This window comes from Embiotoca jacksoni, unplaced genomic scaffold (genome assembly GCF_022577435.1).
Source record: "Embiotoca jacksoni isolate LCO1_2020_lvr unplaced genomic scaffold, fEmbJac1.0.p SCAF_14, whole genome shotgun sequence".
NCBI classification, from domain to species: Eukaryota; Metazoa; Chordata; class Actinopteri; family Embiotocidae; genus Embiotoca; species Embiotoca jacksoni.
This window is the reverse complement of record NW_027185274.1, coordinates 264,426-372,483: the sequence shown is the minus strand read 5'-3', so window position 1 is coordinate 372,483 and position 108,058 is coordinate 264,426. Positions and strand designations below refer to the sequence as shown.

Sequence of the window (108,058 nt, the reverse complement as noted above, 5' to 3'; positions counted from 1 at the left end):
TATTTAATCATTGTTTTAAGTGCTGTCGTTCACATGTTGAATTCATTGATTATTACTAGCTAATTAGGATTCTTCAAGCAACAACACATTGCCAACTGTATAACGTCCCACTACGGAGACAAAACAAATGAAAATGGAACTCTATTTTCAAAGCTACCGACCACTTAATACTTTCATGAGGCGCTCTAAAAGGTAGAATTTTATTCGCTGTGTATCAAGATGTATTTCCTGATTGCTCATTAAAAATGTCTTTGTTAACAGGGCTAACACACAATGGTTACAATGGACAACGGAGGTGTCTTCAAATTACTTCATATAACCTGGGTGGATTAAATCCATTGGATTATATACAAATGAGGATTAGAACTACACTGTGAGTAAAGTGGGTATCAGATGAAGCTGCTAAAGTGTGGGATTAACTGCAGATCAATGCTGCTGCCCTCTGGCAGAGTGTTCAATAAAACCATAAAGCAGCAACACAGACAGTGTATACAGAAAGTATATTTAACTGCTGTACAGGCCAGGTTTTGGTAGCCATGCACCAGAGGCAACTCTTGGTCTTTCCTTCCTGTGCAGTCCTCATAAGAGTCAGTTGCATATATAAGCATTTTACATTTTTTTGTGACTGCGCCTGAAGAAACAATGTTCTTGAAATTTTCTGGACTGACCGACCTTCTTGTCTTAAAGTTCTCATATTTGACACTTTTTTGGGGGGGAATTTTGTTTGCAGCCTTCCAAAGGAAGATATTTATAGTGATTCCAAGTACCGAAAACTGGCTCATGGTGTGGCATCTCATCTCTTAAGTTTATCTACCTGTATCTTTACGGTGCATTGATACCAATGACCCTCCCTTCTGACTGGCCGACTTATTTCTGAGTGATGCTCACCCAGGCCAACTACACGTTTTCTTCAGTCTTATATAGCTTGTTAGCTCTGCAACATCATTACCTCTGTGTTTTTTTTTCCAACATAAAAAGGTTCAACAGTGGGCTGTGCTGAGGAAGGACATGTGGTGTAAGTGTGAATTTGTGACATTACAAACTTACCGAAGTCCCAACTGCATATTTGCTGAATACAGGCTGTGTGCTTCTCCCTGTGGACTGAGCATTTTTGATGATTTCACAGTATTTATGTAACATCCTGGTTCCTGGAATTTATACAATATGGGACCTTTAGTAATGAAGTAGCCTGCTGTCATTTCTCCTTACTTTCTTGCAAATCTTAAAATATATAGATATATATTTATATCACAGTATACACCTGAACACTGCTATTTGGCCTATACTAACACTACGCAGACCCAACAGAACTAATCATCACAATCGCAATTATCTCAATAAGAAAACAAGAAATTCTGCCAGTTATCCATCCATTATCTATACCCGCTTTATCCTGAACAGGGTCATGGGGGGCTGGAGCCTATCCCAGCTCACTTTGGGCGAAGGCAGGTTACACCCTGGACAGGCCGCCAGTCCATCACAGGGCCAACACATAGAAACAGATGGAAACAAAGACCATTCACGCTCTCATTCACACCTAAGGGCAATTTACAGAACCACCAATTAACTTGAGATGCATGTTTTTGGAAGGTGGGAGGAAGCCGGAGTACCCAGAGAGAACCCACGCAGGCACAAGGAGAACATGCAAACTCCACACAGAAATGCTCAGGCCCGGATTCAAACTGAATCTGACTACTATCTTGGACAACTCTGTGTTATCCCCGACCCTGACTGCTAGGAACCTCGGCGTGACACTCGACAGTCAACTCTCTCTTACTGCCAACATCACTGCAACAACACATTCCTGTAGATACATGCTGCACAGCATCAAGAGAATACGTCCTCTTCTCACTCAGAAGGCGGCGCAGGTTCTGGTCTAGGTTCTGGTCCAGGTTCTGGTCCAGGTTCTGGTCCAGGCTCTGGTCCAGGCTCTGGTTATCTCACGTCTGGACTACTGTAACTCCCTCCTGGCAGGTCTACCTGTTAGTGCCATCCGACCTCTGCAGCTCATCCAGAATGCCGCAGCTCGACTGGTCTTTAACCTCCCGAAATACACTCACACTACTCCGCTCTTCCTCCTCTTCCTCCTGCTCCTCCTCCGCTCCCTTCACTGGTTACCAGTAGCTGCCTGCATCCGTTTCAAAACATTGGTACTTGCGTACCGTGCTGCGAACAGATCTGTACATCTTCCGCTGCAAACTAAAAACACACCTCTTCCGACTTTACCTTGAACAGTAGAACTTTAGTAGCACTTACTGATAGCACTTTGTAGTTTGGCTTTCTTGAAGAAATTGTATTTTCTTGATTCCTGTTGTTCTGGGTTTTGTACCCTCATGGTTGAAATGCACTTATTGTAAGTCGCTTTGGATAAAAGCGTCAACTAAATGTAATGTAATGTAATGTAAAAAACCCAGAACCTTTTCACTTTGAGGCGAAAATGCTAACCACTGCACCACTGTGCCGCCAGCTCATCTGTTAACTGAAAACCATTCCAGTTGTCAACCTCATAAAAACGGCTAACGTTGTCACAGTGTGCAAAAACTGCAATCAAGGCAAACAGGCTGCTTTAAAAAAAAAACAAATCTAAAATATGAAACCTGTTTTGCTTTGTTTACACTTTTAAGTCTCACTATTTTGTAGATTTGAGGTTTGTTCTGCCCTGTACAAAATAGTGAAGGTGTATTTTAACTGGTATTGTACAAATTTCCAAATTATGTTATACAGTAAAAACCCTCACGGACAAACTTGTGAATCTTGGGTCTTACAAATCTATTTGAGTTGGCTTTTGTGTGATAGTAAACTTGCTTCAGTGGTCTATTTGTTCAGGAAGGGAACATTTATCAAGAAAGCCTGTTAATTTAAGGCCTGTTGTCAAATGATTATTCTGTGAACTTGGTTTATAGTTTCCTGCATATAGATTAGGTGACAATTGGTAGAGCAGTTGAGTGATAAAACATTTACAAGGGGTTTAAATTGTTTTTACAGTGGGAATACAGTAAGGTCTGTTACTGGGATAACATTAGCAGACAGTTCAGTGGCTTGTGTTTCCAGCTGTTAAATACCACACTGGTTAGTAGGAACTAGTAAAAAGCAGACCACCTGCTCTCATCAGCAGCTGTGAACTATTAACACTCACTCATAGGCCTGCAGTTCAGTAACAAAGGCAGAGGACATCAAGAGAATGTTTGACTTGGTCTTAATCAAACAGCGAAATTAATTTGTAAATCAAAATATAAGCAGTAATGTAATGGAAGCAGATACTGACTTGGTTCATATTTTGTCATTGGTTGTAGTATTTGTGCATTATAGTGGGGCTGCAGCTAAGTATAAGTAACACAGGTAAAATCACCTTTAAAAAAAGGTTATTTTAAAACAAATTATTTGAAAATCTTCCTGGAAAAGTAGTTCCACAAGGTATAATTTGTAATATGTGCTACATTTCTCAGTATGTGAACATTTAAACTGAGTGTGCATTAACAACCTGTCAGAGGAAAGCTGCAGAATCTGGCTGCATGTTGATAAAAGACAGACAATATTTTGACCTGTCACACAGGAAAAGCACAGAGAAGGTTAATTTTGTTAACCATTGCTCAGTTCCATCAAGAGTCCCAGCAATCTCCTAAATGAAATGGACCATAAACTGTGTTAAATATTTACACCTGTGCTTTACCTGCTGCGAAAGAGGTCTGAACTAAGGACCTGAAAATTGGATAAATCCCCTGTCTTCAATAAGTATTGTCTTTTAAAAAAATGATGGGCCTGTTAATTGCTAATCAAAAGGAATTAACGTTGGGTTATGTAAACCCTTAGTTTTCATATGTTGCTGAAACTTGTAGCTGTTTTATTCTAGCCTGTGAATGTGATCTGATGAGAACATTTTTGATTTATGCAAGACAGTTTTCTATTTGGTTGACGGTGAAAACCAGAAACTGCCAAATAAATGCAACCTTGCTTACTTTAATAAACCACAGCAGCTAGTTTCAAATCGTTAACATAAAAGGGACCCAAAGGTCTGTGACCACATTGAAAATATATTTTCTTGTGAATCTGAAAATAATCAGAAAATTTGACCATTTAGAAACATTTAATTCAGTTGAATTCAGTTTTATTCATTTGTGCCCGGAGATGACTTATGTATATGAATAAAATAAATCTCAAATGAATTAAATGTTTCTAAATCTTAAAAAAACCTTAAAAGTAAAGAACACAGAAAGTTCTAACAGCAAAATTAGGAAGAAATATTTTAGATTCTGTACTTTTTCTAGGTCATCAGTCAAGCTGGAGCAGATCAAAAATGCTGACCTTGCAAACTATTTTGTTCCAAAGATTTCTGATTTCTTTGAGTTGTATCCTTCCATTGAAGCAGTGTTCAGATGACACTCAGCTAGATTTGATTAACTCATTGGCGGCATGTTCAAGTAAACCAACCTGCAGCCATTGTTCACCAGGCTGTTTTAGCGGAACATCAATGACAAAGGAGAATTGTGACAGTTGGAAACATGGCATCATGGTTTAATGACACAGTCAATCTGGCTCTGTGCTGCAATGGATAAATTAACTGTGCTCTGTGGGCCTTATGTGTATTCGAAATTTTGGAGACTGTAATTTGTAGTGCTGTTGAACAGTACTGGGTTATTCTGAGAGGTGTTCCTAATATTTTGTCAAACCCATTCATTTAAATGTGAGGGACAACATATTAGGAACACCTCCTCAACACAAATTACAGCCTCTAAAATGACCATTGAAATAAATCAACACCTCTCTCAATCAGATTGAACACTGAACATTGTAATCCTCACCTGTCAGTGGTTTTAATGTTATGACTGATCAGTGTAGACTGGATTCATTAAAAACAGCCTAATCGGTAATTCATAATTAACACATCAAAGCTCTAAGAACAGCATAGTTAAGAAGAAAACCAAATTCAGGAGTAAGGCTTTCACAAATGTCATTTTCAAACCATAATGGAATGCATCTCTGAGGCTCACATTCTGCCTGTGGTGTTGGTGTAACACAGATCCGCTTTGTTTTCCTGTGGAAGTGGGAGCCCAATCAATATCCAACTAATTCAAAGATTTTGCAGGAACAAATTAAAGTCTTGGAGGATGTTTATGAAAGTAATCCCCGAAGCAAACAATCAATGAAAATAGAGTAGACTGAATCCATCTCTGACATTTCTCAATGTGGAGCAATGTGTCTGTGTGATGATGTTGCAGAGCTACACTTATTATTAAAAGAGTTTAGCTGTAGCCTATGCAAAACATATGAATAATGATTAAGAGCAAAAAAAAAGCACTTTGTTACATTCAGGATTCACAGATTGAGAGCTTGTTACAGATCACTGGACTGGGAACAGGCTACACTGCATTGCTCTATTGTGAGTTAATAGTGCACTTTCAAATCAAATTGTCCACTATAGTCCAGCATGTATGAACAGGACGAGATAGTTTGACTTCAGTTTTAAAGATATGGACTCATGATATGAGCCATATTAAAAACAGACTAAATGCAGAACCTCTAAAGCTCATTTAATAACACATTGTGTTTTGTTTCTTTATTGTGCCTGAAAACGAAGTTGTGGTTATATGGGAGGTCATATCCTGGACTCTTTCTTGGCTAGGAGGTATTTTGGGTGCTTTTTTTTGTGTGGATGATATGATAAAAAGTCCCTGGACTCAAACTAGAGTCTGCGTCTTCACCCTTGAGCCACCGGGGTGTCTTTAGCTTCATATGTAATGGACAAATAGTGAGAGTATTGAATTTTTTTTTTTTTTTTTATCCAACTCAAAGCAATACCAGGAATGAACATATTTTGTAAAATGCAAAAAAATCTTGACACTTTCAGGTAAAGCAGGTCTCACATAGCGACCAATCTAAAAGCATTTATCACCTGGGTATATATGTTGAAATTGCTTGGTGTCAGCCGTGCCACAGACACTCGGTTGAAATATAATGACCTTTGAATTTCAATGGTCAGCAACAAGACCTGAAAGACTTGCACACATCCTTACTGCTGTGAAACCATGACAATTTATAGGGTTAGGTGTAATATAATAACATATACTGACAATAATTAATCAGCCGTAAGTAGACTTTTGGAAATAAATAATATTTAGGTAGCTGTAACATCTGTCAAAGATGTCACTTGCCTTCCAGAGAGTGCCTAAACTGAAAATGAGACACAGTGGTGCCTGTGCCCAGATTACATTATATTTTAGCAGAATAAACTTAGCAGGCTGAATTTTAGACTTTTTGAGTGGAAAACAAGCCTTTTAGATCCTTTTGCAGCATCCACAGTCTCACTTTAAGGCTGTGTCTTCTCAGCATTGTTATAGATTTTAGATATGAACATGAATGCACAAGCAAACATAATGACAGACATTGAATTTAAAGTTTGCAGATGATACAGTGATCGTGACTCTTTTGGAAAATAATACAAATGTGTGTGTTGATGCTTATTTGCAGCTAAAGCAAATGTATCTAAAACAAAAAGACATGAGTGATGATTATGGAACTGCAGCTCAGACGCTTCAGCTCACATATATGAAGGACAAGAAGGTGGAGTGTGTGAATAGCTACAAATACTGGGGCATAACTATTGAGAAAAAAAATTACACTTTGATATAAGCACTGCTGTCAAAAAGAGAGCGGTGCCTATCTGAGAAAATTAAGATTATGTAATGTGGATAGTTATCTGACTCATTGTTGTTCTTTTCCATAACCTGCTGTAAATTATTTTTCACCATCTCTCTAAACAAGGGTTTGAATGTATTTACTGTGATGTAAATGTATTTATTGTAATTATTTAGGCTATTCTTCTCTATTAAAAAATTGGATTGTGTAGTTATGTGTTGTTGTCACTGGTTCTTGAATGTCTATTTGTCCACAAAGTACCTAGTAATAATAATATAATATAATATAATATAATATAATATAATATAATATAATAATATAATATAATAACAATAATAATAATAATACACATATTTTTCCACGTATTTACTAATTATTCTAAAATTAATTCTAGTAAAAAAAAATGTTTTTCTTTATTTTTTTAACGTTTTGTATATTTTTTATAATTTATTATTTATATTGTTAGGCCTGGTGATACAGGCCTATATCGATATTTGCTGATATGTGGCTTTGATATTGTGTTTATGTGATGTTTGCTGTTGCTGTATATTTTTCCCAATTTTTTTCTTCGATGTTTGAGCTTGTGTTTATCCTCTTCTGTTTCTTAATTAAAAAAAAAATCAGACATGGCGTGGAGCCTGCAGTGTTTGCTAACACCCTTTGTGTGTGTGATCTTAAACCAGCGGAATCATAATTTTGAACTGAGAAGTCTGGTGATTCCCGACATTCCCATGGCGCGTGAACGCAGCATCGGGGGGGGCATCACTGCCAGTCGAAGGAGCTCTTCGGTTTTACCTAATCCAGAAGCCCAAACATACACAAACATGGCGATATCACGGGCAGGCAGGATGCTGTCCTCTCTTCGGTGTACGTTGTATTTATTAGTCCTCGGGGTCGCAGGAGTAAACCCGTCGACCCTTCGTCTCCACCCGGAGCAACGCTACATGCTGCCGCAGAACAGAGGCTTTTTCACAATAGAAGCGAGTGAGGATTTAGCGGGCGGAGATGGAGGAGGCGCCGCGGCTCCAGCGCTGCCTCTGGCCGCTCGTAGCGCAGCTGAAGGCGGGTCGGACTCCGGCGCCTATCCGCAGCATCGAAGCCGCCGGAGCACTGGTGAATCCATGCCGAAGGTGTACGGCCAGGTAAATGTAGTGCATCTCGGCGAACATTGTTCACTTGAATGTGAACGTTGTGCATCACCTCAGACTGACCTTAGCTGGCAAGGGTGCCTTGAAGAAATTACGCAAGCAACGCTGCTGCTGTTTTTTTTTTAATTAAAAAAAAAATATATATTTTTTTTAATCACATCATTTCTTGCACCTTATGCTGAAAGTAGACCTGACTGTGCTTCACTGCTGTTATGGGGGAGAAAAAGAGATCTGTTTAACCTCAAAGCAAATATACCCAGTGAAACCGAGTAAGAAAGAGAGTGAGTCACTCGGTTCACCTGGATCTGCTCGATGTAACGCAACAATGTAACGTTACAGTTCACTTATCATGTATTCAAATGAATGTCAACTCATAAAACTGTTTTCCCCTGCAGTCGGATAATGACAGCCTGTCTAGCAGCTCCTCAAATCCTCTACGTACAGATATTACACTAAAAGTAAGAATTAATTTACGAGGCTACTATGTAGATTAAATCTATGCTGAAGTTTACCTTAAGATTTTGCTTCGTTTCTGTGCTCCTCGCTGTTCCACGTAAGTAGGTGGAATGAAGTTCCATATTACATTTAATATAGAAGATTGATATGATCATGTTTTTGTTTTTAATTGAAGAGGACACTGTAGATTGAAGGGTAATATTAGGTAAGAAACATGGTTTGAGCTGTTTTAATTTAACCTGCCCTCTCAAGAATTATGGTATTATGGAAATTAAATCAAGAAAAAACATATTTCCTCAGACTAGGAGTCCCACAGAAGCATAGAAAGCAAACTTCATTCTACAAATGACAATAAGAGACTATGCTTGTCGATAAATACCGCACACACCTGAGAAAACGACCAATGATAATTCAGTATACAGTAGTGCCTCAAACAGAAAGTGTATTTCAATAGTGTGACAGTGTAAACACATTTTAGTTTAGTAAAGTCAATGAAAGTACAATTTTGCGAGAAGCATAGCATTGTTTTTTGGAAAAATATAGCCTATGTTTTGTGTCAGAAGGTTTTACAAAATAGCAACATTTTAAAATGGGATTTGGTGTGGAGGATTTTCCACACATGACAGAACCCACAGCCTATTGGTGCTCACTCCAGCTCGGCTAACCTCGTTCTAGCCGAATGTGAAAGCAAATGTTTCTGTCATGGTTTGTAGCTTTTGCACTAGACCAGCTGCTGCTGCATTTGTTTATCCAAACCTGACGCTAAAAAGCCTTTATTTGAACATATTGAATTGCAGCAAGAATTGCCTCCTTTTTTTTTGGAGAAATCCAAGGATGGTGTCATTCTTATCCACTCTTTTGTCCTCGTTCTGTGTTGATGCAGGACTCTTTTGCTGAGGAGCGGTGGGAGTCCAGTGCTGGTTTACAACGCTAGTGTATAATGAATGGTTGTGGCGCAGTCCTTTTAGTGCTGTTATGGCGTTGTCATTCATTACAAAGACGTTTCATCCAGTAGTCTTGACATATTGCACCGGGCTGTTGCACTTCTCCTTGCCTCCCAGCATTACACAGCTTGTGAGTGCAGCTAGACAACAGCATGGTGGAAGAAGTGCAATGAAGCATCTCAGAATGAAGTGCAACAGTCTCAATGAAACACGATTGCGTGGGAAAACATTTCACCACCAAAGGGAAAAAAGCAGTTTGATTTATGGCAGTGCCACTGATGAAGTTTCAGATGACGGAACTGGGTTGGAAATCTGTTAGTTTGGTTGCAACGCAAACACAAACAATATGGGATTGTAAAGTTGAAGTGGATCTTTGCCTCAAAGGTTTGCTGTGGATAGAGGTAGGGCTGAAACAGTTGATTGGCAGGCAACATTTTGCTTCAACTCTTTAACTAATTTTTCAAACAGCTACTCAGAAATGAGAATCTGTTGGCTGTATTAGTATATTATGATAAAAACGTATCAGTTCTGGACTGCAGGTTGGGCAAAAACAAGCTATTTGTTCATGGAATCCTGAGCTCTTGAAAATTTATGTTGCGCTTTTTTTGAAGCATTTTATGGTATTTAGAATAGCAAAGAAATTTGACTGGCCTTGGGGCCACCCAAGGACCCAGTGAGAAACAAAATCAAAAGATTTGGAGCACAGAGAATGACCCTTCATCCATCATTTAAAGCGGGTGCAAAACTTCACAATGACAATTTAGTAGAAGTGGTTTAAAGCAGGTTTCACGTTGGTTGCCATGGGAAAAGCAGCAACAAAAAGTGGTTGTCAGCGAACAAAATGAGCCCTGTGCAGAAAGACGTGAGAAAAAAAATTGTAGAACACTGGTCAGACAATATATACAGAAAAACTTAAAACACTGTGGTTGTGTGTTAAAAAAGCAGAACGTAGAGGGGAAGTAAGCTGAGGGAAGTGTGCCTAATCATCATCCGTCATCTGCTTGCTGTCTCACTGACCGACGCTTCCTTGTCTGGTGACACCTGCAGTCTAAACACAGCAGAAAAAGAACAAATAGCCTCCAGAGAGTCAGATCAGTATCAGGTTTCGTCACTTGTGAAAGATAGGACCGGAGGACCTTGCTATTAAATGCTCTGCTTGTGGTGGCCTGTTTTCCCGGTTGGCTTGTAGTGGTATGACTGGACTTGTTAAGAAGCTTGAGCGGGCGTTGTAATTACAGTTAATGGCTCGGTCAGAGTGGGGTGCAGTTTGCATGCTTAATCATGAATTCATTAACCTAATCTGACTTAATTGTGGTTCTTAAAAGATTGTGATATCAGAGACTTTGATGAATTAGATATTTTAAAGGACAGGGTAGAGCCTTAGAAAATGGCTTTTTTTGTTGTACCAAAGTCTGTGCCAGGTAATTTCACTGACAAGTATCTTCTCTATGGTTGAATGTGTGCAAAGTTCAAGTGTCACTTCAAGTCATATTTATGGCTTTGAAGCACATTTACACATGAGGGGGTATAAATGAACTCACACAGGAGCCTCACACTGCACACTATATAAGCCCATCACCAAGGCAACTGGGAGATGTCTTGATTGGCCTGCTCTTGTTATCAGTATCTAGTCTTAGCCAGTGTTGCCTCATATTTGGTGACTTTTAAGATTATGAAAATTTTCCTACCTCTGAGGCAACCCCAGTCACCAAACTCTGTAGAAACTTCACTGAATTATCTCAAAACTGACGCGTAACAAAGCTTTAACAACCGGCTGCTCTTCCGCTTTCATACAATACTTTAAATTTTTGATGGCCGGTGATGAAGTTCCTCAAAACAAAATGACCAAAGGTAAATGATAAATTATCCTTAAACTGATCATCTTTGGGAACATTATGTTACTTTTTTTTGGGCTGCAAATCGGCTCAAATTTATTTTGATTAATCTGAGGATTATTTTTGGATCATCAAATGTTTTGTCTACGTTAGAATGCCAGAAAAATGTGAAAATAAATGCCTGTCACAGTCTCCCAGTATCCAATCTTTAAAATTGGGCTTATTTTTTTGACCGACAGACAAAGAACCAACTTGATCCAAAAAACTTTTACTTGAGGAATTACTAAATGGGAACTGGAGCAACTTAGAATTGATCTTTTGACAAAGTAAAAACGTTTGTCAAAAATGAATATCTCATTTACAAAAGTCTTCACACCCTTAATTCAGCACTTAAGGGCTCCACAAGTCTTTATAGGCTTTGGACACCTGGGTTTGGGCAGTTTATCCCATTCTTCCTGTCTGCAACCCTCATCATCAGGTCTTTCCACAGATGGCCTGTGGGGTTTAAGTGTGGACTTCGGCAGGGTCATTCAAAGACATTCAGGGATGTGTCCTTAAGCCAGACCAGCATTGTCTCGACTGTATGTTTTGGGTCTTCGGTTACTTCACTGTGCAGCAGGTTTTCTTCAAGGACCTCTCTGTGTTTCATCCTGACCTCTGTTCTGACCAGAACTGCTTAGAACTACCCCCCATAGCATGATGCTACCACTACCATGCTTTACCACATCGATGGTATTAGTTATTTTCAAAGAGTTCCCCTGTGGAGCTGACCAGGGAATATTTTTCTTCCTGCTGTCAGAGTCCTGTAAATGCTGTTTGGCAAACTCTTAAGTGAGGCGTCATGCCAATGTGGCCTCCGTCTCGCTACTCTACCATTGAGGCTGAACTGATGGAGTGCTGCTTAAGTTAGGGCTTGGTATTGTTCAACATTTTTTCAATGCATGTACTAATACCTTGACTTTGATATCGGTTCTTGAAAGGTACTTTTTTTCTGAAATCCTTTTTCTGAAACCCATTTAACAAAAACAAAATGCAGAGAAATTATAGTGCAAATCTTTAGTTTCCATGCAGTTTAGAGAAGGAGAGCGTAACCCAGAACACAGACGTCCCCTAAACGCCTCACATTATATCTGAAGATGCCAGCTGGTCGACTGCGCACAGGGAACCTGACAGTCACTGCAGTGTGCACAACTCAGAAAGTTATGTGGCTAATAATGAGTTTGAAAATTGAACAAGGTGTTTCAATGTAGTAGAGCTTTTTTGGTGAAATGCTGTATTGGCTCACTGACACTAATGAGATTTATTCCTGCATAAGGTAGCAAAAGTTATGTTTTTTAAAATGATTTTTTTTTTAGTAGCAATATGCTTAAATTCAGCTGATCCAAGGTCACAAACCAAGAAAGTTTTGGAATAATTGAAAAAATTAAACTCAATTCATCATCATGAAATGTTTTTAAGACACTCTGATATTGATAATCAAAGACTTTTATAATATTTCATTTTTAGTATATAACAGAAGTTGTTGTTGATTGAGCTAACAGGCATTAACTGACTAAGTTTTTACATTACATTACATTTCATTTAGCTGACGCTTTTATCCAAAGCGACTTACAATAAGTGCATTTCAACCATAAACAACAGGAAACAAGAAAATACAATTTCTTCAAGAAAGCCAAACTACAAAGTTTAATAAGTTAAGTATTAGTTTTTGAGCTTGTTGGCTAGGCTCTGATTGGCTGGAAGGTGAGAGGGCGGTGACGAGATCACTGTCATGGTGAATTTAATAAATACAATTTGTGATTTTAAAAAGTGACAAACTGTTCCCAAATTTTTATTCTGTTCATCAGTTCCACAGAATTTTTTTCATGTGATTTGTTTATGTCAATATCTTTTTAAAATATATTTACTTTTAAATTATTGGGGATTACACACACAACAAAGTGTACAGTTGGATCAACACCTTCTCTGACACACTCGGATGGAAAAGCTTTGTTCTTCTCTAAATGGACAGCCTAAGATGTAACGCTTGTTTGTGTTGAATTATCATTTCACTTCGTCAGCTATATTTTTGCTGCTTAGAAATAAACAATAAGACTGGTTTGGGGGTACAGAAGAGCAGCATCCTGATGACAAGTCCCACAGCTCTAAACTCTCATTATCTGCTGTTCTTCCACCAGCTGTTGTTGTTGTTATTCTGAGACAGTGTCAGGGCTATTTCTGCTCTCCTGATGTTACAATTACCCCTTTTTATCGTCATGTGTTTGCGCTGGTGTGGGCTGTAAACAAACAGTGAAAAGCCCCACATTGAATGTGCACAAGCTTGGATTGTATGTTGCAGTATGTTATGAAGCATTGTTTTTTTTACTACCATCTCGAAGAACATCTCCTTTCATAAACACAGTTTGACTTGTGATCTCAGAATCCTTTGATCAGATGTCGCATAGAGTGATTCAACCTGTGGCCTCGTCATTCAAGCATCTACATGCAGTTTCAAATACTGCTTTGTGCTTGAGAAAGACATTTACTAAGGAATCCTGTTCATCGTAGACTTCAGCGCAGTTTTTGTGTAATGCCCACGTTGAGTGCTCGTGATGGAAGGGAGCGTGGTGTTAAAGTAGGGTGAAGAAAGGGTCCAGGTGATGTGTGTAGTTCTATTTATATTAATTCCTACTGTAACAGTGAAGAAACTCCAATTCTGGCATGTTGTCAGTAAGAAAGGACTCTTAGTGGAGAGTTGCTTTCAGTTGGAATTCCAGCCGCTCAAAGTCACACTGCCCTTCATCTTGTCCACACTGAGGACACATCCATATTGTTTGACTAAACCATATTTGAATTGTCAGTGGACAAACAGATCAGTGGCTGGGTGTTAATGTTTAGTGGGAAGTTCAGACGGTGACGGCTCGGTTGACCGGTACACTGTGAACAGAGAAGTAATATTCTAGCTGCGGGAATTGCCATTTAACTCGTGGTTTTCCCAGGGCATGAGTTACGGGTCTGTGTTTAGTTTTGGGAGCGTTTTGTCAGAAGTGAAACATTTTGTCTGCCTGATTATATAGACTTCCATATCTGTCCTTGATTATTGTGAACCTAACGTGGGAAAGTAGGTCGCGTTGTAAAAACGGTTTCTTTCTTGTCAGTTTTGTGCTTATTGTTGTCATTTCCTCGGTGGAGTATGGCCCCTGAAGTTATTACAGCTTAATGGGTTTTAGTTGTTGTACCAGTCAGTGATGATGCAACTTGATGGCGATTTCAAAGTGTCAAAAATGTAAATTCACTTCACACTAAAGAGAAGATTACCTTCTGTGTTTTATATAGAGAGCTGGAATGACTTCGGACGAAGCCTTGATCTGTGCGTTCAGGAGATTTGTAAAGCTGTGCAGTGAGTTTGGTATTTTGCTAACATTAGGGTAACACAGTATTATGTGTCTATTAATTCAGAATCCTAAAAGAATAAAAATTGATTTCCCGACCTCCCTTGCAAATTCAGGAAGGAGGATAAATAATTCAAAAACGTTAGCAGCGACGTCAATATTGAACACAATTTTGGGCTAGGCGACATTGTCCCTACATTACTGTTCTGTTTGCTGAGCAGGCTCTTAGCGTGAGAAGTGACAGCCAGCATAGCTGAACAAATTTTGCACAGAGAGGTCCAAACAAATATCACATTAGCAGACAGACAACTGTAAAGGAGGATTAGTTTCCAACTTCAACATGTACGTCGGCATGGAAGAGTGACGTGCCCGCTGCGTTCCAGCCGGCGTACGGTGCAGCTGAATGACAACGCATCACCTGGAGTCCACAGCAGTGCTTTTTCAAAGCAGCGTCGATTTCTCACCAGCCGAATCCTCGAACCGACGCACTCTTTCTGACACACGCCACCCATCTATACGCTTGTGTGCTTATTCATACTCTCAAAGCCTCCCTAAAACTCATCAGACTCTTAACTCCCTGAGCGTGAGCTGGAGGCAGAGCAGCTGACTTCGTGTGTGCGTGCGAGTGATCGTGCGTGCTGTAACACGGCACTTAGCTCCAGTATAAAAACATCTTCATTAGCTTTTGTCTGGTTCAGTTTGTGCAGCTGCTGTCAAGACGTTTCAAGCAGAGCTTCCTTGTGTGGAACGGCTTCATCCCACTTCTTGTTCAGCCTTAATAACATTTATCATTTTCTACTGAGTGCCTTCATTACACACAATAACGAGCTTAAGATTTGGGCCTTGCAGCCATTCAGTTTACTGAACATGCACTGGACAATTTTGCCTGCATTTTTTTTTATCTTATCTTTATTGTTTGGTTGTACTACCTTCTGAATCACTTTGCTTTACTGAGAGGAACCAAAACATGGAGCTCTGCTATCACATTGTTGAGGGGGAACAGTGACTTCATTATGCTGTCCTCCTGTAGCCATAAATACGCTGGTCGCTAACAGCTCCCTGCAAACTGGAGAAGGTGCGGTGTCTGGTGAGAGTGCAACGAGCCTTCATCGCCTGCCAGTCCTGCAGAGATGATGTCATTGTTTGAGACCTGCTCTGCCGACGATGCTCTCCTGGCCACGGTGCCCCCCATCCCACCTCGCTTTTACACACACACACACACACACACACACACACACACACACACACACACACACACACACACACACACACACACTCCCTTTGCAGCTGAATAATGGAGAGCTTCGAACGGAGGATGGAAAGGGGAGTCCAGGCCAAATGCTGCGTTTCGCTCCTTGGTAGTACCAGACACTGAGCCCAACTCCTCCACACTACCAAAAGCATATCCAAGCACCAGTAAGGGTGGGAAGGAAGGAGACAAATGCTACGGATAGCAATAAATAAGGCAATAAAGTGGTTTGTGGATGTGCTTTAATTCTTAAGCGGCAAAAATAATTCTCTCAAGTCAAATGAAGTGACATTTTCTTCAGAAATCTGCTGCGTTTTAAGAGGCATTTTTAACAGGGATTGAGAACAGGAGGAGTTGTCCAGTGAGACGATAGGAAACAGCACAGACAGTACATGTGCCTGCTAGGGAAGCAATTTCTGCCGTTACTGTAATAGACCGGGTTAAAAGCATTGTCTGCATTTGTTTCACTGCATTCATGTTTCAGTTCTACTAATGCTCTGCTGATATGTGTCTGGCCTGTACTTGTCTGCTCTGGATGGCTAATACATGAGCCTGGTTTACTGTATTACATGTAGTCTTGTATTATCCTTTTTTGTCATCACTTTCCCGCTTTATGAGAACTGAACACTGCCAAAAAAATGTTTATCCCACTCGATGATCAGTATACGCTGATGAAGCTTGTATAAATGGTAAAGATGCTTAAGAACTGATGCCAGGCAGCCAGTGGAAGCCCCTGCAGCTACATGAGACTCGAGGCGTTTATTTGGCCACAAGCACAAATAAGGAATGCCGCCTTTGTCTCAGTTGCATGTAATGACTTGTTAGTGAAAAGGAAAAGTGTCACTTGCTTGCTCAAGTTGTGACAGATAAGCAAGAATGGCTTTTGAATTGACTGAAAAGAGTAAAGTGAAAGGTGACATTAGATAAAGAGCACAAAGGGACTGGTCATTTCTCTGGTTGAGTGATGTTTTTTGGCTGTATATAAAAGTGGATGTAGATTCCGGGTCTGAAAAGTGAAGCCAATATGGAAGTGCCTTAAAGTTCAATACCACAGAGGGCTAAGGGGTTGGCTATGAAACTCCCGTTCAACTTTTCTGATGAAATACAAAGTTATGGTGGTCAAAAACCAGTGGTTGACTTCACGGTTGGTTGTTGCTTGGAGTTGGTCCGTGTTTTCTGACGGTTCAGGAAGTTAGGAGTTGGGCTTGCAGGGCTGAACTTTGCCAATTGGTCAAGTACGCTTACATTTTCCCCCTGCGGCAACTTCCGGGGTTGAGAAATGAAGGCAACGCGGTCATGCCAAAAACTGCGGTTCCGCTAATGACGACTTGAGGCTGGCTCTATAAGCGACTCAATCCCCATACACGCCCACGTTAACATGTCCAGCTGTACAGTAGAAATAAACATGTTTACACCCTGGTACGAAAAACAGTTTTGGTCCCTACAGCTAATTTCTGTGTTCATGACAACTGTTTGGAAAATGAATTTGAATACAACCCTATTTTGAAAAAAGTTGGGACGCTGTGTAAATTGTAATTAAAAACAGAATGCAATGATTTGCAAATCATGTAAACCCATATTTAATTGAAAATAGACCAAAGACAACATTCCCGTTCCTGGACATTTACAGAGTGTTGTAAAAAGAACAAGTGCCGCAAAACAAACTTTTTTGAGATGTGTTGCTGCTGTCAAATTTTAAAAAAGCACATATTTTTCATAAAACAATAACATTTCTCAGTTTCAACATTTTACGTCTATTTTCAAAGAAATATGGGTTTGCATGATATGCCAATTATTGCAATTTGTTTTATTTACATTTTACACAGCTTCCCAACTTTTTGGGAAACGGGGTTGTATTTGCTTCCTTATTTTACTTGGGTCCACCCGGTGTGTGTGTTCAGAGTTAGCTGTAGAGACAGATCTTAGATTTTCTTTAGCTCACCTGATCCACAAAGAGCCATTTAAGACTGGTGTACAAACCCATTACAGTGAAAAGCAGCCATTAGCAGATACAGGAGCTCATCAGGCTGTCCTTTTAACGAGCCCCTTGTTAAAACTGCACCTGCTTTCCAGTGATACCATCATTTATTGATGGATGGAAAGTCCAACTTCATTACATCTTTTTGACCAAAGTTCTGCTTTTTTAATGAAATGGCTTGAGACTTCATTTATTTAAACAAGAACTGTCTGGGAGAAATTTAGTTCGAGCATTCTGCCTGCATATATAGTGCTTAGCATATCATTACAAGTCCATACACAGACTTGGAGAACTTACTTGCATACAGCAAGCAAAAGACCTAGTTAACTCATCATTTAATATTCCAGAAATGGCACACAAAAAATAAAAATATATTATATATATTTCTACATGCACACATGATAATACTGTAAGATAATGATAAGGAGTTTGATTTAGCTTTAAAACACATTCAATATTTGTGTGCTGTTGTTGTTTTTTGTATTATGTGAAGTATTTGAGCAGAATGTTCCACTGCAGATATTAATCTGGCTGCTAGAGCTGTTACGATGGTGATAAACTCCCGGTCCCAGTCAGTCAGCTCTCAAGGTCTTGCCTGAGGAGCAGCGATCCGTCATGAAGAGAGAGAAATCCTTCCCCCTTTTTGCACTTTGTGTCTTTATGGTTTGCCGGTTTCCCTGAATCCTGTCTGCGCTGTCAGGTGTAAAGGTTTTGCACAAGATAGCATTCGGTGAGACGGAATGCATTATGGGTGCGAGATGGAGAGACTCAGACAGGGACCGTGGGCAGTACTGAAGTCTTGTTGGCTTTCTGCGACGCCCTCCAACCCTCCTCCAACCCTCTTCCAAGCCCTCTCACTCCCCAAGACGCCACAAAGCTGTCACAGAGAGTGATGGACGGGAGCAGATAAGGAACACCTCTCTGCCACTTATAGAGCCACCTCTGGACCCTCCACTATGTTGCAATGCAGCGTGTGAGGCGGAAAAAACAGGACAGACAGTGAATAGGGAATTCTTATCGACCTGAAGGTGCGCTTAGCTTTTCCGATGACCTCAGACCTGTGAAGAATGACTTCATCAGTGTGCTGAAATAATATGCATTGATGAGATGAGTCTCTTTTTGGCTTTGATGAGGCTGCAGCTTCTCCTGCTTGTCAGCAAATTAAAGCAATGCTGACAAATGTTGACAACGGTTGTTTTTGATACTTCTATGTGGAGAATTTATTGCAAACTGAAACAGGCCATAAAACTTACTAGTGTTTCCAATCTAAATCCCATTAAAGATATCAAACTGGTTACTGGTGGAACAGCTAGTGCAGTTCAATACTGCGGCAAACACTGCAGGAGCAGCTACATCTATTTCATTCTGAATCCAGCGTGAGAAATAAGTAATAAGAAAAGCTAGAGATGGAGGTATAATGTTAACAAATTAAGTACATTTGATAGTTACCTCATTGTATAGTTGTTGCGATAATGTGTATACATGTATGTGTGTATATATATATATATATATAAGGAGAGAGCTTCAGAAAATGGTTTATATTCCAGGACAGACAGAAAATGCAATAAGTAACATTGTTAACACTGTGCTGCATTATAAAGACCGTAATATTGAGCTTATAAAATATAATAACCACACTTACAAACTGAACTGTCTGTTGATGACAATGCTATTAAAAGATTGACAGTCAAAGCCTCCGAGGACCTGCGCCCTCCAGTGTGTGTGTGTGTGTGTGTGTGTGTGTGTGTGTGTGTGTGTGTGTGTGTGTTTGTGGTAACTAGTCTTTTACTGTGGACCAACTGCAGTTGTGAGCAGCAGCCAGACAATGTCGCAACATTGCATGAGTAGGGCCCTTTTTTCCTTTTCTGGAGCAGCAAATACAGTGCACTAGATGTGGATAACTGTTAGACTGAAACTTGGGCCGATGTGGACACTTCATGGCTGATTACAGAGCCTTAATCACCGCTGTCGGCATGCACTTCACAGTGGCTGTGGCTACGTGCTGCTAACGTCTCTTCACACACTTGAGTCATCCACTCGACATAAGTCTCCCCGAGGTTAACCACAAGGCCTCTTTCCTAAAAGGGAAGACTTGGCCGGTAACAAATGCTCTGAAAGTTATTTATAAGGTCTCTAACCCGAAATCTGACAAAGGTGCAGTTTGAAATGTTTTTGTTTTTTTTCCCCACCTGTCACTAAACAACTAATGAAAACTTAATAAATTCAGACTTTTCTCGTCGACGAATGCTTAGTCACCCTGTTTACCTGTAGGCGTTTCAGAATTGTTTTTGCTAATGTAAAACATTTCCATTGCGTCTGCTTCAAATTCATGAAACAGAGGGGATTTTATTCGGTAGCAGCCTTGGTCAAAAGAATGGTCAAATTAGTAACTTTATCATTGAAATATCATGATAAGCTGGGGATATAACTTTTAATGGCAAGTTCACTGCAGGCTGCCAGCTGCCACAATGGTACATTCGTGTGCAGTCAAATACTCCAGGAAAAATGGCTTCCTTAATTAGGAGTCAGCAGGCGGATTCAGAACAGCTTTGCAGCCTGGTTTAAAGTGTTGCACCGCAGATACATTCTAAACAGTGTAGCTGTAAATGTGGGGAGTATCAGTAACACTGGACTTGCACAGCGCATCGTGTGGTTCGGTTTCAAACTGACCTAAAAAAAAAAGTGGAGGTTTGGCCCGAAATCTGAGGACATGTGCTGCTGTTGGTTTCTAATGTGTGGCTATCTGGGCTCCCACGCTGAAAATGCTTGTAAAGCCCCGATCTATCCTACAGTGATTTAAAGCTTTTGTGAGGAAGGTCAGGTAAAGGTCGGTTAAGCTCGAAGGAGAGCGTGAGCCAAACCACGAAGCCAGTTCTCTGCAGGCACAGACCAGCAGTTTACAGAGCTTCTAACAAAGATGCTCTGTTGAATAAGAAGATAACTCTACATATAAATGCTTCTCATTATGATGCATTACTTTTAGTTGTGCTGGCTCCATTTTGTTTCTCTCCACCAACAGAGCAGTGATCACCTATGGCTGGACCCTCGCAGCGTTTAACTCTCGTGGAACAATTTGCCGCGACCCGGGCAAATGGTTTTCATCTTCGCAGTCATCATCACTCTCTGGATTCAGCTGTGTCAGTCTGTGGAGCTGTTGGCACCCCTTCTGCCTGCTTGCACTGCGGCCAATGAGGCCTAAAATGCAGGGATTTACTGCTGCAACACCTCGGCCTGAGAGACAGCCCTGCTTTTTACTGAGGCGGCCCTGAGGGAGGCAGACTGAGGAAGATGGAGAGGAGGAGGAGGAGGAGGAGGCTGATGACTAAAGCAAGAGATGGAAAAGTGAGTTGTGTATCAGCGAAGCTGTCTTCATTACAGCGGCTCATAGTCGTTCCTTTGTTGGAAGTCACACGCGGAAAAGGTTAAATTTGCATCTCACTGGCGAAATAGTCTAGTTCTGCAGGATGTTGGCTTTCTGTTTGCTGGCTGTGACTACAACAATATGCTGATGGACAAATTCCCCCTTATATTTCATTAATATTTCATATTTTATGCTTTTTTTGTATGTGTTAATGTTTCTTTTTCTCTGTAGAGAGTTCCTACATTTCCCAGAATCACCTGCCCTCTTAACCAGAACACGATATGTGTTGTTGCTGCATTGGTTTATAGATTTTGTGGTCAGTGTGTGTGTGTGTGTGTGTGTGTGCGCGGGGGGAGAGGGGGGGCGGAGGGAGATGACCGCCATGCCTTTTATTTGATGTATTTCTCTTTTTAAGATCACTGTCAGAAAGTTGGGGCAGACTGGTGACTCTAAACCGTGATGCGCACAACATAACAGGCCCAACACCGCCAGCAGGTGCTTTGTGACTGCAGAGATGTTTAAGGCTGAATATTTTATTAAACTCCCGTTCCTTATGCTATCAAAATACCATCACTTTGGCACCGTCATCCATTGCGAGTGTTTGTGTAGTAGAAGTTACAAAGCAGAACCTGGGTGGAGGGTTGTGTCTGATCACAGCTGACGGGAGAGGCAAAGATATTTGTTGTTTGCTCCACAGTGGGTGACACGAGGAAAGTGCAGAAAAAAATGCCTTTGAAGCAAAAAAAAAGGAGCCCTTTCAGAGGCCTGCCCCCTCACAGAGTCATCAATAAAAGATAAGGGAAAGAAAGCAGTGCGGAGATGAGATGGCGAGGCAGTGACAATGAAAAAGATGAGATACCCTATTTCTTTTCATTGATCTATTTGCCCAATGGGAAGTGCACTGAAGGGGAATTAGTATGTGTTACTGCAAGTCATTGCGTTATCCACCCTATACACGGAGACACACTGTTAGATCAGTAGGTGTTTATATGGCTTCATGGGTGTGGCATCTGGTCAAAAACTAAACAATGCTTAATATCCATCACTATCCACGATCTACATCATTTTTTCACAATTTTTAAATGCACTGTAGACTATTAGTCTGGTGTTCCAGACCTAAATTCACTGTGTGAGTTTATGGGTCTGGTCATTCTTCATTGAGGATTTCAGTTTCCAGTATTTGCATCCTAATGGACGTAGACCTCGGGTTCATTTTTAAAGTATTGGAGCAGGCTTTAATAAATCGGCACTAAACACCATAAACTGCATGTTGTCTCCCGAAACATTTACCTTTGCCACCATTGTTGGAATTCATTCAACGTTGTAACGGAGGACTGAGGGTCTTCTTGACAGATTCCAAAAGGTTCCATGTTGGCACAAGCTGTCTTTCTTCTCTCCCTGCCTCATCACCCATTGAATAATCCTAGCAGAGCACTTCGCTCTCAGTACGCTGGTCTACTTGTGGTTCCCAGAGTTTCCAGAAGTAGAATGGGAGGCAGAGCCTTCAGTTTTCAGGCTCCTCCCCTGTGGAACCAGCTCCCAGTTTGTGTTCGAGGGGCAGAAACCTTCTCTAGCTTTAAGATTAGACTCAAAACGTTCCTTTTTGATAAAGCCTGTAGTTAGGGCTGGCTCGGGTAGACCTGAACCAACCCTTAGTTATGCTGTTATAGGCCGACGCTGCTGGGGGACCTCGTTACACGCTGAGCTTCTTTTCTTTCCTCCTACTCTTTAACTGACTCATACCTCACCATCTTTTTCTCTCCCATAGTTTCTTCTTATTGTCTGTTGCCTCTCCATACAGTTCCCTCGCTCGCGTAGTTTCTCTTCTTTCTTTTGCAGATGTCCCGTCATGGAGCTGCATGTCTCTGCCCTGCGCTTGTCATCTCCACCAACAGTTCTTCTCTTCTATCTCTATGCTGTCCTTTTCTCTCTCTGCTCTCCTCTCACCCCAACCGGTCGAGGCAGATGACCGCCCACCTCTGAGCCTGGTTCTGTCGGAGGTTTCTTCCTGTTAAGAGGGAGTTTTTTTCTTCCCTCTGTTGGAGGTTTTTCTCCCTTAAAGAGGAGTTTTTCCCTCCTAGCTTATGTGGGAATTGTTGAATTGTCGGGTTTCTCTGTATAATATTGTAACGTCTTGCTGTAAGGACGTTAATGTGTTAAGTGCCATGAAATAACCTATGTTGTGATTTGGCGCTATATAAATAAAGTTGAATTGAATTGAATTGCATTGAATTGAATGGCTGTTTCCAGTTCCAGGATCCTTTGAGTTGTCTTCAGTTTGGAACACAATTATGTTGGACTTGCTGTGGTCCACTTTCTGGTGCGTACCCGACTCCATTTTACTGCGTGAATATGGCTGTGGCCACGCTCCATAGAGGATCGTTTACCAGACGTTCCATCCTACTGGACGTAGACCTCGCGTTAATTTTAGCCAATCAGCTTGGCCGAAACTGGCTGACAGTCTGCCACTGCTGCAATACCTACCGTGTCCACCAAAGCGTCTTTTTTTCAGTGGACGGCATATTTTTCGAATTGCTTTTAATGAATGCCAGCAGTGTGACGAGGTGCTGAGCATTTATTCTGCGCTGAATGTTCAGCATTTCTTTCCAGTCAGCGAGAGTTCACCGAGAGTTGCGCTCGTCACTGTCACCAGATGTCCAATCACATGAAGGAGGGGTGGGACAGACGCGGTTTACCACTGATGCTGGTCGCTGATTGGTCCGCCGTTCAGAGTAGATGTGAAAACGCGAATACGAGCCGAGTTCCCAGACTGTATTCAAGAAAACTGAAGGTGTGAGTCACAGTCGGTGCAGCAAGGCTAACTACAAAGGGTGAACATCAAGTAAAAAAACAGAAATTTATCATTTGCATATGTGAAACGTAAACAAAAAAACAAACAGCAGTAATCACTCTTCGAAGACATGCACAATTCAGCTTCCAGTCGTCAGTAACACGGATGGTGAGACACAAGTATGGGCTCGGCTCTACAACTGGAACACAAGTCACTTGCTGTTGTAAAAAAAAAACCGTGCGTGCTAAATTTGAGCAGCAATCCTCTGTTGGCAACCGGCTTACAAATACAGGATCTAAAGTTTTCATCAGTGTTTTAAATCCCTCATGTTGACAGCTCTGAATGGCAACGTATCCTTTGTCATTAGTACGTGAGTGCCTCAGATACCTCTTTCATTGCTTGTGTTTTCTTGATTTCTTGATACTTTCATGATGCCTTTTTAAAGATTTGCATTGTTTTTAGGGATCTTTTTTTTTTTTTCAAGAAGTAAAATCCCCAAATTTCTAAAAGTGGCTTTGATGTAACTCTACACCTTTGCCAGATGTTAAATACAACTGAGGGTAATGTTGATAGTTTTGTATTTGTTACTCCAAGCAACATCTTCCACATTACACATAATTATGTGTCCAATTATAAATAATTAAAATATTGACATACGTCACTCTAACATTGTTACTCAATGATCCATTCCAAATGTTATACACAGTTTTGGTTGATTTGGTTATTAAATGCAATTTTTTTTTTCCCTATTTGTTTTTAAGCACTTTGACAGACACAAGCTCAACAGCCTGAGGTTACCTCAGGTCACAAGCTTGTGTTTTTGCGTACCTCGACTACTTGTCATGGACCCTGGAAGGCTGGTTCAGATCTTTAAGCTCTGTCGATCTTTATCTTTCTACATTGTCTTAATTAGACAATCTGGCGACTGAAGAATGAAAGTTGGTCTAAAGTTGAGAAAGAAAGAAGGATCTTAAATGGGTATAAATCATTACAGACACAAGTCACTGCTGTAGGCTGTAGCCTCAACCAGTATGTCGGGCTGATTAGATGTTTACAACCATGCTTGTGACTGTCACCATATCAGGCTGATTTGTTAAATTCATCCTTTTTTTTTTTTGAAAGGTGTGAGACATATCCACATTGATATTATAAATGGATAACAATGTACTGCACATGTAATTATTAACATGTAAACATTTCTTAATTTAAGCTTCCTGAATCAACAAGTGATGCACAGCATGGACTACCAATGTCTAGAAGTTTTGACAAAAGTAATTTCTGTTTCTTTCAGTTTCTTTTGCAGTCAAACTAAAAGTTGAGTTCTCCACATTTTTTTGGTGTGAGGAAATACAGCTTTATGAACTTTCCAGATCCCACCTTCCCCTATCAGGATTGGTTAAATATGCTGAGTCATTTAAGACATCCGTCTCTTTACAACAGAAAATATCTGAGGACACGTGTTGTATTATGTAATCTATGTATTTCACATTTTGCAAATATTTATCACTTATTCCCACCAGAGTGATGTTGCTGCTAGCTAACATCAGCACTCTGGACAGTGTGACTTGACACATGGCATAGCCTAACCAATTTATTGGCATTTATTGTTGTACAAACATTAAACTTTAGCAAAATACTATATGTGAGCGTCTGGTTAGTGTAACCTACAAGCACAGTAGAACTGTGGGTGTTGAGAAGAATCACTCTTGATTATATGAAAGCCTTCTATAAGCCCTCAGGTCTTGTTAATGTAGCAATATTTTCCACATATTACCACCAGCTCCCCTATTAGAGGGCCTAAATTTGGTGATCTATACTATAATGGCTTTCTGGACTTTCTATGTCTGAAGTAAAGTTGACGCTTTTTGATTGGAAGTCAGATGAAGCCAGGCTTTTTTTTTTTTTTTTGAGTCAGCCTCTATTGGCCATCTGTGGTATTGTACGCTATAGTAATTCTGCAGTGGACTCAACCCCAAACAGCGGTAGTTGTTGCTTGGTTGGAACTAAAGCAATATTGTGAACTATATTCATTGTCCACCTACACAGATAATGGACTAATCAAATAACAGAACCAATATTGTTGGGCAGAAACACATTCCTGTGGAGAGCACTAATGGAGGAGTGCTACTGTAACAGAGAAAGATAAATACAACTTAAATAGCTGTTTTTGGTATTTATTTTCAAAAATATATTTTTGACTCCGTGACTTAAAGTGATATTGCAATGATCCGTTGATCCTCCCATTTGCTGCACTTGTATTTAGTTTATTCTATTGCTAGCATTTGTGTAGTGTTACATAGATCGTTTATCTTTGCCCTCCATGATTTCTCTGTCTTTTCTTCTCTATGTTTCTGTCCTGCAGGCCAACCTCAACGACTCTCACAACCAGATGGTGGTCCACTGGGCCGGAGAGAAGAGCAATGTCATCGTAGCCTTGGCCCGAGACAGTGCAGGAGCCACTGGACCCAAAACCAGCTCTGTACGTACAACTGCACACATCCATGCAGAGAAGAGTTGAATTGGTAGTCATTAGATTGTCTCAGTAAATCAGCAGTGCGGCAGAAGTTGTGTGGTCACACTTGTTTAACATGTTTCTCGTGATGTTATGATTATTGAGCTACACATCAATTAATCCCTCTATCTGCTACCTTTACACACACACACACACACACACACACACACACACACACACACACACACTTAATCAAGCTGAAACACTCAAACAGTTGTTGAACATGGCAGCCCTGTTCCTCCTCGTCTGTTTCCACTTCTCCACCAGAGCTGCTCTACAAAATACCAGCTCTCAGAGCTTGCTTGAAATTTAGGAACATAAGTGAGATTGACTCACATTGCTTTTTTTGTTGACCTCTTCATGCTAAAAAGCTCCAAAGCCATCGAGGTGGACAACACAGTGAACAATATCTGATTTTCAACTTTGGGTCAGGAGCTGCCACATACAGTGGGTACGGAAAGTATTCAGACCCCTTTAAATTTTTCACTCTTTGTTTCATTGCAGCCATTTGCTAAAATCAAAAAAGTTCATTTTATTTCTCATTAATGTACACTCAGCACCCCATCTTGACAGAAAAAAACAGAAATGTAGAAATTTGTGCAAATTTATTAAAAAAGAAAAACTGAAATATCACATGGTCATAAGTATTCAGACCCTTTGCTGTGACACTCATATTTAACTCACATGCTGTCCATTTCTTCTGATCCTCCTTGAGATGGTTCTACTCCTTCATTGGAGTCCAGCTGTGTTTAATTAAACTGATTGGACTTGATTAGGAAAGGCACACACCTGAGACCTTGCAGCTCACAGTGCATGTCAGAGCAAATGACAATCATGAGGTCGAAGGAACTGTCCAAGGAGCTCAGAGACAGAATTGTGGCAAGGCACAGATCTGGCCAAGGTTACAAAATAATTTCTGCAGCACTCAAGGTTCCTAAGAGCACAGTGGCCTCCATAATCCTTAAATGGAAGAAGTTTGGGACGACCAGAACTCTTCCTAGACCTGGCCGTCCAGCCAAACTGAGCAATCGTGGGAGAAGAGCCTTGGTGAGAGAGGTAAAGAAGAACCCAAAGATCACTGTGGCTGAGCTCCAGAGATGCAGTAGGGAGATGGGAGAAAGTTCCACAAAGTCAACTATCACTGCAGCCCTCCACCAGTCGGGGCTTTATGGCAGAGTGGCCCGACGGAAGCCTCTCCTCAGTGCAAGACATATGAAAGCCCGCATAGATTTTGCCAAAAAACACATGAAGGACTCCCAGACTATGAGAAATAAGATTCTCTGGTCTGATGAGACCAAGATTGAACTTGTTGGCGTTAATTGTAAGCGGTATGTGTGGAGAAAACCAGGCACTGCTCATCACCTGCCCAATACAATCCCAACAGTGAAACATGGTGGCGGCAGCATCATGCTATGGGGGTGTTTTTCAGCTGCAGGGACAGGACGACTGGTTGCAATTGAAGGAAAGATGAATGCGGCCAAGTACAGAGATATCCTGGAAGAAAACCTCTTCCAGAGTGCTCTGGACCTCAGACTGGGCCGAAGGTTCACCTTCCAACAAGACAATGACCCTAAGCACACAGCTAAAATAACAAAGGAGTGGCTTCGGAACAACTCTGTGACCATTCTTGACTGGCCCAGCCAGAGCCCTGACCTAAACCCAATTGAGCATCTCTGGAGAGACCTGAAAATGGCTGTCCACCAACGTTCACCATCCAACCTGACGGAAGTGGAGAGGATCTGCAAGGAAGAATGGCAGAGGATCCCCAAATCCAGGTGTGAAAAGCTTGTTGCATCATTCCCAAGAAGACTCATGGCTGTACTAGCTCAAAAGGGTGCTTCTACTCAATACTGAGCAAAGGGTCTGAATACTTATGACCATGTGATATTTCAGTTTTTCTTTTTTAATAAATTTGCACAAATTTCTACATTTCTGTTTTTTTCTGTCAAGATGGGGTGCTGAGTGTACATTAATGAGAAATAAAATGAACTTTTTTGATTTTAGCAAATGGCTGCAATGAAACAAAGAGTGAAAAATGTAAAGGGGTCTGAATACTTTCCGTACCCACTGTATATATATGTCAACCCGTGGAATGATTAATTTGTGACACTTCTCAACTCCAGACCTCACAGAGTTCTAATTAGGCCACAAAGCCTTAAAAGAAAATTGATACTTTCTAATTATCCCTTATCTCACACACACACATACATCTGTAGAGCCAAATGTTTTGAAAGGGTAGACGGTTTTAAATGCGTAATTGTCCCCTGAGGGATGTGATCAAGGGGATACTTAAGCCTTTTTTTTTTTAATTACAGATTATGGGAGTGATTTCATTTTGGCATACAGTAGTGGTGTCTCAGATCTTAATGTAGTTGGTTGTCCAGACAAGATAATGGAATAAAATCTACATTAGAGCTCAAACAATTTAAAAAAAAAATGTTCTGACCAGCATCGTCACATTTAAAATATTGTTAATAGGTAACAGTAACAATAATTATAATACATATTTCTTTTATTAATCAAATGTGGTCATGTTAAACCAAACTGATGATCCTGAGGGCTGCTGTAGACTGACAGGATGTTTAAAGCGCTTTGAGGTGATAAAAGTGCTTTGAGGTGATAAAGCGTGATACAGGTGGAGACCATTTACCATTTAAACATTCAGTGGAAATGAACTGAACTGTGGCATGATGGCACTTGAGTTTTCCAACTCACAGCGGATGCTGATTTTGATCAAGCGACAAAATGTGTAACAATTACTCATTAGGGTTATAACTTCCTCCGGCTCCGCTCACATCCAGGAGCTGCATATCATTTCGCCCGCAACAGGAGCAGTCTCTGAATTTAATGATCCACTCTTGTAATGTCCTACTTCAAACGGACTGCTGCGTATACAGACTGTAAATTTTGAATTCGAACGGCTCATTACAGTTCGAATGTTATTACGTTTGATATTTTGAATAAAAAGTGACAGCCCTTGTTGACACATGGCAATCACACCAATTGTTAATGTATGTCGTCAGAGCCCTGAGGAGACACTGTGCGTCCAAATTTAATTTAGGCCCCTTCTCAGTTTAATTATTCAGGAAAACTTGATCACAGCAAGGTGGAGCCTGTATCAAATGAAACGGCATGACTTGGCGATGTGATGATGTTGGCGAGAAAAATCGTTTTGAAATTACATTGAATTTAATCATAGTTCAAATCTGCATACAGCTTTGCGTTCATCTCCATACCCACTACTCTTGCTTGATTTACTCACGAATTCATCATTGCATCGACATGGAGCACGTATCACAATATAGAGCAAAACCAGAGCTTTATAATGATGATACTCACATATTGAAGATTGCTTTGAGGAACATTATTCTCGCTGCCTCTCTTTTTATACCCAATCATGTTACTAACCTGTTAACTGTTACCTGTACTACAAATCAACCTAATTAGTGCGAGGTGTCCCACCAGATCTTTTTTTAAAAATCCTACACTACTTTTCCAGTCTTTTGTCGCCCCTGTCCCAACTTTTTAGAAATGTGTTGCTGGCATTAAATTCAAAATGAGCATATATTTTCCCGAGAGCAAAAAAAAATGCCATAGTTTCAGCATTTGATAGTGTTACCTCTACCATTGTAGGCTGCCTCGCCAACGGGACCTTGCGCCCTCCCCGCCCCCTGAAAAAACTAAACAAAAACGAATGTACTCGTAGAACTGAAGTTTTATCCAGTAACTACTATTTCATTACTTATTTCCTGTGCAGCTGTTTCATTTCAGCAAAGTATGAGTTTTTTTGAATTTTATTGAACAAGAAGTAAATTTACAAGCATTGTAGACAAGTACTCATTATTTCATACAAAGGGTAACAATGTGGAAATAATAGGACAGTAGAATAACAAATAACAACAGTGTAAGATAAGTACATAAATAAAATAAAAATAAATAAACATAGATGATTTAGAAATATAAATTCTGTTGATGCAAAAATATCAGGAAAAAAGATATACATACCTGAAAATAGCATGTTATTCCTCCTCAAGAATTTCTTCACACAGTTCGACAGTTTTGTTAGCTCAGTATGAGAGTTGCGCATAAATGATTTTTGTCACTGAAAGTCGTGCTAACACAGACACGCAGCGCAGCAGTGCAGAAGGTGGATGCAGGTGAACGTTGCTTGAGTTGATGAGCTGCAGTCGTTACGTTATCTAAAGTTAAGCTGTCAATGGAAAAATCTCAACCTCAAGCTGCTGAAAACCAAAATGACCAGAATTTATAAAACGCACCCTACGTGTATCAAGGGAAAGTAGTCACCATGTGACACAGTGTGTAGCGTAGCAATTCCCGGGGTATTTGTCCAATGTTAATCTACGTGCAGCAATCCAGAGCTGAAGTTTTATCAAGGACTACAAGGTATTGATTACTTCCTCCTCCCCTCTTTTGTCTTCAGGTCTACGTGTCCTATGACTACGGAACCGCTTTCACGCTCGTATCGGACAAGTTCCAGCTTTCGGGGGCCAAAGTGAAGGAGGGCGGCAAGCAGGTCATCTCCCAGTTCTACCACAGCCCTGCAGACAACAGGAGGGTAAGTCACAGTCAGTGCTGAGCTGCACAGCAAATTAACTGTTCATAGGCTAGGACACCACTGAAGGTGAAGTTCTGAACATGGAATCTTGGAATCATGGAAAAATGAAATGCGTCCTGAGTTCTCTCTGGGCTCTTGGGAACGTCCCCTTCAAAGACAATTTTGTGCTTGTTTACGGAGTCAGACAGTTCAAATCTGCTTCGGAGATTTATCAAACTGAAAGGTCTGTTGAATTTCTTTGACTTCATGGTTTTGGACTGTAAACCTTAACTCCCCACCCTTTTCTCAAACAATGAGCTGAAGTAAACCATTTTTTTCTTGACTGAGTAAAGACCAAAAAAAAATAAAGATAATAAAACTTAAAGACTATGATATGGTATTTTATTGCAGGGCTGTAGTTTATTCTTCAGACATACACTCTTAACTTCAGGTCCCCCACCTCTTTAATACTAACAAATGAAGTTGAGATTGAGGAAATCTGAATTTGAACTGACATTGTACAGAGTGGTGAAAACCAGTTTTTACAACATCATCGTGATCAGGAGGGCCATTAGGGTGTGGAAAAGGGGGTTTCGGATGCTGTTGGACAATCTGACTACCACTTTAAAGAATACCGATGCCTGAAATAAGACTTCAAGATGGGAGATAAACTTGAGGATGCCATTTATACAGAAATTGCCAGACAATGTAGTCACCTGTTGTGTCCTTGATAGTCATAAAAAGACAAAGGGAAACGATAGATAAAGGCCAACTTTATCCATTGGAAATGGATTAGTGCCTTTCCTCAACTTGGGGTTCAGTGTCTTACCCAAGGGACACATTGACAAGTGGATTGAACCACCAATTCCTGTGATTGGTGGACTGCCTGCTCCACTCCCTGAGCCACAGTGTGCTTCATAAGCAATTAATACGACGTGTTTCATTACAGTGCTGTATCATCAGTACATGCAGGACTTTATAGTTTACCCACCTAGAACAGCAGGAATGGAGCAGTAAGCATAAAAGCTCATTTCCTGTCCATGGAGAAAGCTTCATCGGGCTGTCTGACTGTTGGGGGTCATTTGTCTGGCTCAGAGCTGGTGGAGTGGACGAGGGGAGGTACACAAAGATAAAGCATTAGGACTGGAGAGAGACAGGTTTGGCAAAACAAAGAGCAGGGTTTCAGGATATTAGGGTCGCATTATCAAGTGAGGAAAAGCTTCACTTTGTTTGCAGAAAAAAAGCAGGACTAACTTAATGTAAGTAAACAATCTGACGTTACTCCAATTTTGTAATCCAAAAGTGTATTGTCTTTCAGTCACTTTAAAGTCAAACTTACATTTATTAAAAGTATATTTCTTCCCCCAATTTCAATATTATTCTACTTCTTATGTCAAACCTTTTAAAAATGTTTTCCTCTGAATGTGTTTCCAAGCTTTGAGTGTTTTTGAAGCTCCAGTATATTTACACTGATACCTGGGATTGTTTTGATGCCAGCACATTTTTAACCCACTTTTTTATTGGTAAAATGATTCGCAGCCAAGAGATCTATTAATATTTTCCTTTGCAACATATTGAAGCCGGAATCTTTTTGAATGGAGTTTGGATGTTTGGTTTGGCTCTGGTGATGAAGAACGCGTTCACATTATGTTACTGGGGAAAATATGGGTATTTTCTAATGTCTTGTGCTCTCTTATTGTAACATGTTCCTTAATTTTAACATAGAATATTTCTGCATCTGTAATAGGGCCGGCTACCGATCTTTGATTGTATGGCACGACCCAATTGATTCGGTAGTATCGAGGTTTGAAAAATGCCTTTTCATTTGGTGCCAAATTTTGATACTTACACAACATCCACACTTGCCAGAGCATAAAAGCCTCTTGTTGGCCAACCAACTTGCGGAGATAAAATAAGCCCTCTATATATCCTACATTTGAATCAGAATTTCACCCTTCACCTAATCTTTGGCCAGATACCTGTGATATGTCTGATATACTTGCTCTGCACGAACATTGTTCTGTGTGCAACTGGCCAGCTAGTGTCTACCGATACCATGTGAGGAATTTAGGGGACATCTGTTAATTGCAGCTACAGGAAACAACCTAGGTTACGCTCCTCTCTAAACTGAATGGAAATGAAGGATTTATACCGTAATGTGTCATGTAGCTTTCTTTTTCTTTTTTTAAATGGATTTTTTAAAATTGGTTTAAAAATAAATAATGTTCAGAAATGATGCCCAGCCCTTAAAAATGTAAGTCCAAACTGTGTTCACTTTCAATCCGTATAATAATATAACAACTTTGAAATACGAATTTCTGATTATTTTAAAGTTTTAAATGAAAAGGCCTTCACCATAAAGATTGGCAGCAGGGGGAAACTGCAAGCCTGGCTCTCAAGAAAAGCCGCACTACATCACTATTACACAGGCTATGGAAAAATCCTTATCAATAGTTGTCAGTGCAAGTAGGATTATTAGACTGGGTGCAGTTAGTTTTTAATGCATACATTTTTGAGTGGTATTGATCTTTTCATCTCACCCTCAGAATAATACAAAAATAAATAACTTATTTCATTAAAATGGCTTCAAGGACTGGAGTGATGATGATAAGAGTCCAGATCAATTTCAAGACATCATTTAGTAAGTAAAGTTTGAGGTCCAAAGTTGGTCGATATCATGCCAAAATAATTGGTAAACTAGAGATTTAAAATAATGACTGTAATTTTTAAATTAAAGAAATGCTCAGTCACTTTTTGTGTTACAAAAATGAACAAATCCTCAATATTACCTTATATTACGACATTACTGTAAACAAATTACACACATGAATTCATGTTAAATCAGCATCAAGCACAGAGTTTAACAAAGTGCTCATATAAAGATAGGTCATCTTAATTTTCCCCTACTGCTCCAGGTTTAATTTGCTTCTTGGCACACAGTTATTATTCAGACGGTAAACTCGTCTGAGCGCTTGAACAGACTCTGCCCCCAGTGGGACGGAATTAAGCGAAGCTCCACCATACATTAGTGATCTGGCAACTCGACTTCCCACTGCAACACTGCACTCAGACATCACTGAAGCACCTAAGAAACACTTCAGCTTCAGGGATTGTTTTTTTTCTCTCTCTTATACAACACCCACATAGTGTCTTAAAGGAACCGGTACTGGAACTTCAAGAGCACTTTTTTTTACTTGTGTTTCTCCAGATTCCTCTTTTAGAATAGCTTTGTGTATTTATTCTAAGCTGTATAGTGCTACTCAGCCTGTGAAAATGGTTGTAATATATAAACTCCCCCCCCCCCTAACTCCAGAGAGGAAATAACCCTGATCATGTCATTGTCATGCCATCGGGGGCTCAGAGGCTGCAAAGTTACAACAAACATCCTGAGTTACAAACTGTCAGCGTAGAGTTTGAAAGATGGGAGTTATCTGCTTGTCAGGGAGTGTCAAAGTGTAAAACAAAATGCAGTACGATGCATTATGGGAAATGTAGTAGCATTCAGGCAACCCTCAGTTTAAAATTCTTCTTGTGGACTAGTAGTGGCTCTTCCAAGCTATTAACCAACTGGTCATCACATGTTTATGTTAATTTAAAATTGGAATAAATACTGTATTTTTGGGGACATCAGAAAATGGTTCAAGTTACAGTGCTGAGTGAGAATGTTACAATAAATATTGTTAACACTCTGCTTACATTAAAGAGAAGTACAGAACTGTAATAATGAGCCATTCAAATGTACATTTTATAAGCGCATTCATGAAGTGAGCTAATAAGGCTATCTAGAGTAGCCATGCTAACTTTAGGCTAATCATATGTTTCAAATCGTAGGTCATGTTTGATGTTGCCAAATGATGAGTGAATTTTACATTTAGAGTTTGTGTGTCACCTCCATCGCTCGAGACGATCCCCCACTTTGAATGACTTCCTACCTGACGTCGTCTAATAACTGCGATGAGGTGGTGTCAGAACATCACATAATCAAATTAAAGGAGCTGCCGAGTACCCGTGTCAACAGAGCACAAGAACTTTTGTATTTTTTTTTTATTTGTCAAATATTATTCTGGATTCCATCATGTATTTGTTTTAAAAAACTTTTTTTTGGAAAAGCATCAAGAGGTCGTCATAAGTCCCGTTTTTTTTCTCTTCTTTTTTCTGTTCTTCTTCCTCAGTACTTGTTCGTAGACTCCACCAACAACTACCTGTGGAACACCTTTGACTTCTGTAAGAGCATCCAGGGCTTTTCCCTCCCCTTCAAACCGACCGACCTGCTGCTCCACTCCAGACGATCCAACCTGGTGCTCGGCTACGACAGCTCTCACCCGAATAAACAGGTGAAGGCCTGCCCCGCCTCCAACTTCCATCTTCATGGGGTGTAGTTGTCTAATGGTGTTTCTTGTGATTAAATCTTGTGTGAAACAAAAAGAATGACGCAGGCATGCTCAGTATGAAACACAATTGGAATCTGTGTATTTGACAGCGTAAAGGCTTCTGCCATTTATCTGCTTTTTAGTCAATTCTTGGAGATATAGAGAAGCACTTGTCACATCATCAGCCTTTCCTGTTACAGGCACAACTTTAGGTGAGAAGTGAGCTACATTTGTACATACAAATACTTCAGTTACAACAATAAACTCACCAAAAAGAAAGGTGGAATACCTTCATTCCTGCTCGTATTAGAAGTTTGCATTGACCTAATTTCTTTGACTTCTTTTACCTATTAAGTATTCATGACTCGTCTGATTCAGTACTCCACGTGTGGTGCATTTTAACCAAGACCAAGAGGCTCCTGATCGCTTAGGTTTCAGGCATGGAAGCTTTTTTTACTCTTTGTCTTAAGTTTAAGCACAATAGCGTCAAAGTGTCTCCAGTGTTCTTCCTTGTCACATATGTAAGAGCCAAAATGCAGGAATGAGCTTGACCTACATTTTTACATTGTACCATCCCCCTCTTCTTCTTCTTCTCCTCTCCCCTTCCTCCTCCTCCCCCTCCTCCTTGTCCTTGCACCCTCTCATCCCTCCTGCTTCTATAGCTGTGGAAATCAGACGACTTTGGGGAGACGTGGGTGTTGATCCAAGAGCACGTGAAGACCTACTTTTGGTAAGACAATGGCTGTCTCAGCTCACGACAAGTACACCGCACACTAAAAGGTACATATTTTTACATGTGAGAGATATCCAGAGCGCTGTGCAGCAGTCACTAGTGCAGAACATGAATGAAAGAGTAAAAACAACATTCCTGAAAATTCCAGTTAGGTCGTTATCTCCTCATCTTTCAGGCACTAATTACTATCAAATATTGATTGATATGACTACTGTAATGCTTGATTGAATTATAGCAGCATTGTCACTACCAGATGGATCAGAAATGACAATGAACTAGTTGCTTAATAATTCAAGGAGGGATGTCAATTTTCAATAATTTAATTAATTGACAGTCGGCCATGTTAAAAATGAATAAAATAGAGTGGATGTTTTTAACCACTGAAATTTATGTTTGCAGCGAAACATAAATGTCTGTTGGCTACGGTAATAATTTCAAGAAGAGAGAAAGTAAACTGCAAGTCGCTTTTTGTAAAACTATAAATCAAATAACACAAAAGTAATGACCTTATTAAAAACTGCCAGGCTCCCATCTGTTGCTATTCAACCATTAGCTCGACCAAACCCAAGATAATAAATACAAACAGCTGCACAACTGCCACACTGCATTGGGCATGAATCACATACATCTAACAATTAAAACAGTCCCACCTACTTTTAATTTATTTTTTATCTATTTATGACTGCAGTCTTCAACAGTAAATAACCTTTATTACTCTCACCTTCTCGCAGATCTCAGTGTTTATGGTGGCGTCTTATTTAGTAAAAGTTTATATGCAGGGCAAGTCGATTGGATGTCAGTGGCCAATCGGTCAGCATTGTTTTAGATTATGTCATTCTTTTTTTAAGATACAGATGAAACGCATCGTAATTTGCTTACATACACGTGGAGGAGGTGGAATGTATTATGGGATGCACTCTTAGCTGACACTCCTGGGTGGAAAACTAGCGACTGCGGAATGTTTCGTACAGTTTGCTGGTGATTTACCTGCAAGGATGGGCTTCAGTGCCTTGAAACACCTGAAGATGGACTGAAGGAGCAACCTCAGTGAGTCCACACCAACAGGACTGCTCTTCATCTGCCTGGAGGTGCTCAGACATGAAGCAGTTTTACCAGGACGTCTGTTGTGAACAGGTGACTCAGGAAGCAGACAGGGAAGGAGCTCGAGGAGACCACGTGCACGCAAACAGATGCCATGATGGCACTTTCTCTCACTATTCCGTGTTAACAAGGACAAGAAAGATGGAAATGAAGCACCTTGTGTCACTCTTTTCAAAGAAACTCATTTTTGGCCACACACTTGTTTTGAGTTGCACACACTGCTGAAACGGAGCGGGGACTAGAGTATGACGTGTGCAGTCGACTCGGTAGTATCCGCTGATAACCTGCATGTGAGGTGTTGAGGAGACATCTGCAGACCCCCAAGCACGAGGAAAAAACACATCTCCCAGCGTTGTCTCAGTTCTGGGCACAATAGTTTATTATCAAGGGCATCCATACTGAATTGTTATTATCCAAAGTTCTGTTCTTATGTTGTAAACAACCCAAATCTAGAGGGAACTTCAGTGTTGCATGTATTTTGTTTTAATAAATCACCACAATTATGGAAAAAGAGTCCCTTTTGTTTAGAGGCTGCAGGGTCAGCGAAAATATTGCATAGGTCCAGTAAAACTCTGACCTGCTGGGTGAAAAAACTGTCATGTTTTAACTCTAATATAAAACGTTACTCATCCCTTATCTGCTGGGAGTGACTTGTTGACTCAACGTTCGTCCAGCTGCTGTAAACAGCTGCTCAGCTTGAACAAATGTCCTTTAATACTTTTGTGCCAACAAGTCTTGGAACTCTTTCACTTTTTACTGCCACCACTAAAATGTATTTAGTTTAGTTTTTTATTTATTTTTTTAAAAACATTTTTGTGAGAAGCTGTGTAATTAGTCTTGCTGGTCTGAAATGTTAGCAGCTTCTACTGTTGAACTTTCTAGTTTAGTATTAGCATGAGCCTCAGACAGCCAGCTCATAACCAAGACAGCTGCCAGACAACAACTCTGAGGAATTTTCTCACATTAATGCTGCAGTGTTTAAGTCAAAGGCTACAGTTACACGTGACCCTGCCCTGGAAATTTTTTTTAACAGTTTGTGTAGCAAACACAGATTTAACTTTGATGTCATTATACAATAAGAGGCTTTACAAAGTGGTGTGACTACAGTTAATCTATAATACATTTTACATTTGACAGTTTCATGTAAGAATCACTTGTCTTTTGCGGTTAATGCAGTTTTAATCAAGTATTATCGTCAATAATGAAGCATATGGAGATTCACCTTTCTGAATACTTAACAGGGCAATAAGGCATCAGTTGAGTAATTCCATGTCCTAAAAGTCTACACACTTCAGCACATAATGTTAGCTTAATTTTTCAGTTCAGTCAATGAAGAAAAATGAAAAGAACTAAAGGATCCACTTTTTTTCCCCTTTTACCTCAGTTATTCAGATGTGTTTTTCCTTTTCATGTAAAGGCCATCGCAGCTCGACTGTGTTTACACTGGTGACACACACTAACCGAACAGGACTATACCTTAAGTCATGTTTACTTTCACTTTGTCAGTGTCTTCCATTTCGTGTAAATATGTGTGAACTAGTTACCAGTAGCCCTGCTGCTTCAACTTCATTCACTTTGCATTGCAATAGAATTAGTGGACTAACAAAACAGGTGTGTGTCGCAGTCTGCAGATTCAAACCTACGGCTCATTTTTAACATGAGAGTTTATTCTGTGATCTGCAGTTGGCAGTTGGCAGTGGTTATGATTGTGTAAAGCTATTTACATATTTACTGAAGGTTTGGCTGTCAATCATTAGACCAAACACACACGAGCTTGTCGACACAAGTTAAGTTTAAAGAGAGGGGGACATCCTGGAAGTTGGATGTATCATATTAATTCATGTTTTCTTTAAGACTGGGATGTCCACCAGTGTAAAACAGATTTGAACACCCATTGCTGTAACACATGGCTCAGATTTTGCAGCAATGCAGGCGTCAACAAGTGTAAAGAAAGACATCACATTGACCTGGATAAAAAAAAAAAAAAAGAAACTGTATTTTATCCGACTCCTGATTGATTTCTTGTATTCCACGAGCAGTAGCACAGAAGTTCTGCAGGAGCAGACGATGCAAGCCAGCAAAAATCAAGTTTGTTTTATAATTTCTTACACAGTTTAACCAAATAAGATATACTTTGGCTGACAAAATACCGATGACCTCACGATACAAAGCAAGGCAGAAGAAAGGTTTACGGTGGCTGTTAAAAGTTTTCTTTCGAGCACTTTGCTGAACCTGTGACCAGATGGATCCACAGTGTAATGAAATAGGAGACGGCTCTCCTCTGTTGTCTTTGTGGTGTCTTTAGGTTGATCTTTTTTACAGAAGAGTTGGCAATAGGCAAAACATCAGTCAGCCTTTGTCTGTGTTAGTTCTTTGAAGACTGTTTGGTGTGTCAGGACCCCTCTAGGTGTTAAACTGTTATTGGCCAGTGTTGTGTGCTGGTGGGTTGATGCTAAATCTTGTTACCCAAGCAGAAAGCCCACTGACAGGCACAGAATGAACACTTTGATTTTACTTTAAAATGTTGCTTTTATTGTTTTATTTTCATTATTGATGTCTGTATTCCATTAGTTCAGGACAGAGGAAATGCCACTTCTGGAAACATAACAAATGCATTTTAAGACTTCTACATTGTTTGATAACGTGAAAAGTATTGATGTGTGAATACATAACTGGTTTTGATCACACTGATCGATGGAATTATGAATTGCATTTTAATTGTTTCCCTTTTACAAAACACAACATGACTCATTGCAGTCAAACCTAAGTTGTCAATATAATTGATTTATAGTGTGCTTTAACTACTTTAATACTTGTTTGATAAAGGCTAAATAATAGCTTCAGTGTAGAAGTAGCCTTTCCTTTGCTGCACTTTTACACTGCCGCCAAAAGACAGACAATGCAATTAGTGATCATATATCCCATGTCTATGCCAAACACTTCAAGCAGTCTGAGTTGGTTACTTCACATTTACAGTGGGTACGGAAAGTATTCAGACCCCTTTACATTTTTCACTCTTTGTTTCATTGCAGCCATTTGCTAAAATCAAAAAAGTTCATTTTATTTCTCATTAATGTACACTCAGCACCCCATGTTGACAGAAAAAAACAGAAATGTAGACATTTGTGCAAATTTATTAAAAAAGAAAAATTGAAATATCACATGGTCATAAGTATTCAGACCCTTTGCTGTGACACTCATATTTAATTCACATGCTGTCCATTTCTTCTGATCCTCCTTGAGATGGTTCTACTCCTTCATTGGAGTCCAGCTGTGTTTAATTAAACTGATTGGACTTGATTAGGAAAGGCACACACCTGTCTATATGAGACCTTACAGCGCACAGTGCATGTCAGAGCAAATGAGAATCATGAGGTCGAAGGAACTGTCCAAGGAGCTCAGAGACAGAATTGTGGCAAGGCACAGATCTGGCCAAGGTTACAAAATAATTTCTGCAGCACTCAAGGTTCCTAAGAGCACAGTGGCCTCCATAATCCTTAAATGGAAGAAGTTTGGGACGACCAGAACTCTTCCTAGACCTGGCCGTCCAGCCAAACTGAGCAATCGTGGGAGAAGAGCCTTGGTGAGAGAGGTAAAGAAGAACCCAAAGATCACTGTGGCTGAGCTCCAGAGATGCAGTAGGGAGATGGGAGAAAGTTCCACAAAGTGAACTATCACTGCAGCCCTCCACCAGTCGGGGCTTTATGGCAGAGTGGCCCGACGGAAGCCTCTCCTCAGTGCAAGACATATGAAAGCCCGCATAGATTTTGCCAAAAAACACATGAAGGACTCCCAGACTATGAGAAATAAGATTCTCTGGTCTGATGAGACCAAGATTGAACTTTTTGGCGTTAATTCTAAGCGGTATGTGTGGAGAAAACCAGGCACTGCTCATCACCTGCTCAATACAATCCCAACAGTGAAACATGGTGGTGGCAGCATCATGCTATGGGGGTGTTTTTCAGCTGCAGGGACAGGACGACTGGTTGCAATTGAAGGAAAGATGAATGCGGCCAAGTACAGAGATATCCTGGAAGAAAACCTCTTCCAGAGTGCTCTGGACCTCAGACTGGGCCGAAGGTTCACCTTCCAACAAGACAATGACCCTAAGCACACAGCTAAAATAACAAAGGAGTGGCTTCGGAACAACTCTGTGACCATTGTTGACTGGCCCAGCCAGAGCCCTGACCTAAACCCAATTGAGCATCTCTGGAGAGACCTGAAAATGGCTGTCCACCAACGTTCACCATCCAACCTGACGGAAGTGGAGAGGATCTGCAAGGAAGAATGGCAGAGGATCCCCAAATCCAGGTGTGAAAAGCTTGTTGCATCATTCCCAAGAAGACTCATGGCTGTACTAGCTCAAAAGGGTGCTTCTACTCAATACTGAGCAAAGGGTCTGAATACTTATGACCATGTGATATTTCAGTTTTTCTTTTTTAATAAATTTGCACAAATTTCTACATTTCTGTTTTTTTCTGTCAAGATGGGGTGCTGAGTGTACATTAATGAGAAATAACATGAACTTTTTTGATTTTAGCAAATGGCTGCAATGAAACAAAGAGTGAAAAATTTAAAGGGGTCTGAATACTTTCCGTACCCACTGTAAATCAGAAGCAGTCGGGGGGGACTTCAGGGTCAAGAAAACAAGGGCTAAGGATAAATAAGGCCGCAGTCAGACCACTCTGATGGCTGCTGGCTGATAATTGAATATTCAGATGAATAAATGTCTTCTGCCTCCTGAATGGATGCTCGATGGAAGCTCCTTCAGACAGATCACATGAAGGCCTCACTGCTGCTTCTGTAGGAAGCTAAATTACTTTTACGCACCGCAAACGACCTTCTGTCACTCATAACACGGTAACACGCTCCGTGTACATGCACACGCCTCACCTAAATTATGTAGAAGTAAAGGGCACCTGATTGGAATACTGATATGGTGAAACCCAACTACGGGAATCAGTAGTATAATGTGGATGTGAGTTTCCTGGTCATGACGATTATCCTGGTATGGTCATGTTTGACATATCTTTACATGAAACTCAGACAAATCTAGTTATGCATTTCGCATATATGATAAATATTAATATCCTGTTTACTTATTATTTTTAACAATTGTTGTCAAAATGTTCATATCCTGAACTGTTTACTGCCGCTACTACACACACCAGGTCCACAAAGGCTAATGTTATATTGTTTAGGCTAATGTAGCAATCGCTCGTAATGTGAACTGATGTTGACATTTAATTGATTCATATATTTTTTTCATATCGAATTGGGTATGGTGAAACATGGGGTTATCAATGTTATTGATACGGACTATCAAAGATCAGGAATGATGACATTGTTCTACTTATAAATTAATTATTTAACAATTACCAACTTGTATATTTAGCTCTTTTATTTCTGAGAGAAAATTCGGGTTCTTAATCGCTCCAGAAGTTCAGCTCCCAGTTTTCTGTTTCTGTGATGTCACCTCGCTGATGCGGTACCTATTCGATTTAGATTTAGATTTTTGACCTTGTTGATCCCACAGTGGGGAAATTCGGTTGTCACAGCAACATAGAAAGAACAAAAATGTGCACACAATATGAAAAAGAGCAATGAATAAATACCCACACACAGACTATAAAGACACACACACAAAAAAAATAATATATATATATCAATAAATAAATACATTTTGGACAGTTTATGCAGGCAGTTGTCAGCCTTCAGTGATAAGAGGTCCAGCTCGCATATTCCGATTTCTCAAAATCATTGTAGAGCAGTATTTTCGTTGATTTTGCAGCATTTTGATGAGGAAGTCAGGGATCAATTACGAGTTAAATAAATTTAAAAGCAGAACTGGAGCATGAGGATAATGAATCCAGCTCAGACACTATGAGTTCTGAAGGGGACCCCCATCAAAATGCATCCAATCAGTGGTCCCAAAAGAAGTTAGGACTCTCAAAGAGGAAATCTCTCACAAGCCCCTTTTTCCACTGCCGGGACGGAATCGACTCTACTCGTGTTTTCTGGTTTTCCATTGCTTAAAAGTTGAAGATAGTAGCTGCTACGTTTTGTGATATCACCTTCATCGATGAGGTTTCAAGCAAGCTGAGCTGATACTAAAAGGTGATGTTATAACACTGCAGGTTACTGATTCACAGACAATTACTGCATCACTGCGTGCGTCAAGTTACAGTACATGAGACATCCTACAAAAACTTGCCATTCTTAACTTGTCAAGCTACTATAATGATTTAGGATAGTAGTTTTAAATGAACTGGACCGCTCGATTCATTGCAACAGTGATCAATTAAAGGATAGATAAAGATACTTTAAAGGTGGCCCAGCTAAATTCTACATTATTAACTTCTAACTGATCATGGTTGAAGAAAAGGAAAGATTGGCCTTGACTTCCAAAAGCATATGGATACACTTCAAGTGTTTAGTTTGTCCACAAACAGAATGGCTTTACTCTCTTTTCTGGCAGTTTAGCAAAAAAAACTTTGCTAATTGTGTTCAATTGTTGTTATTCATCTATCGGACAATAAATTCCGACATTTCTAGAGTTTTTTTTTTTTTTTTTTAACCTTTAATGGTATTTACCAGTCAGCCAGTTAGACCTGATAAAGCCTGTTAAAGCTACACCTCTACTGTGGTAAACCAGCCAAGAGAAAAACAAAATTAAATGATTTTAGGACAAGGGTAGCACAAATAATCTTAACCCCCACCAAGGCTCATCCAATTTGGCTGTAATCCTGTTTGTTCTGGCTTTAGCAGGTGCTGATGCTGACGCGCTGCACATCGCTCGTAAAGCGCTGAAAGCAAGAGAAACTCGAGCCTGACTGTCAGCCTACTGCAGGATATGTTCAAAACCAGCCCGATGGGTAGCCCCCACCCACCCGCCTCCTAATCCTATGTTCTCGCTGCTAGGAGACAGACTGAGAGACAAAATCCTCTGTGTATACAATGAGAAGTACAATCTGCTCTTCCATATGGATTACAGAAAATGATACAAATCCTGCCTAAAAAAGTGATGTTAAGTGCATTCAGATAAACAAAGGGAACAGTTAGAGATGGTGGTTAACCAAATAACATGACCGAGGGAAATAGAAAAAGCGCAAATATACTTTTTGTCTCCAAGTTTTTGTTTCACAGACTAATTTAGTTGTTCAATTATTAAGGTTTTTGCTATGGTAAAAAAAAAAAAAAAAAAAAGACATTTTTCTATCTGCATTTTTCTATCTGCAAGAATCAAATTATTTTAGTTAGCTCATTATTTTAGGTAACCAAACCATATGTGAACTAATATGTGAAAACATGTTGGATTTAAGATGATTTTAGATGAACAAATCTTAAATACAAGTTTGGTATATGCTGACTTTGTAAATTGCCTTACTTGGTACCTTGTGGCTTTTTTTTTTTGTGAGTTTAGCATGTCATGTTAATTTGTCTCGGATAGTTAGATTGTGTTTAAATGAAATAAAATGTTTGACTTAATTATATTTTTAGAAACGGTGACAGCCCTATTGACTGCAGGTTTATTCATTGCTAGATATCGATATTGACTGACAAATCATATGTTTTTGTTTTATTGTAAAATCTTGGTTGTTGGCAGTCCAATCTAAAAAAGTTGATATTTTCCTTCAAAACATTTCTCGAAGCTCAAATTAAATGACAAACAGAACTGGCAGAAAATGAGAGAATTGCAAAAATTGGGGAGGAAGGGTGTTCAGAAAGTGTTAAAAAGGGGCAGAGATTTATTCAAAGTAAGGAACAGAGACAGACTACGAATAGCTCTCCATGCACTCTCAGCCCAGACAGCATCAATCAGTCGAACAGGGACCTTTGAAAGAATGCCACAGAGGCAGAGCTGAGCTGAGACACTGCTCTCTCTGTTCGGCTCTCGAGACTCTGGTGGAAAACACACTGATTTGGAAGGCAGACGATAAGATGCAGTCAACCTCCCTTCATTCATTCCGGCTGACTCTCCGTGCCACGCTTTCTGAGCAGCTCTCGCTGTACACTCGGGGCCACAAATAGCTTGACCATGCTGTTTTCCAAGGTTGACACATAGAGAGATATTTTTGGTTTGAACACGCTGATAGTCTGTATTTTGTACTGACATTTATTATCTTGAAAATTTGAATTTTTTTATATGAAAAAATGACAAGGATTCTTTGTACGTGAAAAAAAGCCTCTGAAACAGCTCAGTGAAAGCCAGAATAATTCAGTTATTTCAAGTGGTGTTTGCTGCCTTATAGGGCCGAATTCAGCACGTTTTTTTCAGATTAACACCCTCTGAAGAATAAAGTTCCCTGGAAGAGAGCCTAGAGGAAACCCACAGGAGGGACATGCAAACTCTCCACTAAAGGAACAGGGGCGTAATTCAAACTCTGAACCTTCTCACTGTGAGGTGATGCTGCTAACCACTTAGCCACATTGTAGCCCTTGGGAAACATCACTAACCATGAATTGCCCTTTAACTGTCAGGCCTGCTACCTGGAGTGCAGAGCTCCAAGGACACCAGAGTCAATCAAGTTGTCATTCTGTAGTGCTGGTAAGCAGAACACTCTTTGAGAACCTAAAGTGTGACTTTTTGACCCCTAGCACGCTGTTCAGATTGAAAATGAAAATACAGTGTAAATAACTGCTGCATAAATTGAATCACTTTTAACATCTTGGACAGGAGACTCTGCAACATCCTCAGAGTTGATAGATAGATAGATAGATAGATAGATAGATAGATAGATAGATAGATAGATAGATAGATAGATAGATAGATAGATAGATAGATAGATAGATAGATAGATAGACAGACAGACAGACAGACAGACAGACAGACAGCAGCATGGAAGATACGACAAAAGCAATACAATTTACAGAATAAAAATAGAGGTCGTAAAGGTATAAATAAAAAAAACTTAAAAATGCACATTATATACAAAATAATAGATAGAATAAGATAAAAAAATTTAATTAAATTAAAAACAGTGCAACGGTGTTAATGATGATGTAGGATGGATTTGGCCAGAGGTGAGTTATTGTACAGTCTTTGCAGTGGGCAGGCATGATCTCCTGTATCAGGACTTATCTCATGTATCTGTCCTTGTGACAGCAGAACTGAATGAGTCTGTTGGAGAAAGTGCTCTGCTGTCCCTGCAGTAGATGGTGGAGAGGATGGTCTGGATTATCCAATATGGATAACAGTTTGTTCAGTCTCCTCCTCTCCAGCACCTTTTCCAGACTGTCCAGTCTGCAGCTAATCATGGAGCTGGCCTTCTTAAACAGTTTGTTAAGTCTGTTGGTGTCACCGGCTCCAATGCTGCTCCCCCAGAAATGACCAATAGGTAGGTGGACTTACCTGTAAATGGAGAGCTTGTATATAACATGCAGTTTTGGAATGTCATACACCCGAACTGCTGCCAATTCTCCCAGCCTAATGAAATGAAAGGCCCTCTTGCGTTTCATATACGATCCAGTCATAAACGTGGTTTTGAGTCCTGTTTTGCTACGACCAACTGCACTGGTCCCCGCGCTGTGCTACCACATCATTATCAATATTGTACATTTGTGCACTTTGATGCATGCCTGCAGTTAGTCTTTGGATTGCTAACGAATGGTTCGCTTTCAAATCGATGAAGAGGCTGTGTTCATTTCATGTCGTGCTAATGCTTATCTGAACAACAGCTTTGACCTGCTGTTGCACCAGCATTTCAATCTGCCAAAGTTTGCTGTGAGACTGATTAGTTTAAATGTAGTTGGCTCACTCAGTGGATTTGGTCGAGTTCAACTTCGGTGAACTTTCCAAATGGAGGAAGCTGTTGTAGCATATTAGCTCTGTTGTTATTTAGTTTTCTCTGTTGTAGCATAAACTGCCCGATATAACTTTTTTTTCAATAGATTTATGATTTCAAAAAGCTTACAAGAAATAAATAGTGAAATATTCAGTCTTTTTAGTGTGATAATTCACCGCTTATCTTTATCGTGTATCCTCATAAAGAAAGTTCTGGGTTGTTTAGGTTGTTGGTTGAGCAGCAAATTATTTCAAATTGTCATCTTCAGCTTTGTGAAGTTGTTTTATGACAGTTTCGAGACATTTCATTGACTAAATGATTAAACAGTTCATCACAAAAACAATCTTTTAAAAAAAATCTTTTTAACACCTTGTGAACTCCATTTCCCAATTAGCAACTGAGCTTAGTCAGAGGTTCACACAGCTATTGTTAACAAAGCATGTTCACCCACCGCCTATTTTGTGATGTCAAGGGATTTTGTAGTGCCGCTTTCTGGTGTTAACAGACCAGAGTCTCAGGCAGGTTTAATATATATTTAATATCTAGATTCATATACAGTATATCCAGTATATTACAATGAAGCAAATGCGTGCCAAATTACAAACTATAAACTAATAAATCAACTCTTTTAATTACAATTTTCTCAGAATCAGTTTTTAATAAAATTAAGAAAAATAAAATTAAGAAAATGACTAATGTTTATCATGAACTGAGATAGCACAGCTACAGAGGAACATTATGGTGAAGTCGAAGTAGGACAGAATCCTTAACTTTGATGTGGAAAAGTATGTATATTGGATGTGTGAAGGAGAGAGTGTTGAATTTTTTATGTCAGCCTACTGGTATACCTACTGGTATAGTTATATTTAGCTCTGCATAAAAAAAACTGTATTACTTCAAAAAAAGAACAGATTAAATGGCTCTCATGCTCTCCCATCTTTATTCTTTCTCCCTGACCTGCTCTTTGCTTTCTCAACCTCTAATCCACCCCCTGTCACACTGGTCCCAATCCTCCAACTCTTTTCTCTCTCATCTCAGGGGTGTGGAACCCTACGACCCCCCCACCACCGTGCTGGTCCAGAGACACGAGCCCCAGGGTGTCTCCACTATACTCAGCAGCACGGACTTCTTTCAGAGCGAACAGAACCGCAGGGTGATCCTGGAGCAGGTGGACAGCTTCCAGCTCCGAGACAAGTACATGTTCGCCACGACGACACGGGTAAGAGAGAGGAAAGGAACAGCTGCTATATGCCACTTTAATCAGGCGTATGTTAAAGTTTTGTCTGTCACGATGACGGCCTTTATTACAGGTTGATCTTGCTGACATGATCAATTGATTAATGGTTAGTCAGAGGACAGAAAAGCGGTGGCAGTTTTTGATACTTTGTAAAGTACTAGCGACCCGGTTTCCAAAAAAAAAGTTGGGATTCTGGGTAAAATGTAAATAAAACAGAATGTGATGATTTGCAAATCATGTATCCCATATTGAATTGAAAATGGAACAAAGATCAAATGCTGAAACTGAAAAATGATATGCTATGAAAAATATATGCTCATTTTGAATTTGATGCCAGCAAGACGTTTTAAAATAATAATAATAAAATGCTGCCTCCTTCTCTGGGACTGAGCTCATTTAAGATGGACTGAGCTTAAGGGGAAACTGCATTGTTAAACGATCGAGCTTGAAAGTAATGGTTGTAAGATTTGGAGGAAATTAAAGAGCCAGTTTGTCTGCTGTGTTTTTCATTACCTTTGTGTCAGTCAGTGAACCCTCAGTAATGTTGTAGTGTCCTCTCTAGTTTCCCCACTGTTGTATCATGTGATAAGTAGAAGGCTTTATTCTAACTGCACTAGGCTGACATGTGATGGAGCAACAGAAGGTAGCTTCTGTGTTTCCTGTTGTTCCTGCTGTGCACAAGCATACATTTGTTACAGTATAGATGAAACAATGTTTCAGCCAGTTTCCCACCTCAGCACAATGAGCTGAGCACAACAGACGCTAGATCGATATTTGGCTGGTGGTGCACGTGAAGCGCAGTGTGTTTGTCATCGTTAGTCTTCAGTGTTTGTGTAGTGGTAGTCTCAGTTCGGCAGCAGACAAACAGACAGCGGAGCAGATGGCTGAAAATGACTTGGATCTCATCTCCTCCGTTGTTTCGCAGGGCTGCCTCGGACAGATTTACTTTGCTCCGCGTGGCACGTCGGCTGCGGCGTGGGCTGACGAGCAGCCTGTAGCTGCAGGGCTTTACAAAAACAGTTGACTGTCAAGAGAGGTCGGCTGTGAAGGATTTTCGTCTGATCTGATAATTGAAATCAGATGGTTCATCGTGCTAAGTTAAATGCGACTTGCTGTACTTGAAATCAGCGAGGAAAGTGAAGAGTTACATGAAAGCACACTGCATTGATTGACTATTTGCTTACATGCTTTCAATGCAGGAATTTTACCTCTCTACAATATAATTTTCAGTGATGATGTGAATGTTTCAATCTATGTGTTAATGCAGGTGCATAATGCATATTGGTGCAGATTACAGCTGGTCGAGTCACAACAGTGTATAGTGAGTGGCTTTATTATGTCCAAGTGGTTAATGTGGTCAAAACACTTATTCCCAACTACTTACATGGTTCAATGAGGGACAGAGGTTAACCTCAAATGTCATTTATATGATGGTTTGTTTACTGTTTGAACGTGAAACAAAGACTTTGAAAAAGGCGCATGTGTATGTTTGAGACATCAGCCTCCTTATATTGTATCAATTATAAAATGCAACAGCGTTTACTTTGAGAGTGTATCAAACTACAGAAGGCTACACAACAGTAACTCGTGGCTGTCGCCTGGCGTTTTGATATTTCCATGTTATTGCTATTTTGATCATGTTAATCAGGATTTCCTGAGCTTTCACTTCTGAGCAGTGACTTCTTCCATCCATGTGTGAAACGATAACATTTTTAAAACATTTGCTTAGCAAACTGAAAGGAAAACTGAAAGATTCGCGAGACTGAAAGAACTCATTGATATATGACATCTTTGATTGTCACTTGTGACTTACCAGTAACGACTGTTTATAGCAACCACCAGTGAATATGCTCGGATAGATGCAGGTTTATAAAGTCAAGATGTGGGAACCCACAGAAAAAAGAGGAATTGAATTATCTCTAGTGGGTTTCAGCTTATGCAACAATGATTTAACAACAAGATACTGTTACACAGTAAACAAACATTTTAGTCATGGTTTGGAAGCTAGTTTAAACTGATATGAACAGCTGTAGCTTGTGGTTTTATAAAAAGCTGCAGTTAAGAGTTTGAAGTGATACGAACATCTTAAAAGTTGTACTCACGGTGTGAACCAGCAGATCATCGTTTGGCGTATGATTCTTACTCGGTCCACATACCAGTTTCAGCTTTCAGCCATATCTCTTAGTTTTCATGAGCAGATGGAGATAGTCCAGTTGTCATGTGCAGTTGAATTCCCCACAACACCGTCAGTACTGAGTTCATTAACAATTGAAGGTTAGGCATCAAATTCACAGGGTGAAACATCTTTTGCACGAAAGCCACAGGTTGTAACTAACACATCAAAAAATGGGAAACCGACCTGAAAACATTTCAAAAACCTTGAGACAATCCCAATGAAAGACGCAAAAAGTATAGTAAAAGTCATATTATTTAGTTGTCAATGAACTTTTTCCACTCAAGATAGAGTATAGTATGCACTCATTCCAACAATGTCTCTCCCACAGACAAAGCAGATCAGATCAAATCCAAAAATGTATCTAGATTTGAGAACAAAACCTTCTCAAATTAGTCTGTGACCTAATACTGATCCATTTGGGGCTTGCTGACATGGAAAAAGACAGAGAGACTATGAGGACAAGAGGGTGAAATTAATGTTAGCAGCACATGGCATGTAAAGTTTGGGTTTTCTGTCTGTAGTTTGATGCTCACTTCTAGAAACAGTTCACCAGTGCTGCATGCCGCGAAGGAGGTCGGGGGGTGGCAACTTAAACATCTTTAATGTTAATCATGTTGTCCAAAGAGATTGAGTCAGAAGCATAAAGCCCCCCCGCCCCCCAGTAACGACCTAGTCCGTTTTTAGAGATCGTTTCTCAAATTGAATAAATACAGAATATGGAAACACTAAATTGCCCAGCTAACTCAATATTGTTGGAAGTAAGATATCTGATAAAAAAAAAATATCAATGGACTCATGTATTTTTAAGATTTTAGCACCATGTCATCTGTTAAAACCAAACTGGTCAAGCTAGCTGCCGCTTGGATTTTGAGTATGCGACTCTCCATGGTGTTACGGTACCAAAATAGACCCGATTTCACCCAATGGGTCACATTTATTAGGCCTATAACAAGTAAAAACAACTTTATATTGCATATTATATGAAATTCAATTCCAATTATATATTTGCCATTGAGAAGGCGGAGTGATATTTCCAGTGATGAGCAGGGTGTGCTATTATGCTGATCTGAGCACGTTCCAAATGTACAGTTGACCAATCAGATCGCTGGTTCGGAACTACTTGTTGTATAATAAGGAAAATACATTGCCTGACTCATTCTTTAAAACAATCACACACACACACACACACACACACACACACACACACACACACACCACTTCTCAGCATTAAACTACAGGGTGTGCTCCATGTTGTGGTGACCCGTCCATGACCTCCCTCCTCTGAGCTCCACAGCTGATGAGACCAGTCAGTCAGATCAGTACAGCCGCTGGCCCCGGGGCTGAAATGGAGATGACGATGACACAGATACGGACCGACCTGCCACAAAGCATCAGCTCAATTAGCCACAAACTGCAAGCGCACCTATCTTTCTTCTGTAACGTGTTCATCAACTGTAAAAAGCATGATTCTTCTAGTCTCGGTTACTTCCTCTCTTCTTCTGTCGTTGGCTTGCTCAAATAGGATTAGAATAATGGAATATCACAAGTGCTTTTGGCAGTACCAAGCTGCTTAAGCTAATTAAAGAGCCAGGAATGGAGATTTTTATCGAACAATAGGGATCCGAAGGAATAGAGTGCTAATCAGATCTTAAAGACATCAGCCTTTGGTCCCATCAAGGAGACCCATGGAAAATAAGTGGCTTAGCAGATGTAATGGGGATGTCGATAAGGCCCGCAGTTATCCGGTCTCCATAGTCCTTCTCATTTAGATCACAGATTTCTCTGCAAAGACAGTCTTGGACAGACAGAGAGAAATACAGGAAGTGGAGAGTGGAGGAGGAATGATTCCTCCCGTCAAAAAACAGCATGTTTTTTAACGTGGCTTCTGCAGCTTTTGCTTACTTACTTGTTACTGCTTACTTACTGCTTCTACCTCTTGTTAGGGTCTCCTCCAACCCCGGAGGAAAAGTTTCAGGCTTATTAGCTACCTAATGCTCCTTATGTTCATCAGCTAGTCGCTACCTGTGTATTGTTCTATTTGGGGCTGAGTGGGTAATGTAAAGTGGATTTTCAGGAGATGCAGTTTTATGTGATAATTCATCACTACTACCAAACCCCTTCACAGTGTTATTTGATACATAGCTATTATGATCATAATAAAAAATAATGCAGTCTGTAAAAAGTTATTGTCACAAATGTATTAGCAGACCGTTTTCTTTTACAGATCACTGAGCAATACTGACTCAGTGACACTGAGCAATTAGCATTAACATTCATTTGGAGCCTATATAGGTCCAGTATTATTTTTTTCTTGGAGCTCTGTTTTGCTCTCCACCACCTCCAGAAAAACAACATTACAGTCTTTACCTTCCAGATATACCACAGCGTTCACCAGCTCGTCACTACCTTTGTCTGCCTGCAGCTGGTGAGACCAAACCGGAACACTTAAGTTGTGGATCGTAAAATCTAAACAATGAGCTGAAAGCTCTGGTAGAGGTGAGGGGAACCGAAGAGTTGGGTGCTTGTTTCCTTTGGGCTTGTCACTTCAAGTGACCGCTTTCACATCATACATAGTCATTACCTCCGCTATTAATTTTAAAAGAATCAGGTACAGCTCTAAGTATCAGGTCTCTACCTGTGAAAGTGCATGTGTTTTAAGTAGGGCAAGTAGTGCAAGTAGTAACGTTATTATCGTAAAAGCTCGTTAATTTGTTTTGTTATTTGCTACCTTGACATAATATGTGCTTAAATGCAGGGAACGGGATTCACATAGATTTGTCTTTAATGTTTATTTGGTTGAGAAGCACTGACTTTTTGTGCCCCCCACCCCCCTCTTATTTCACCCAACCGTTGCACCTATGGTTGAATAGAAATCAGAGTGCAGAGATGAAGTGTGCTGCTTCCACATTTCTAGTTTCTCAAGCATTAGGTGATATCGGAATGACTTCACTTTGATGTGTTACTTTGAAACTGTGGCAGACTTTCTAAAACTCATCAGCCTGTCTAGAATCTAAATGTAGTTTTATGGACAGAAATTGAGAGTTTGGGCTCAAACGTGAAATGCAGGCTGAAAGCAGAGACACTTATACACAGTGGTAGTCAGACAGAATAAAGGAGAAAAAAACTGCTGTGGAAAAAAAAAGCACAACCATTCTTTCTTGAATTTATAACCATTCACTTAGACTTCAGGAGGGACAAAACACCAACACAACTCCTGCTCACAGCAGACTGGTCTGCTTTTTTGATGCAATGCACGCAGGGGACCATTTCCATGCATTTGCACAAAAAGGACAGAAACACAAATGTAAAACCAGCGACTTAAGCACCTAAGATTCATTTGAAATAAAAAGATGTTGCAGAAATAAAAGAAAAGACATGTTGGCTTGCAGTTGTACTACGAACCCATCTGAATAACAGCAGTTACTAAGGTGCACTGGGCCAGTGGATCATGAATATGTAACAGATGATCCCTGAGATACAGGCTGGAAAAGAGCAGAAAGACAACATCAAGACCAAAAGTGTGAAGCGCATAAAGGTCTGATATGGATTCAACTGAACAGCAGCTGGGTGAAACAAGCAGAAGGCACTTTGCCTCTGAGGCTTGGCTTGTAACATTTTCAGCTTGTTTCCGTGTCAGTGCAGGTACTTTTCATTATAATAAAATGTCAGCCTAAAACAGAAGAGGCAAAAGTGAGCATGTGCTGTTCCCTCTGAGCCAGTCATTAACAGATGTCACCTTGTGGCTGTCTGCTGTGTAGGAGTAGAGCGCTCACGAAGGAAATGCAAGAGAAATTAAACATGCACTTGAGTGTTAGTGTAGAGAGGTACAAAAAGATCCTGAAAAAAGGTGTATGATTCAGGATCAAATGCCAAATACTGCAGCATGGATGAGAAATTGGCCTTATGTTTGTGTAACTGGCACCTTAACAATGTTTGTACCAGTGTAGGCTTTACAATGGATAGTCTCTTGAGAAATGTTACGACATGCGAGGTCACATGATGGATGGAGAGAGCCGAAGGTGACACTAGACCACTTTGCGGTAACTTTGTCAACTTGTTTACTTGTAACAAGGTTATCTGTGCAGAAGCATGCAACAGACACTGTCTTTGAAAGATGAGTGCCATATTACATTTATTCATTATTTAACCCCTGTTTACATTTGACAAGGCACTGCCTAATCACCTTGAAATTCAGCAATTACACAATATTGATATTTATGATAATGATCATAAAGACAAAGAAACAAAAAATAATTGTGCCCTTCAAAATGTAACATTCTACCCCTCATGAATATTCATGCAAACATGACCTCTAGTTAATTCATTTTTTTAGGATTCCTGACAGTCTAGCTTGCATTTCAGTTCTGGATGCAGTTCAATAATGTGTCCATTGTAAAGTTTTTTTTAAATTTAATTTTTTTTTTTTTAATATATAAATATTTAAAAAAATCTGAAGCCACTGTGGGTTGTAAAATAATACTGCAGTCATTTTTTATCAGCCAGTGGTGGTTAGTCACAGTTGGTTATACACATGAAAAGTCAGGGAAGTAGAATTAAAAAGGAGTTTCTAGAATTACAAAAGTGCTGAGTGCTTTAGAATTAACTTTCAATGCTAGTTACTTTCTTACCTCTGCACACTTTGCCCGCATTGCTGCATAGAGGAGCTGTAATTGAGGGGTTCTTGGTTTCTTTTGGTTACAAAAATTGTTGGATGCTGCTCCCTCTATTCCAATATAGGAAATAGGTTTAAGACACTTTTTGATGACAGGTCGAACACTTCATAGCTGGATGAAGAATGACTGCATACCATTGGTCGAAAGACAAAACCAAGCTTCTTTGTGTTTTGTGGAGGAAGTGGAAAGGACCCAGACCTGTTCCCTGTAGAACTGCTGTAACCACACTGAGTGCAGCAAAAAACATCTTCACACATGTGGCATAAAGATTCGATGCCTTTAATTTAATCAATTTACAACATTTCCTGTGTGGATGAGCTCTTACTGTGAAAAAATAGGTATATAAGAAAAAAACCTTTACAGGAAACTTACATGTCATACATAGATCTTTGAAATATTCACTTGCAACTCCGCTTTTGAGAGTTTGTGGGTGGTGGGTGTTATAAAGTGGAAAAGTTCTCTGTGGTAACAGTGCTCAGTGGAACTGAAGCACTTTGTTTAATTCATAGAAGATGCAACTTTGTAACAGACGCATGAAGGTGTTAAATCAGTTACACACATTGTATGTAGACTTCTGTATTCGATTCCAAACTACTTACATTGTTTCTGTTTGCCACCCGGACTGAGTTGATCTCAAAGCCCAAGAAGCGCTTCTCATTTCAGGGATTTGAGAGTTTAGAGGGGATCAGTTTGAGGGAACATGAGCACAGTGTGGAATGTGGAGATGACTTACAGTTGCCACTGGAGTGTAATCAGTGGTTTGGGTGGAAAAATATATCATCGCTTTGCCACTTACATGTGAAATACATAGTAGACATTCTCCTGTCCAATTTTCCTTCTTTAACTCACAAAGTAAACTGACCTGAAAACCTTGATTAAAGTACAGAGGGTGAAGGAGAACTAAACTCTGTTCCAAACCCACAATTGAAACAAAAAAATGTGAGTTGTATGCATTGGAATATTTTTGTATGATTCACCACTGGGGTAGTTGGGCGCAGATTGAAAAATGACTTTTTCTTCATCTCAAATAAAAAGAGATACACACAGAATCTCCTCATATTTCAGTTTATTGTTTTCCATATGGATCCTCGTAGTCAGTCTTCCTGGCCTTTTATCATTCTTTGTGTTTTCTGTGTCTGCTTTACCTCCATTTGTCTCAGCGTTTTGTCACTGTTTTGCTTTCACATAACACCACAGTCTATGTGGATAGCAGGTCAGATTAATCGATAGATTGAATAGAAAAGGCCGACATGCTCTGCTGGAGACGACGCACATTCACACACAAATCTGAAAATTACTGAAAAAGTATCAACAGCTCGACCACACAAGTGTCCACCATTAGAATACACTTTGATGCTGAAAGTCTTCCACAGTGAAAAAGTATCTGAGATATAGGAGAGTCTCTCAGTTAATCTGACTCAAGTATCATATCAATCCGCCTGTTTGATTAGCTCAGCACAAAGACTTGGAGGCAGAGTCAACAGCTAGCTTGGCCTCTAAAGCTGGCTAATAAATAAAGTGTGTGATGGTGTCCTTTGTTTTACCTTTAAACAGAGACAGGGTAATAGTTTTCCCCTGCTGCCAGGTTTTATGCTCAGCTAAGCTAACCATTTCCTGGTTCCAGCTCAGTGTTCAACTGACAGATAATATGATATTAACCCTTTTGTCTAACTGTAACCCAAAATCGATGATTTAAGATTTAAACAGGATGTTAAGTTGTAGTTATTTATTATTTTGGTGACTTGGTGAAATGTAAAAAACAAAACCTGATTAGATCCAATAAAGTATTTAAAATGATTTGGATTCATGGATAGATTCAGTGCTGGTTTGATGAAATTGTATCAAACCCCCAGGAGCCACTGAACTGACACTGAATGGCTAATATAGGATTATTAATAGATGTCTAGTTTTGGCCCATTACATCCCTCTAACCAGTATATTAAGATAATTCCGACAGCCTAGACCAAAAGATTATTAGATCTGCAGCTCTACTCTCTAAATTCCAGTTCCACTCAGTTTATTGCTTTCTAAAGTCGGCCTCCAGTTCGCTCCTCTATCCCCATCTTTCTCTGTTCCAACTCCCTGATGGCCTTTCCCCTCCTCTCTTTTTTGCTCTTCCTCTCTCTTCCTTATTTTTCCTGTCTTTAAAAAAAAAAAAAAAAAAAAAAATCTCTCTCTCTCTAGAGGGTGTTGCTGTCAAAGCCTCATACAGGGTGGTCCAAACTCACCAAAAGTAAAATAACAAAGCTGCTCGGCTCTCCGCACGCTTGAACTGAGCCCAATCACCAAATACATTTACAGCCGGTAGAGCAGGGGGGTGAGAGGGAAATGGAAAGGGGAGAGAGTACGTAAACTGTGAAGACAATATAATTAGGAGTGCAGAGTGGGGCCTTTAATAAGCACAGAGGGCTGTTTATTTGCAGACAGGAAGGCAATTTGCTGTGATCATAGATTAGAAGAAGAAGTGGAGATAAAATAGCATTTAGTAGGGAAGAGAAACAAACAGGGTCTTTCATCATCTGGGATAAAAAGGTCCAGGCAAGTGGATTTTTACAGCTAGACATATAGAAATAAGAAGGTTCAGAGCAGCACATTCAGCTTTGAATTGGAAGTGGGCCAAAAAGAAAAATCACTGAAGGCTCGTGGGCCACAAACAATACTTTTTCAATTAATGGCTACAAATACAGTAACTGTTGTAATGTTAATAGACCGCAATCCATTTATTTCATAATGCACACTGTGGTTTATTAGTTGTTTGCGGCTTGAAAAATACAATATAAATGAATACCTGTGAGTCAATTTCTTTCTGGAAATTCACAATAAACTTTAAGTGTTCTTAGTTTTGAGAGACATTTTAAAGCTGTTTTTTTTTTTTTTTTTTTTTTAGCTTAGCTAATGTGAGCTCTGTGTAGCTCTGAGTGCAACATAAGTCTTGACTGAGTCGATCAGTTTTAATCCTATTGCAGTCAGTCACAGCACATGCTGTCGCTAACATGGGGCTCCCCGATCATCCCCATCCCTTAGCTATCCTACTGCCAAGGTTACTGGAAGCCATTTTATTGAGTTCATGTCTGGGTAACACAACTCGGCCTCCGTATTATTATATTACTATCCTCATCAGTATAAGCTCAGCTCTGAGTTATATACCTGAGTTTTTATATCATATCACACATGCCAGGCTAATTTGCGGGCACCCTCTTACAAAATTCAAAAGTGCCTTAGCTGGCCCGTGGGCCACTGGTTGAATTGGCCTGGTTTAGGGGGTAAAATTCCACTTTGGCAAATACTCAGAAATAACAAAAAGAATTTCAAAAAATGTGAGTCTTCATTATACAGAAATCATCATCTGTTATGTCAGTGAACCGTACTTAACTTCATTTGTTCATTTAGTGAGTCAAATTAAATCATTAATTGTGCTCTTTTTATCAGTTTGTAGTGTGTCTTGACTCATATTCCTCTGTTCATATTGAATATGATCGATGTCTAGTGGTTTTTGAGATCCTACATAGTATGTAAGTAAAATTGGTTTAAATTGTAGCTGGAATCAAATAGGTTTTTATTTCAGATTTTAATTTACAAGGCATTACACTGCCAAAAACTGTTTCTCAGAATAAATTAGCGTATCATTTTAATAATTTATTAATAATACATAAATAATGCAAACATATTGCACGTGAAAAACTACAGATTGCTAATTTAGTCAATGAACTGTTTATTCATTGGCTGATTCACTTATTTTCTCCCTCCAGAAGCTGAGCTGTGGATGATGAGGATTATTGTCATTATATGTGTATACACGTTTTGGGTTTTTTGCATCTTTTAAAGTCAAAATTTTTTCTTCATTGTTTGTCCTTCACAAACAGCAGAATCAATAACAAAGTAGTAATTAAAAAAAATAATCTGGGCAACGTCATATTTATCCTGTGTATGTGTGTGCCTGCGTGCGTGTGTGCGCACTATATGCATCATGTTGTCACTTCTGCCCATTTGTGGAGTATATCCTCAGGACTCCGTTCACAGGATGTCTCTGTTCTCCTGCACTCCCTCTCTGTCTGTCTCACACACACACACACACACACACACACACACACACACACACACACACACACACACACACACACACACACACACACACACACACACACACACACACAGAAATGAGATATGCTCAAGTTCTCCAGTCTGTCTGGTCTGAATGCTTGTAATTCATAAAAGATTAGATCTGTGCTACGTCTAGCAGCCAGCCTGCTAATGTATTTGTAATGACAATGAAGACGTGCCCTTGGAGTTCCTCCCTCTGTCTCTCCCTCACACACACACACACACACACACACACACACACACACACACACACAGACACAGACAGATTTTTGTCCCCCACTGAGATCTTTTTAAATCTGGTCGCTTCATTTTTTTCTGACTCAGCTGTCGAGCTCGGTACCGCTGAGATAATAAGACAGAAAACCATCATGAGGACAGTCCAGATAAGCAAAGTCTTCCCTGCTTATCCTCAACCTCACTGCTCGTGTCCGGCCCAGCGTCCAGCTGGACTTCACATCTAAGAGCTCTGCCCTGTGTTAAAAAAAAACAAAAACAAAAACAACGACAACCCAGGACTTCTACGGAGTTGTGAGAAAACATCCCAAAAAAAGACATCAGAACTTTGTACATTTGTTCGTCAAGATCTGTGCTAACTTCTTCGGTGTCACATGAAGCCTGGAAGGCGCTTCCAAGCTGGGGTCTACTGAGAAACAAAATCCAAACTGTATGTCTCTGAATGAAGAGCCGTTGAATGAGCTGTGCTGACTCTGTGTCATCTGTGTCTCCAGAAACAGTTTGGCAGCCATGAACCTTCCTCTGTTCAGCTCTGGGTCTCCTACAACCGCCAGCCAATGAAAGCAGCCCAGTTTATGACCCGACATCCAATCACAGTGAGTGTTTTTCACATATGCTGCAGTTATGCATTCCATAAATTGATGAACTGATAAGTATAAATTGGCGTCAAATGTTTCTTCAGAGTCCTAATCTTCATAACAATATGTACCCAGTTCAGACTGTTTTATTTCAACAAGCTGCTGTGTTAAATAACTTTTAACCTTCCTGAACTTTTTTTCAGCAATTGATAAAATTGTTGAAGCAATTTGTTACATACATACAAAGAATTTCCACATAGTTAGGAATCTCCAGGTTGTAAAAACAGTTTAGTTCCCTCAAAAAAGTCAAAGTAGAAGGTATTAAAAGTTATATATTTCTTTTACGAAGGTCTTAAATCTGTTGCCACAGGCAGTAATGGTAGCTGTAAGGTGTTTTCAAGTGGGATTACAGGTTGTTGAACGATTTTATCTGTAAACTGAAAATGGGATTATTGTAGGCAGCAGCAAACACTGTCACTACTGCTGGCTACAGTTGGAAGGAAACTCAACTCATAATGAGCAATTTTAGCACAAACTGAATTAAAATCATTGTTTTTTAAATTCTAACCTTTTTTTAGCTGTTGTTTTTTTTTTATCACAAGACTTCTTATGGATGGACGGACGGACTGTCTGTCAGTCAGTCTGTCATGGATGGATGGATGGATGGATGGATGGATATATCTTTATCTATAGATCGACAGACAGACAGACAGACCGACCGACCGAGCCGACCGACTGACCGACCAACCGACCGACCGACAGACAGATAGATAGATAGATAGACAGACAGACAGACAGACAGACAGACAGACCTGAGAGAGAGAGAGAGAGAGAGAGAGAGATACTGATTTACTGACTTACTCACTTACTTAGAAACATCAGGTATCCAGTAGCTCTCATATAAATCTAGGTTTAAAAGATGGTAATGTTGAATAAGGCATTACTGTTATATCAGTCATTCTTTGACCTGAGAAGGTATGAAATTGCATTCTCTGTGGTATTACATTTTTTATTAGTCTTCCATTTTATGTGTCAGACACTGCAGACACCATGCACCTGCTGTCAGCAGAACAGCGGTCTCAGATCTGTCCGTATCTACACATGCATTCAGGCACAGAATTGAGTGTAGTTCACCACTGTTTCAGACAGCGCTCAGAGCCCAACACACAAACGCTGCTGTTAAATTCATAAAGCAGAATAAAATAGATTTGAAGAGTCTGATTACAGAGTCTGATTACACCTGGAGTTGCAGAGAAATGTGGAAAGCCTTTACAAATAGTGACAGTGATTCAAAATGAAGCACATGTGATCCATCAGATATCCATATGAGGCACGACTAAAACACCTCAGGCTGTGTGCGCAAAGCATCATAAAGGTTTTGAAAGCAACCGTCCTGGGATTGGAAAAAAATCCTCAAAATAAAGGGCACCTAAAGAGTGAAACCAATTCCTGAGTTGTGCTTTGACCTACTCTCCATCTGTTACAGCTGCAGGTACAATAGAAACAATAAATAAACCTTGAAACCTTCAGAAGAACTGAGATTTGAACATAATCAAGGATCTTCTCTGAGCGTACACCATGACCCTCCTCTGTTAGTGGATCTAGTCCGGGTGTCATCGCGTTCCATTCACTCACAAAGGCCATGAGGTTTGGTCAAAAGGAGCAGAATAAGCTGGTTAACAAGCCTTAAGATCAGAACATTGGACCACAAATAGGTTGCCTTCATTCTTTGCTGAAATTTCAATTTTTTTTTTAATGTTATTATTTTGGCATATACCCGTCACCCTTAGAATGTCTTCGAGTTTATGATTTGATTATGGTCTCCACATTTTCATCAGGTTTATGACCCTGTAAAGATGTCGCGACGGCACTCACTCAAGTTGAGTCACAGTCGTGTCATCGCATCCCCAGCCCCGCTTCTCTCCTCTGAGCTCCTGTCCTCTGGATTAGTCCAAAAAAATCAAGTTGTTGTTTTCATGTGAACATTTGTAGATGCCATTTCTAAAAATTTATGACACCACAGACATCTTTATTTCAGTGGAAGAACCGCCTACACTACCCTACACGGTGTACTAGTGCTAGTTTGCTCTGTGGTAATCAGTCCGTTCACAGTGTGTCCATTCGTATATCACATCTGATCAGAAGTGAGCTGCAGATGACTTCCTGTCTCACCTCCTTCTTCCCCCAACAGGAGTACTACATAGCAGATGCATCTGAGGACCAAGTGTTTGTCTGTGTGAACCACCTGAACAACGTCACACATCTCTACATCTCAGACACACAGGGCCTCTCCTTCTCCCTGTCGCTGGAGAATGTGCTATATTACAGTCCTGAGGGCTCTGGCAGCAACACACTCATCAGGTACCACACACACACACACACACACACACACACACACACACACACACACACATTAGTGTGTGTGTGTTACATTTACTGTATCCAAACCTGTCGGGCTGGTTGCAGACAAAAGCTTTGTGAGAACTTCTCGTGAGTAAAGTGCCAATATCACAAAAACACATAACCTACTTTGGATACAAAATATTTGCTGGGACATGAAATCAGGAAGTATTCAGATCCCTTCACTTCTTGCACACTTTGTGTTGTATTTCTCATTTTAATGGATGGAATCCAAAGTAAAAACTTGCCTTTAGAAGTGTTTGCAATTTTATCAAAAAACTAAAACAGTCCACTTGGGGAAAATTTCATAGACTGCACATAGTTTAGAAAAACACACACCTGTGGATGTAAGGTCCAATGTTTCACACTGCTTGTCAGAACAGAAACAACGCATGAAGTCAAAGGAATTCTCTCAAGACCTACATTTTAAGGGGATGCAAACATTTCTAAAGCTTTGATTGTTCCCAGGAGCAGCTGCAATATTTATAAGGTGGGAGGTTTGGAAGCACCAGTGCTCTTCCAAGAAAAAAGAGCTTTGGTTGAGGAGAAGACAAGGAGTCAAACGGCATCTAAAGGACTGCAAGCTGGTATGACAAGACAAACAACTGAAATCTGAGCACTGTATCTGTTGACCTCCAGGCAGTGCTCATCATCTGCCAAAACCATCCCTACAGTGAAGCATGGTGGTAGTAGCATCATACTATGGGGCAGTTCTCTGTAGGATGGTACAGGAAGAGTTTTCAGAACTGAGGGATTGATGAAAACAGCCAAATACAAAACATTCTGACAGCTTGAGAGGATTTTTCAGGAGGAGTAAAGGATAAACTGCCCACATCCAGGTGTGCAGAGCCTGAAGACTGGAAGCTGTAACTGCTGCAAAATGGGTCTCCACAAAGCAGAAGCAGCCACAGTGTTGGCTCAGGTGTGATCATGCCGATGATGTTTTTCTATGTTTATCGCACACGTTTTGTTAATGAAAGTCGCCGCAGATCTCGGTGCTTTCTGTTTAGTGGTTCTCGTGCAGCTTTTTGTAAACATTGTGTGTTGATTACATACAGTGGTGTGAAAAAGTGTTTGCCCCCTTCCTGATTTCTTATTTTTTTGCATGTTTGTCACACTTAAATGTTTCAGATCATCAAACTAATTTAAATATTAGTCAAAGATAACACAAGTAAACACAAAATGCAGTTTTTAAATGAAGGTTTTTATTATTAAGGGAGAAAAAAAAATCCAAACCCACATGGCCCTGTGTGAAAAGGTGTTCCTCCTAAACCTAATAACTGGTTGGGCCACCTTTAGCAGCAACAACTGCAATCAAGCGTTTGTAATAACTTGCAAGGAGTCTTTTACAGCGCTGTGGAGGAATTTTGGCCCACTCATCTTTGCAGAGTTGTTGTAATTCAGCCACATTGGAGGGTTTTTGAGCACGAACCGCCTTTTTAAGATCATGCCACAGCATCTCAATAGGATTCAGGTCAGGACTTTAACTAGGCCACTCCAAAGTCTTCATTTTGTTTCTCTTCAGCCATTCAGAGGTGGACTTGCTGGTGTGTTTTGGATCATTGTCCTGCTGCAGAACCCAAGTTGGCTTCAGTTTGAGGTCACGAACAGATGGCCAGACATTCTCCTTCAGGATTTTTTGGTAAACAGTAGAATTCATGGTTCCATTTATCACAGCAAGTCTTCCAGGTCCTGAAGCAGCAAAACAGCCCCAGACCATCACACTACCACCACCATATTTTGCTGTTGGTATGATGTTCTTTTTCTGAAATGCGGTGTTACTTTTACACCAGATGTAATGGGACACACACCTTCCAAAAAGTTCAACTTTTGTCTCGTCAGTCCACAGAGTATTTTCCCAAAAGTCTTGGGGATCATCAAGATGTTTTCTGGCAAAAATGAGACGAGCCTTAATGTCCTTTTTGCTCAGCAGTGGTTTTGGTCTTGGAACTCTGCCATGCAGGCCATTTTTGCCCGGTCTCTTTCTTCTGGTGGAGTCATGAACACTGACCTTAACTGAGGCAAGTGAGGCCTGCAGTTCTTTGGATGTTGTTGTGGGGTCTTTTGTGACCTCTCGGATGAGTCGTCGCTGCGCTCTTGGGGTAATTTTGGTCGGTTGGCCACTCCTGGGAAGGTTCACCACTGTTCCATGTTTTCTCCATTTGTGGATAATGGCTCTCACTGTAGTTCGCTGGAGTCCCAAAGCTTTAGAAATGGCTTTAGAACCTTTTCCAGACTGATAGATCTCAATTACTTTCTTTCTCATTTGTTCCTGAATTTGTTTGGATCTCGGCATGATGTCTATCTTTTGAGGATCTTTTGGTCTACTTCACTTTGTCAGGCAGGTCCTATTTAAGTGATTTCTTGATTGAGAACAGGTGTGGCAGTAATCAGGCCTGGGTGTGGCTAGAGAAATTGAACTCAGGTGTGATAAACCAGTTCAGTTATGTTTTAACAGGAGGGGGCAAATACTTTTTCACACAGGGCCATGTGGGTTTGGATTTTTTTTCTCCCTTAATAATAAAAACCTTCATTTAAAAACTGCATTTTGTGTTTACCTGTGTTATCTCTGACTAACATTTAAATTTGTTTGATGATCTGAAACATTTAAGTGTGACAGACATGCAAAAAAATTGGAAATCAGGAAGGGGGCAAACACCTTTTCACACCACTGTACATGCAGTTTGCTTGCTTCACCTCATTTCTGGGTAACGGAGTTCAAGTTTCCTGTTTATTTCTCTGGTGTTTGTAAAGTTGCTTCACGCAGCTGTACATTTTATGCTGATGCATTTAGTTTTTTGTTTCTGTGTTTTTGAGTCAAGTGAACTTCAACATGTGCAAAAAAATTACAGCGATTTCGATCAGGGCTGGAATGCTCAGAGGAGATTGCTCCTGGATTCGTACACAGACAGAAACAATGTTGAAGTGTGTTCCCCCCTCTGTGTTTCAGGTACTTTGCCAATGAGCCGTTTGCAGACCTGCACCGTGTGGAGGGGCTGCGAGGCATCTTCATCGCCACGCTTATCAACGGCTCGGTCAGCGAGGACAACATGCGATCCGTCATCACTTTTGACAAGGGCGGGACGTGGGAGCTGCTTCAGCCACCTGCTGCTGACAGCCTGGGAGGAACCGTGGAGTGCCAGGTACACCTAGTGGCCCGTGACTTCTAAGCCTGATTTATTGTTGCCAGCCTTTTGTTTCCTGCTGATCAAGTTTGTTTTCGGATCAGCATGTGAGGTTATTGTCTGCACAGTATGCTGCATGTTTCCACCCAATGAGAACATGAACTCCGCTTCAAAGCAGTGTGGATTTGTGGTCAAGAAGAATGTGGGTGGGTTTTGCAGGTGACTGTGGTTGGATGAGATCTCTGTTTTCATCATTAGTCTTTAAACCAACTAGTAGGTTGACAGAAAATCCAGCTGCAATCATGTTGGTAATAAATTAATCATAAATCATTTCCATTTATTACCTAATTTATGTTGTAAGAATGGCAAACAATTTGTGGTCCAGGCTGCTTAAATATTCACATATTTCACATACTGACTCAATTTCAAGTTGGTCCGACAAAATCTCTAGGAGGAGTTCGACAAAGTACAACGTGTGCGAATCGCCAAAAATGGCGACTAAATTCAAAATAGCAGACTTCCTGTTGAATTGAGGTAATGGTGTAATGTAACTTTTTTGTACATCTAGGCGTCATACACATGTCCACCGAATTTCATGCATGTAGGTAAATGTAGCCTCTCTTTAGGGGGCGCTAGCGAGCCATTTGGCCACACCCACTCGCGACTCCACTAAAATAAGAAATATGTGTTCCAACTTTGATGAGTTTTTTAATATGATAAATCCTCCAAAAAGGCAATTCATTTGTAAGAACAACGACCGAAAATACAAAATAATTCCTTAGATAACGATAGGGATTTCGCACCATCGGTGCTCGGGCCCTAAATATGAATAAAACCTCAACGTACTACACCATACTAGAGGGGGATGACCCAGGCTGCCTAAAATCTTCATACATTTCTAATGTTTCCCAAACATATTGGCAAATCATGATTTCAAACTTTTCTCTCTAGTTGTAGTCCTTACTCTACCTGTGTACTAATTGATGTAAAGTACATATGTGCAAGAGGTATATGACGGTTGGTCAAACATTTTCCAAGTCTGTTCCTGTTGCACATGGAGAAGGAGGAAGCAACAATGTTAGTTAGTGTGAGTAAATGTTCCAAGTATGTCTCTTGATCAACATCAGTACTTGTGTTTTATGCTTTTTGTGACCACCGGAACGTACACTCTTGCAATATCACAATGGGCACAAAAGTAAGAGAGCACACAACATATTTTTTGTCAAATTTTTGGGTGGTGGGGGGGGGGGCAACGATTGTGTTGTTGTGGGCAGGAAATTCACACTGTCATGTTGTAGAAGCAAAGTGACATCACACGCTGTTATCTCAGATGCTTTAGAACGTCACAGTAGAACTCGGTGTTGACTGTCTGACCCTGGGGGATGAATTAACGGTGCACCTCGCAAATATCATATTAAACCCACTTGGTTGTATTCCTGACCTGATGCACCTTCTTTAGTCTTGGATAGTGACATTCTGCCCCTCCTGAAATGTATATCCCACTGTAAACACCTCGCTTGTTTCATTGCTTCATTGCCGTAGACTTTCTGAAGCATTTCAAGAGTCTCTGTTGCAGATTTCTCTAGTTTGACACAAAATTGGATGTGTGCTCTCTGCTCATCGTCCATGGTTGAAATCACAAATGCACATGTACTCGTGCTTACAAAAACGTGTGTAACTCAGGTGCTGATGTTGATTAAGTGTTGTAACTTGGAATACTTACTCACGAAAGCTATAAGTTCACCCCCGCTCCGTGCAGATCACTGTCCTGCACAACAGAAACAGTCTCTGATGGGAGGTAAAGTAGTTCGACGTGTCATGAAATCAACATGCAAACATTATGTGACTCTCCTCTTCCTCTTCTTCCTCTCTCCTTCAGCTCAGTAAAGGTTGCTCTCTTCACCTGGCCCAACGCTGGAGCCAGCTGTTCAACATCCAGCTGAGGAGGATGCCCATTTTATCCAAGGACTCTGCACCCGGACTCATCATGGCCACAGGTGAGACGACGAGAAGCAGCAACACATATTCAGAAAGTTTTTCAAGGATCTAAATATTCAGAAAAATCCAGCTAACAGTGATGTGCTGGAGCCAAGGATCGATGTGTAGAGACAGCAAATGTTTACCTCATTAAAACTTCCAGCTCAGGGGATATGTGCAGATTTTAAAGGCTCAATCGGGAGTTTTTGAACCTCATAAATTGCTTGAGATATAGACGGATAAAGAGACCTTGGGTGCCATCTGTCGGTGGGTGCCTTGTCTTATTTTTCAGCAGCTTCTTCTCATTCTGATACCACAGATGGATTTGTTTTTTAATACAGGAAACAAGCAGTGTAAACCTACAAGTATCCCTCTGTGGTGTTTGAGCTGCCTTCCTGTTTCTCTTGCTAACATTGCACTTCCTGTAATGCTCCAAACACTAAACATATGGTGCCCCCTGTCGAAAGAAACTTCCTTAGTGTGGCAGTGTTCAGAGGTTTGTTGTGCTTCTCGGAAACCACAACTGAAAGTCAAAATATGTTGCTGTCAGATGAATTCATGTCTATCCTCATGAACTGGAAATCAAGGAACCCCATACACATTACACACTGGAAAAACCTTCTAGTAGATTACTTCTCTATGGAAAATTTACCATCCTCCATAAAAAATTGTGTTTCTTTGTGTTACTCCCTTAGTGGATTGTCTTTTTAAAAAAAAAAAAAAAAAAGATGAATTCATGAGAAGGAAATGTAGTGAGTTTCCCTGCTCTACTGCTGAAGCAGACTTTCTGCCTGCTGTTGGAATCCTCTTTGCCTCGTCACAGCTGGGAGATAGCATCGATTTGTTGATGCTCGACAGTGTTTGAGAGTCTTCTTCCCTTCCACCCAGCCAGTCTCTCCAATTCAATTCTTATTAGATAACGGGCATGGAAAGAGAGCAAAAAAGAGAGAGAGGAGGAAGGAGGGTGAGGAGGGCGGATTGGCAAACGCCGCCGCCGTTTGCTTCGTTATCGCACTCAAACAGATGGGCTAATTACTGCTGCAGCACCCAGTGGGGAACTCGACGGGTCAAACACACTCGTGAATACAGGCATGCATGAATGCCATGCACACACTGCATAGATACTGTATGTTTGCATTCACAACGACCCTGATAATACATTCCTCTACAAATTTCATTAGCTTATTATGAAAGAGTTGTTAACAATTATAGTATCCGTATATATTAGATGCTTATGATATTACAATGTATCCTGCAGTTCATAGGTTTTGTTAGTCCCTCCGGGAAATGTTGGTATTACAATAAATAATGCAAATTCAACCTCCTTCCGCAATGTTTTCAGGAATTTTGCAAAATTCTCGTGATTCCTCCACAATGAAGGTCCTCAACAGAAGCTCTGCTGAAGGCATTATAGTGTAAATTCAGCCTTTCTAAACATAACAACTTCTCATTTATTAGTCAGCAATGCTCTTCAACCTCTTTTCTCATCATCAAAACAAACCACATGCCGGCTGACTGAAAAAACAGCAGAACAGAAAATGACAGGGTTTCAGGGATATGTGGTTGTCATGAGAATACGGCTAAATCAAAAAAAGATAAGAAGTGATATATTTCCTGAATTATCTGTGATGTGCAGTATGTTTATTATCATAGGAAGTGATTACATATGACTTTTTTTTTTATTACGTTGTGGTTACAATAATATCAGTTCTTCCTCAACTTGCAATATTTGCCAATTCCATCAATTTTAACCGTGTCAGCAATTTCTTTTTGCACTCAAAAACTTGTGTATCTCAGGTCAAACGATGAAACTTGGAATACTCATTCACAAAGGTTATAGATTCCCTGTGATCCATGCACGCCACGGTGCTGCTTATTGTTCATGTGCAACAGGAGCAGTCTTTGAACAATTTGATTGACCTTGTATAAAAATAGACAAAATATCAGACAAAACAGAAGAAGACAAATACAGCAAAAGCATTATCGCAGTGATTTCTCCAACATTGATTCTAATTAGATACTTCTGCATACTGTAGGTGTCCAAGAATATGACAAAGTGATTTATTTCTCCTTCTTTTGTCATTACAATACCACCATGGTCTTCTAATTTTCAAAGATAATGCTCCTCCGTTTATCCAGAACAAAAATCCTGGACTCTTCCACAAATTTAAAGATATTGAATTTTGACAGAACATAGAGCTATCAGCAGTTGCAGTCCAAAAATGTCAGATCTTTAAATAGTGATTCCAATGGAACTCTATGAAACACACACTCACAGTGATGGCATGCTTGTGCTTGCCAGTTTCATATCTGCACAATGGCGGGCTTTATTTTTATTGTCTCAGATCTCTGGCTTCTTGTGTGAAGATATTTAATGAGAGTCATTAGCCCATTTTACACAGAGATGGAGCGTAATTCATTTTCGAGGCATTGTTACGGCCATCAACAGAGACACAATAACCATGTTACCTTCATTTTAATCTTCCCTGCTTCAAGTCCTTCACCCTGAAATGATATTTGATAAACAGGTTGATGTCCGTAGATGTTAGCAGGTGACGATGCTGCTATTAATCACTCAGTTCACAGATTCCATTCAGTTCTTGATGAATGGATGGAAGGATACATAAAGGGATGTGTGTGGGAGGTGATGGAGCAGAGGGATAAAATATTGTTCTCCAGTAGATACAGCCTTACCTGTTGTGCAACTGTACGAGCACCGTTCCCTGAAAGTTGCATGACAAGCACCTTCAGCCTTTAATCTTAGTCTTCACAGCCAAATTTGCAGCTCTCCAAGGGTATGTTGACCTCATGATAGGGTTAGACAGTAAGTCAGGTGATCCTTAAAATTATTACAATTCATCTTCTTGGGACCATGAATATCTGTAATTAATTTCATAGATATCGATCCAGTTATTACCATTATTACCGTCTCAACCTGGAACATAAATGTCCTGTGACACTGGATTAAAACTCTGGAGATCATTGAAGTCATTAGGACTCATCATCTAGGAACCATGACTGTATGTGCAAAGTTTTATTTCAATCCTGTGACTAGAGGTGAGGATATTTCTCTGGATGTTTGGTAGCAGTGGAGGTTCGATGATCACCAAAGCGATGAGGAATTTTCCTTCACAGTGAAGTTCACTAATTCAGTGCACTGACATCAGCATGGGCAGTAAACAGTATAATTTCCTGCCTCTATCACACATCTTTGTCAAAAGTGTGAGAAGTGTTTGATAAGCACATTTCAGGGAATTGCGTTGATACATACAGATATAATGGATATCAGCCAATATATCAATAACAAAATAAATGTACTCCCTAAAATCGGGATCAGCCTCAAAAACCCAGTATCCATTACACAGTGTAATCCTGTAATGCTCTACACAGTACATCCTGTGTATACTGGTATAATGCTAGAAGTTGGTGGTCGTTAAGATTTCCTCTTTCTAAAAGAAGGTCACACTTGTTTCTTAGCCAGTGAAATATTTCATCCTCCTCTGGGTGGATTTGTTTGCAACAGGCCTTTATGATCCTTGATGAGTTTATGAGTTATAATCCTGATAACTAGGGGAGATTTTATATAATTGCCAATCTCAATGTTACAGTTGCTTCAGCAATTGATCTTTTTCCAGCCTCACACACAAAAAGTAAAAATGATGTAATACACCAAGAACACATCTCGTAGCCCCTTTCATGCTTTTAGCACTCCCCTCTTGCAAAGAATAACAACTTGTTTTTACTGTAAGACATCCCTCTGACTTTTACATTTACTTCAGCATGTCTGCTAACAACTTAAAATACTTTACACTTTATAGACAATGAACATTCGATCCTTGGATCTAAGTTTACATTCCCTTTCTGTATAATTTTTTTCATTGTGTTTTTGTGCGTCGCCTGAGCAGATCCTTCCTGTTGATCTGCCTTATTAAATAACAACATACTGTCAGAGGAAAGTATTTGTCAGCACATACAAAGGCCACATGCATTAAGAGATACAGAATTCTCTGGCTTGAGTTCTTGGGTTGCAGATTTTCCATATATGAAAGCAAAAACAGTGGTCACATGAAATCTGTAATATTCAGGGGGAAAACCCCTGGTGTGTGTGTGTGTGTGTGTGTGTGTGTGTGTGTGTGTGTGTGTGTGTGTGTGGGTGTAAAATGCCTTTTTGTCTTCTGATTGCAGGATCTGTAGGCAGGAACTTGGCCAACAAACCCAATGTGTATGTCTCCAGCAGCGCTGGAGCCCGGTGGAAAGAGGTCAGTACAAAATCCAACACAGATGATGAAAAGAACAAAACCACAGGCAGCTCATCTATCATGAAAAATAATTACATATTGTAATGGAGTCAGGTGCCGTGCCTGTAAATGTATTCAAGCTTTATAGACCTTATCAGTAGATAGAAAAAAAAAAAAAAAAACACTGCAATATTAATTTAATTCATCTAGTTAGAAATATAGACTACGTTTACTTCATATAAAGGAAAAACTGCCTCTAAGATAATAAGTTATGACTGATCACCTTGATGTTTCAGCCAATGATGCTTTTAGTTTAGTTTTTTTAAGCTGCAGTCATAGTTTGTTTTTGACCACATAGTAGAACAAGCTGAAAGCACAATTTTGGAATACTTTTAGTACCTTTAGTTTTTATGACAAATGTGTTCGCAAACAGTTGCGTCTTTACACATACAGCAGACACAGAGCAACAACAGCATTCATTTGGAGTGGAATGTTTGCTATTAACTCCTGAGACAAATATGTGTTGCTTAGCAGCTACATGCTCCAGTATGGTCATGACAGCTATTCGCAAACTTAGTGTGTCTACTGTATGGTGCTCGGCAGGTCATGTACCAACCTGCAACCAGCGGTGATGTCATCCATTATTTTGTGACCATATTTGGACAAGCTGGGGGGAGAGGGGGGCAGCTGTAACTTGATTGCACCAGCCTGTCAATCAAACAGACGCCCCCCCCCCCCCCCCCCCCCCCAAAACATTACTTTTTAGAGCTTATTTTATAATAAATGACGGGATTATTTTCAGATGGACAGCCTGAAAGCTATAATAAGGAGCGACTTTAGAAAAATGTAGTTAACTCGTGGAAATATTTATTGGCTTGATTCCACTGGTGCCAGCTACATTGCGTTTGGTTTCCGACAGGGCCACCAGTGCTAATGGCAGCCATTTTAGACAATACATGTGATTCTGCCAGATGCACGGGAGTACATTTATGTAGTGTTCAAGAAGCGTCTCTTTGCTCCACCTAACTTAAAATATGCATCAAGTCTATTTTATGTCAAGCTGCACAGAGCAGTTCAGACGGGCAGGAAGTCGGACACAGGAACAAAATAGAGCATCCGGTCAACTTTTGCAATAAAACACCTTGTGCAGACTCGTGGCAGTATATCACATCCCTACATCAACCTCTGCCCCCTTGTCGTTCAAGCAGGAGTAGAAATGCTTTCTCCTCCTCTAAACAGGCACTCAATGTAAAGTATAGATACAAAATAAATGTGAACATGAATGGATTTGTAGCAATTACTGTCATTAGTCATCCTCTTTAGCTTCAGTGATGTGTGGATGGAGTTTAGTTATGAGTGGAATTTAAATCAAACTATTTAGATGTGATTGGATTGCTCAGAAGGGGGCGTGGCTTAGTAAATACTACTACCTGCAAAGCTCGCTCGAGAGTTGGGTCCCAAGACATGCGATACGTCACTTCTTTTACTATTTTCCTTTAGCTGTCTTTGTTTTGAAAACGGTCATGTTTCTCTGCTCGAGACTTAAAGGTAGTTAAATGTTTTTATTCATGTAAACAAAATAGCTAAATATTGTTTGTTGTGTTCTGTGTAAGGGAAAAAAATATGAACTTATCTAAAAAGTACAACCTGGTACTATGCAAGCTCAATTCAGAAAGTATTTAAATAATATAAGTTTTATTTTTTATTATTATTTTCTCTTACAAATTTGCAAAATAAATTCTAAAAGCATGTTTACTCTTTATTATTATAGATTGTTGATTGTAAAAAAAAAATAAGAAAAAAATATATTTTATCCATTTAAACTGTTTACAACAATTGTACAATGCAACAAAATATTCAAACATCAAAGGCGGATCAGATTGTTTAGCTGACTCATGTTTCATGTAAGTTGGATCCTACCGAGTTGTTTCCACACCTTGCTATGTCAAAGTGTTCAGATGCTAAAGGTAGCTAAAAACATCATAAATGAGCGAAGATGAAGTTTTATCTGCCCAGTAATACTTGAACATTTCACTCTTTGTGTGCCGTCCTTCGATTTTTATTTCAATCAGTGCACTTTTTCAATAGAGGATACACAGATTCAACGTTCCTCTGAGCAAGACAGAGTTAAAATCCCCAAGAGAATACCAGCTATTTGACTTGCCATTAGCTCCCCACCAGGTCACGGTCAAAGCTGAATTTACTCTAGGGGAATTTTACTGGTCAAATTAACAACATCAAATCTCCTTTGACTGGCTGTAACTGCCCCCAAGTGCATGATGGCTATTTAAAGATATTTTGTTTTTTTACAGGAAAAGGAAAAAGAGACATTTTACACATACAACATAAAAATACTATGAAAAAAAACTACTTTTCCTTTCATTATGATATTCAGTGTTAAGGGTGAATCATCACATGAGTTGGATCCCATTAAGGAAATAAAAATGCCATTTTATCAGGTCATTAACATCTATAGATTTGCTGTTCCAAATGTTTAATGCTTCTTACGTACACTGTGCTCTGTTAACTCACTGACTCTGTCACCCAGGCACTGGCAGGCCCTCATTTCTACACATGGGGTGACCATGGTGGAATCCTGATGGCAATTGCACAAGGAGGCGCCACCAAACAGCTCAAGTAAGTCCAAATGGCCTGTATAAACACTTTGATTTGAGTTAGAAGTATCAAACCCAGAGAATCTCACATGGCTGAAAGGTTTCTATCTAAAAATCCCCTCACAAATATATGAAATCTGGGGAGTGAAGCACATAAACGGCACCCACCCTATGCATGCGCTCATTAGTCAGTGGGAGCAAATTGTGCAAATGTGGAGCAGCTTGTTGGAGTCAAGCAGCAAATTCCCTTTTCTTTACTGAACAGAGACGTAATAGATCATATGTGCCAATAGCAACATTGCAGGCAGCTCTTGTGTATGTGATACTTTTTATTACTGTGAAAACAGCTGATCTAGTTTACATGCAGGGATGATTCACTTCCCTTACTCTGGTTACTCAGTAACCTGGATTTGCCTTCACATATATTTAAATGTCATTATAACTGGGTTAAGCCACCCAATTAAAATACCTGCAATACTCCTATTTTACCCCCACATTCAGTTGGTGTTTTGTTCAGACGATATCTTCCCTTTCTTGCTGTTGCTCTGTCAGAAAATGAGTGGATCGGCGCTAGGCTGCAGATGAAAGAACAAAAGAACACATGTTCAATGCGGGATGCCTACAATACATTTGAAAGAGCAACACAAAAAAAATCCTTGTCACATCCAAAATAATAGATTGAATATCGGCCATGTCCCTGTCAGGTTCAGCACCAACGAGGGTGAGACGTGGACCGACTTTAAGTTCTCGGACAAGGAGGTGTACATTTACCAGCTGCTGACTGAGCCCGGGGAGAAGAGCACCATCTTCACCATCTTTGGCTCCTACGCTGAGCAGAGGCACAGCTGGCTCATCCTCCAGGTCAACACCTCCGACGTTCTGGGTAGGTTGGTCAGTGAGAGGTACGAGTGGAAGGCGTTGATGTTAGAACTCTTAAATTCTCACCAGCAACAGCTCCCAACAGGCATTCAGCTGTAGTTATCAACAGAAGCTTTAATTTCACTGCTACATTCTTGTTAGTCCCGCCAGGACAGTTTTTTGTGATTGTTGCGACTTTTCCAAAAAGTTGCAAGGAAATTTACAGCGTTTTGTGAAATTTGTTGAAATTAATTTGATTTTTTTGTTTGATTTTTGCTGTGGTCTGAAAAAGTGTTTGCCTCCTTTGTGATTTCCAATTTTTTTGCATGTCTGTCACACTTAAATGTTTCAGATCATCAAACAAATTTAAATGTTAGTCAGATAACACAAGTAAACACAAAATGCAGTTTTTAAATGAAGGTTTTTATTATTAAGGGAGAAAAAAAATCCAAACCCACATGGCCCTGTGTGAAAAAGTGTTTGCCCCCTCCTGTTAAAACATAACTTAACTGTGGTTTATCACACCTGAGTTCAATTTCTCTAGCCACACCCAGGCCTGATTACTGCCACACCTGTTCTCAATCAAGAAATCACTTCAATAGGACCTGCCTGACAAAGTGAAGTAGACCAAAAGATCATCAAAAGATAGACATCATGCCGAGATCCAAACAAATTCAGGAACAAATGAGAAAGAAAGTAATTGAGATCTATCAGTCTGGAAAAGGTTCTAAAGCCATTTCTAAAGCTTTGGGACTCCAGCGAACCACAGTGAGAGCCATTATCCACAAATGGAGAAAACATGGAACAGTGGTGAACCTTCCCAGGAGTGGCCGGCTGACCAAAATTACCCCAAGAGCGCAGCGACGACTCATCCGAGAGGTCACAAAAGACCCCACAACAACATCCAAAGAACTGCAGGCCTCACTTGCCTCAGTTAAGGTCAGTGTTCATGACTCCACCATAAGAAAGAGACCGGGCAAAAATGGCCTGCATGGCAGAGTTCCAAGACCAAAACCACCGCTGAGCAAAAAGAACATTAAGGCTCGTCTCATTTTTGCCAGAAAACATCTTGATGATCCCCAAGACTTTTGGGAAAATACTCTGTGGACTGACGAGACAAAAGTTGAACTTTTTGGAAGGTGTGTGTCCCATTACATCTGGCGTAAAAGTAACACCGCATTTCAGAAAAAGAACATCATACCGCTGTAAAAGACTCATTGCAAGTTATCGCAAATGCTTGATTGCAGTTGTTGCTGCTAAGGGTGGCCCAACCAGTTATTAGGTTTAGGGGGCAAACACTTTTTCACACAGGGCCATGTGGGTTTGGATTTTGTTTCTCCCTTAATAATAAAAACCTTCATTTAAAAACTGCATTTTGCGTTTACTTGTGTTATCTTTGACTAATATTTAAATTTGTTTGATGATTTGAAACATTTAAGTGTGACAAACATGCAAAACATAAGAAATCAGGAAGGGGGGCAAACACTTTTTCACACCACTGTACCTAATAAAGAGTGAGTCAGTTGTAATCACAACCTAATTATAATAAGTATACTGCAGGACCCAGAAATAGCTGGAAATATTTTATTTTATTTTATGAACTCAAATGACACAAAACATAGTCTTTGACTGCAATATAGAATAAATAGGCCAAGTGCTATAAATGCTTTTTAAAGGTCCCAGGTTTTTTGCTTTTCTTGTTTTTGATAATCCATCGGAAGATATTTTTTTGGTTGCACCTCATTAGTTTTACTAAATTCTGGAGTTCTTAACAAGAACAGGCTGTTTTGTGTCTGTGTCTTTAAGGTGCATTGCTATCAAAACCCTCTTCTCTGATTTACTGAGTCACAGGTTTTCTCTTGTCTTGTAGCTTGCCATTTCATGATGCGTTGACCGCTCAGCGTTACATTGATTATTGTGATTGAAACAGAGAAATTTCCTGGAGGAACTGGTTACTGTTAGTATTAGGTTGTTAGTTAATAGCTAAAAAGAAAATAACAACATGTGGCTTGTTTCATTGCATGATAATTCTTTTACATATGACTTATATTTTGTTGGCTGGAAAAAGTAATGTTAGCATAATTCTACTCTGTAGTAGATGCTGTGTAAAATGCTAACATACTTGTTTCAGCGCTTGAAAAGTCACCATCACTTCTGTGTCAAACATCAACACTTGTTCTTTCTTTAAATTGTTTTCCAGGTGTACCTTGTTCTGAGGCTGACTACAAGCGCTGGTCTCCGTCAGACGAGCACGGCAACGAGTGTCTGTTGGGCCGAGAGATCACGTTTAAGAGACGAGCTCCCCACGCTACATGTTTTAATGGAGAGGACTTTGACCGGCCAGTAACCATCTCTAATTGCTCCTGCACACGCCAGGACTATGAATGGTGAGGGAACCACTCATGCACAAAACGTTTTTTATCGGATACGGACTGTGAGTACAGACAATCCAAGTTGGACTGCATGGATTTCATATAGCCACACAAAGATGTGACTAGGAAGGGGTTAATATCGTGAAAATGGGTCATATTACAGTCATATTACAGGGTATCTAAAGGCCTTTAAAGGTAATAAAAAAGTCCCCCAGAAAAAGGCTTCCACAGTCCACAGTTTTACTTCTTGTTGCTGTAAGTGAATTAAGAAAAATAACTCTTGTTAACATAAAATTATTTTATGGACCTTCATTAATAGATCATTTCTCAACAATCAATAAATGATATTGCCAGGAATTGCAATATATAGCTGGGCAGTAGACCAAATAGTGATATTAGATGTCAGTGAATGAATTCACTGAAATGACACCTGCTGGTTTGCATTAACATCTTTTGTTTGATATGATTGTTGTGGTTAAAGAGGGATTACATTTTATTCTGTGTAGTATTGAAAACGTGATAACTAAGAAACCCTGTAATAAAAAAAAGGTTGATATCTAAATGTAGAAACACCTCCCTCATGTACAACATGTACTCAGGATGTTGTGTTGTTTTGCTGTGTCATTACAGAGTTCAGACGTGTTCTCATTCCTTTGATAATCCTTGAAATGCCTCTCGAATTTGATTGTCCACCTGTGACAAATACATTTTGATTGGATGATTTATTTTTGAATTCAAAACAAATCGTAACCCAAAAATTAAATCATTGTGTGAATTGTGTGCACCTACAAACAGTAGAGCCACTTCATCTTCACTTGAACACATATATGTATATATATTATATTAAAAAAAATTATATTATTGTAGAGCAGTTCTTAATTGTTAAGTAGCTCTTAAAGACAAGACAAGTTGAGTTTTTAAAAGATTTGAAAGATGTCTACTGTATATTCATTAGTGTGTGGGCAGAACTTGTTATATCCAAAGTATGTGGCACTTATTTGGCTAATGTGTGACTCAAATTTCAGTCCCCCTTAAATGTCTGGTATGTGCTGCCATTAAGTGGAGGGAAGAAACTAATTGTGTTTTCTTTCCCTCTTTATCTCCCTGCTCTGCATCCTTTCAGTGACTACGGCTTCAAGCTGAGTGAAGACTTGTCTCTGCAGGTGTGTGTGCCTGACCCTGAGTTCCTGGGTGACCTCTATGCTCCTCCAGTTCCTTGTCCCGTCGGTACCACCTACCGCCGCAGCAAAGGGTAAACTGGCAATATCTGACTTTACGGTGCAGACGATGTATAGCCTAGGATTCTTCTTCTGTGATGTGTTGGCATGATGCCAGAATCTGCAACAATACTTGATTCACATTTGCATTTTCATAAGGCAAGCTTTTTCCTTTTGAGTTGTATTTATGTGTTTTCAGTATTTAGTTTTAACGCACATATTTGGGGTGGAAAAAAATTCAGGTGATTTTTGTCATAAACTGTAGCAATGTAGATGGCAGTGTAATCTAAGTGTGAATGAAGCCTCAGCTTGAACTAAAAGGCCTTCTCTCCTATTTGAAAATGTTCTGGTTTGCTTTTAAATAAGGACACGAGGACAGAGCACATGAGGTCGGGAGGACTTAATGTCTATTCTGATGCTTTTAACTCAACATTGGCTTTTATAATTGCCTTTACTTGCCTTTACTTTCTTTGGTTTGTTACTTCTTGTTTTTTGGGTGTTTTTTTTTTTTTGTGAGAGCGCTACCATGTGTCCAGCTGAGTAAAACTCTTTGGTCTTGTGTTCCTGCTGCAGCTACAGGAAGGTACCAGGTGACAGCTGTAGTGGAGGAGACGTGGAGTCCAGACTGGATGGAGAGATGCTGCCTTGTCCGGTCGGAGGTAACCTGCATTTTAATAAATGTTTGAACAGTGTAGCTGATGTGGAAGAAGATTTTATTGTGCCAAACGTCATTCAAAATAGTTTTGCATCTCCTCTCTTAAGCTTCTCCCTGGAGCAGTACCAAGAACCGGCTCTTTTGTGTCTTTTCTTTTAAGGTGCATTGATATCACTATCCCTCTGTTCTGATTGGCTGACTCTTTTCTGAGTGACACACACAAGCCAACCACTGGTTTTCTTTGGTCTTGTAGCTTTCTAGCCCTGCAACACAGCTCAAGGTGATATGAGCTTAAGTTTGTGACATCACAAACTTACAGAAGTCCAAACAGTACTGTTTGCACAGTGTATGTAGAATGACTGTGTGGGGGTGGACTAGCCTCAAACACGTCTCAATTTGTGCGAGTTCCCTGCAAGCTGTTGAATGTGAAACATCTCCAACCAGACAGCATCTCATTAAGAAGGGACTCTCTCCTGAAGCTTGCAGGTGTTCTGTGCATCTTAACACGGACAGTTATTGTAGTGTTTCTTTCCCACCAATCAACACCCGGTGTGTCTTTTTTTTTTCCCCCCCCACTCAAACACTTGTCCTGTGTTCTTCCAGAGAGTAACGAGTTCATCCTGTACGCTGTGAGGAACTCCATCCATCGCTACGACCTGGCCACAGGCACCGACCAGGCCCTGCCTCTGGCCGGCCTCAGGGAGGCCGTGGCTCTGGACTTTGACTTTGACAGGAACTGCCTGTACTGGGCCGACATCTCGTTGGACACCATACAGGTCAGTGAGGGATTCCTCTGGGAGGCGGTCAGGCCACACATTTTCTCTGACACAATGTGTTTTTGCAGTATCTAAACACAAGTGAAGCAGGGCTTGTTAATATCAGTGCAGGGACTCAAGGGGAGCTCATTCATCCCTGCCAAGCTCAGCTTGTTTTCAGTATGTTGCACAGTTACACATTATCAACATGCAGTCGCCCATCTTCTCCCCTGCAGCGTCTTTGTCTGAATGGCAGCACGGGTCAGGAGGTCGTGGTGAGGAAAGACCTGCAGAACGTGGAGGCCCTGACCTTTGACCCCATCAGTAGACTGCTCTACTGGGTAGATGCTGGAGCTCAGAAGATTGAGGTATAGAAAAACACCAAAGTGTGTGCGTTTGTATCTGAGAAACTCTGTCAAAAGAGAAGACACAGTAGGACACAGTAGGACACAATAGGACACAGGAGACCACCACAAATGTCTTTAGCACTGCTGCAGACATGAGGCAGTCAGTCTTCAATGTGTCTGAAATGATCCCACTAGTTCTCATCCAGCTAATTTTGCTCTTTAAGGACTCATTTGTTAATCATGGTATATTATGGATATTATTTTGTTTCATTTTGAGGAGTTTCTCTGTTGTTGCGTTTGAAGGTGTCGAACCCTGACGGAGACCTGCGTCACACTCTGCTCAACTCCTCCGTCCTGGAACATCCCCGTGCTCTGGTCCTGCTGCCTGGAGAGAGGTGATATCACACACGCTTGTAGTTTATTCCTACATTAGAAGGCGCTCACTGTCATAATACAGCCATCTTCTAAACTTAACTGTCAAGGCACAAATAGATCACTACATTACAAAAAAAAAAAAAGCACAGGATTCAAATCCGTCATCACTCTAAAGGTAAGACTTTAATGCATGAAAGCAACGTTAAAACAACTAATTTGAATTTGAATTGTTTGATAAAGGTTATCCTCATTTACATTGTTGCGGTCAGAACAGTCTGGATTGAGGCTTTAACCTGCAGGACTGTATGATTTACCCTCCAACCCTCAAACAGGCCGTTGAGGAAGAGATGACCAGACAAACTGACCATACTTTCCAAATACTGCTTCTCTTTCTTTATCTAAAATTCACACTTTCTCACATGCACCAAAAGAAAGAAGATGGTTCCACTTCTGCAAACACCATTCTGCTTTTACTTTGACTGTGTTTTTCCGTAATTCCTGTTTTTTTTTCAATCAGAAAATGTATTTATGTTTGACTCACTGAACACACTTCTTCTTTTTATCCCATCTTCTTCTTACTTTTCAGGGGCTTTTTTGTTGCCAGTCTGTCTTGTATTTCTAAGAAAGGAAGTGCTTGGGGTCCAGATATCAATGATCTTTGCACTGTACTGCTTTTGATTACATTCTTAATGAATCTTAGTTATAATAAATCAGATAAATCACAAAATATCTGTCATCACCTATAGGAAGTGTTGTTTTTTTTCTTTGTTTATCTTTTCTTCATCTTTATCTCATAGATCAACCCTGAGCAAATGTCAAAGTGTGTCTTTGCTAATGCTCATAATGACAATAAAGCACACAAGTTATTGAACATTTGCAGTTGAATTAACCTTGTGTTCCCTCCTGGGACATCCCACAGTCTGATGTTCTGGACCGACTGGGGAGACCGAGCAGCTGGTGTTTACCGGAGCTACATGGATGGAACCAACGTCTCCTGCATTGTGTCGGAGGGCGTCCGCTGGCCCAACGGCATCACAGCTGACGATCACTGGCTGTACTGGACCGAAGCCTACAGTGACCGCATTGAGAGGGCCAACTTTACCGGGGGCCAGAGGAGCGTTCTCATGGAGGGACTGCCACACCCATACGCCATTGCTGTCTTCAAGGTAGGACTGTCTGGAATATATGAAAAACTTCTGTCTTTGTACTTTTCCTCAGGTCTTGTTATATATTAGAAACATGATATTTGTTCTGTATAGAAACATGTTTCCCTGTTTCTGAAGATCTGGCACCCTGTTACCTAAAATATACCTCTAACACTAAACCCTGTTAGGAGTGTGGTATATATAAAATGGCAAAAGGCTGGATTAGATTTAAGTTTTCAACCGGCTCACGTTGGAATGCTGTTTTCAGAATGATCTGTACTGGGATGACTGGTCCAGAATGGGAATCTTCAAAGCTCCAAAGGCTGGTTCCCAGAGCAACGAGTTGATTGTTGGCAGACTGACCGGAGTCATGGACCTCAAGATCTTCTATAAGGGAAAAAGCAGAGGTGAGGAGCTGAGAGGGAAGACACGTCCAGAGGGTTTGAAAGTAGAAATCAGATCAGTCCAACATTGTGAGATATCTGTTACATTTCAGAGCCAGAGCTTCTCAGATAAAAAACTTTCGCTGCTGTTTGAATTAAGGCAAATATGGTCGTTCACATGTACAAATTAGCTGCTTGGACAAATTAAAATCACACGTGGCCTTGATCTGTTGCCTACTAGGCCATAATGCGTGTGCCGACCAGCCGTGCAGCCTCCTGTGTCTGCCTCAGCCCGGCCACAGACATACCTGTGTGTGCCCGGATGGTACCCCGACTGTAACCATGCCCAACGGAGAGCTGCAGTGCCAGTGTCCCACCGGCTACCAGCTCCAAAACAACACCTGCGTCAAGACTGGTGAAACACAGCACATACCACAGAGTGTTGCAGAATGATTTTGTCTCTGTTTCGAAACGAGGCCTTCTACCTCAGAGGGGACGACCTGATTAATCAGCGGTTTACATGTGACCTTTTCTTTTCCATCGATCAGAACACAGCTGTTTGGCCAACCAGTACCGCTGCTTCAACGGCCGCTGCATCAGCAGCATCTGGAAGTGTGACAGTGACAACGACTGTGGAGACATGAGTGATGAACAAGAGTGTCGTAAGTATCCAACTGCATCACTTTTCCCACAGTAAAGATAAATCTGCTGTTACTCCAGAAAGAAAACATTAGCATGTTCTTTTTTGTGTCATGTCTTTTCTTAGCCACGACGACCTGTGACCCCTCCAACCAGTTTCGCTGCGTGGCCTCAGGTTCCTGCATTCCACTGGCCTTCAAATGTGACCATGAAGACGACTGTGGGGACAACAGTGACGAGGAACATTGTGGTAAGAAGTGCTGCTCGTCGTTGTTTACTGTTTGTGTGGTTGTTAATGCTGCCGGCAAATAAGTGTTGGCGGTGTTAACTGACTGTTGGCATTACATTTTTGTGTAATGTTAACACTGAGAAAGAATTTGCTCACATACGTGCTTTTCATTCACACTTTCTTGTGTTTTAACCATGGTTTTAAATAAATTAGCTATTACCTGTGAAGGGAGGTTAAACATTGGGTGCGATGATTTGGCAGAATAGACACTCTCACTGCCTCTGTCACAGTAACCTCCAGTTATTGCAGAGATTTTCAAAGAACATTCAAAAGTCAAAGAAATGTAATAATGTTGGCAAGAGTAAATGGAAATGACCTTCATGATAGCAAAACATTTCAGTCATACCACAATCCTTTTAAAAATTGTACAACAACAGTAAAATGCAGCTGCTTTGATGCTGCTGGAGAGTCCACTAAAATAAGTGTAGCTGGGTGTTGACATGATTAGGTTTGTAATAGAAATAAAGATAATAAAGTTTGTTACAGGTATTTTTATGCACTTGAGCCAGAGCTGATTTTGTGAGAATGAGCCTGAGCTAAAAAATAGTGCCCTGTGGGACTCCTCAGGTCCTATCTACTGTATTTTTCCAGATTGATATTTTGTTCTCACATTGTATTTCAAAAAGTATATCTTAAAAACAAATAGAACAATATTATATGCACACACACACACACACCACACCACAACTGCTGAGATGTGTGACATCTATTACGTTTTTAAACACATTCTTGAACCAATCTGTATAAAATGTGTTATTTGAGCTGTTTATTTCTCAAGTTTTGCCTTGAGCCTTACAGTTATATTAATCAACAAGTTTTCTGCTTTGTTGTGCTATTGACAATACAAGGGGTGCCATTTTTTTTGCGGTCAATAACTTTGTTTTTGATGCATTTAACAGAGTCTCATCAGTGTGGCCCCGGGGAGTTTACATGTGCACGAGGTGTTTGTATCCGCGAGGCTTGGCGCTGTGATGGAGACAATGACTGCAGAGACTGGTCAGATGAAGCCAACTGCACAGGTAAAGAAGTTTCTGACTACATGATATATTACACTGCCTAACAAAAGCCAAGCACAGTAACTATGATACATAGGCAGCTATGAGTTTTTACCTGTAAACTGTATTTTACTTGTTTGACCTTTTGCACATGTACAGCTAACTACACAGCTAAAGTCATACAAATACGGATAACTACACAGCTAAAGGCAGGGCGCCATATTGTAACTGAGCAACATGATTTGTTACAGTAGAAATAAAATCTAATTTATAATGAGAAAACTCACAGTCACAGGAATAATCACACATTTATATAATTATTTGTACTTATTTTAATACAATTCCTATTCCTTGTATGCATTTACTGTGGCAAAGATATATATTTGGTTATGGAAAGATTTTATATTAATTTGTAACAATTATACATACTATATACTGTATATATTTCAGAATCAAGGGGTTCATTGCTACGAATATGAAGCACTTACCAGCTTCTCCAAGTCCTTAATGTCTTTGTTTGTTTTTCCCTAGTGGGCCACCATACTTGTGAGCCCAGCAGTTTTCAGTGTCACACGGGTCACTGCATACCACAGCGCTGGAAGTGTGACGGTGATGATGACTGTCAGGATGACTCAGATGAAGATCCTCAGTACTGTGGTAAGTTTATACACCAAAATGGTGTTGGCTATATATTAGAAACATGATATTTGTTCTGTGTAGAATAATGTTTCCCTGTATCTGAAGATCTAAAATATACCTCTAACACTAAACCCTGTTAGGAGTGTGGTATATATAAAATGGTCAGTTACAAGACATTGAATATCAGCTTAGAACATCACAAGTTTCGAAAGTCATAATTGTTCATGCCCTGACACATACAAACTGACATCGTGCCACTTATAGACGGCTATACATTCACAGAAGCAACAACTGTGTGTTAGCAGGGATTCTTAATTCATATCCTGCTCTGTGTTTTCAGAGGGCCCTCAGTGTAAAGGCTTCCTCTGCTCCAATGACACCTGCCTGCCAGCCTCCGCACACTGCAATGGTATCCAGGAGTGTCCAGATGGCGCTGATGAGCACAACTGTGGTGAGTTTGATTAGCGGAAAGAATAGCTGTCACAGAGTAAAACGTGTTGTCGTAAAAATGGTGTAGGGTCGTGAACCAACTCACTGTATCTAAATGAATAACACTAACCTGAAATACATACAAGTAATATTTCAAATTGTTTCAAGTAAAACACTGGTACTAAAACAATATCTGAGTGAAATGAAGCTCAGGAGAACAATTGTAATATCACTGAGAAAATAAATGTGGAATTTATGACAGCAAAACATAAGTGTAATTTTCACATTACGTGCAGAATGCACAAGTGCACAATCCTAACATATTAATGTATGCATCCATTGTTAATGTCAAATAGTGTTATAGTACAAGGACCTAAAATGCATCATTTAGGGTGTTGGCCTGGGGACTGTGGCTAATAAGAGCAATGTGCAATTACTGCGCAATTGTCAACCAAAGACCTGTGTTGCATGTCTCGCCCCATTTTTGTGTTTCTCTACACTGAAATCTGTCAAATAAAAGCAAAAATAATTTTACAAAGAAAATTCAACTAATTGCCAATATTTATATGCTGGCTATCATTAGCTGTACTACATTTCTCAGAAAAGGAGTGGGTTAAGATTAGAGCCCTGAGGGACACCACAGGTACTTACAAAATGATTATGTTGTGTTCACTGCGTGTGTTATAAAATGTACAGCTTAAAAAATACACATTTAGTGTATGCTAAGGTTTAGCATATGACATAACTCACATTTCTTGGACACTAAAACATGCTCTAGTGCCTGTAGTTTAAGTCTAATGTTGGACAAGTTAATTTTGTGGTGATGAATCATTTTGGCTGTTGCTTTGTGTGTTTCACCCACAGACCCCCTGTGTACTCGCTACATGGAGTTTGTATGTAAGAACCGAGCCCAGTGTCTGTTTCAGTCTTTGGTTTGCGACGGGATCAAACACTGTGAAGACGGATCTGATGAGGACACTGAATACGCTGGATGTGGTGAGCTCCGCGTACCGTCACGGTGTCGCTGGACACTTGACTCTATTGACTACATTCCTTCCTTAACCTTGAACAACTGGTTGTAACACTTTAGGATCTTTACAGCTCTAGAAGGAAGTAAATCTAAAAAAGCCTTAAAATGTGGGACAGGTGAATTCGCAGCATTTACACAACACAGATAACAAGAAAGGGAGGTATGTTTCCACTGGACTTCCCCTGATTCTCACACCCCTGTGCACCTTAATAGTGACTCTGTTTATTGTGTCAGCAGAGCGTGATGGTCGGGATCTGTTTAGACAGCAACAGCATGTTACAGCTGCTCTGTTCAACATTTGCTTTCTTGGATGCTGAGTTAGCTCCTTCATGTCAGTTTGTCTGATCACGTTTCTGTAATTCCTTTAATTCCTCTGCTAAACCTCACGCTACTAGACTCTTATAAACCGTAATCTTTAACTTTTCCTGTCCAGAAGCAGACATCAAATACAGTTATTATTTGTTTATGATGCAGCCTATTGGGGAACAAATGTAAGATTGCAAATTAGGATTTTTTTTTTTTTTTTTTTTTTTTTTCCCTTTAAATTTCCTTTTTTGTGTTATTCCTTCAATGAATAAACTAATATTGGCCTTGTGTATCTTAACTCAGCCACTCCGTCTGAATTCGGCAAAGTGTGTGATGCCTACACCTTTCAATGTGCCAACGGAGTGTGTGTGAGCCTGGAATGGAAGTGTGACGGCATGGATGACTGTGGGGATTACTCTGATGAAGCCAATTGTGGTGAGGAGGATGAGCTTATGGAGAAGTACCAAGATCACACATACACATACACTACACATAGGTGTTTATTACCAAACCAAACGCTCTGTAGAAACACAATGTATGAATCATCCAGTCCATCATTTTGTTCTACTGTAAACTTTTATTCTGAAAAGTGAACGAGGCACAGTTGTGCTGGGGCAGCAATATCTGATGCTAACCTTTCACTCTGCACTTTGTAGCTGCTCCCACTGAGGTCCCTGGCTGCTCCAGGTATTTCCAGTATGAGTGCAGAAACGGACGCTGTATCCCCACATGGTGGAAGTGTGACGGAGAGAACGACTGTGGAGACTGGTCTGACGAGGCCCAGTGTACAGGTACACACTTGGTGCTGGGGTGTAAAAAAGCCAACAGAACTCTGGAGTCGGTGTGTCAATGTTAATAACATGAATATTATCATTTGTTGTATTATGGCAAGGCTAGCTTCTAGCTGAATTTCATCTACAGTCTATTGGCAGGTCACAATGAAAAGATTCACTGTGACAGAGCAATGCCAAGGAACATTACAACACACACCAACACACACACACACACACACACACACACCATGTAAGATAGAATTTTTTTTTAGTAGTAAGTATCTATCATTTATTTATCCAATAAATTCAATTAGCCAATAAAACACTAAGAGTCTGTTTTTCCTCACTCTTAAATATCACTTATCAAATAAATGTTAAAATCGCAGAACAAAGATCCCAAGAAAATGACATCCCACCAAATACAAATCTTTCCTCACTGGAAATGGTGGGAAATATTTGTTGCACTGACCCAACATATTGTACATATTGAATGCATTTGTAGATTCCTAATTTTTCTTCCAAAGATTGGCATTTGTCGCCTGAATACTTGAATTTAACACAAACCAAAGTCTCCTTAAATACAACATCAAAGTTTGGAAAATGAACATTGTCTTTAGATCACTATTTTCTGATAGACAAGTTTCATGTGTGTTTCATTGTTTTTGATACTTTTGATTTCATTTTTGGCCCAATTGCCCAAATTTCCCCTTCTATCTCCAGTCATTAAACCTGTATCTTATCCATTACAGGTGGTGTTACTCCTCACAGTTTGGACCCCACTACCACTACATGTGCTCCCAACCGCTTTCACTGTGGCTCCGGAGCTTGTATCATCAACACCTGGGTGTGTGACGGCTACGCTGACTGTCCTGACGGCAGTGATGAGCTCGGATGTCCCACAGGTAGTAGGTCTCCCTGCGAACTGGCTCTGATTTAGTTGCATAAGAATCACAGGTTCCTATCTGCTGTTGGCTGACCAAGTTGAAAAAATAAAATATTGGCCAATTCGACTTAGAATAACAATACTAAAAAAACAAATAAACTCAAGTAAGTAATAGTCTTTACTTCTTATTTCTCTGAACAGCAGTTAATGGCTCTGTGACTCAGGCCCCAGTACCCACCCAGGCTCCTCCCCCTCCGTCCCCTGGTCGCTGCAGTCGGGGTCAGTTCCTTTGTCGCCGACCCCCCCACTGCATCCCAGACTGGCAGCGCTGCGACGGTCAGCTGCAATGCCAGGACGGCTCTGATGAAGCCTACTGTCGTGAGTCTCTGCAGGCGGCACACACGAGATACACACACACACACACACACACACACACACACACACACACACACACACACACACACACACACACACACACACACACGCACACACAAAGGCCAGAGAACACGAAGAAAGAGAAGCAACTTCTACTGTCATTAAGTTTGTATTAATTTTGGCACCATATACAAATACAGATGGCATTTTTATATGAATTTCAAGAGTGTAAAATAAAATAATCTTGTTGCCCCTCCAACATTTGAAATTCCTATATTCTACGAGTTTCCCCTCCCCATCTCACGATTAGGATGCTTTGCCATATTAATCCCAGAGTTTCACATACTATGGTTTGAGTACTTGCGATTTGTTGTGAGTGTAACATACTCAGGTAATATAACAATTCTTAAAGCTCTGGCTTTAATGCAAAATTATAACATGAAATTTTAAACCTGCATTTAAAATTCGATCGTAGCCACTCGTGATCTACGTTTCAAATCTACTAGATTCCACTGGCACGTTTATTCCTGAAAGATTTTGTGTATGAATGCTTTCAGTTATTTTAATTTATACACATGTAAACTAAATGTTTTTAGTATTGTGGAAGAAAACATCCATACAAGCGTTTCAGTACTATTGATTTTGCATTACTGCCTGCAGAATATTGATTAATACAATAACTAAAGCTAGATTTAACACCTCTCTGTCTGCAGCCACCCGCGGGCCTCTGTTTTGCGTTAATGGGACTCGCTGTTCTGACGGTGAAGCCTGTGTTCTGGACAGTGAGAGGTGTGACACCTTCCTGGACTGCTCGGACCACAGTGACGAGGACAACTGCACCTGTAAGTCTGCACAGTTCTCACCGTGATCGTGGTGTTCTTAAATTATATATGAGAAAACCTAAGCGTGAGCTGCTTAATATCAGTTTCCTTGTACATGCAAGGAAGTTTGCTGCAGTGCAATGCTCCCACCTGCTGGTGATTATTGCACATTGTTCTGCTGAACATTTAACTAAGCGCCGATCCAAAAATGAGAATCTACTTGCTCCCTTTGTCCCCCAGTGGACACCCTGGCCTATAAAGTCCAGAACCTGCAGTGGACACCAGACTTCTTGGGTGCCATCACTTTGACCTGGTCCCGTCCCAAAAACCTTCCCTGGGACTCCTGCTACTTCCTCATCTACTACAGGTGAGCCGGGACCCATACACCTGGGGAATGTTTTCATGATGGATGGGAACACTGTGAACACTAAAAATCAGATTTCAACCAGCCATAGTACAGATGCTATACCAGTACAGCAGTTGGTAGTAGTGTTCCTGTTCCTAGAGTCAGTGGGACATATAACAACCTGATGCCCTGATGGCTTTCAATGCGTATTTCTGTTCAGGCTTGTGGGGACGCAGCAGTGGACCATCATGGACACCCACAGCAACAAGACCAGCTACAAACTGACTGTTCTGAAACCAGACACCACATACCATGTGAAGGTGCTCACCCAGTGCCTCAGCAAGTTGCACAAGACCAATGAGGTGATCACGGTCAGGACACCCGAGGGATGTGAGTATCACATGATCTCTCATACGCTTCAACACAGTCTCCGTAAACTGGTCATGTCTGACTGTTAACAGATGTATGGCAAATTTGAAGATAAATCTAGATTTTATGTATTTTCTGATCCTCACCATGTGCACCAATCCATTATTAGTTTGTAGTGATCAGCATATAACAACTTATGATCTGATGCTGGCAAAAGTCAGACACATGTGGCTGACAGTCCTCCTTCAGAAAACTATCATACTCATCCTCATAATACAAAATAATAGAGAAACTATCCTTTACATGTCTTTGCAACAAGTCTGATGTCACCATTCAAGTTTGCCAGCTCATTGAGATTTATCCCTCTGGTACTAACAGTCCGGACTCTGTCAGAGGTTGTTTGCATGTTTAATGAAGCTGCTGTTTCTTCTGCTATATCCAACATACACTTTTTTTTTTTTTTTATCTCATTTTGGGTGATGTGTGTGTGTGTGTGTGTGTGTGTGTGTGTGTGTGTGTGTGTGTGTGTGTGTGTGTGTCGGTGTGTGTGTGTCGGTGTGCGTGTGTATCGGTGTGTGTAGTGCCAGACCCTCCCAGGAACCTGCAGCTGACTTGTGATAACGGTGAGGATGGGACGGTGGAGGTTTCGTGGAACCCGCCTGACAAGGGACACGGCCTTATCAGGGAGTACATTGTGAGTCATTTTCTCTGCAACAAACCGATTAACATGTTCACTTTTAGACATTAGGAAGTTCCCCAAAAAAAATTAAAAAAAATTGGGACCAACCATCTGTCAGCCTCCACACTGTATTTTTCATTAAACATGCATCAAAATATAAAATCACTTGTCCCTCTGCTTCGTTCAAAAATTGTGATTAAAAGCTATCAAAATTAACGTCCTGTTTGAGATGGGAGGTTTTTCATTTGTGGAACACTTTCATTGCTTATTTTCATAGTTGTTGTTTTTTTTTTGCAGATGTTTGGAAAATTATTAATTTTGATATTTCAATTGATTTAAAAATGGCACCCAGCCCTAATGTACGGTTGTTTTAAAAATTTTGCAGATAACCTGATTATTACAACAACAAACAATAGCTGTTTGCGCTTTCTCTGCCAAATCTAAACTTTAAGGCTGTTGATGGTTTGAAGCGAGAAAAACTCACATCGTGCGTCTTACTCCTCTTTCATGAAAAACTGAGTTATCACATTTAATTTGGCCTGTGATGGTTGTTGATGATACAGCTGCTTTGTCACACTTTTTGTGACAATCTTATCAATTGTACATTCGCTGTCGGGCTTTTCTGTGTCTGACTTTATGTGTGTGTGTGTGTGTGTGTGTGTGTGCGTGTGTGTGTGTGTGTGTGTGTGTGTGTGTGTGTGTGTGTGTGTGTGTGTGTGTGTGTTCCTAGGTTGAATACAGTGAGCGTGGAGGCCTCGATTGGACGTCACAGAGATCCACCCAAACCAGCGCTGAGGTGAAGGAGCTGCAGTCAGACACTCTGTACAGGTTCAGGGTAAGATACCTCTCCTCGTCAACATGGTAAAACGGTGGATAAAAAAAAAAGAATGAAGAATATCAGATGTGGAATTGTCATGTACGTGTATGTGTAATCTCGGATGCTTCTCCAGGTGGCAGCGGTGACCAGTCGAGGTGTCGGAAACTGGACTGAGGTTAAATCCATCACCCCTAAGAAAGGTAAGATGGTCCTCCCCCTACAGCATCATGCAGGCAGTTTAGAAGCTGTCCAACACTGTCATCTACTGGTATTTAGAAAGTATTTCAGGTCGTGCAAGTGTGTTGTTTCTGTTTTGAAGCTTCACCTCTGATAATGTGAAGGCTGCCAGTGTGATTGTTGTTTGTTCACAGAAGCACCTGAACTACATGAATTACAATACCACATGGTATAGTTATTTAAAGTACTTAGATCTTAGAGCTGGGTGGTATTACGTAATTTTTTTCAAGGTATATCAAGTTTTTTTTTTTATTGCATGAATGGGCCTTTATATAGGCTTATTCTACTGTTAGGAGTGCAAATGATATAATGACAGTTCATTTTCAAAATGCACACTTGAATAAACAAAATATACTGATATGGCAAAACAATTCTAAATGTTTGTGTCCAGCTTTTTTCTGCGCACGATGTATGCGCCGTGCCTTTGTGTCGACTTGACAGAAGCGTTTAAGGGTGTACCTTCTCTTGTGGCATGAAGGGGGAAACAACTTTTGTCTTCTTATAGATGAGTGCAAAAAAACTGGAGCACAGTGACTATTTGTCAATTACAACCTTGAGATGCAATGTTTTCGGTGGCACTGTTGGTTGACAGCCTCTTCACAACCGTGTCCAGCCAAACTTTACAGTAAATCGTCTTTTGGTATATGACGGAAACCCCAAAATCTCTAAACTTCCTGTCTGGGCGTGGCTCTCTTACTGTTCTTGAATGTAACGTTGGAGCCTCTCCTCGCTGTTAACATGCTGTTCTGATACCTGCTAGCCAGCTAGTGTACCCAACATGCCGTTTGCCAGTGTAACTTCATAAATTATGTGTGGCAAATTGTTTGTGTGTCTTAAACCTTTTGGTGCCATAGTGTTTCCCTGTTAAAGAGAGATGATTCATTATTATGAGAGCGCGAGATTTGCTGCCTGGTATATTGTTTCAGCACCATCATGTGCTGAAACAAAGAAATCCATATTTTATGAGAATTACATTTTGCTTTATCAGATTAACCAATGTACTCAGCCCTGTTACAACCCATAAGAAAGCAGCATTAAAGGTAAACTTCTTAGAATTAGGAATTCTCTAAAAGCTGATGAGTTGATAATTTATAGCCAGTAAGGAAAAATAGAAGAAAATCAAAATACGAGTTGCTCTTGTAGTAAATTCATAATAAAGTATATTTTCATAGCATTGATCCACATTAAACCATTTTCACTCACTGATTTATTAATTCAGATTCTGCTTGGTTTTTCACAGTGTCAAGTTGCTGTGAATAAAACTGAAAATGTCCTCAGAATCTTTCACCAAAAACTGCTTATATAGAAGCAGTAGGTGATGAAAATGTGGAAGGCTGAGTTCACATGAGCAAGAACATTTCTATTTAATGTTTACAGAAAATAAAGTTGCCTGCATTCATTCTGCTACCTGTGAATGTGAATGTCCTCATCAGCCATCTGGAGTATAAAAAACATTTGTGCAAATAAATGGAGATAGATTTTGAGCTTTTCTTTCTGTGTGCAGCTCTGCCTCCTCCCTCTGTGATTGCAGACAGCATCACCACTGACTCCATGAGCTTTTCATTCAGCTTGAACTCCCAGTATGATGTAAGAGCTTTTCTCTAAAACACCTCCTGAGTTTATTACCTGATGTGATTGTGTCATTTCTGTGTGCACAGTATTTGTGTTGACTGATGGGCGTTTTGTGATTCTTTCAGGTGAAACAGTACATTGTGATTCTGTCCTGGCAGTTTGATACCCACGTTAAGGAGAGCAAGAATTATTCAGTCACCGTGGGGATCCTTAAAGGTACCGTTGCTGTGGGATTTTATTGTCTGTTTTAATGTGGTGTTATACACATACAATGCCTATAAAAAGTATTCATCCCCTTGGTGTTTCACCCTTTTGTTGCTTTTATACATGAAATCATGGTCAATATAATTTGGCTTTTTTATTTTACAAGAATTTGCAAAAAAAGCTTCCTTCATGTCAAAGTGAAAACAGATTTTTACAAACTAATGTCAATTAATTAAAAATATATAGTGTCAAATAAGTGTTTGCATAAATATTCACCCCCTTTAAAGTGACTGACCTAATTCAACAGAGGTCCAGCTAGTTGATGCCAGCAGTGTCACAATTAGTGAAATTGAGATCACCTGATGTGTGTCAAGTGATTGTAGTATAAAAACACCTGTCTGGGAGGTACAGTCTCTGGTTCATCTGCTACAATTGCAACATTGCACAAAAGAACACTCCAAGCAACTCAGAGATCGTTGAAAAGTATAAGTCAGGAGATGGCTACAAAAAGATTTCCAACTCACTGGACATCACACAGAGTTCAGTTAAATCCATCATTAAGAAATGGAAGGAGTATGGCACTTGTTTAAATCGGCCTAGAGCTGGCCGTCCTCACAAACTGAGTGACCGGGCAACTGGTGAGGGAGGCCACCAAGACACCTACGACCACTCTGAAGGAGTTAAAAGCTTCAGTGGCTCAGATGGGAGAGACTGTACATACAACAACTGTTGCCTGGGTTCTTCACCAGTCGAAGCTGGCAGATGGCAAAGAGAAGGCCAATGTTGAAAAAAGCTCATATGAAATCTCGCAGGGAATTTGCCCAAAGGCATGTGGGAGACTCCACGGTCAATTGAAAAAAGGTTCTTTGGTCTGATGAGACAAAAATGTAGCTTTTTGGCCATCAGACTAGATGCTATGTTTGGCGAACACCAAACACTGCACATCACCACAAACACACCATCTCCACCGTGAGCGTGGTGGTGGCAGCATCATGCTCTGGGGATGCATCTCAGCAGCAGGCCCTGGAAGGCTTGTAAAGGTAGAGGGGAACATGAATGCAGAAAAATATCGGCAAATCTGACTCAGTCTGCAAGAGAACTACAACTTGGGAGAATATTTATTTTCCAGCAAGACAACGACCCCAAGCATACAGCAAAAGCTACACAGAAATGGTTCAAAGACAACAAGGTGAATGTTCTGGAGTGGCCAAGTCAAAGCCCAGATCTCAATCCAATCGAGAATTTGTGGCTGGACTTGAAAAGAGCTGTTCACGCCCGATCCCCGAGCAACCTGACAGAGCTTGAGCTGTTTTGCAAGGAAGAATGGAGAAAAATTACAGTGTCCAGATGTGCCAGCCTGATTGAGACATATCCACACAAACTCAGTGCTGTGATTGCAGCCAAAGGTGCATCTACTAAATACTGACCTGAAGGGGGTGAATATTTATGCAATCATTTACTTTACATTATATATTTGTAATTAATTTACATTATTTTGTAAAAATCTGTTTTCACTTTGATATTAGAGTTTTTTTTTTTTGTTTTTTTTTGCAAATACATGTCAAAAAAAGCCAAATTATATTGACCATGATTTCATGTATAAAAGCAACAAAAGGCTGAAACATCAAAGGGGGGTAAATACTTTTTTAAATGCATTGTACATGTTTGTTAAACTGTAAGGTTTTGATGGTGGTCTGTGTTTCTAGCTACAAACCTGACAGCAGGGACAGTTTATGAAGTGGCTGTGTGGGCTCACACCAGTATAGGAGACAGTCCCACCGCTCTGTCCCATCACCAGACCGCTGGCACCCAGCCGGACCGACCCCTTCTCAAAGCCAGGGCTCTCAACCAGACAGCTGTGGAGTGCACCTGGACCATTAGCGGACCCCCTGCGCAGGTACAGGTAAATCACACACTCAGTATCTAAAACGAGAGAATTTTACCGCTGTTACAGCATATTGTCAAATATTTCTCTTATTTTTAAAGTAGATGGTGAGAGCAGGCGTTGGACAAGCAGAGTGTGAGTGGTAGCTACTGCGTTAGCTCCCTGACATACGTCCACTGAAGAGATTCTGTTCAAGAAATACATGAAAATTAAGTTGTATATAATATACAATTTTCACTGCCATCAAAGGGTTTTGAGTATTTGGTTCACACGTTGTGTATTCGTACCCACATTCTCCTAACCTAGTTTGTTTTAATACATCCCAACTATTCAATGGAAAGTCAGCATTGTCTCAATTAGCCACCGAGAAGAAGAGTTAGTCGTCGGCTAAACTACTCACAACTTAAATACATGAGCAACTTGCTGTATGTGAATAATAATTAGTTTGACGCCTTCATAAGCCAAAAACGTTGGGAGTCACTGCAGCATCACGCTTAAATGGAACCTTTGATCCAATGTGCAAAACCTCTTAAAAACAGGTAGATCACATGTTCTGTGTCTTGAAGAGAAACTGCGTTTCGATTCAACACTTCCTTTTGACAAGGTTTATTGAGTTTACGAGGCTTCATAAGGGAGCACAACACTGAGCACACTTTTACTGAACCATGTCGTGTGTGTGTGTGTGCGTGTTTGTGTGTGTAAACAGGTGTACGGTGTGTTTTATGCCACCTCTTTCCTGGATTTGTACCGCAGTCCTCGTCAAGTCCGCACCACCTCTCTCAGCCTCACAGTGACTGTAGACAGTGATGAACAGTATCTCTTCCTGGTGAGTCCTTCCTCTTTCCCCCCTGACCAAAAACCGGTTCCGTCCAGTCTGAGACATGCTGATTCTCTTTTGTCTTCAGTATACTCTTTAAAATACCTGCAGATTTTCTTTGTACTGTAATTCACTGAAGTTTTTATTCCTAGTTGTGTGCTGTAATGATAAAATCCCTCCATTGTTAAGTCAGGAGAGACATCTTGGCAGATGTTTAAACTCCCAGATGTCTGAAGTGTCATCTGAAGCAGTCGCATGATTCAGTCAATCCCTCTGTGTTTTTACACTAAAAAAAGTTTGTTCTGGCAGAAAGCTAAATTTGTTTTACCAGAAAACTTTTTTTTTTAATGATAACACGTGTGAGGAAGCTGGAGGGTTAAATCCCCCCAAATCTTTCCACCTAAAAAACTAAACGTGTGCACGGAAGTGGAAATTATTCAGTGTGAAGTTTAACAAATGCACATGCAAAAAGAAGCGCACTGCTCCACAGTGGCGCCATCCCCTGTTTGTACGGGAAGGTGGTGCTGGAGGTGTTACAAGCGGTTTATTAAAGCTTAGTCGTGAAGAATCAATTTAAATGCAAGCAATTGATTTTAAAATGCAAAACTACAGGTACAGTAATAAAACTAATCTTAAATCATAGTGAGGGTTTAAATCTGGCACACAGATGGTTAGCTCAGAATTTAGCATTAACAGCATAAATGTGTGGACCCAACCTGCAGTGTGTCAATGATACAGGCTGCTGCTGCTGGTTTAATTATGTGGGGAGTGTTTTCTTGTCACACTTTACACCCTTTGATACCAAACAATCATGTTTTGACTGTATTGTTGCTGACCAGGCACATTTCTTAATATCCTGTGTATAATTCTGTGTATAATACAAGAAACGTATTGGCCTGAACTGGAAAAATGTGAAAAACCTGACAATTGAAGTGAAGGTAAATAAAAACCAAACACCTTCGCAAGGTAAACTCTATGTATGTACTGTATGGATGTAAGTAAAGAACAGTTACTTAAAGTTTGTGCTCATGCACACAAACAGTTATGTTAACTATAAGAAGTGAAAGCTTGGATTTCTTTAACAGTTTAAAACTATAATTACAAATCACTCTGCTCTTAAATGTTGTTTCTGAATGTGTTGTCTACTTGTTTTTGCCTACTGTGTATTTATTTTGTTTTAAACTATACTCTTGGCATCACTGAAAACGAGAGCATCCTCTCAATGATTTCTCAAGATTTAAATGAAAGTTGGGGTATATTTATACGAGCAGAATTATTATTTTTTTTGTCTCATTTTAAACTGAGATTCACAAAGAACAAAAAAATTAGCTAAGAGGGGGGGAAAGGCTTTTCCACATTTTGGTGCTTTTATGCTTTGAATACACGTATGGAGGTCAGCATGCAGGGACGCTGGAAACAAATTGCTAAAGAAACAATTAATTATTGAATGAAAATAAATACGGATGATGGTTCTCACAGGTGATATTCTAAAAGATATATTGTATTTACGATCATATAAAACTGAGGGAACAAATCTTTAATTTATGACCTGAAGGAATTAATCATCTAAATAATTTGTCATTCGTTTTCTGAATTGAATTTGAATTGATTTAATAAATCAATAAATACAAAACAAAAGATAACAGTGGTACTGTCAGGCAACACGTAAAGCTGTTCAAAGCTGCGACTCCCTCACATTTTCAACTAGATCTAACGTAATAAAACCATATTTATTACAGGAGTACTTTGTGGCATTGTAGTCAATTTTAATTGAAGTGTTGTTCAAAGACACAAGTAATAAAACTGATTCATACATAAGTAATTAGACAGAATGGGTAACAAATCTGGGAGTCACTCAGTCAGTTGTTCCCTTTACTATCTGCCCGTGATTTTCCCAGAGCCATCTTTAACCTCTGTGGTGTGTCTCCAGGCGCGGGCAATCTCTCCCTTTGTGGGTCCTCCCTCTGACTACGCTGTGGTGAAAATGATTCCCAACGAGAGGCTGCCACCCAGGAACCTCCACCGAGTGAGAGTGGACAAGACTCAGGCCACGCTGAAATGGCAGCCGCCCTACGACACCCCAAACACAAAGCTGGTACGGCGCTGCCTCCTGTTACTCTGGTGATAGTCATGAATTAAGATTAGCATCAGGGATGTCATCGGGAACATGTGACAGGATACTTTCTAGATAAAAACGTTGGCCACAGTATTTTCATTATTTACAGTTGGATGGCTCTTGAACCTTACAACTTTGGTGTGTGTTTACCCCACCACAAGCAGCTGTGTGTGGTTTTATTTATTTATTTATATGCAATTTATTTATTGCATTAAATTTGGCCAGTCCAAAAAAAAAAAAAAAAAAAAAAAAAAAAAAAAAAAATGGAAGGCTCTCACCAATAACATATACTTCAAGGCCTTTAAGATTTACCTTCTCTGTGTGTTCCTGTCTCATCAGACATATGCAATCCACGTTCGGGATGCGATCCGTAAAGTGGAGCGGGACTACAAGGTGACCAGCCAGAACAACACGGTGGAGTACTGCCTGAAAGACCTGGAGCCCGGAGGACGATACAGCGTCTCTGTCCGCCTGCGCAACATGAGCAAAGAGGCCAGCTTCACCCTCAGCACAGGTGTGTACCTGTCCACAACATTCACACACATATGGTATGTTAATGGAGTCATCGCAGGAAGTTCAACATCGGCTGCAAGGATTAGATGATTGACTGATTAGTCCATCAAGAACATGAAGGAACACCAGTTTTTCTCGATTTGCCATTTTACAAATTTTAACGATCACGATCTATAAATTAAATAGAGTTTGGCCGACTGGGATGGATATTTATGCCTATTTTGGGGCCAAATCAACTGAAATTCATCGTTGATTGCACCTCTAGTTACAGCATATACTGTATTTAGGCTGGTTTCTACAAGACCTGGCTGCCTCGCATTCAGGATCCGACATGGCCACCAGAGCTGATTGCTGCCGTTCTGTCTATTTCAGACAGAAGCCGTGTCAAGCTACACAGAGAGAGTAGATCAGTCAGGCAGAAAGTCAGCCACCGGAACAAATATGTAAATTCATAACAAATTCTATAGGGCTGAATGTATTAGTAACTGTGCAGCAGGCTCAAGTCTTTGGAGTGCTGTGAAAAAAGGGATTTCATGATAAAAACACTACTCATTAAAAATGTAATTTCCCTCTGCTGCAGTTCCTCTTCCAGCTCCAGAAGCCCTGAAAATCTTGACAGAGAATGACCACGTGTTCCTTTTCTGGAAGAGTCTGGCTGTCCGAGAGAAGGGCTTCAATGAGAGCAGGGTGAGATGCCACTGAGTAATACTGAATGTCTGTTTCACGGTACAGCTTCCTCTGCCCTGCTCTAAGGTTGCATTGAGGCTTGGATAAGGATTCTTTTTGATTTGAGATGTCTTTAAGAGTCGTAGCAGGCTTCATTGTGTAAATTCTAACAAAAGAATAATCTTCTCAAGTGTTGTGCTTTTATAGCCCTTTCATTTGTGCTGTTATCATCCTCCACTGACTCTCTTGCTTTCCAGGGGTATGAAGTGCATGTGTTTGACGGCGTGACCAACCAGACGTCGTACCTGGGTAACACCACAGAGACCTACTTCCGGATCAGCAGCCTGCTGGTGGCACACAACTACACCTTCTCTGTGCAGGCCCGCTGCTTGCTCAATGGTCAGCTGTGTGGGGAGCCTGCACTGCTGCTCTACAACCAGATGTCAGGTACCGTTGCATTCAGACACAGTCAGATCAAGACTGGTAACGACTGGTCAAACCTAAATTGCTCGCAGACGTGGGATATTATTTTGAAATCTTGCAAAACATAATATGCAACAAAAAAATGCAATTTTCCATTCATGCCGTAAATGTTCTTTTCCCCGCCTGTTCAGGGGCCAGGGATGCCGCCAAAAGCCAGAGCCACTCAGGAGACATGGCAGCGGTGGTGGTCCCAGTCCTCTTCCTGCTGCTGCTGGGAATGTGCGGCGGCCTGGTGGCGCTCTACCTTCGACACCGCCGGCTGCAGAACAATTTTACCGCCTTTGCTAACTCCCACTATAACTCTCGTCTGGGCTCTGCCATCTTCTCCTCCGGGGATGAACTGGGTAAACAACAGTTTGTGTTTTTTGTTCAGGCCATCCAGATCTTGTTGAGGTGAAAACACTCACCTGCAGAGATCAGTAGGGTTCAGGACCGGGTTAATTTCCTACGACTTAGCTGTGTTTCAGGGAGTGCAGTTTACACTCTTGATAAGTGGGAAGACTGTTTTGGGATGGTGTGTGTCGCTGCATTTTAAAATTCCCAGGGATTTCTCAAGTAAATTGATGATGGAAGGGATTATGAGAAGGTGAACCTGTGTTGTATGGATCTATATATCTGCTGCTTCTCGAGACTACAAGAAGACAAATGCTTTGTGCCTCAAGACACTTTTCATACAGCGAAAATTCACTTTTAATGCTTTAGTTAAATGAGACCATCTTCCAAGTCAGTCAGTTTAAATCACTGTTAACATGGAGGCTTGGAGAAATGTAGTGTACTCTAACAGCCCCATAGGCTCTGAGATGCTGTTTAAATAGTCTGGATTCCTAACTGCTAGCTGAGTCTTAGTGTGATGATGAAAGGATGGATCTTATTCTGTGATTGTTTTTAGGAGCCTGCAGAACATCACCAGATAGCTTAAAGTGACCGCAGTGTTTCACATACGTACTTAGAAGGGCTCATCCAGGTAGTTAACATCACTTGATTTCAATCAGATAAATCTTTCATTAGAATACCTTTCGTCACTCTAATCAAAAAATTGTTTGGGCCACACACCTAAGTTGGGTTTAGAGGCTTCACTGTTGCAGCCACCAAACTAGCTTACACCAATATCCTGCATGTTAGGCTCACTGGTAAATTCTAGGATTGAGCAATACATCTGCATTTTGACGAAAAATCAATATCTTTTCTTTGGAGATATGGGATTTACATAACATTTTTCCTCCCATAGTCTAGTACAATTTATTGTATTGGTTAACCCATAGTCTAGTACAATTTATTGTATTGGTTAAAAAGGACGCAGTACTTTCATTCTTATTTTTCAACAATAAGGTAGTGGAATTTGATAACTATAGCCCTTTTTTCTTCTAAAGTAACTCGCAGATCTGAATCTGTGAAATCTGTAAATTTTAATTTCCGGCAGGTAATTAACTGCTGTGATGAGCAAATTTAGAGCAAATTTAAGAGAGCAGCAACACCGCGACCAGTAGCACAGAGATGCCGGAAACGTGTTGTGATATCTCAAATGTAGCTTTGACTTACAAATGAATATTCAAACCACTTTGGAGAAAATGTCGAGATATATATATCGTATATTGCCATTTAGCCAAAATATATCTGGATGTGTCTGTATTTGTCCATATCACCCAGCTCTTGTAAAAATCTACCGTCAACTGACAGAACAAAACCTGGGTTACACTTTCCCCCTCTAAACTGTTCAAGTCTCTGCGTCCACATGAATCACATGCCACGCCAACGTAAGTCAATTATTGACCCGTAGGAAAGACTGGATAGTAGCCAGTAGCACTGTGTGTGCGTGTCTAGAATAATCATCATCTGAACATGTGAATCAAAATCAAACTGCATTGGGAAACTTATTTCTTATTCTCACATTACAGCAGAAAAAAATGCTGCTCACGTGTTGAAAGGAGCCTGCATTTAGTAACCTGCATTTTCAGAAGTGTCAATCTGTAACTTCTCTTATCATATTGCAGGGAAAAGACCTTTTTCTAATAGAAAATTTGGATTACACATGCAGTATAAGATAAATCCTCTTAAACATCTGCCACCTGTAGAGAACTATCATAAAACGTCACCTCTACAGAAATGTGTTCTTTTTTTGATAATGAGCAGCTTGGATGTTTAAAGCTGCATTCTGGTTTTGGCCACTAAGGGGCAGTTGAACAACCCGGTCGGACATACCTTCTTAAGTATATAGCTAGCATATTAGCAAATAGCTGAGTGAGTGTACCTCTAAATGCACCTATGATCCATTGCTATTACAGAAAATATTTATACTTGCAGCTTTAATTCTGACATTAGAGACATTTTATAAAGAGACTCTGTTTTTATGTCCTCTCGTAGGTGACGATGATGAGGATGCTCCCATGATCAGCGGCTTCTCAGACGACGTTCCCATGGTCATCGCGTAGCAAGACGTCCCTTTGTCACCTATTTCTCTCTCTTCCCTTCTCCTCTTTTCTTCTCCCGCCCCTTTAGTCCCCTTCACTCGCCATCAGTGGCGCGGTACAATGGAGCGCAGAGCCAACAGAGTCCATCGATGGGAGTCTCCCCCGATGAGCAGGAAACCTGAAGAAAAATGGAAAAGCGTAAAGAGAGAAAGAGATATTTTTCAAATATACAATGCACTTTTTTTGGATGCGCAATAACTTATTTTTTATAATATTAAATATATATATATATGGGGTCTAAAAAAGGAATGGGAGGAAGATGTGGACACTGAAGCAAACTGTGAAGGATTTGAGTTTGTTGCGGGCACCAGGTAAAGAAAGACCCTATTTGTAATGCAAACTCACTATCCATAGGAGCGGTCCATTGCTTAAAGCCAAAATAAGCATCCAGAGACTGGAACATAGAATGCAAAAAATACACACATACACACACTGAAAAAAGCAAACAAATATATAGATATGCTGTATACAAATTGTACAAATAGAAAATATGGGAGCAGTAATAGTTGCATATTTTGGTAATAGTGCAGTTTGTACTATAGCAGTGTATGTAACTGGTGCCCAGTGTCAGGCAGTTGGAAGAGTTAACTGTGGATCATATTTCATCATTTACAGAATCTGAATCAGTCGTCTTGTCAAACCAGTTTGGAAACTGTTGATTATTGTAAACAAAATCTTTAACACTCAACAAACAGATCAGTGATCGATCGACTTGCGGCACCATGTAGTGTCCTCGTAGACACACTTTTATTTTTCCACAACCAGCACACTGTTGTATGAATGAAGAGGCAACACACGTACCATGATCCGAGAATAAACCTGGCTTTGAAGCGGGAACACGTCCTCCCCGCATTGCCGAGATCATCCAAACCGTTTGTAAATATTGGCTTTTAATATGTCCTCTCCTCGTTATGCTGCACCATATCATTTTGTAAAATGTGTATTTTTTTTAAAACAAAATTTTGAATCATTCAGGACCACCAATATTCTCATCCCCAGCATTTTGCCATAGCTGTAGTCACAGAGGAAGTGTGTTTGGGGTTCTCAGGGAACTGTGTCGGAGCGGACACCAGCGCAGCACCACCATCACCAACATGGCTTAGGCAGCACTGTCAATCTACTGTTGAATAGGTACAGAGACCTTTGAAGAGGTAATGGGGTCAGCGGTGGGTGGAATGACTGGCAGGCACAGATTATTGTCAGCAGTTGTGATGAAGAGTCAGGCTCAGGCTAACTGTCTGGTTTAGATAGAGAGTTTAAGGATCAGTTCCTTTTTTTTTTTTTTTAAACCTCTTGTTGTACTTAACCGTGCATATAGTTTGCTTTTATTTGGCCTGGGTTTTAGATGTATTTTCCCCCCAAACCTCACTGCATCACTGGAACTCCTTTTAGCCGAAGAACTAGTCCTTATGAAAACTGTCGACACTGTGTTCTGTGGATTATCCAGAGTAAAGCTTTTCAGTCACAGCAGAAAGTGGCACAGCAAAATTAAATTCAGTGCCTGTCCTCGTAAAACAGGTGATACTAGAAGCTTGTTCACATTGTGGGTTAACCTGCAAAAACAAAACATATAGTTGTGGAAATGTTGTGATGTAATTGTCAAACAAACTCTTTTAATTTCCCAAAACGGCCAGAGGGCCGTTTTCCAATGGCTCCGAACAAACAGTTCAAAACTTTCATAAACATTAAATTTACGAGGATTTAAAAATGTCCGAGAAGCCAAAACTCTCACATATTTGATAAAACCACCAGTGGGTAATTTTTTTTGTCCGCCGGCTAGACATTTACACGATTGATCATTTCAACACTAATAACACTGACTACTTGTGTCCCCTTTTTATTTTCGAAAGTAAATGTTTTCAACAAATGTTTCATTCTCCGTATGTCAACAGCTTCTCGCGAGTAACAGCGGTGTTTTTCTGATAGCTGTCCATTCTCTCAAAGTAGTAATCATGAACTAGTACTGGTTCATTGGTTGATGGGTTCTTTTGTGAAAAAGTTCGTCAAGGTTTTCCCCTGAACTCAAAGCTGATGTCTTCGAAAACCTTTTTTTGTCAAAAAAAATAGTTCAAAACCCTGATGATCATTAAAACAGGCTATTAACAGAAGAAAAAAAAAGCAGCAGTCTTACATCCGCGGAGACTCAGCTGTTTGGCATTTATATTTCTAGCCACAGACAAATAAAAGCAAAACTAAGTGCTCGGTTAGCTACCACAAGAGATGCAGAGATGAAGTTGGTTGTTTCCTGTCTTGGAAGCAGCTGATCGGACAGAGATGAAAACCTGGGAGGATGTTATCTGTCTCAGTATGTACATGTCTGTAAATGTTTCAACACAAACAAAACATTTGTTCCCCCCACCTCCTCACCTGACTCTTTACTGAAAGTCCATTAACTGATGTTTGTGTTTTGCCTCTGGCCTTGAGCCATTTGACCTGATGGTGTCCTGCTTTCTATTGACCTTGTTCTTGTTTTTGTTTGTAAAGACGTCGTCATGAATGTATTTTATATCTGTACTTTTTAAGGTATTGTCCCAGCTCATTCTGCTACTGTCCCCAACTGTGAAGTCAGTGCATACTCTTTTTTTTGCCCGTTACTACAGTGAAGTTGTAAATCACCCCTTCCACAGCGGAACACACCGTCTTTATGTTGTTACTCTGTAGACCGGCTTCTGCAGACGACTTCCAAATTCCAATTTACTCTCAGAGCAACAAACTATTTCTGTCAGGTAGAGCCCCCATATTTCCTTTCATCATGTCATTTGTCCCCAAAACATCAGATGGTGTCTGTGCTGACATTTTAGGTTTCCACCAGATTAGTGCTTGACTTCCCGCCGCTCTTTGCCGTGCTCATGACGTACTTTATTCTGTTTCTTGGCCTTAAAAACTGATTCTTCTGGCATTGATGCTGTTTTTTGCTCTGTTGACTTTCTGTTTTGCCACATAATGCCTTATTAGAACACATCGGGTTTCTATGTTAATGTACTGTTTGTATAATAGAACACGTGCACACGCATGCATACGCACACACACAGACACACTCTCCACTTGTACACAAGGCTGAGGAGGAATTTCCTGTTAGGGCATTCGGTTAATTTTGTCGAATCACTGCTCCTTTCTGCGCTGGCCGCCGCGAGCCGGCCACTTAGTGTTTTTAGTCAAGTTTTACACATGTACAAAGTATAATTATTGTTTATTATGTGGCCGTTTACTCCCCACCTGTCTTTATGTTGACTCTTGTCAAATAGTTTGCTTCAAAATGTCGTTTGGCACAGAGTTTGTTGTTGGACTTGGTTCAAAGATGTTCATGTCTTGCTTGCTTGTATCGGAGATTGCAAGAAAATGAGATGTTTGGAGAAGCAGTGTGAGGTGTTTTAAAAACCACTTATACTGAAATAAACTTCCTGAAAATGAACCTGCCGTCCCCTTTTCTTTAATGCAGTGTTGGTAAAAGTGAAGAATTAAAATGAACAGATCTGTCTCCATATTGAAACCATATGTGATCAAACACTAACACATACTTTGTATGTATACAAGAGGCATGTGCACATGAATGAGGACTCATGTTACAGTCTCTCGAACCCTGGGAAACTAGAAGAATGACTGAAAGGGATGTGGAGCCTGCAGTGTTATAATGTTAATGTTGTAAACAATTCATTCTTTAAAATCCACTTTTATACACGGGCTCACTCTGACCAAACGAATGTGGGCTGTCAGCTCCTATTCTTTGACTTTGTTACATATCTATAGACTGATGGGGCCTAACTAGTTTCATGGACTTAAATTATAAAATAAAAATAATTGTAATCCGTTACATTTACTGAGGAAAAATCTGTAATTCAATCAGTTTGTATTGAAAAGGTTGTGGGTACAGAGAGGTTATATCTGAATATAATCTTTTCAGTAAAAAGCTTATATCTAGAATATAATATTCATTCAACTGATTTACATATTTTCTCCCCACAGGAATGTCTTCTCTCACATCTGGACAGTCAGTCTTTTGTCTCTTGTTTGAATTGGCACTGCCTCTTGCCTGCCAATCAAATCAATGTGCATCGCTCGAACTGCCTACGATGAGGTTGCTAGCCATCCCTGTGTTCCAATATCCATACTACCATACTAGCCAGAAATGCCAGAAAACGAGTTACTATGTCCCACTGCATAGTATGTTAAATGTAATATGACAAAAGTACCACGATGTCCTCCTACTGTCGTATCTCGCATCCGTTCGCATTAAATAGTATGGTAGTATGGATATTGCAACGCAAGGTGTATATAAAAGTGTTCGTAGCTTCCAGGTTTGAAAAATGAGGCTGATGCAGAAGCGCCTTAAGCTGCAAATACCACCGAGGGCCACTAGGGGTTGGCTCAAAAAGCCTCCAGCGCACTAGAACTCTACTAGCGCACTAGAATACAACTTCTCGTGAAATTTTAAATCCATAAATTTTTTCCACAAGGTATTTCAGTTTTCCTAGCAAAAGTCACAAAAGTCACTCCTTATTAGTTCCCTCCCTCCCCTCCAGCTTGTCCTAATATGGTCACTTCTGTCTCCAAACAGGTCCAAACTAGCAAGATAGCGATGGCCAATATCCAAACTCGAGGTTTTATAACATAACATCACTGTTGGTTGCAGCCATAGACTGTATTTAACAGTTACCGCTTGTCCAAATCACATCCTTTCTCTTACTTCAAATCAAGAGGGTGAAAGTTCAAGGTGCATTTTTATGATGAAGTAGTATGTTCCAATTGTATACATACTACGTGCAAGAGTACATCCTCTTTAAGGGTAGCTGCAGTACATACTAAAAGTTTAAAGAAATAGTATGCGATTTGGAACACAGGGCAAGTCCTCAGATAAGACGAAATGTGCAATTTCTGCACACAGCACAGCAGGTACCTTCATTATTTATATAAATATACTGAGGCGTTATTGTGAGCTTGCAGTAGCCTTACTAACCAGCACCACCGATGCAACACATTTTTTGGTGGCTCAGGAAGCTGAAAATTGCACCTAATAGTATTACAGTATGACCAGCAGGTGGTGCTGAAGCACCACTGCTTAGCTCAATTCAATATTAAAGCCATAAAGTACCGGCAAATAGTGGGTTTTTATTATGCAGTTTGTTTTGCAAAGTTAAAACCATTATATTTTCAGCTGTGTTTCCTTGAAACTGGACCCATTTGGAATTGCCTTTCCTGCAGCAGCAGTCAACTAACGATCTCCGTGGGATACAGAGTCAATGGTAGGTGTGATTGTCCAATCACATGAGGCTGAACATCTGAAGCAGCCAATTAGAGGAGCAGCTTCAGGTCACATAATGTGTTCACACAGAAATGAAAACCGATTTGTATTAAATGCTGACAAAACTGCCATAAATGAACAATTTGAAATTTGGAGCATAGATTTAATTTATGTTTAACATGTTG

The 108,058-nt window shown here is 40.2% G+C and overlaps 1 protein-coding gene across 4 annotated transcripts; it reads left to right on the top strand.

Moving 5' to 3' along the window:
- The first annotated feature begins 7,429 nt into the window (after nt 1-7,429).
- On the top strand, nt 7,430-106,042 carry sorl1 (sortilin-related receptor, L(DLR class) A repeats containing). Of its 4 annotated transcripts, none has more exons than XM_069147345.1 (48): nt 7,430-7,775; nt 26,129-26,245; nt 30,720-30,854; nt 35,006-35,167; nt 35,866-35,933; nt 47,861-48,041; nt 59,738-59,839; nt 62,013-62,182; nt 65,172-65,364; nt 67,226-67,343; nt 71,509-71,582; nt 74,110-74,198; nt 74,881-75,059; nt 77,235-77,421; nt 78,530-78,658; nt 79,197-79,282; nt 79,882-80,054; nt 80,270-80,401; nt 80,684-80,775; nt 81,675-81,921; nt 82,169-82,307; nt 82,525-82,698; nt 82,832-82,945; nt 83,050-83,172; nt 84,111-84,230; nt 84,738-84,863; nt 85,186-85,296; nt 86,139-86,270; nt 86,914-87,045; nt 87,267-87,401; nt 88,133-88,285; nt 88,471-88,644; nt 89,355-89,483; nt 89,703-89,829; nt 90,029-90,198; nt 90,759-90,871; nt 91,587-91,691; nt 91,807-91,873; nt 93,415-93,497; nt 93,608-93,698; nt 95,393-95,583; nt 96,278-96,397; nt 98,319-98,483; nt 98,844-99,018; nt 99,598-99,704; nt 99,941-100,130; nt 100,298-100,510; nt 102,528-106,042. In XM_069147345.1, exons 1-48 carry the CDS (start codon nt 7,458-7,460, stop codon nt 102,593-102,595), a joined length of 6,699 nt encoding a protein of 2,232 aa, XP_069003446.1. In that variant the 5' UTR covers nt 7,430-7,457; the 3' UTR covers nt 102,596-106,042. The 4 variants fall into 4 exon arrangements, with proteins under 4 accessions (XP_069003446.1, XP_069003443.1, XP_069003445.1 ...); XM_069147342.1 differs by having other exon boundaries at nt 95,393-95,589; XM_069147344.1 differs by having other exon boundaries at nt 88,468-88,644.
- The last annotated feature ends 2,016 nt before the right edge of the window (nt 106,043-108,058 follow it).

Bases quoted from the DNA above. Each gene is read 5' to 3' on its own strand.
- sorl1 (XM_069147341.1), top strand. From the start codon at position 7,458: ATGGCGATATCACGGGCAGGCAGGATGCTGTCCTCTCTTCGGTGTACG. The intron at 74,199-74,880 runs GTAAGTCCAAAT...TGTCCCTGTCAG, and splicing joins GGCGCCACCAAACAGCTCAA to GTTCAGCACCAACGAGGGTG. The intron at 88,645-89,354 runs GTGAGTCTCTGC...CTCTGTCTGCAG, and splicing joins CTCTGATGAAGCCTACTGTC to CCACCCGCGGGCCTCTGTTT.